A 122,707-nucleotide genomic window follows, 5' to 3' on the forward strand; every position below is an offset into this window, starting at 1 on the left:
TTTCTCAATTCCTCTGGGATTTTCCTAAGTGATCATAAAGCATTCATTCACTGTCACAACTTAAAAATATTTTTAAAAAACTGCTGTTATTATATTAACAATTATTAATTATAATAAAGAACGAAAATGTACCATAAAAAAAAAGGAATTAAGCTAAATAAATATACATACGAACTGATAAAAAGATTTAAAGTTGTTAAATTTAATAAATTATATTTAAAAGAAGTAGAAAACAATAGTATATATATCAAATAAAGATAGGAAGTCATATATTTTACTTCAATTCTGATGCATATGATGCATAACTTATCATTTATCATGGAGTCTAAATTTATAAATGACATCAACTTATAAACTGTGGACCATGAACTAACTCTGGAAAAGTCTATCAATATACGTCTTAACGTATAGACTTAAGTGTTAAGACTATTCTTAACAGCTATGCTTATTAAACTTGACAAAAAAATGACTTTAAAATAAAAATAAATACAGTATAATAATTCATATCACAAGACCTCAATTAGTAAGATTAGGTAACTAAAGTATTTCTAAATTAATCGAGTGACATTCTCCAAAAAACGACAGGCAGCAGGCGCCTTGGTCTGCTTTGAGCAGCATCTGAACACGAAGAAGAAAGAGAAATATGGGTTAAAATGTAAAACTAAATGAAAAATTCTTTAATAAAGTTTTACTAATCATACATAATTGAAGTTGGACATAGCAATAGATTAATTATTATTCTAGGCACTTATATATCAAGCTGCATATTATATGGCAGACAAAATTATTATTTAAAACAGTAAAATTATAATTCTATATAATGTTATATATACTATATCAAAAATTAAAATAAACCGGTCAAAGGCACTTCAGTTGTTTATTTTAATTTTTAATTTCGCTCCGGTGTTTATCCTTTATACTATATCAAACTTCGGCTTAAAGAACAATTATTACTCAAGAAAGGATATTGTTTTTCTTCTGTTCCTGTAGTTATGAATAATTTTTTAGAATAATAAAACAGTAAAATAGAATTAATTTTATGTATAGTTTGACTACTTTCTTCATCCATCATCAAAAGCTACATCACTTGATGCCAGCCCTATTGTGGGCGTAAAGTGATGAGAGTTGGAGCCCGATAAATCCAAGTCGATTCGTCTACGAAAATTTCCGAGAAAATCCAGACTCGAAGCAGGTTACAGAATAGCAAGCTTGTACCTTTACCATATCAGCCGTTCGGCCGTCTGATAACAGATGAAAAAACTGTTCTACATAACTGTTTTGTAATGTTTATTCTAAAATTCAATTGAAAGAACTGTTTAAATTTATTCAAATAGTTTAGTTATATTGTCAATTAAAACACAAAAATATCTATTCTGCTATTCTGTGAATAAAATAAAGAATAGAATGGACGAATATAAAAAAAAAATGATTTTGTTTACAAATGCAAATGGTTTATGGCCTTTTCATTTGCGTGTAATTTCTTATTCATTTGAGACAGATGATGATTCAGATCAAGGTAAACAAGGTGACAAATAATAATAAACAAAACAAATGACAAAAGCTACAAACATAAATTAATAATGGCACTATTTAAAGTTGTTTACACTTAATTTATAATACACTAGTACAACACAATAAAATTTTATAAAGCAGAATGTATGTTAAGAAATGATGTAATTTATCTTCCGACAAAATGACTATTTCATAGGCAAAATAACATTGGTATACAGCACTATGCTGATGAGCTGCCGAACTAACCTGTTATTTTGAAATTTTTTGTTATAGATATATAATTTTTATATGTAAAAATTAGAATGTCAAATAAGGAATATTCATAAAAAGTTACTTATGTATATTCTTGATTTTATGTTTATGTTAACAAACAGTAAAATTTTACCTATGTGCACCGTCACGGCGTCAGTCGCGACTGTTTGTGCTCCGGACAGACTCCGCTGGCGGGCCACAGATTATTTAACGTCACTAGTTATTGATATGTGTGTTCAAGAATACCCCAAATCAATAACTTGCGATGTTAAACAATCGGCAGCCTGCTGGAAGCTCCCCTCCGAGAGGAGTCCGTCGAGAGCACGGTCACAACCATCGCCACGATAGCGCACATAGGTAAAATTCTACCTAAACAAACTTAACGATGGCTTTCTGAAAAAAGAAAATGAGCTAATGTGCACATTATTAACAATTGATATTAATTTGAATTTGATTTATTTACTGAATGCTCAAAAACACTATTATATTTGTGCATTAAGTTAGTCATTTACAGAGACTGTGGGAAATGTATGCCAGCTGTAATTTGTTGAAAAGAAAAACACCAATATGCTTTTTTGTAACAGACGTCACTCAAAGTATGTTTTTTTTTGTATCTCCATTCATCTAGGGCTTATATGCTAGAACATGTAATGAAGTTTGAATGTTTCTGTTGATGAGACGAGAAACAAACCATTACCTCAGGATAATTTTTTATACCTTATTAACTGTAAAAGTTCATAATCTATTTTGAAGAATTCGATTAATTAGCATCGTGTATAGCTTTATACTATATAATATAGAAATAAAGTATTATAAACAGAAGCTTACTTTGTGTAGTCGTCTCTCTTCTGTATATGATATTTTCTCATAATTTTCACTTCGTGTAGATTGTTATCAACTTCCCACGATAAGAAGTCAACCTTCTTCAATAGTTTTTTCTCGTGATATTTTAATTTACGCATTATTTTCACACAAAAAAACAACGAAACAATACTGAAACTTAGGCCTAACTAAACACGTGTCTAATTGATGAACGGTAATGCCCTCTAGCGGTGGAGAATTCCGTAATGGAGGGTTGATTTTTTTTTCTTAATTATTATTAATATTATTATTTTTAAATTATAATAAATTAAATTAATTCATAATCAGAATTAAATAAAATATGTATAATAATAATAATTTGAAATATTTTTAAAAATTAATATTATATAGTTAAAAATGTATCAATAATCGAGTTTTAAAATTCAATTTTAGTCGAAATTTTGAACGTAATAAATGAGCCGAGCTCAGAAATGGTTTTAAAAGTCTTAAAATTGTTTAAAAATTTAACTAAAATGAGATTTTTTACAGTTAAACTCGCGGAAAAAAAATGAATCGGAAGCACGCGTATCGCGCCATATTAGGCATAAATATGTCGGGGGAAAAAACCCTTAACTGCAGACATTCTTGAAGATTTTCACTCTCTTAAAGCTATAAAATCTTATGTTTCTCTAGAATTACGCATTTCCTGTTTAAATCTTATTAAAGAAGTTTCTCCGTTTTAGCTTCAGACGAAGGCTTACGCCATGCGAAAAGTCACGTTGAATCTTCCAATAAAATGTTGAATTATAGATAATTCTAATAATTTTTTTATTATATAAGTATAACAGAAGTTTAATATGAATAATAAACTTGTATTTCTTGCTAAATTTTATTTATTTTAATTAAAAAATGCCCGATATTTGTGAATGCCTTAGCTTAGGTAAGAAGGTATGAGGGATGTTGCAGCCTGTAAAGTACGCTTAATTATTCAAATTTATAAAATATTTTCCATGTTTTAGAGGCTTCAAATCGTTGCAATTTGCAAGGAATTATAATTTTGATTTTTAATTTAATATATTCATAATCTGTGTTTAATTAACATATTACTATCATCGAGCGTATTTTGCTCTGTACCATGTAAAAATTTTATATTTTAATTGCGTATATTGAAAAGTATTTTGAAAAGCAGAAGGCCTGGATAGAAAAGAGTCAATAGGGCCTTTCGGCGCGGGCCCCAGATACAAATAAGACCCTAAATCGTGGTAGGAAAGTGGTATCAATGAATGCTGATTTTCTTTGATTTTGGAAGTTGTACGGGCCTCACATTTAATACGGCCCTTTGATTTTATAGGGCCTGACTCACATTAAAATATATGAATTAAGAGCCCCCAAATTTACATATATTTATAGGAGAATGCCTGACTCCATCTTACCTGTCAGTTAATTATTATTCTGTGCGTTAACTATTAATACACTTTACTTTGAAAATCTTAGATGATGATAATTATATTTAACTAAAATTTGCTATAATAAAAAATTCCTTTTTTATTATAAAAGTGGCCGCTCAATTCTGTAGCTTTCATCAACAAAAATTCCCTACGAATGGCGATGAGACGGAGTTATTTAGGATTTTATGAAAAATTTTCCCCATTTGTCCCTCACGAGAGGACTTTAGGGTAAATCCCCCTTCTTTCTATTCACATAATGGGCGCAGAAACATCAAAAGATTGATTGTAAAGATCCCGCTAGCCGTCTAGCAGCACTCGACAATCAAATGACTCCTCCCAAAAGTCTCCTCGAATTTCGTGATAACTGATATTAAAAAATGGTTTTCGGAGAGGTTATGACCTTCTACAAGTGGTTTAAATGGTCCAAACTGGTTACAAGTATCTTTCTATAAATTGTAACAAAAATTCTGATGTGAAAAACTTTATATTTTCGCCTAGCAAAGAGCTTTTTGTTAAAGATCTCTCTCTCTCTCTCTCTCTCTCTCTGTTGGAAATGCCGCTCTCTTATCTGAAGTCTCCCCCCTTTGCTTTTTATTAAAACACCCGATTTTTCTATCAGAGAGCGTGTTTAGTCCACCCCTAACATTAATATTTATCATATACTAATTCCTAGATAAGAATCTGTATAAGTAGCTTTGTCCAAACTACTTCATCAAGGGTTATCTCTTGTAAGCACTCTTCACCATGGGGTCGATCGATACTCGAAGTATAGGATCTTAGTTGGTGACGTAGAGATTAGTTTAGAAGGCTCCGGGGCCTTCTTTTTAGATTTCTTATTCGACTTTTTCCTCTTCTTATCTGTCTCGATTCATGCCTATAGGCATTAAAACACACTGGAATAACTAGGGGTCAAAGCCCTTTAATGTTTCTCTTAACAGTTAATGATGTGTAATGAGAGTTTTATTCATTAAATTGTCGTTTTGGTTAAAATATAAGCCCGTTTTTTTTATTGTTATGGTCATGTGTTAATGTGAGAAATGTCAACTGTTTCCACTAGTTGTTTTTTTTTTCTTTTTTTAATGGTGTACTGTAAATAAATAACAATTTAATAAAGGGCCTCGTGTCTGCGGCTCCACCCTACATAAAGTTAAAAATATTTTCCCTTTTCTTTCCTTAATTTAATATTGTGCTATTGTAGGTTGAATGTGTGTTAGAATACAATAGTAGAGGTTATTCGGTTTATATATATATTAACACAAGTCCTTAGGCTGTTATCTACTTGTTTAAAGTGTTTTTTAATGCTTTGATGTTTAATATTTTGCTTTATAATTGGGCAAATTAATTAATTTAAAGGGATGTGTAGAGTCAACTGTATTTTTGTTTAAATTTGTATACATTTACACCTGATCTAGTTTACCTGAGATTAAAACTAAGCACTGTAAATGCATTATTAAACATTGCGAAGGTACACCTCACATTAACACAAAGTGCTTACTTCGGATCAATAAGCATTGTAAATGTATACAAGAAACTAGTGCAAAGCACTGCAAATATGCACAATAGATTAAGCAATACAAAACGTGTACCTCAGATGTGCTTCATGCAATTAAGCACTTCAAAGATGCGCCTCAGATTAAGAACTACAAGGATGAGTCCTATTAAGAAAACACTGTAAACTCAGATGAATAAGTAGTATAAATGTATTCAACAGATTAAAACAAAACACTATGTGTATCCCAGATTAAGACTATTCATCAAATTTGTTAGAATTTAAGCACTAAAATCGTCTACTTACAACGATTTATGCTCGTTTAATCTGAGATAAAACAAACTTGTTTTAATGATAATACTAATCTATAGACTAGACTCAATAAAGTGCCTATAAAACGGTACCTTTGCTACACATTTGTAGAATTTATAGTTCCTACACTTAATAAAGATCTAAATTATAAAGTTTACAGAGTAAAAAATACTGTTTATATAACACTAAAGCACTAAATTAGCAAGAATTTAAGCTATAAAATATCAAGTTCTGAAGATTTCTTAGAAGAGGTTAAAGGTCATTAAAAATAAGCATAAAAGATTTATATTCGTAGATTTATAGAAAATATATTACCTTATATTTTTATAACTTTATAACTAAATTTATAAGGGTTTGAATAGCACTAAAACAATAGAATCGCGTTAAACTGTGCAATTCTATTGCTTTCGCGCTTCAGGTGTTAACTCATTGAAGGCAAAGGAAATAATAGAAAATGTACATTTGTATAAGAAAATATGGTGTACATAAAAGTGTAATTTGAGGTATTATTTACCATATTTTGAGGTCATTCTTTATCATAACTCGAGGTAAACGTTTATGGTAATTTAATAACTGTATGGTAATTTAAACATAATCTTAAGTATACATTAGTGGTAATTTAAGCTATAAATCAGCCATACTCTTAGGTATATATATTCAGCATGCTTTCAGGTTAGTAGCCTATACAAAACATAATTTGGGATATACACTTATGGTAATTTAGGCCATATGTATACCATAACTTAAGATAGACACCGGCAATACCCTCGATGCCGCACGGAAAACAGCTCGAAATCTTGGGATTAGAATGACTTTTGTACAATTTTACACCACAGGAGTCGTGGGAAACGATAAAAAGTGTACACTTCCCGCATTTCCCGTACATTTTACGTACATTTACCGAGAATTTCGGCGGTTATAAGAGTAGAAAAACAGTGGATCGCCATAACGTTTAAACGACTTATCTGAACTTTTTCCTTGTCCTCTTTATGTCAGATCAGCACATGTATATCTCGGGACATGTGGTATGCAAATGTGATACGAACCGTTATTTAACGAGGAAGAAAAAAGGAAAAAAAAAGGAAAGTTGAACTGATAGGAAACATACCAAAGGCTCGAGTTCCTATCTTACTTTTCCATGTAATTAATAATAAAAAACGGAATTAAAATTCGAGTAGGAAAATGATGGCTATTGACTCGCATTTTCTTTTCTTTTTGGCCATTCATTTTAATTGCATTTATATATCTGTGTGTGTTTTTTTTCTTATATTGCTTACATTAAGAAGGTTTGTAGGAAATTTTTAAAGAATTTTGTGAATTTTTAAAAGAATTTTTGGGGATTTTTTCAAAATTTTTAAAGAAATTTTGGGGATTTTTTGAAAATTTAAAAAAAAAATTGGGGATTTTTTGAAGATTTTTAAAGAATTTTTGGGGATTTTTTCAAAATTTTTAAAGAAATTTTGGGGATTTTTTGAAAATTTTCAAAGAAATTTTGGGGATTTTTTGAAAATTTTAAAAAAAATTTTAGAGATTTTTTTTAAAGATTTATAAAGAATTTTTGGGTAATTTTTATAAACTTTTTAGAGAAATTTTGGGGTTTTTTGAAAATTTTTAAAGAATTTTTTGGTATTTTTTACAGATATTTTAAAGAAATTTTGGGGATTTTTTAAAGATTTTTTTAGACAATTTTGAGATTTAAAGTATTCATTTTCGGAGATTTTCTGAAGATTTTTTAAAGGATTTTTTGAGATTTTTTTTAAAAGTTTAATTTGGAGATTTCTTATAAAATAATTTAAAAATTAAATTTTATTATTTAAAAATATTTATATACTTAAAATTTGATCTTTTAAAAGTTTGGTTGCTAAAATAATTTGACTTTTTAAGATTTATGTATATTTTTTAAAGTTTTTTTTGACATTTATCATTAAGAATGCCTTAATGGTAAAGCATTCAATTTATCATTTTTTATGCTAAAAAATATAAAATTCATAAATTTTTGCAAAACACTAAATCACTATAATGATATAACATCTGAAGCATTAAATTCGTGAATATTTAGAGCTTCAAAACATAAAAATTAAGCACTTTTTACACTAAATGTGCGCTTGCAAAGAACGTTAGTTTTGTGAGCATTTGAAGCATTGGAGCACAGATTCATAACTTTGCATAAAACACTGAAAGCATTAAAATAACACCAGAAAATTAAAACGAATTGCTACAAAATCCAAATTTTTTTCCCTTAAATATTTACACAACGAAGTAAATTTGTAATGTAGAGCTAAAAAAAAAACATTAAAAATTCACACTAAAGAATCAAATATAACACTAAAAGATGTCATGGCAGCACTACAAAATGAAGAAATAACACAAGAAACGTCACAGTGGAACTAAAGAATTAAAAAAGTACAACTAAACTATAACACTCGAACACTAATTCCTTCCGAATCGTGTCATAAAAATGCACTAAACCACAATAAAAATAGGAAACTTTCCTGTGTTTCGGCAGAAGTAAGAAAAAATACGATTGGCAAATGACTCACGAAGGAAGGAGGGAGAAGCGTAACGAACTAATCCTCCTTTAAATTATCTTATTAACAAAAAAATGTATATGAAAATTCTTCGCCATTCGTTCTTAGAAGAAGAAAAGTGACTCAATTAATGACTCGTGACTCTTCTCGCCGATACAGAAACATCTTCAATTTTTAAAAGCACGCGCGACTGAAGCGTTACGATTTAAATCCACGAGGGGCCTTTGACCTGGCCTTAAATAGGCTTTATAATTAGTCCCCGAACTTAACAATTAATTCTCGAGGGAATTGAGGCCTTAGAGCGAGCTTTCGAAGATCTTTGAGGCCTCAAGTGTTTTCAGTGTTTAACTCCGGAAGAGAACTAGTTCCAAGGCCTAAGCCTTGGAACTAGTTCTCAAGAGATTCGAGGCCTTAATACGGTGGTTCTTAAAGCCTTAATGTAAGCTCTCGAGTGGATTGAAGTTCTGCAGACAATTATCAAAGAACTTTGAGGCTTTATAGTAACTTCATATTGTTTTACTCAAAACAATACAATACAGAATTGTTCTTTTAAACACACAAGAAGCCTCAAAAAAAAAAAAAAAAATTTAGTGGAAGGGGTCTCGCGTCCTCCGAAAGGCCCTACTTAACACTACCGAAATTAATTTTTGTTTTGAGAACATGTGTTTAGAAGTCTTCAAAAGGGGGAGGGATTCTTCCTCGTGTTATCGACCGGCGGCCATTTTGGAAAAGGTCTCGTGTAAAAAGACAAATGTCGGTTAGTCACGTTGTTGGAATGCTGCCGAGAAATTGATATGTCGTTTTTTTGATTTGGTCCAATCGACGTCTGAAGAAGGATCACGTGATTCGTATCTGTCTGATGATTTTTTGCGGCGATGAAATTTGAATATTTGATAGCGACGCGATGAGTTTGAAGTGGTTTGAGAGAGAAATTTCTGGTGTTTTTTCGTAAATTGCGTGATTTTCTTCGATTTTTTTTTTTTTTTTTTTTTTTTTTTTTTGTTTACCGTTGAAATATTTCTTAATTTATTCATTTAATAAGCAGCTTTTCTCATTTTGTTTTTAATTAAAGGTGACGTTTTATATTTTTTTTTTCACTTAGAATAAGAATTTCTGTTTTTCGAATTTTTAGGGGGGTTTCGCTTAAAATTGAGTTTGTTTTAATTAAAGACAAGATTTTGATTATTCTTAGAAGCTTGAATTTTTCAATTTTTTTCAATTTCGAAAACAGATTTTTCTGATTTTCTTTAATTTAGGAGCCGAATTTCGCGATTTTCTTCCACATAAATCCCAAATTTCATGATTTTCTATTATTTATAAGCCAAAATTTACTTTTTGATTTCCCCTAAAAGCTCTAAATTTCGGTTTTATTTAACCTAAAAGCTCTCAATTTTGGTTTTATTTTCCCTAAAAGCTTCTAAATTTTGGTTTTATTTCCCCTAAAAGCTCTCAATTTTGGTTTTATTTCCCCTAAAAGCTCTCAATTTTGGTTTTATTTCCCCTAAAAGCTCTCAATTTTGGTTTTATTTCCCCTAAAAGCTCTCAATTTTGGTTTTATTTTCCCTAAAAGCTTCTAAATTTTGGTTTTATTTCCCCTAAAAGCTTCTAAATTTTGGTTTCATTTCCCCTAAAAGCCATAAATTTTAATTTTATTTCAATTACAAATAGAATTTGGTAACTTTCAACACTTGATAACCAGATTCGATGTCTGTTACTTATTAGTCACGTTACAGGAATGTCAATTTGGCGCAAGTTTTTATGCCCAAGAAATATAATATATCCAATCACGTGACGTAATTCAAATCCCTGCTGATACCGATTGCCATCACGCGCGGTTATAAACAACAAAAGAAAAATTTGCATTTGCTCCGAATATCAATTTACAAATTCAAGAATTTGAAGAAAAAAGAAAAAAATCACATGATCTAAAAAGTTTTTCTTGGATTTGGAAGCTTCTGAACGTCGTTTCATTTACTCGTTTTTCCCAAACTTCAAAGTCATAGTTTGCCAGTCACGCGACTGATAAGACCCCCGTCACGTGGGGGTTACGTAAAGCCGAATTCTTGGAAGAATTGTCAATCGTGGTGACCAGCAAACAACGTTATTTGCGTTGCAAAATCTAACAAGAACTTTTATCTCTGATAAACGACATTTTCGTAAAGGCCTTATCGGATCACGTGATTATCTGCGATAACCTTTCGAATTCCGATCGAAGACAATAGAATTTCGAGTGTCGTTCAATGCCAATTTAAGGACGAAAATTAAGAAGTTACGCACGTTTTGCATTCGATCACGTTACGCACCCTCGAAACTGCCGAAAATCACCTGATCTGTATGCTAGCTACGGACAAAACAGTGGAACGGTTGATTTAAAAACTTCAAAAAATCGATTCGAATCACGTGATTGGTCACCCGTACGCGATTTCCCATCGTTTCTCCTACGAAGTTTCGTGAAATTTCCAACACATTCGGTGGCAAGAATCGGAATTTCGATCACGTTACCGATAAAGAAGCGTATAAAACGGCCTTACAGACGAACTTACCTCTCAAATCACGTAACGTAGCTCCCAATCAGCTGACTTGTATATTGAATAAACTAACAGGTGATAAATTAAGCGTTAAAAAGATTTATCGGGCTAATAAATCACGTGATTTCCCGGTTACAAATGTAACTTTCAATCACCCGACCTATAAATCACACAAATTTCTCAGACACACACACACACACACACGCCGGAATTACGTGACTCCCGTCCGAAAAATCACGTGACTGGCACAATGGTAATTTCTGCGTATAAGGAGAGAAGTAAGGGGGGGTTGAAGTTGTGTTATTAATCGAATTAATTAATCTTTAATAGAGTTCACGTGAATAAAAAAGGGGGGAGTATTTTATCGTGAAAGGGTAATTACGTCATCATGCGACAGTGAACGCATGAACGATCGCCGGCTTTTTAAATTGTTATTAATGAAGGAGTAGCGTGTATCAAAGGCCACCCCCACTAGTCACTAACCTTTGACAAAAACCCTTTGTGTCGGTGCGGAAGTGACAATAATGATAAATTATTTTGTCCCCAAGCTAAATGGCCCTATAAATAAACAAACAAACAAACTAACGGGGCGATTTGTCGCTTAATTCCACCCCCTTTCCGCGCGCGCTCGTCCCTCTCCCCTTCTTTCCGGCATGGGAACGTCGTTAAGAAAAGTGCTCCCACCCTCTCTCTATTAGAATTAACTTATTAATAGTCGGTTTATTCTCCATTTTTTTAAGGGTCTGTCGGTCTGTCCGACCGTTATGGATGCCGTAAAACTGCGGGTGGTCCGAAGAGGCAATCTGTGCAAGGCTGGCTTTTTCAACAAAACTCTAGTTAACGTGATTACAGGAAGCACTCATCTCTGACGTATATGCTGCACGTGAAAAAAAGTGGTCCCGGTCCACTTTTTTGGCGTTCGTAAATGAGATTGGTACGCGGGGAGGGCCATAATAACCTATCTGAGGGGCCTCAGCCAGGTTTGAAATGTTTAAAGTCGCTTCTCCAGGCCCTAAAATCGCGTGAACTTGTACTTCTCGCTTAATAAAACTGGTTGAAGAGGCCTTGCAATACTCGTAAGGCCCTAATATATCCTCCTTAAAAAATGACTTGGGTGTCACTCTAAGGCCTCCAGGCCTCAAAACTGTATTATTTCCAAATACATACATTAAAAATACTTAAAATTAGTGCTCTTGCGTTGTTAAGTTCTCAAGACTCCGCAAGAACAAAGTTTTAAGGCTTCAAGATGCTTGAAATCGAGATGTATTCTAAAGCCTTACTTAAGTCAAGGCCTTTTGATAATCCTTAAGGTATTTCGAAAACTAATTTTAAGGCCAACTCCACAAAAACTCCTCAAATTCTTCGAGGAATAATCCTAATGCCTCAAGATCTTACAAGATCCTCGAGAGCCAATTTTAAGGTTTTAATCTTTTCGAGTCACATTCTAAGGCCCGAAATCCATCGAAAACTAATTCTAAGGCCTCAAAACACATGAAAGTCAACTCCTTAGGCCTTAAAGAGGGCTCAACCCGAAGCTTATTCATAAGACTTCCAATCCCACGAAAGATAGGGCCTCTTTAAAGTTACTTCAAAGGCCCCAAAACCCCTCGAGAGCCAGTTTTAAGCAGAAAATTGCTTAAAACCGGACATCAAATTCCCCTTAAGAGCTCGTTGTAAAACATAAAGATCTTCGGAAAGTAGACGACGCAGGTGCCATTAAAGGCCCCTCAGGCGCCATTAAACAGTTTAAAGAGAGGATGCGGTTTACAACCACCCAAATACCAAACAATTTCCTACACTAAGTGGCCCTATAAAACTCATTAGTAACCCAAATTTAGCATTTACAACAGGGCTCCAGAGAGGGTCTACCGTCTCGTTATTACCTACACGGCAAGAAATTAGACACTAGAAATCAGGGGATGACCTCCGACCCGCCGAATGCTTCCATAAAACACTTACTAACACCACAAATACTAAAACAATTGGAGTCGTAACACACCCGTTAACACAAGCTTCACGTGTTCTGTGTGAACGGATGGAATTTTCACTCCCAAATTACGTCATAAATTGTATTTTTAGGTAAAAAATACAATTAAATTTGCATTTTTTTAAACCCGTTTGTCTTTTCTTGTGTATTTTTTGAAACTTTTTTGCGGTGTAGAAAACGACATTTACGCCGAAATTTGCAGACAATTCTTAAAAAATGACAATGAAATGAGTAAAAAAAATACAATTTAACCTTTATAATATTGTTATTTTATAGATTTAATTGCATTTTTTTATTGATTTTTAACGTTAAAAGCGATTTAAATCGATAGAAAATCGTCAAAATTCGATAAAGAAAATCGCTGTAAAATGACGAAAAATTGCGATTTTAAGGGATTTTTTTCGATAAAAACTCACAAAAACTGTTAAATTTCGACAATTATTAACGTTTTAAGCCTTTTTATTTATCCTTTTTAATAAATTTTAACGTTAAAACGTGCATAAATCAACAGAAAATCGTCAAGATGATGACGATTTCTGAGCGACTTACCACGTTGTAAGTGCTTCAAAATGGCGAATTTTCAGTAAAAATTTAAGCTTTAAAGTATAAATATTCATTTTATATATTACAGGGACGATTTTTAAGTCATTTAAAGTAAAGATAATACTCTTTAACACGTAAAAAACGTCAGTTAAAGCTTGATAAGATGGTGTATAAGGAAGGAAATGATGTGTAAAATTTATCATTTCTTGGTAAACCATGCTTAAAATTTCATAACAAAGAAACAATAGATGATTCTATACACATTATCAAGAGTATGCCTTATTCATTATGCTTACTCATGTGGTGTAGAGTCATTTAAATTCCGTTAGAGATAAAATACGCCGTAAAATACCCCCGAAATTCGCATAAATTAATTAATTTACAACCAAAAAAAAATTAATTAATTGAGCCAATTTTATGCATGACAAAGGCCTTTCACTAAATGTCACGTGGTTTGTGTGTGGGGCCCTGAAATTCAGCACGCACTTTCGTTACGTTTACCGTAATTTTACCGTATATTTCGCGTTATAAATGGTAAAAAATGGTAAAAATTTTAACGAATTTCGATTCTGTATGCTTAATTCTATATTAAAAAAAAAAAAATGCAATAAATGGGATAAAAATTTTGAAGGAAATGACAGTTTAAAACGTTGCATGTAACAGGTTTCCTTCTTAAACTTTTTGTATTTTAACTACGTTTATCGTGTTTAAATCGCGAATAAATGGTAAAATTTATATAAATTTCGATTCTAGATACTTTATTTTATATAAAAAACATGGATGAAACGACGAAAAATCGAAAAAATGCGGCAAAACACCGGGGTTAAAACGTGGCGTGTAGCGAGTCACCTCCTTAAACTCTTCACTTTAGACCACTTTTTTGCATTTTAAACGGTGAAATTTATATAAATTTCAATTCTAGATACTTTATTTCACGTAAAAAACTCCAAAAATCGACTGAAAATCGGAAAAAATGGAGGAAAAGAAGAAAAAAAAACCGGCGTGTAACAGGTTTCCCCCTTAAAACTTATCAAACGAATCAAAGAAGAAATTAAACAATTTTACAACCTTTGGTCTAAAAGTCATTGTCAGGGTAATCTACGAGTCTAAGTGGCCCTATAAAACGCTCATTAGTGGCACAAAAAAAAAAAAAAGCCGTAAAGCGCGTAACATCTGTAGCGTGAAGTCTACGACACGTAACGTTACGTTCGGCATCACGTGACGCCTTCCCGAGGGTGAGACAGACGTGACATTTACCAAAGATAGAAACCCTACACCAATCACGTGACGGGGTGTTAGACAAAAGGCAAATTTGTCCGCGGGAGAGACGGAGAGACAGAGAGAATGAAAGGTCTGTGCTGATCACGTGTTCTTTTCGGGGGTCGTAAAACGCTAAAAGGGGGGCTATTTTTACCGATTTCGATGTGTTATTTGTATAATATAATGGAGCTCTTGTCCTCGGAGGGTTGTTTACACTTAAAACTCGAAAAAAATTAAAGAGGAAAGAAGAAAAAAAGTATTGAGATTCCTGCCAGCAATGTAAATAACTTAAGGCCGTTTCACACGTGTTAAATGAGATAGGAATCGCACACACAAACACACACACATTGCGACACCTGCTTCACCGCAATTACGTTAACCTATAGTTATTTCCGACCCCCCAGACCCCCCGCAAATCGCGTGATTTATAAATTGCATACGTCTTACTCTTAATGCTACGGTGCTTAGATGTTCACGTGATCCGCTATCGGTCATAGTTCGCATGCATCGACGAGAGATTCGACGTCCCTCCTCGTGTTTCTTCGCACCTAAAAAAAACACTGCCGATATATCTAATTATGCTTCTAATATGTGGTTAAAATGCCTTGTTTCTGTACTGGAAACAGGATTCGAGACGTTGTTTCCGATCTTAGAAACGTGCCATTAAGGCGTAGAGTGATTGGAAGATGTATAATTTCGACCTTATTTTTAAGGTTAAATATCTTGTTTCTGCTTTATTAAGGTGTTGTTTCTCCGTGGAAACATAGATAATCGCATAATTCTAATTATAAATCATAACTATCAACTAAAATAAGGTTAAATATACTTTGTTTCTGTCCTAAAAACTGCAGAAAAAACACTTACTGTGAAGAGGTGTTTCTACTTAAACGGCATTAGAAACTACTAAATCGGGAAATTTAAATGGAATTAATCGTTTCTTTCCCTAAATAAGATATTTAAAAAAAGCCTTGTTTCCCCTAAAATAGACTTTAAAATCCTTACAATGTAGCTTTAAAGAATTTGTTTTGTCGCCTGAAGTGACGTTAAAATATCTTGTTTCTCCCCAGACATAACATTAACAGATCATAATACCTTTAACAACATAAAAAAAATCCTGTTTCTTCCTGTGTTTAACATATAAAAGACTTGTTTCTTCCTAAGGAACAGCATTAATATTTCCTAAAAATATATATTTTTTCGTCTAAAACGTATTTAGAAACCATTTCCACCTTAATAAAACGTCAAAAATCTTGTTTCTTTTAGCCAAAAAGCACTAAAAAGGCCCTAAACTTTTAAAAAATACACACCTAATTATAAAAAATCTCAAAAAAATCCGTATTCTGTAGCATCAGATGATCTAAAAATCTCATTCCACCCCCGTTTTAGCATTAAGAAGCTAATTTCTCTCGTCCGAAACATCATAAAGCACCCCTCCGACTCTTCTTATCGCTAAAATACGCTCTCTAACTCCAAAAAAAGAATCTAATTCTTACCCCATCCTCTAATTTTCTACCATAAGGCACCCCTGTTTATCTTCTTATCACTCACTACAAATACACGCATCAAATTCTAAATAAAATTCCAAAAACATTCTCGTGGGGATCTAAACCTCTGATTTCCTCTCTAATTTAGTATTCTTCACCTAATTTTCCACCCCCGAAACACGGGGGGAGCGCTTGTTTCTCTTATCTTAATTCTATAAAGTCTCTGAAATATTCAAAAAATACCCCTCCCCCTCATCTGGGATCTAAAAAAACTCTAATTTCTCCCACCGGACCCCCGAAAATCTGCATCTACCATCGAGAAATACACACGAGTTCCTTCTATAAAGCAACATTAAACAACCCTCCCCCCAAGAAGAACCCCCTTTCGTATCTTATCTTCAATTGAAGAAGAGGAAGAAAGATGATGATGATGATCTTTATTTCCACGAAAAAATCCAAGAGAAATGACATCGAGTATAATAAAATTTCAAGAAAATAATACATAGAACCAACCCCAGAGATAATTGAGCTTTGTACAGGAAATGACCTTAAACCAGAAAAGGAAACAAACCCTTATGACAGTCCACTCCACTTAAGTTGTGTGTTCGAGTTTCTACTTAAATTAATAATGATTCTTTACTTCCCACACGTACATCCAGACATACAAACGTACACATCAAAACGTACATTAATAATAATACTAATAAAAGAATAAATAATAAACTATAACGCCGTTAAGCAAACAGAATCGAGGAAGAAGATGACCACCCTAGAACGTTCCCCCCCTCTTTTTAACATTTATTTATCTAAAAATCCTCGTTCCTATGATAAATAAACTAGTGTTAATCACGTGTACGCCAGCCAATGGAGTCCGAGATAAGAAAAATATAAGGGTGAGAGCGATAGGGGGGGGGAATATTAAAGAGGAGAAATAAAAAAACAAACCCCCGTTGTAACGTTAGATGGGCAACACGAAGCCGTGAGAGATTGAATTTTTTTGATGCGTTTTTATGAAGAAATCAGGTAGAGATACGTTATGACACGACTTTTATAACGTTATAGAGGGTGAAAAATCGTATTTTTAGAATTTACACCTCCATTTTGCGACGTTTTTTAAGAAGGGAAGTGGGCGGAATCCGTATATATATATTCCCCTGTTCGCTCCTCTTCCTCCGAAGAAAAAATGAGGAAATTAAGTGGTTTTTTTTGGGGGGGTTTTAATGCTGATAAACTTAAATGTGCTTTAAAAAAATACACTTTGTTTCTTTATCGGGGTGTTTTTTTTTATTCGATTATATGTGTTACGTCCTGGATTTTTTTTTGAAGGAAGTTATTAAAATATGAGAATCATCATCCCTCTCTTCCTCGTAAGTTTTAAGGATTTTTAGCATCAGTTTTACCCCGTTTTTCACGGATTTTCTTGAAAATTATTAAATTTTCTAGAAGATTAAGCTCCGTAGATGTGTTTTAGAGTCAATCTGGATCATTTTAAGCCGATTAAACGTTGGAGAGATGCCCCTGTGGTTGAGATGCCCCAATTCGGTTAACAGTGAAATTCGTCGCGGAAACGTGTTGAAATGTCTTTAAATACGTTCGAGAATTCTAGAAAATCTATTACAGATTTAGATTTTTGAGTTTAAAAGCTAAAAAAACCGTTTCGAAACCATCATCGATGCATCTGGATTTCTGCAAGATGCTTACAAACTGGTAACAAATTACCCAGAAATGAGAATTTTTAGATAAAATTTTAAGGATTTTTTTTGAATTTCCTATAAGAAATTCTTGTTTTCGAAGGTATGAACATTAAAATCTCTTCTAAATTTAACTTTTTTTAAGTTTAAATACTAAAAAAAAAAAAAAAAAATAGCTTGAGAACCGGAATTGGTGCATCTGAATTTCTGGAAGTTGTTTAAAAATTACACGAAAAGGCTCGTTTTTTACATAAATTTCGAATTTTTTTAAGAGAAAATGTCTAAAAAATCTTGTTTACGAACGGATAAAATAATTTAGGAACGTACAAAAGCTAATAATTGGCTACAAAGCGAATTTAAAGTGGACCATTGAGGAAGATAAATACGTCTACCATTGTAGAAATGGGCTATTGGTGGCTCCTTTTCACTTCAGAAACCCCCAAAAAACCTTATAGAATTTTTTAGAGTTTGAAAATATTGACAAACATAATTTAAGGCGGTGGTTGCCCTCCTGAGAGTGCACAGAAACTGAAGAAGTGAAGCGTGTTGAGATTCCCAGGTGAACACAAACTTTTCCTTATAAATCCCAGGATAATTATGCATTTTTTTCCTTTCTAAAAAATCGAAAGAGGGACAATGAGCATAACCATTTTTCCTTAATTCTTTTTTATAATTCGACCCGCATCTTCAAAGAAGTGTACATCTTTACGAGGTGAGGCCATGGCGTTAATCCGACGTTAAAACCATGCAAAAAAAAACACACCTATACATAAAAAAATGAGGTCTGGCTGATGATTTTTTAAGATAGGGAACATGCAATCTTTCGTTTCGTTAATACCCTTTATGAATATTTATAAGTTGGCCCAGGGGTCGAAATTTAAATGAATATTTAGTTTGCCAGGATCCAGGTTCACCCCTCCCTTTTATATCTGTTTCTGATGTTTATTTGTAGATATTACGGTTCTAGTTTATGAGACTTGTACGGACAGACAGACTCGACGATTACATAAACGATAATAATAAACAGGAAGGGTAACTTATGAGCGAATAATATTAAACAGATTTAGTCTGTTGTGTGTTATGTGAACGTTTGAAGTTGTTTGTTTAAGGATAAACAGATGTTCATTAATGGAAATGAGTTGAGGAAATTATCGATAAATAAATTTGAGGGCGTAAAAAAAAGGCGAATTTGGTGGTTTTTTTTGGAGGAAAAGTGAATTTTTTTAGTGATAAAAATAGTTTTAGATGTTAAAAGTCCTTGGTTGTATCGAATGGAAGCTGGCAGTAATCAGGCTTTTAAGCCTGAAAAAATACAAATTTTAAAGCATTTTAAGGGAATTTTTGGTAGAAAAATGTCAGAAAAACACAATTTTGGAACTTTTTAATAAATTTTTTGGTAGAAAAGTGATTTTATTTAGCTGTAAAAATGGTTTTAAATGCCAAAAATCTTTGGTTGTATCGAATGGAAGCTGGCAGTAATCAGGCTTTTAAGCCTGAAAAACTACAAATTTTAAAGCATTTTAAGGGAATTTTCGGTAGAAAAATGTCAGAAAAACACAATTTTGGAACTTTTTTAATAAATTTTTTGGTAGAAAAGTAATTTTATTTAGCTGTAAAAATGGTTTTAAATGCCAAAAATCTTTGGTTGTATCGAATGGAAGCTGGCAGTAATCAGGCTTTTAAGCCTGAAAAACTACAAATTTTAAAGCATTTTAAGGGAATTTTCGGTAGAAAAATGTCAGAAAAACACAATTTTGGAACTTTTTTAATAAATTTTTTGGTAGAAAAGTGATTTTATTTAGCTGTAAAAATGGTTTTAGATGCCAAAAATCTTTGGTTGTATCGAATGGAAGCTGGCAGTAATCAGGCTTTTAAGCCTGAAAAAATGCAAATTTTAAAGCTTTTTAAGGAAATTTTTGGTAGAAAAATGTCAGAAAAACACAATTTTGGAACTTTTTAAATAAATTTTTTGCAAGAAAAGTGAAAATTTTACTTATAAGTATCGTTTTTGGATGTGAAAAGTCCATGATTCTATCAACTAGAAACTGTCGATAAACGAAGTTGAGCATCCAAAAAGAACATAAATTTTGAAATTTTTAAGAGATTTTTTTGGAAAATAATGATTAAAAAACGCATATTTTGTGTTTTTTTTTGCATAATTTTTCGGAAGAAAAAGGATATTTTTTAGTTCTAAAAAGAGTTTCACTCAATAAATATGGTCTAAAAAAAAACTCATTTACGCAACTTTTAATCCCATTTATAACGTAATAGATCTAATTACAATCAATTTTTTTTAATTGTCAATTTGTTAAAACCTCATTAAATCACGATTTAAACGCATTTAAATGTTATAAAAATGCAAATTAGAAAGTAAAAATCAAGCAAAAGTGGAGCATTGAAATATTTTTAAAAAATCGTCTTTTAACGGCATAAAAATACTTAATTATTTATTAGATTTATAATTAAAAATATTTTAAGTTTTAAATTTTTAAAAAATTACAAAAAAAAAAATTTAAAAATTTCCTTCTCATAACACTCGGGAGAGTCGTGGAAACGTGTTTCAGGAGTTAATTTAGTGTTAATTAATGCAAAAAAAGTCGAGTAAAACGAGACTTTCTAGATGATATTAAGTGATAAAAACGATCGAATTTTGCATTTTTTAATTTAAAAATCAAGGAATTAAGGATTTAAATTCCTCCTCCGTCAATTGCTCCTCCCTGTTACTCAATGGTTACTTGCAGTTACGTAGGGTCGACTTTGTTACGATTTTTCGAAAATCCACGCTTTATTATGATGTAAAACATTCCATTCCTACACAATACCGTTTCTAACAATACGAAAACAGGGAGAAAACGAGATCCCGCACCGAGATTTCTCAAGGATTTTAAGTAAAGGGCATACAAATCTCGAGATTTAGACCTTCCGCGGGTGAAAAACAGTGGCCCTGAGTTATAATACATAATAGGCCCTTCCCCTCTACCGAATTATATATGTAAAAGTGTGAGGCCCCGAGGTATAGACTCGTAACGCGAGGCCCTCTTTAGCTTATCTGCAAAATATACCCAGATATACTTAAATATATCTTTAAAATTGACATTTTCTCACGGTTAAAGAGAAAATTTAGCTTCATTTTATACTGAATTTTGTGCCTGAATGTACAACACAGTAAGTACAGTACACTATACAATACGCTACAATATTACAAGAGAGGGAGGAAAAGTAATATTTTGTTTGAGTTTTATTTAAAACAGGAACCACTTCTCGATGTATTTTATGTAATTCTTTTATAGATAATTACACTAGAGAAATCACTGAATCATTAAGTCTCGAGATGTATACATTCTTACCATTGGAGAAGCTCAGATGTGGTGGCGTAAGAAAGGGGAAAGAGACAAGGTAAGTGTGCAGCTGCAACCCCTGGATTTCATAAAGAAAACCGTTATAACTTTAAAAAAAATCTCATAGTTTTATTTATATACGCGCATATCTGTATATTCTTTCATTCCTGTTTCTTATTAGTAACACCAGGGAAGCAGTTGAACTGGGGGAACCCCATAGAGAAATTGTATATAGGGATTATCAATGTGAAAGCAGTGTGCAAACAAGTAAAATCTTTACAGTGACTGCTGACAATAAGAAGAATTTCGAACTTTCTATCAACTAAAAATAATACCAAAATAAATATTAAAAAAAAATCCCCAGAGATTCCCTAAATTCAATTTACGACCCCCAAACTCTGGTACCATTAATTATAATTTTAATATAAAAATAATAAATTAAATTGTTTACGGGTTTTCGATAACAGAAAAGAGTGAATCCAGTCACCGTCATTTCTGGCACGTGCAGGTTCAGCATCACGTGGCACGCAGTAGGTCACGTGGCCTGGCCAGCGTGGGAAAGTGAACCAGACAATACAAAATCTCGCTGGACGCGCGTACGAGACGTGTGACGTGAAACAATCGAACCTTCGCTCGTTTGTTCCTATATTGTACCCTGCTATACTTATGAGGATTCGGTGCAATGGGGGCCAAACGTGTCAATTGTTCTCCTTTTTTTTTATATTTTTGGTGGCTGTACCGCCATAGGGAAGAATTCTAAACCAGACTGGTTTACTGGATAAGCTCATATAACTTATTAAGAAATCTTTCTTTCATAATTCACGGGGACAGATTTATACGTGTGTTGTGTTTGTGTGTAACCTATGAGAGCGCACCTCCGAAAAGGATCGTTCTTAAGAGATTTACAAAGCGGGGGGGGGGAGATCCGTGCGAAAACCAGCTTGTCTCTCTGACCCCATTTATATTCTACAAGCTCGCGTGTATCTTTTAGGAAGATCATAAAGTAGAATCGTGTAGAATAAAGTTTAGAAGAAACCACGGGGTCCTTATGTAAGGTTCAATGTATAAATTTACTTACGTATCATACGCCCAGAAGAGGGATCAAACTCGAAAAGTACTCGGGTCATGATGTTTGGGTAAGGGTCTAGATTAAACGACAAATAAAATCGTTGTCCCATGCTTATTGTTCTACGTTAAGTTCTAATTCTCAAACGGAGCGAGTGATAAATGTACAAATTCCAAGGTTAGTGGAATTTGTACTATCGAGAGATGCTTTATATACCGACAGACTTTGGATAAAACATATTTGGAAGCACTTTCTCGTGTCTAAAATGTATTTAAAACTATAAAAATAACGCGAAAAATCATCCTCTTCCACTCAAGATATAATATATTTAAAACGCCACGTTTATAATTAAATAATCCATTAAAAAACGTAGAAACGCAATGTGTCATATAATTTGAAATTTTCAAATTTCAAAATCGGCGAATCACGTTCGTTTAACGCGATGACGTTGTCGATTTCGGCCTATCGTATTTTTAAGTTATATTAATTAATGATGGCGACGAAAGATGAGGAAGGCGTAAAACTGTTTAAATGTCCATTTAGGGGATGGACGATTATGATAATTTCGTAACACGCTAATAAGATCAAACAGTGACGTGACCATTTATGCTAAAATCAATATATTAATGAAGAAAGGAGGCATCCATTTTGTTTCTCATACGACACTTAGAGTAATAAAAGCGACCTTTTTCTGTTTATAAGTTCTTCAAACTGTAAAAGAGAAGCCCTAAATGTTTGTTTAAAGTGAGTCCCGCGATTTGGAACAGTAAACAAGGTCCGGATAAGTAGAGGTTGCTAAGAAAAATGCAAGGACGAATCTCGCAGATCCTGCTAAATTATGACTTGATATCTTTCGAGGGGGTGAGCTACAAATTAATACTAAAAACAGCTGTAAATTAAACAGAATGCTATAAGATTTAAAATTCGTATGTTTAACTTCTCTAACAATGGTGGCATACGTGCAAAAATCTGGAGAGTCTGTCCGTCACGCGATGAGATAGATTGTAGTATATTTGCATTTGTGTGCGCAAATATTAGAATACATCAGAAATACTCGAAAATATCAAATATTTATCGATTTATCAGTAGGATTTTTAGTCAATGAAACCGTCCAAAGTATGGTCATTCTATCAGGTCGCAAACTTTATTCTTTCTTTACGTAGTGTTTATTCTAAAGATCTTATCGATTATTTTTGTATCCACAAACGAAAACCAGACACACTGGGTGGTAATTGAATCGAGAATTCGTTTACATCTTTAAATTCCATTAAATTCCTTAATGTTCTAATTCTCACCAGCAAAATATCAAGTTATTTTTTTTTCTTCTATGGTAAAATATTTATTGTTTGCCCTCATAAAAATGCACAATAAAGGCGTGTTATTAACGTAACCTAAAACAAGGCATTGCATCTTCTAAAAATCTTTAAAATGTGAGACATTGCCTTAGGAAATTATCCCTCATTAATAATTATATAGTATGTTTCTCATATGTATAATTAGAATCTTACTTTATCAAAATGATATTTTTAGAGCCAGCATTATGATCTAATACTTTGAATAACTACAATAAACAATTGTCTAAACTAATGGCAATACCATATAATGTGTCATATAACCCGATACGCAACGTTGATTGAGAGTGTGAATTTTCCACTCTACTTAAAGCATTTACGATAAAACCAGACATGGCCATGTGGCAAATTTATGAAGATAAAATTCATAAAAAAATACCCTACTAATAATTGCACTTAATGGCATTATCCGTAAGACACATAAAATACGGTTTACTTCTGTTATTCCAAGCGAAAACGCTGTGTCATATAATTTGAATTTTTCAAATTTTTAAACCGACGAATCACGTATCAATTGTTATCGATTTCGTCCAATCTCGTGTCGATTTAATCGTCGCCCGGAAAGCGGGTAGAAACGTATTTTTAAAGTGGTTTAGATGGCCATTTAGGGGAAGAACTATTATGCTAATACCGTAATATGCTATCTAGCAGGGTTTAAAGTAATGACGTAACTGTTAGCAAAGCCTCCTCTCGACTAATAGGTCGGGCAAGTGGTCTCCCTCCAGAATATGGTTCTGCTCAATTTTTTTTCCTGGCCTCAGGTTGTGTTTGTTCATCAGTACTGTGTGCTCGAGTAGAGCCAAGCTTACAGAGGGCAAATTATATTACTTGCATCATCTAATTTAGTTTAAATAACGCCAAAAGTTAGTTTATTAGGTATTAAAATGAAGTTATTTCGGATGATAAATATTTCAAAGCATGTAAATTTCATATACATTTTACTTCATTAGCATCAGGGAATGGAGAAAGTTTTGCAAAAATATGCCCAGGGCCCTACGCGACCATCGAATTAATATACCGTATGAAATTTTATGATAATTATCGGTGGAATATCATATTAGAACAAGGATCCTTACTAAAATCTGGACGGCCTTGTAGTGACAACACTCGAAATACATCACGAAATAGCCTGAGAACGCGCCATAATTATTCCATAAGGATACTCGACATGTTTCTGGTCATCCTTGGACCCGAAATATTTTCGAATATATTCGTCTTCAATCTGTGTGTCAATTTTTTTGTCGCATGTTTACGTGTTATTCTTTTTTATATCGAATTTTACGAATATCATTCGATAAATTAGGTGTTTTTCTATTGTACTTTCGTGAAAGTCGTGATGACGAAAAACAAACGACCAATATGGCACAATACTTATCTGTCCACCCTCTCGTCTGTGCGTGTTTACAAGACCACCTGCCTTTGACTACATTCCTCGAGTCAGCCGGACTAGAGAACACTAGGCGGAGTGTTACGCGCGCTCCAGTACAGTACTTTGATCTCACACAAGTGGATGTGTGCACCTCGCAGAAGATAGTGCGTAAACTTAATTGTCTTAAACACTCGAGATTATAATACAAAAGGGAAATATTTATTTCCTTTTAAGATATATCTTCTTATCTTTTCGTTGTGGTTTAGCGTAAATAGTCGACGACGCCAGGATAAAAGTTTGTGATAGACCAGACTGGCGGATGAACACCACCAGTAGCGTATTCGTCGTCAGATGAGAGACAACAGGTCGGAGTTTTGACGAGTTGGTTGTGTGGATTCTGTTTTTGTGTTACTGTGGATATTTGTGGTGTAACTTTTTGGTCATCCTTATGTGTCTCGTAGAAGGCAACAATTGAGGATTTTTCTCTGGTAGACGGGATGAGACACAGACTTTGGTTTCGTCTGTGCATCTTGGTCCAGTTGGCCGTCTATGGTTTTCAAGTAGTGCAAGGTATGTATGTCTTGGGTAGGAGGGTCCTCTCTAGTGGTCCCCGTAATGGCCGTTTGGTGATGTATCCGAAGTGTCTAGCAAAACGTAGCATTTAATTTGTGACAATTGACGCGTCCGCTCGTACGAATTAAGGTTATTTTTGTAAGGGTTATCGACTCTTATCGATATAAATTCGTATATACTAGAGGCTACGTCGATTTTTTTTTCTTATGTAGTTAATTTAACGGTATCGTCGCTTATGTATATTACATAGAGAATTTTAAGAGAATTACTTGTGCGTTTGTGATTTTCCCGCCTTAGTGACTGTCTTGCTTCTCCCAATTTTCTTCTTTTGTAACTCGATCTTCTCCTCCAGATGGACCCTACTATGGTGTCAAGTGACACCTTATATAAAGTTATTGATTGATTAAGTTGTACCCTAAAGTAATATACAATATATGGGTCGCTTGTATGCCCCATTGCTCATCGGTTTCGTTCCCACGTTATTGGTTACGCGAAGCACGCATCGTATTTAATTTAATTTAATTATTTTTTTCGTTTTAGAAGCGAAGTTGAGATAATTTGGCGCGTGCAAAAGTCGAAATTATTTCGATAATCTTTTCCATTTTTTTTTTTATTATTGTTAAGATTTGATAAAGTTGCGCCCCTTCCTTATAGATAATATACGAATCTCTTATCGGAGTTTTATCACTTCGAAGGGCTTAAAAACCGCATAAAGTAAACAAATTTCCACTTTTATTTGTTGAAAAAAATACAGTATTATTATTAAATTTCTACCAAATTTTCTAGAGCCGCCAAAGAGTCGAAATTCGCATCTTTTTCGATCACTAATTTGATAGTTAATCCGTGCATCAAATTCGTGCTCCTTGGCTCGGGATTAAGTGGTGTATTTTGTAGTGACGTCAGCTAGACGAAAATGCGTTCGGTTTAATGATGAGAAAGGCGCACTATCTTTAATTTAAAGTCCGAGTTAAATCGTTTCAATTGGAATGAGGACACATGAATGATGATGTTTCGAGATACAGATGACAATAGTTGAGCGCTCAATTAAACAGGAGAACAATCGGACCACTAAATTCCAAATCGGTTTGGGTCGGTGGGTGTATGTATTCTCTCGAATCTTGTAGCTTATTATACCCCCTCTTATTATTTTTTCCTATCGATAATAAAAATTTAACTGGTTAAATTATACATATATTTGTATTATGATCTTTCATCGTAATTTGATCGTGGCATTCGTGAACAATCTCGGAAATTCTACCTTAAAATTGACGTTTTCACGCTTACGTGCGTGTGTTTAATACGTTTTTGTGTTTTTAAACATTTAAAAATGTTTTATCTACGATGATTGGCTGATTTACATGAAATTTATTTATTTTTTTCAAGTTTAATTGTACGACAGTAATGACGTAACAACGGGAATTTATTTTTCATTATTACGTCATCGTTGTTTTTTTTTAAATTCGAATAATGAAGACGCAATAATTTAAAAATATTTCGATTATTATCCAATCATTTTTATTCGTGCACGGATGTGATTAGATTTAAAAATTTGAATATTTAAAACTGCTTATGATTGGCTTATCTAATTCTGATGTCGTGATGCGTTACAATGAGAATTTAAAAAAGATTTTCGAATGTTTAATGATTTGTGACTGGTCGATAATTGATTACGTTTCGAAGGGCATCCAATCACGAATTAAGTTCTATCATATTAAATATATTTTTAAAAAATGGCGCCAAATTATTTACCCATTTATCGGATAAATGACACGAGCAATCCTCGTCATTGGCTGAACGCGATCACGTGTCTATATTCAAAAATTCAAATTTCAGTTTAACGGTAATGACTTAGATTTCCATAACGCTTCTAAGCACCTGTTGAGCTATAGAAGCAGATGTATTATATTATAATGAGCATAAAAACACTGTTACAACACTTAGTTGTTTCCTAACAGATTAGTTGTAATAAATACAGTAGCCAAATTGTAAAAATTAATTTTGCAAGCTTAGTGTATATACTACACGAATCTGGGTTAAGCTTTTATTACTAAATAAAAGCAATAAAATCCTTTTAACATTTGGCGCCCTGTACGCTTTATTTTACTACATTCCGCCCGTTGATGTGGCCTATAAAATGTTACGTATCCAACACAGTAATTACCGATCGACTACGCCCCGATACTTTGCCTGTATCGCTCCGTGTTTCTCATAGGAAAATGCTCTTAGATTCGTACGACAGACATACAGACGTACGGTATCTCTTAGCTTTATCGATTGCCCTTTTTTGTTTGTTTTCGAACGGGGACTCTTATGATTTCTCATTATAGTAAAACAATAGATTTATTAAAACTAAACACTAGCCCCAGTTTACAACGGAAAATGTTGCTCGTATTGCTTTAACTAATTGCTGTGTTGTATCAGGAAGGGAGAAAGCATTACTTTCATTATAACTGAAGCACTAAATTACGTGGGATGATATGTTGCTCTATATATTTTAATTGTGTAATTTTATACGTAAATATATATATACAGGGTGTCTCAAGTCTATTGACTGTTTTGTGTATTCTAGGAACACTTACGAGTGTGAATCGGTGTGTTCTTTTACAGAATTGCTGATAAACTCTACGACAGTGGTTAACTTACTTTGGGCCACCATATATATATATATACATAATTGAATGGCAGTTTTCTTTTTATAATAAGTAACTCAGTTGTAAACATGTATATGTTACACGTATCAAGGCTTTCTTATCAGGGTTTCAAGCCCCCAAGGCTCATTTAATGCCCATTCAACTTTAGATTTGTTAAAATTGAAGCACTAAAACTGATTTTAATGCACCATTTTTATGTATTGCTCTATCAACCGGGTTTACTGCGTAGGGTCTTATCAGTTACTTATTTCAATAAGGTTTATGAGGCTTAGTTAAGTAGCCATTAATGCTACATTTATGTAAACTAAGCTCAGCCTTGTTGACATAAGAATGGCATTGCCTTATTGCCTTGTGGGTTCTTGTGGTAGCACTCGAACAGAACTCGTTATTAGTGTAGTGCACGCTCTGTAGGACTTAACAAAACGTTGAACAATTAAATTTAAAACAACTCTCTCCATTCAAGAGAGACACATCTTTTTCTTGTATTTCTTGTATCAACAGATCTTTCTGCCGATTGGCACAACTTCTTTAAGGTTAAAGAATGCATTTATTATTTTTATTGTTCTCTTAAGGTTAATCAAAAAACAAGAAGATTATTTATATTCAAGCAATATTTATAGTTTGCACTGATACTTACACAATTAGCCTTATATCACTTATTACGCTATGAGATATAGAAGTAAGTGGATGTTTGTCAGTAAGTCATTGTCCTGTTCACGTAATGTTTCTGTTATTCCCTCCTTGTGGCGTTACGCGGGTATCAACTCGTTGCTTATCACCTTTATCTTTTTCTTTTTTAATTAATTAAAGGCGGAAACTCTACCTCGATATTTAGATATATATATGCCCTGAAAGTATCTATAAATATAGATACATAAAATGGGTCAAAAACAAGAATCGGTTTTAGGTATTTATGAGAATTTTACCGATATTCAAAAAATGGCCGATATCGTTCTTTTCGTGCTAAACTATAAATAAAGTTATTACAATATCAGGAAGGAAAACCGAACGAGGAATTTCTGATATTTGTTCTACTCGAATCCATTTATGCACCAGTTTGCATCGATATTTATGTCGATATGAGAACGTGCCAAGTATTTTGAGGGCGTGGAATTTGTTTATGCAAATCGAGTTTTCGATTATCCGTGTTGTTTTTCTAAGCCAAGCGTTGTACTTAATGAAGGCTCGTGTGCCAATAAAAGAAACTTATCGATAAGGTACGTTCTAGGATTTTGAAGCTATCAGGAAGTTAACAGTTTGCATCTATAATACAGAAATTAGTTTTTTTCATAAATGATTAATGAAGATGTGCCATTTTAAATGTCGAAGTCGTTATTAGTTTATACATCCGCATACCCTAATAACGACTTTGACATTCTCAAAATCGAGTTTCCACCCTTTGAAGGCATTTTAAAAGTGGAGTTTCCACCTTTCTAAAGACATTCTAGGAATCCAGTTTCCATGTTTTCTATTCTGATAATCTAAGTTTTAACCTTTAGAATTGAATATAACCTTTGAAAACATTCTAAAAATCAAGTTTCCACCTCAAAATACATTTTAAATAATCGATTTTCCACGTTTCAGTTACAATCATTAGTTGTATTCATAACACAAAACATAACAGTATAGAAATTCGCTTATCCGTTCCGTATTTTTAGCCTATTTATTTCACCATTTTACACAACAACCAACCCCGAAATATTTTAAGAAAGTTTACAAAATATATCCCCAGACAAAACGTCTCCAAAACTATTTAACTACTTATGGATTTATCCTGCATGGCTTAACAAGGATAACAGCAGCTCATGCCATACGAAAAGGTGCAGAAGATACTCTTATTATTGGCTTCTCCCGGATAATCCCTCACCCCTGGTACGGTTTATGGGTTGTATTTTTATACAGAAATAAATCAGCACTCTTAAAAGTACTGAGAAAGAGGTTATAGTATCAGTTTCTACTATCGTTTCGTCTGTAGAATCGGGCTAATGATTGCAGTTTTCTCGTCTTTCCTAGCCATTACGTTACGCTAAGAGATTCCTCCCCCCGTCGGTTCGGTAACGGTGATGATTACGATAATAAATTTACCCCAATTTTGATTGCGGTATAAAACGTAACAATTAATTTAGAACTGATTTGGGTGTCGCTTCAGTCAGTTTCGTTCCGATTTCATCCGTAAGAGGCATGCCTTCTTGTATATATATATATCGTTTATCTACTGTGACAATTAATGCGTTACCTGATTGACTCACATGAGCAGCAGTGCGCACTGGGCTGAGGAAGTGTTTGGTGTTTGCGGAAGCTGAAGGACAACGAGCGTGGGAAAGAATAACCAGATGGCTTATAAGCCGCAACACATAACGGAAATCATCGGGCCTATAGGCTCTATAATATAATTAAAAGCTTTTCGCTACAAAAGTCAACTGCGCCCTTAACTTCGATTGTATGTAAATGTTTAATGCTCTTAACTCGTGTCTTTTTTTTGTTTCGGCTTACATTTTCGTGCTGAATTATCGAAATCCTCAAGCCATTGTCCACGTTGGGAGCTGAGGTCACGTCTTGTAGGTGGGGAGAGAATGTCACAATGGAGATTGCAGACCGCTTGTCTTGCCCGGGGTTAACTTTTTTCTTTTTACTTTTTTTCTGAGCAAACAAGTTACTGGATGCATTAATATTTTTATTGTTAACATTAGAAGATGAGATACATTTTTATAATTAGTACCGCATTTTTTTTTATTATTATTATCGTTGTTGCATTTTTAATGACTATGCAGCTCGTGTAAAACGTCCTTCGTATGTAATTTCGACCTTGGTATAGATTTTTAAGCGATAAAATTAAGTAAAAAAGTTCTAAAATGAGGAATGATAAAATAAATTATATAGAGTTAAGAGCATTTTAATGAGAGATAAACCGGAATTTTATAAAAATAATTTTCTTTTATCGGTAGATTCCTGAAATAATTTATGGCGCATTTTTTCTAAGGAAAGATTCCTGTTAAAATAATGTTTTCTTTATAAATATAATGAAAAAATGCAATATATATTTTTTTAAATCCTTAAAAAAATCTATTTTTTATGGTTTGTTTTTGTAGTAAAGTAGAAAGGAAGATAAATTTCAAGCCTTTTTTTGCTGCATTGTTCTTTGAGCTGTTCATTTTTTAATACAGAAAATTGCTTCTCGATTATTTGCAGATTAAATTTAAGGGGGAAAAAAAGATTAAAATTTTATGACCATTTCTATTAGTGGATAATTTCATTTAATGTATTTCCTACTTTTTAAAGAGTTATAAATGAATTATCTGGAATCGATTCCATTCTTTTTTATTGAGATTTTCTTATGTATAATCATTATCTGCATAGTGGTAATAACATCAAATGATTTTACTTTATCAGTTTTTATATTTAACTGTCTGCAATTGTCTGGTAACTTCTCCAACATATATTTATTTTCTAATGATTATGATCTGTAAAGAGTATTAACCTAATTTTTTAAAGTGGAAAAATGATTGGGTATATTTATAAATATTAATATTTTATCAATTGTTTCAAATTGTTAAATGTCTTAAAGGTGCTAATTTAACATCTGGACTACCACATGTTGAGATTTAATCTAAATTATTTTTTCTTTCTGTTTTTTTGCTTCTAAAGCTCTTAAAAGTATAACAAAGAAGACTATTTTTGATGGTATTTGTTCAGTTTCTGTTCACATCTCCCTCTTCTACGGTTGACAGTTGTTTGTTTTTATTTTCTCAAGTATGGGCACTGCCTGGTACATATCATATTTCTATTCTATCTGCCAATGTTTCATGATTGTGACAAATGGTGACATATGAAGAGAAGGGACTCAAGTGGAATTTGAACTTAAATAGACCATTTCTGATTGGTGACCATTAAAAATCTTCTTTCTTTCTTACTTTTTAACACATTCTTTTCTTCAAATATATAATTTAATTTTTTAATATACATATAAATCTTCAGTAATTTATCAATTAAACTATATCCTGTAACTAAGCTTTTGTGTGTATCCTGGAGGCAAATTTATGTTTCTTCTTTCAACTCCCTTGAATTCATTATATATAATTCTAGCTATTCATGAATATTCAATTTCTAAGACTCCATTTTTACATAATATATAGCTTATTATAATTACGTACAAGCATTACAACCTGTTCTTTATATATATATTTATACACCTTTTTTTCTATTCTTTTGAAACATCCAAACAATTGACCTTTCTAACCTGATTTAGGTGCAGGCAGAGGAGAATAAAAGTGCACTTTGTTGTGTAGAAAGGGACAGATGTTACCACCTATTCCTCTTTAATTGGGAGTATCCTCTTTAAACATTTCTTCGGTAATTATATTCTTCGGCTATCTCTTACAGGTGTATCAAAATATTTAACCTCAAATCAGTATAAATTTGCAATTTTTAATAAGAAATAATTGCCATAAAAAAACATAACAGATAAAAAAATCCTGTCATTCTTTAGCATAAAATGTGATTAATTCATTTAATTATATTTTAATTATTTTTGTACACTTTTAACTGAAAATATAAGTTTTAATTACTTAAAAGGCTAGATATGGTTTAAAAACTATTGCAAATAGGATTAAGTTATAGAATGAAAGATGACTTTGTGCTTTGTCATTGTTATTAGTCATAATCATTAATTTATGATCTAACCTAAGGTCTTTTCTATCATCAATCAATGCATTTATGATAGTTCAGGCACTAGTAGAATATATTTTATTGAGAAAACAATCCATGATAGTTTTTTTTTGTACAGTTAATTAAATATATAAATACATTTATTAATTTTATCAGAATTTATTTTACTCTATCTCTGCTACTGAAATATATATACACACACATTTATTTTTGTTTTGACTGGTTAAAACAGTTTCGTGTTTCTACAGTTAATGATTTTTTTTACTGTTGATTAACTCTTTAGGATATGAACTAAAAGAAGTATAACAAGAGAAAATACTTCCAAGAAACACTTAAAAGAGTATAATAATAGTAATAATAATGATCATTGTTACCAGTTTTTCTCTGTTGTTGCATGCAAACTGTCATTGGATGCTATATTACTACAATAAATTTTTAAGTTCTCAACAGGTTATTTGCTTGTTTTTATGATAAATGTCTGACTTTTAAACATTTTTTTTTCTTTCTTTTTATTTTTAATGTTCCTGTAAATAATTATGGCTTTTTTAAGTGTATAACTCTATAGCTATTGCTAAAAAATAAAGCACCTCTTTCACATTTTTACATTAATCATGTTTCTGATATGAATAATAGAAATTTTATCAGCAATTCTGCATGCATATACAGAAAGTGTGTGTGTCCCTCTTTCCCACATAAAACAATATATCAAATGGAGCAACATGACTGAAATATATTTTAGTCTATTGTCAACAGACCTTGACACGTGAATGAGAATATATTTTGTCACTTTCAATGCTGTCACATTTTTTATTCATAACATAAATATACTATAACTATGCAAGACACACTACACAATCTGATATAGTTTAAAAAAAGAAATATTTCTAAGTATTGAAAATATAAAAATCAAGCCTAAAATAACTTTAATGACATAGCATTTATTGCTTTAGATATGTTTTATTTGTTAAAATAATTATAGTGAAGTTTTAAAGTCATTATAAAACCAACTGGTAGACAGTAAAAAGAAATAAGAAAGGGTCTTTCCTTATACATAAAAGTAATAATTATATATTACTCCCTGCAGTACAGTTTACCAAATACCCCCTATGATATCCTATCCTTCTTAGGAAGTTGTCCAAACAAAGAAGAGAGATACCATTCCAGCTGGAATTGAAAAATAATAATGGTAAAATGCAACATAATTTAAGAAGAAAATCTCTTTTGTTGGAAGTTGCGGCTTGGTTTCTTATTAGTTTCCGCATTAACCCGAACCGCCGGATTGAAAAGAAAGGGCAACCAATAGTTTGTTGCTGTATGGACTTCTCCATTAATAATAGAATGGGTTTGTTCTTTACAAAAGAAAAAAAGGAGGATGAATTTAATCTGCAGAACTTATTCCTAATCATGTTAAGGTGAGGAATAGAGTTTTTGAACAATGTTAAGTGACTGGTTCTTTTCAAAGCTTCAAAATCTCAGCTGAATACCCTTGTTTACTGGTTTTACTTTTATGAAGTAAATCTTGAAAACCTTATAAAAATTCTTTTCAATTTTTGGATTAGTTTTTTGTTATTTCTAACCTCTAAACCTCTTTAGAATTGCTTAAGTAAGAACCTTTTTCAAAAAGCTATGAATATTATATAAACATTAAGAAATATTTTCAATTACAGTGTCATATGCAACACCAACAAATAAAATTGCACGATTTAAAAGTTTGAAATACGTCACGAGCGCGTGCGAGATGAAAGTTCAAATACGTTTTTTAATTATAAAATGTAAATTAGAATTTGTTATTATTTAATAATTTTTGTAAGTTAAAAATAATTATTTCTTATTTATTTCGAGGAAGCGTATGGCATTTAATATATTTGTGTATAGTAACTTTAGCGAATAAAAAAAAAAAAATGGAGAAAGAATTAGAATCTATTGTACTTATTAATGTTAAATTAAGTATCAAGACTATTTTAAACAGTAGCATTAATTTATTAATAAAACAATAATAAGTGCGAACTAGTTAAATTAACAAATAAAAATTAGTCGGCGCCATCTTTGAAATTGTCTGCTTTTTCATCAGCCGCTCGCAATAAAAATTTCCGCGTGCAATTATGAAATTCAAATTTACTTTTCCATTGAATTTAATATATGACAGATAAATAATTTATATAAATTAAAATAGATTTATATATATATATATATATATATATATATTAACGAAAGCTATTTACGTCACTCGTAAAAACAAAAAAAAAATACTTTTGTTTTTAATGTTATTCCGTAAATAAACTAGTAAAAATTAATTTTACTTGTTTTTAAACCAAATATTAAGAAAACATTTTAAATACAAACAACAAAAAGAAGCACTAATTTAATTATAACCAATAAAAAAACGGGATGGGGGAAAAAATAAGTGCGGACTAGTTAAAATTTAATTTAATAGACGGCGCCATTTTGAAATTATCGTCTGCTCGAAAGGAGGTTGATTTTTTCGGTAATTTAAGACGAGTTGAAGTGCAATTTATATAAATTTAAGATTATCATCATTTTTTTTAAATGTATAAATTAATTAAGATACATAAGACTTCTCGGAAATGCCGTATGATAAAATAGGTCATGGTTCTCTTGATAAAGCAAGTTGAATTGTCTGTTATGGTAACTTGATGGTCAGGTATTCGCTTACGAAAAATATTCAATGGATTCTTCTAAACGTACATCATAAACAGGTTGATAATCCAATTAAAAATAATAAAAGTTGATATTGTTATTTGTTAGGATACAATTGATATTTCAATGTCAAGAGTCAGTTGAACATAATTGAAATTCTTTCTTGCTTTATTAATTAAAAACACTACTTAACAGCTACAGGATTTTTTCTACTTTATCACAATTACCATCAACAGCATGTAAATTTATACAGTTATTCATATGGTGAATTGCTAAAATGAAGCAATTTTTAAGTGTATAAAATGTGCAGGAATTTTTTTTTTAACTATCTCCCTCCTGTGGGCACTAAGAGGGCCCTTTTAGCAAGCCCATTATGGGTTCGGCCAGGTTCACAATGGGGAGGCTAGGTGGGCCCACATATCCGGATCATACCCGAAAATTTTTCGGGTTTTTTGACCCGTCCGGATTCGATCCCGGGTCCTCCAAGATCTAATATAACACAACTTCTTTACAACTCATACACATAATTTTGTGTTGTTGGTGAAAAAAGTATAATTTACACTGTAAGAAAGTGAATTTGTTTTTTCTTTCAAAATACACGTTTAAGATTGTTATTCTGTCATCATATGAAGTGATTAATGAGAGTATTGTATCCTATAGTCTAAAATGATATCCCCGATATAGCGTTAAAACCGATTGCTGTTCACGTACAGTACATTTACACGAAATAGTTTATTCTGAACTTTTTTTAAATGAAAAGTATTGTTTGAAGGTTACATTAAATTATCTCGAAGCCGTTTATCTATGAAGCAAACGATAATATCTTGCTGAAAAGCAGAAGCCGATTATATATATATATATATATTTTAAAATCTAAATCACTATTTCCTGAAAAAAAATTTTTTTTCTCAAATATTAGAAACTATTGTCTTTCAGTTAATGTTACTTTTAAAATTATAGTTACATTTTAAAAAGAAAATAAGGCTGAATTTCCATTTTATACTGGTTTTTACAATGATAAGGCCTCCAAAAGTAACGGAAATAAGTTAAAAAATTGGTGGAAAATACAGTTTTATACGTCCGTGAATGTTTAAAGGTAGAGTAAAGAAGAAAAAATACAGTTTTATCGTAAGAATGTACTGTACAGGTTTACCGTTACTCACGATTCGTTATAATGAGGTTTCAGATTTTTGTTTAGATATGTCAACATATATCAACTCTAATGCAAACAAAATAGCATTTGTATTATTTATATATACATTGTTATTTTAGAATTTAATTGTAGAAAATTTATTTTTTAAGAAGTACATTGTAAATCACAATACTTAACAAGTTGAAAGTTTATTTCATTTATATATATATATATATATATATATATATATATATAAGTATATATGTGTAGGTGTATGTATGTATGTATATATATATATATATGTATATTATATAAAAATTGTACAGATGTTTAGCACAAAAGAAAATTAAAACCATTCCAGACACTAAAACGTCTGTGTTAAGTAACATGGTTTAATTTTACACGTAGTTCATGGCATTAATAAAAGCAACGTTCTTCGTATATAATTATTATTATTGTTTTGAAGGTAATTTCGTATAATAATACTGTAAGGAAAATTAATATGAATTTGTTTTTCTTTGCAGCCCTCATATCATGTTCTCCAAATCCGTGCAAGAATGGAGCTTCTTGTGTGTCAAATCCAAGGGGAGAGTCATATTGCAAGTGAGTAACCATAAATCATTCGTTTTTACACATTAAAGTTATTTATAATTAACGATTACACGTTAAAGTTTAGTCAAGATAATTAATATGGTTCTAGTTTGTTGCTAAGAGCTTTACTATTCTGTGTTGTGAGTCGCATCCGGTTCTCTAGCGGATGGATTGAAGTAGTCATCATTTAATAATGTCGACGCGTGTTTTACTCATCCTGGCTGCCCCAACAATGTTGGGTGAAAGAGCGTTGGACTCGTCAACGTTCAACGCTTCATTTCAACTACCAAGTTTTATTGTTCGTTATGCGATAAATAAGCCAGCTTTTGTCACACATACAATAATAATTTTTATACACGTATTTTAAAACACGTATTTTATGTAATTAATTGTTAAGGCCGAATTTATAAAAATGCACGACTATAAAAATATATCTTTGGAACAGGTTGAGATTATGCAATTTAGATTAATGTGCACCTCAGACGAGTAGTGTATATACACTGACATAAAGCTATCCATTTTTCAAATGTGGTGTTCTTTTAAAGTCGTTTCTCCCGTACCCAGCAAGCGTTCCTTTAATACTTTACTTGGCATAAAGAGAAGCGGTCATACAAGTCGTGGGAACACAGTCCGACAGGACAAAGAGGATAGAGTGCTGCTTCCATTCTTCATCCTCTTCTTTAATCTCCAGTTGTCGGAGGCGATTCTTTGGGGGAGCAGTGTCAAGGTCATCTTGAGGTGAAAGTGATTGACCAGGTGGACCATGTCATGACCGACTGCCTCTTCGTCGTGATATTCTCAACGTCACGACAACCCTGTCCACGCCTCCACCAGTACGTGATAAGATTGAGACCCCCGTGAAATATCGTGGATAGCATCTTATGACCAGACAGATAGGTTAACTTTTTTTTTGGAGTAGTCTTCAATTGAATTTAGCGCCGTTTTGCAAGCTGTTTTGTTTTATTTTGATTGAGATTATTTGGTGAAGTCATGACGAGTTTTATATAAAACTGGTTCACCTTGTTCCACTCTTGCATTATGCTTCCTCGCGCTAATGAAGGTCTCTTCCTTCATAAAATCTTACTAATTGTAGTTGCATTTAGTGTTTTTTCTTTAACCCACGTATTAATCAACGTTATACATCTTTTTTCAGTATGCGCAATTTATTAATTTTTAAGTTTTATTAAAAATTTCTTTTGAAAGCGACTTCAGAATGTAGAAAGCCATAATTTTTAGTATGACTCGTTGCACCTTGCTTCCCTTTCAAGTTGGTCCATTGTTGTGCAACTTCAATCTTTTGTTAACTTGGGAGTATCGAAGGACCTAGTATGACCCTTATGGGAAAGTTTATGTTTGAATGTGACGGAATTTAAAGAATTTTCTAGTCTACTCGATCACGCTTGTCAGGAAGACGAAGGGATATTTTATGCTCGGCTGAAAGGAGATGGGAACCTTAATGGTTCTGATTTATATACTCTCCACGTATTTTCGTAGCAAGCATTGTGCATCTTAATAAATAGATCAGCCATTCTATCCGCGTATTGTATTTCTTGTGTACTTTTTTACTTTGTTTTTGATCCTGGGATTTCGAAAACCTTGAAGATGAGATTAATGTAGGGCATCAGGTCTGAGCCAGAATGATAGAACTTTGCAATCATTGTCCTTGGAACGATGTGCACCCACAAAAATCGTGACGTTGGGTGGGTCGTGAGCGTGACCTGTTCTGTGGCACCGAAAGGGAAAAACTGCTGAAATTGGAGTCTCGACCCCATCGCTTTCTCCGCCGACCATAAAGGTTATAGGGTGATGCGGTCACCTTGCTCTAAACTCATCGTGGGTTGTCGACACGAGACCGGATTTACTGACGTAACCGGGAAGAGAGGACGTTATTGGATAATGGCTGATCACGTGCACACCAGAAGGCCCCATATCGTATGTTTAGGATACGTGAGAGAGCGATGTAATGTATGTAATTAGCGGTCTTGTCAAAGTTACGGGAAAGGTAATCAGATCTGAAATATCTCGGAAGGAAAAGTTGTTTTACCTTTTCCTCCGTCCACCGTTAATGGACGGGATATTTTTTTTAAAAATTCGTTCTGCAAGTGTTAAACCCCCTCAGGCGAATTTAAAAATCTTAAAATGCACCATTGTTAATAATCTCCTATATATCATACGGATTCCAGAAGAGAGCCCGTTAATTTTAATTTCAAATTATGTTTCCTAGAATTTCTTACCGAAGATCTTTTTTATTTTCTTTCTTGTCGAGTGCTTACATAAAGAACCCACTCATACGAAGGTTAATGAATATTAACAAGAGGATTTTTACTATAAAAGTTATGCTATGTAAATGTCTAGTTTTGTATAATGGTTCCATTGATGCTACGATCGTGATATTAGGATATTTTCATCAGTACTGTGTGGCAAAACAACTTGACCCGCATACCACTCAAACCAGTTTCCATGGATCCAGTTCTCAAGAAGTCTCTCTTGGGAACGCCCTAGTTTGCACGGAGCCTCATATAATCTCTTAAGATACTCGTCTGTATTCCTAGTTTTGGGTGGAGTATCAGGTGAACAACCGAGCTAAAAATGGATTCTTATTATTGTTGCTTTATATTCTTTTTAAGGATGCAATGCTAAATTAAAAATTAATTTCATTTTTTAAAACACGAATATAAATATACTCTAATAGTTTACAAACACGGAATTAATTACAGTTGGACGTGCAACAACTTTGAGTTTGGATAGATATTTTTAATTGAAAATAAAGAAGGAAATAATGATTTTTTTTTTATTCAAATCATTTTTACGTATATAAGAGAAGAACACGAGTCGCACAAACAAGATAAAAAAATATCCAGTTGTATATGGAGTTTTTTTTTCTTTTCTTGAACTTAAACTAATCGCTAAAATCTGGTCAGTTTTTATTTTGCTTCTGGTATAGATGATGATTCATTATACTAGATTTATTTTGGCACTTGATAATTGTGTCAAGCCAGTATATTGAATATAAATAGTTTTTGTTTTGCACAAGTAAATAAAACCAGATGGTAGTATATCGGTATTCAGTAAGTTCTGTGTGTCTCGAATTTTAATCAACCATTATAAATATGTTTTATAGTAGTTTGCCAATTATAACAACATGTGAAATCCTTTCAAGTTCCTCTTGGAGATTTATAAACAAGTTTTGAATTTATAATAAGGTTTTTGTCGTAAATTTATTTTTATAAGTGGCATGATGTAATCAATTCGACGAATTATTCTATTAACTATAATTTTTAAACATATTATGTTTATTATTATAATAAGCCCAGTTAATAATAATACGTCTGTACGTTGTTCCTCTAAAAATCAAATATTTTCGTCATTTAAATCGTAGATTCGTGCGAATAAATCACGAAAAATGTTAAATATTAAGTGAAAATCTTATACGGAAATTTTCGCCAAACAAATTACAATGAAATTTAATTTGTTCGTGTATAATTTTAATTATCAAACATAATTATAAATTAAAGAAAGGAAATTGCATAAATTTAACTATCAGATTAAGCAATTTCATAGTTTTCATTAGTATAAAAATTGCAATTTGCTACAGCAATGAATTTTTACGGTTTTGTCGGGTTTTTTTTCTTTTTTTAATTGAAAAACTTAATGTTAAAGTGTACTTAAATACGAGAAACAGTTTCCCACAAGGCTATTTTATTTCCGTTATTGTTATTTTCTTTAATTTTATTAACATTCGTTGATCTATTAGCTTTATAACGGTTTTAAGTATCAAACTTTTATAACCCTAGTATAATTTATCGTAAAACGTTCGGAAGAGATAATTCACCTTTAATTGAGTTAAAATTGATTACTAATTTAGTAGATTGATTATTTTATTACATGAAATCTGTATTGTGTTATTACATCAGATACCATAAGGCTGACATTGGGCGTCGGCTCAAGACTGAGGCTACGGATAAGGAGAATGTCCCTTATTCGGACCACACCCACTGCCATCACCATTAAAAACTTCCCCCTACGAGAAGGTTAGGTTGTTCCCATTAGATTTCCAGCAACCGCCCACAACTGTCATTTTTTTTTCTTTCTTTCGGTGTTGTTTTTTTTTCCCTTCCTTCCCCTGACATTGAAAAGCTCCAGACTTGCAGACCGTACACACGAGTTTCATCCGAAAATTGCGGAATGCAGTTTTTTCGGCGCGCGAATGTCCCCCGCTGCGTAGTTTAATGCGTTTTTGGACTGTTTGCAAATGCAAATTACTAGATGCAGATGGGATTGTTTCGTCTGGCGAGATGCAATAAACGCAACGGTCAAAATGAATGATGTTCGCAGCTCGGGACACTTATTGAATTCAGTCTGGTCGGGCCTCCCTTGTCGGCTTTCAAAGAAGAAGAATCTGGCGCCGACTTGATCCACGTCATCATCTTGCAACGTATTGCCTCTGGCTGTCTTCTTTGTCATCGCGGGTAACCGGTCCTGTAACAGCATTTGCGCATGCTCGTACCGAAATTGGCAAGAGGTGAAATCGTGGGTTACCTTGACACGAAAATATTATATAAGAAAGCATGGTCGGACTTCGTGATCCCCACTCCTCTTTTACAATGGTTCTCGATAGTAAAAACACTTAAATGCTTATTTTAAGGTTGTTTTTTGAGGTGATATTGAAAAAAAGAACTGTCCCACTTGTCGATATCTCGAGACAAAATAAAATTATCGTAAAAAATAGGTCGTAACGGGAGCGTCGTTTTTCCCCTCGGCCGTATTTACCCTAAGGGGATGACGCGATATCATCGTCGTCATCGTATCAACGGCAATCAATAAACCCCCCCTTAAGAACAGTAAAGAATAAACATCGCCCAATTTTATAGGGGTACTAGTTTGTTACATGAGCGTAGCTAAATGCTGTCCGGAAGCGGACAGAGTCCTTGATTAGTGATGGAATCTTTTTTTTTTCCTTTTCCTATCCCTCCGCACGCCAGCTGTTCCCGCCAATTCCTTCAAGGTCCCTACACAAACTGTCTTTGATAATGTGGTCGCCTCGACACTCCTATCTAATTTATCCTTGAATCTTATGTATTGTTTCACTTCAGATTTTATACGCTTCGATAAATATAATTTATGTATCAGATACAATTTACTGTTAAGTTCGGATCGTTTTTTTCTTCTTTTTTTTTTTCGTGTTTTCCATCCATTAGTACTGACCAGTCAGGTATTAGGGAAGTTTAAACGATTAAGCGACGTGTTGTTAAATGCATCACTTAATGACCCACTGGCGGTTAGTGGCTACATGTGTGGTGAGGGGGCCCATCTCCGGTTGGATGTTGCCCCCGGACAAACCCTATCTAATCCAGATAAACGGAAACAACACCAAAAACTGATATTCCTTGTAGTTACAAATTAAAAAAGGCTGTTTTATCACCAAATGCGGCCTTTCTTAAAAAGTTTTAACGTTTCGAAAACGTTTTAATTGGCTCAAAAATTTATTTTATTCACGACCCACTTAAACATCCAATTCCTTAATGGCAAATGAGGTCATAAAGAAGATAGTCAGGCTATTAGTATCCGCTTTCAAAGGGAAAAGTCCTTAACGAGTCTCGATTACTCGCCTTTAATTATAATTTATAATTGAATGTAACATGGAGTAACCCACTATGACTCTTTTATTTTCTGTAGTAATAGAAGAAACGTGATTCACTTGATAAATTGGGATTCTTACTACATTCTTGGGTCGAATTCCGTCTGCTGCTAACAATTACTAGATGGTGGAAAGTTATTAAACAAGTAGTTCACATTCTTTTCACAAATTTTTTTCCCCTTCCCTTAGTCCTTAGAAGACTTCTGATTTATTCATCCTATCAAACTATACAATAAGCATACAATTAAGTTTCGCCCCCAAGCACTAGGACAGCAATTATCATACAATCTTTTGCAGTTGTTATAGAATCAAAGTATTGTTGCCACTAGCGAAATCCTACCATGTTCATGACCCTGTTTCCGGTATGACAATCCATTATTGCCAAACATCTCTAGCTGTCATTTCTCCTTTTTTTGCCCTCCTTATTTTCTTTAGTTGCCCATCTGTTCTGATTCGATATTTATTTTAATAAGTTAAATTAAAAAGTTTCTGGCCCTAATCCTGCTCATAAATCTATCATAAAATAGCGATAAGTCTTAAAATTTAGCGAATAAATTACATGTATATTTGCGTATGTCTGTGTGTATAATGTAAGACCACTGTCGATAAAATCGAAAAAAAAAGAGGAATTTAAGTGGGAAGACTCATTTTAAAAATCTCGAAGTTGGAATTTTCTAGCAAAAAGTAATTAAACGACCATAAAATGTTTATTCAGGAGCCGTCTGAATATCAATTAAGCTCAAATCTATAATCAGTTGGACATTTTCTTGCCAAAATCATTCAACCGTGTGAAAATAGATGGGTTGCTGATTTATGCACTTAGACGACGTTCATAAATAATTAAACTGGTTGCAACACATGCTATTAAGAAAAAGCGGGGATCAATCCTCTTAAAAATTGTCTGGGGACTCTTTAAAATTTTTAAGTGATTAAATTTAAATAAAAATTTAATAACCCGTACGAAAAAAATTAATGTGGAATGGAATAGATTGATACATTTTGATATTCGAAACTCCAAATTAAAAAGTAATATAATAATAATCTTAATTAACTTTTTATTTTATTTAAAAAAAACTTATTTTTCATTTAAATTTATTTAAAATACTTCTGTAATTAGTTTCTCGAACGGATTTTAAGCTTATTATTATTATTATTTTTTTAATTTAAAATATTCTGCAGTTGTCCACCGATGTACGTGGGAGAATATTGCCAGCATCTAAATCCCTGTCACACGGGACCGGGACCTAGATGTCAAAATGGAGGAACGTGTAACGTTCAAATGAGTGTGACTAGTGGGCCAGCCTTTTCCTGTTCGTGTCCTGTAGGTTATTCAGCATCACTGTGTGAAATAGCCGTTCCTAACAGCTGCGATAGTGATCCTTGCCAAAACGGTGGTACCTGCGCTCTCATAACCTTGGACAATTACACCTGTACTTGCGCCGCAGGATATAGAGGTAAGTGATTGATCCTAATTTTTATGTACAGGATAAATTTACTTTTCGTCCAAACCTGATCTATAAAATTATATCGCGGGTTTAAAAAAATTCCATTTTTTCGGTTTTTTTTTGTTTTCTTGAAAAATATTCCTGTCAGTTGTAATTAAGAGATAAAGTAGTTTAACAGATTTAATCTGCTTTTTTTTAAATGTCGTGAGGTAAACTCCGACATCTATATTTTATCTTAGTTCTATATATATATTAGAAGTTCATTAACTTAGTTATATTCATTAGTAGTTTGGAAAAGAGTTTTTCTTAAAAGCTAACAGGTGTTAAAATCCTAATTTGTCAGGTCATCATTGCCAATTAGTGGATCATTGTGCTTCCCAGCCTTGTCGAAACGGTGCCACCTGCCATTCCGTTTTAGATACTTATCGATGCACATGCGCCAAAGGTTATACGGGATCTCAATGTACTAATGACATTGACGAATGTCAACATAATCCCTGCGTCCATGGTAAATGTGTCAATGCGGTTGGGTCATACAGGTGAGTTTTTTTTGGTTATTCATCACTTCGACTACATTTTTTCCCTTCGTATTTACAAGATTTATGTTATTTCAAACCGCAGGTGTATCTGTCAAGTTGGATATACGGGTCAAAACTGCGAATCGCTTTACATTCCTTGCGATCCTAGTCCTTGCGAAAATGGAGGAAGTTGTCAACCTATCGACTCCCTAAATTATCAGTGTTCCTGTACTCCTGGTTGGTCGATTTTCTTCATCATTATAATATATATATAATTACGAGTATTTTATAATAATGAGATATTATCTAATCTAGAAAGATAATACAGCTTTGTAGGTCACTCATTTTTAATGTACAAGTTGGTAATCTTTTTTGGTAATCTTTTATACGTAACGTATGCAAGTGTAGATGGGTGTGTATTAAATACTATACTCATTCTTCATTCTTTCCGGTAATACAATAACTATACAAACAATTCTTGAAAGATGATAGCGTTTTGATTTTAAAAAACAATATAGTAATTGTCAATATCAATCATATCGGAATTCTAGAAGTCATTTCAGGTGTCAAGTTTATAAGTAATGAGTAATCGAAATAAATTTTGTAGGGTGGGAATGATTGCGAAAATAAAGCGATTAAATCCATAACAATCACATTGTTCTTTCCTAATTAGGAAACAGATGTTAATTGTTTGGCTTTGAACAGATTTTCCTTTGTGATAATCTCTTCTAAAGACTAGAAATTATAAGAGAAAATTGCCGTAATGAACAATGCTTTCATTCAGAATGTGTTAATTGTATTTTTATCTTTTTCATTTAAAAGTAAACACGGAGCGGCATCCTGTTCCGAATAAGAAGCTAGTGTGTTGAAAGTGTGTAATATGACAGAGTTCAATATAAGTTCGTAAGTGCACTTTGTACCGTACAAAATCGATTTTATCTTCACAGTTATCTCAAATATAAAAAAATGAACAGATAGTGTACTGTATATATATAAATAAATACGGTATATTATTGCACCGTTCAAGTAAAAGATATAATTTTCCGAAATTGTCCGATTCCTCGAGATATGATGTTGCCCTCCTTGATATATATTGTTGTAGCGCTTGATCGGTTGTAGTCGGACGAGTTTCTAGACGATTATAAAAGCTGTTTTGGATTCCCCATTGTTTGTCAGACGAAGACAGGTCAAGAAACCTTTTGTTGCTCTCGCGATTTTTGCAACCGCCGTAAAACACTTCTTTGTTTCGAAATAGTTCGATCTTATCTGTCAACTGGTTATATATAAAAAAAGGGATGACTGATCAAGATTGGGAACTCGGAATAAAGGAAGGAAAAAAAAAAACGCGATTGATAGACCTTCTTCCTATATCTTTACCTAACTTGACAGGTTTCTAAAACGATTTTTTCAAGCGATTTTTTTTTCTTTCTTTGCATTTAATTTACGCAGAGTTATTTATTTGAGGGATGCTTTCCATAAAGGAAAAGTTAAAAATACCAGTATTTTTATTTTATGGCGAGGCCATCACATTTGAAATATGAATTAAAAAGACCGAGAAACGGTTAATATTTACGACGTCGCCCTTTCGTAGCTCGCAGCAATTTTCGTGTTTTTCGATTGCCCCAGGCAAACCTTGCTTTTGTCGACAGCTCTCGTACAACATTTAGTGTGGGCGAACATTCCCACGCCTCCTTTATTCTGGTAAGGGCCTCACGTTTGTTAACAGTCCTCTGTAACAAACGCTTTTCCGTTTCTCGTCAGATTCCAATAAACGAAATACGAAGTTTCCTCTTTCACGTCGTTTAATTTCCCATTCATTTAATTGAATAACATTCCTTGTTTCCTCAAAACTGTATCGAAGTTCCTTATAATTATCATTTAATTTCGTTTATATCTAGGCATAACATAGTATTATTGACCGTCTTATTGAAATATTTAACTTTATAATTGGATAGTTGAAAATTAAATTAATCGTAAAACCATTCAGGGTCGTGCACTCGATGTTTATGTATGAATTGATTAATTAATTAAAGAAAGCAGCAAGTTATAGCTTCATTAAATCGTACGAGGCAATTGCTAATTTTAATTGAAGAAGGTTGGCAAATTTATTATTATAGATATATTGGAACCCGACTGCTGTATAAAACTTAAGGTTAACGTTATTATTCTGGAACAATTCCGTGTGATAAACTTATAAAAAATTCATGCATATCGAAATTATCTTTAAAACTGGATAGAGTTAATTGTAGTAGTTGATACTATTGTAATTAAAAAAAACTGGCACCTCCTCTTCCTTTTGATAAATATGTCATTTGAAATTCTATTTATTTATTTATTAGTATCCTATTTCTTTCTGATTATCCTGATTAACATTAACAATTAAAGTTCTAAAGAACAAGTCAGGCTAGTTTGAACAGGTAATAAGAGGTTACATTTCTGGATTGAATTGATTTGAAGATAAAAAGCCCTGTTCTGATATCATTGGTGGCTTAGCCCTCTGAAGGAAAATACTGAGGGTTATATTAAAGAACAGGAAATATTATTCTAAACCTTAAAATTAAGTGAAATCTCTTTTTATTGAAATGACCGAAAAGTATGTGTTTGATATTCGTAATTTTGAATTTTTATGAATAATTAATTTCTTTAGCAGCTATTCTTATTTAATGGCTGCCATTGTTGAATAATAACTTAAATGTAAATGAACTCTTAGCAGCTAAACAATATAATTAATCTGTTTTATTTGGGGAATTTATATTTATGAAATTGTGTCATAAGTAATCAGTTGTTTTTCTGAATTTTTTTTTTCATTATTTAAGTATATAAATAAACAATTTTTAAATATTCATTTGTTAGTTTTTCCATAAAATAGTGGACAATGGAAAGTCTAATTTTACTTTTAAGAACAAACAATTGCTTTTTGAAAAAGTGGGTTATGTGTGGCTAGTCCAGTAGGGCCATTCTGTTGTCACCACAGTATAACCTATTATTTGTCACAGTTCACCGAGTTGAGATGGGACCAATAACTGCATGGTGCCATCTCTTGGTGATTTTCTGCACTAGTGAACACAGCACAAAATAACTACCTGACTATTGTATTTTTATCCTACATTGTTTAACAAGAAACTAAATTAGGACATAGCAGGTTTATATCATTAATAAAATTGCTTTTGTGCTATTAAAGAGAAGAACAATAAATTTTCTCTTAAATTGATTTAATCTAAATGAAAAAAGAAGTTAATTTGTAGTGAAAATGAAAGTATGTAGTTGGAAACATGTCAAATAATACAAAAAAAAGAGAAAGAAACCAGAAAAATTAATTATAGAAGTTTGTTTATTGCAAATATTTTTTAAAATTTATAATTTTGTTTGTTATTTTAGGATTTTCAGGTACAAACTGTGAAATCAATATCGACGACTGTCCGGGCAATCTTTGTCAAAATGGTGCCACGTGTAATGATGGTATAAATAGTTATACTTGTCATTGTCCGTCTACTTACACAGGTTTGTATGGAATGAAAGCTATATTACAAGTAAAATTTAATGCAAAATAGAGTAGATTTTTAAAATGTTTTCACTTTTTATTTTAGGGCAGTACTGTAGCAAAGATGTTGACGAATGTGCTATGCGTCCAAATGTGTGTAAGAATGGTGCAACCTGTACTAACACCATAGGAGGATTTTCTTGCATCTGTGTGAATGGATGGACGGGACCAGACTGTAGTGAAAATATTGATGATTGTGCCGTTGCTGCATGTTTCAATGGTGCAACCTGTCATGATCGTGTAGGTTCATTTTATTGTCAATGTGCACCAGGAAAAACAGGTAATGATAATGAAAACAATTTGCCTGAAATGATTTAGTAAAATAATTAAAAATTTCCAGATATTAAATAATTGTCTTTTAATCTTAGGATTATTATGCCATTTGGATGATGCCTGTGCTAGCAATCCGTGTCACGAAGGTGCCATCTGTGATACGAGCCCTATAGATGGTACTTACATATGTTCTTGCCCAGGTGGTTTCAAAGGTGTTGAGTGCACAGTAGATGTAGACGAATGTGCTGAAGGTAGTTATATTTTACGTATTAAATTATTTAATCTAAGAATGCTTTAAAAGTGAATTTTACATAACAGCAAGTTAAACATAACTGCATTTCTTACAAATGCAAAAAAATCTTTTCTTCTTGGTTGTTGGTTGCTTCATGCATACTTGCAATTATGGATTAATTGCTTTTAATAGCATGTTTTTAAATACATGTAATTCATTAATTTTACTGCATTAACACATCATTTCAATTTAATTATATACTTAAAACTTGACTTAATAATTAAAATTCTAATTAATATAAATTTTAATACATTTAATATTATATGAAAATTCATAATTAAATATTTAAATAATATATTAGTATATATATTAATTAGATTTGATTTTAAAAGTAGTACATTAATAGTTTTGATGCATGAATAAGTTTAATTGGTTTAAGATTTGATCTAATCTCATAATTTGTAATATATTTAAATATTGTAATTTTAATCATGCATAAAACATTAATTTATCTAAAAGATGTTTTATTATAATGAATAGATTAAATTGTATTAATTCTGACAGTGCTACATAATTATGAATTGATTGATAGAAACATGTCTTAAGTGAAAGCTAATAATTAAAAGTGAAAAAAAAATATTGTAAAATTTGTTATGCTGTATTACTTAATAATAAACATGCATTAATTTAATGTTTATAAATATTTTTTAATATGAGGTTGTTGTTAAATTATTGTTATTATTATTATTAATTATATAAAATTATATGATAAACATTAATTCTTTTAATAAAGGAATTCTATAGAAATTTTTTTTATAACATAGTTGTTTTGCTAGGATCACCTTGTGAACATGGTGGAAGTTGTGTAAATACTCCTGGATCATTTCAATGTAACTGCACAAAAGGATTTACAGGACCAAGATGCGAAATAAATATCAACGAATGCGATTCCAATCCATGCCAGAATGACGGAACTTGTCTTGATGAGAGAGGAGGATTTAGATGTGTCTGTATGCCAGGTGTGTATAGTTATATATTTAAATTTACAATTATTTTATGTGATAATTAATTTCATTATTATTCATTCTGTTTTATAGGTTATACTGGCACTCATTGTGAAATTGACATAGATGAATGTATGCCAAACCCATGTCTGAATGTAGGGATTTGCACAGATTTAATAAATGGTTTTAAGTGCCTCTGTAATATTGGATTTTCTGGAAAGAAATGTGAAATTAATGAAGATGACTGTTTGAGTCACCCTTGCCAAAATCGTGGTACGTGCACCGACGGAATTGCAAGTTACACATGTGATTGTCCTCCCGGTGAGAATTATTTGTTTAAGTATTTTGTAAAAAAATAAATAAGCATTCAATTATTAAGATGCTGTATTTAAAACAGGTTTTACAGGAAATAATTGCGAGAATAATATTAATGACTGTCAGTCATCTCCTTGTCATCATGGTGAATGTATTGATGGTACTAACTCATTCACATGCAACTGCCATCCAGGTTATACTGGCTTTCTTTGTCAGACACAAATCAACGAATGTATTAGTAATCCTTGTCAGCACGGTGGCTTTTGTGAAGATCTCATTAATGGTTATCAGTGCCGCTGTCTGTCTGGCACTTCTGGTCCAAATTGTGAATATAATGAAAATGAATGTTCTAGCAATCCGTGTCGTAATGGTGCCTTGTGCATTGATGGAATAAATTCTTATAATTGTAAATGCTTATCTGGATTCACAGGTAAGAATGTGTAATATTTTTTAAAATGTTTACCGAAATTAACAATAAAGCTAAATATTTAAATTTAAAGTATACATACATATTTTATTTTCTAAATGAATTTTAATGATTATTTATTCTTTTAAATATAAATAATAACAAATGTATTGTTAATCGAGAAAAATAAAAATTTAATTTTAAATACTACTATAAATAACATTATCCTCATTAAATAAATCTTATAATAATTATATAGAAACCTCAGAAATGAATAATAGTTGATTTGAGTTTTATATAAAATTAAATTATTTGTATTAAATTTTTCTTGAAATTATAGGCATTCACTGCGAAACAAACATTGATGATTGTGCAAGTAATCCATGCTTTAATGGGGGAATTTGTACCGATCTCATTGACGGATTCAGATGTGATTGTCCGAGGGGATACTACGATGCTCGATGTTTGTCTGATGTCAATGAATGTGCCAGCAATCCCTGTCAGAATGGTGGAACTTGTGAAGATGAAGTGAACCGTTTCATATGTCATTGTAAAGAAGGTAATCTCTCTAGTATTTTTATTTTAATTGAATGGGTTCATTGAACCATAAAAATTCCATTAAAAATTACTTAATAATTAACATCTATAAAAAGAATTTAATAAATATTTTGATGTTTTTTTCTTTATTTCAAACTTTGTTATGCAGTCAAAAAAAATCTTTTTACTTTAAGTCTTCTGGAAAAAATTAGTTTTTATTAATAAATTTAAATGTTTTATAAACAGGTTATGGAGGCCACCGATGTGAATTAGATATAGATGAATGCCAATCTAATCCTTGCCAGCATGGAGGCAGTTGTTTTGATGCTTTAGCAAGTTATAGTTGCAACTGTGTGCTTGGTTACACAGGAAAAAACTGTGAAACTAATGTAGATGATTGTTCAAGCAATCCTTGTCTTAATGATGGCTCTTGTATAGATTTAGTCAATGCTTACCAGTGTGTTTGTGAAGTGCCATTTACTGGAAGAAATTGTGAAGTAGAGCTTGATCCTTGTTCTCCAAATAAATGCAGAAATGGTGCAAAGTGCATTCCTTCATCTAACTATTTAGATTTTGCATGTACATGTGAGTTAGGTTATACAGGTAATTATGCATTTAATTTTAAATACAGTACTCTCTTTCAAATCTTTAATGCTTGTATAAAATTTATAAATTGAATTTATTGAATTAGGACGACTCTGCGACGAAGATATTGACGAATGTGCCATATCTTCTCCATGTCGTAATGGTGCAACTTGTGTTAATATTAATGGATCCTACTCCTGTCTCTGTTCCATAGGTTATGAAGGCAGAGACTGCCTTATAAACACTGACGATTGTGCATCCTGTAAGTATTCAGAAATATTTCTAAATTTCCAGTGAATATATTATTTTAATGATTTTAAAATGATACAGTTCCCTGCCAAAATGGAGGTACTTGCTTGGATGGCATAGGTGAATACAATTGTCTTTGCATTGATGGTTTTGGAGGTAAACACTGTGAAACCGATGTAAACGAATGTGCCAGTGATCCATGTCAGAATGGTGCTACATGTAATGATTATGTGAATAGTTACACGTGTACATGCCCATTAGGATTTAGTGGTACAAATTGTCAAACAAATGATGAAGATTGCACATCCAGGTAGTAATATAAATTTAAACTTTGAATTTTGATTATATAATTGAAATTTAAAAATTATCATCATATATTTATTTTTTAGTTCATGTATGAATGGAGGAACTTGTATAGATGGTATAAACAATTATACTTGCCAATGCACTCCTGGTTATACAGGTTCCAATTGCCAATATCATATTAATGAATGTGATTCTCAACCATGCCAAAATGGTGCAACGTGTGTGGATCATGTTGGGTATTTTATTTGTCATTGTCCATTTGGATACAAAGGATTAAGATGTGAGGTAAAATAAACTTGTGAGAACAAACCGCCATCTTAAATGGTAATATAATTTTGAACTCAAATGTTTTTGGTTTAGTTTATAGACCACTGTCAGCAGTTCTTTAATATTAAATTATATTGCTGTTTAAGATGATGGTTTAGTCTTCTAAACTAAATAACAGCATAAATAGCATGTAATAAATTTACTTATTTTCTTTATATTTTAATACAGTTTCTTAAGTATAAATGATGTTTTTTTCCTTAGACTTTTGTTGATTGGTGTAGTACAAATCCATGCATGAATGGTGCAACATGTAAACAGATTAATAATACTTATCGGTGCACCTGTAAGCCAGGATGGACTGGAATGCTTTGTGATGTTTCAATGGTATCTTGTGTGGATGCTGCTGCTCAAAAGAGTAAGTTATCTTTGTTGAAGATATTATTACATTATAATATAAATCCATTCAAATGTACATATCTTGTATGAATAATTTAATTTTTTATATCACAATTATGTAATTCATAACATTTAATAAAAGTGAAAAATAATTTGTTGGAAAGTTTTTTATAAGGAGAGTTTCTGATTAGTTAAAATGTAAAATTTCTAAGGCATTGAGTATTTTTAGTAGTATTTGATTTCCATATAATGATTTATTTTTTAACTTTCATTTTAAATTATTTCCAAAATTTATTTTAAAGCTAGATTTTTTTAAAACAGATTAATCTATTTCACATGTTGCATTTATAGACAAAGCCAGTTTATTATTATTGTATATAGTCAATATATGTTATAGTCAAGAAATGTGTGTACAGGAAATTTTCCTTTATAAAGTTACTAAAAAAAAATTATAATGTAATGATGCAGTTTGAGATTAATGAAAATTTTGAAAATGGTTATTGACATTATACAATTCTATTTGAAGAAATAAAATAATGATGATAATTTCAAAGTGCATTTGTGGACAGTTGTGCCTCTTTAAATGATAAATGCATGCTTTTAATAATTTTTTTACTTAAAATCAAGAAATATTTTTATAATTTTGTTAATATAATTATAATGTTATTTTTGTCTACAAGTACGTAAATTCTATTATCAGGACTTATTAGACTGGTTTTAACGATTCTGCAACACAGTTTCACAGATCAGAAATTTATTTTATTTGATTTGATATACAGGTATAGAAATTATGTACATTGAGGCATATTAATTATTAATATAATGTTTAAGTATTTACATATTTCATTTAAATCAAATTTTACAGGATTATTCACTTTATATATAAAGTATTTTATTTATAAATAATTACCCCATTCGTGAATGTTAATACAGCAGAGCATCGATTATCTGACTCCCGATCAACCGTCACATCGGTTAACCGACTGCGTTCTAGTCAGCAAATTCAAATGTCCGCTAGTGATGTGGCGCTACAATATTTGGATATGTCTTGGCTACTTTAATATTATTTTTGTTAAATTTTTGCGTGTTTTAGTTGGCAACACTGGCTCGACCATGAAAGGGACGCCAGTATTTAAACCAGGCTTAATTTTCTACTTTTTCTTTATTTTGTGCAAAATAAAGAAATAATTTTTAACTATAGAATAGCGACGATTATTATTTTAAAAAAAAATTTGTTAGGCTTAACATCGATGAAAATTCAACGCGAAGTAGGTTAATAGCGATATACTAATATACTATACTAATAATGTATTTTTTCATACTTTTTGGTTATCCGTTTTTTCAGTTGTCCGACCAACCCAAGTCCCCAATTGAGTCGGATAATCGATGCTCTACTGTACATCACTATATTTGAAAACCTGCAAATGATTCTTAACAATTTTGATTCCCATTATATAACTTTTTCTATTTCTAATTGTGATCTAATTTGATAGAAAATAAAATATAGGTTCTAATTCCTTTTGAAGTTTATTTAATTGGTAAAGGGTAAATTTCAAGTGTCTGTTAAACTTTTATTTGTTTTATTTAGAGTTTGATACTTCACCTTCATTTCTCATTAAGTCTAAGTTTAAATTATAATAAAATGATATACTAATTAATGATATAGAAAAGTAATTTGAAATTAATTTAGATATTCTACATCAAAATACAGGGAAAATTAACATTGTTTAATATAATTCAATGTTTTAAATGGATAAGTTTATTATGATATTAGTTATTGTGCATTATGAGATTGCAAAGAGAATTTAATGAATAATTCTTAAACTTGCCTTTGGTTGCCTTATTCAAAGTATAGATAATAATACAATTTAATATTTTATTATTATTATCATTAAGCACTTATTTCTTTTTAATTTAAAACAGGAATTGAATTGCATGAACTTTGTAAAAATGAAGGCACCTGTGAAAATATTGGTAACAGTCATCACTGTATTTGTGCTGATGGCTACGAAGGCAGTTACTGTCAAAACGAAATTAATGAATGTATTTCGCAACCTTGTCAAAATGGTGCTAGGTGTAATGATTTAATTGGACAGTACACATGTGATTGTCTTCCTGGATTTCAAGGTTAGTTATTATATCATTATATATTAAATTAAAATGAAAGATCAAGTTTTTTATATACATATTATCATTTAATTAGGTTTAAATTGTGAATTTAACATTAATGACTGTGATCCCAATCCGTGTCGAAATGGAGGAACGTGCCATGATCTTATCAACAAATTCGTATGCTCTTGTCCACATGGCACTTTAGGAATTTTATGTGAAATTGATGTTAATGACTGTTTTGAGGGTGCCTGCCATCATGGAGGAACATGTCTTGATAAAGTTGGAAATTATGAGTGCAAGTGTCCACCTGGATTTGTCGGACCTAGGTATGTTATATTTTTACTTTAGTTAGCACTTATAAATAGTTTTATTACTTAGAATTAACCTCTATTATCTTTATAGATGTGAAGGTGATGTAAACGAATGTTTATCCAATCCATGTAATCATTTTGGAACTCAAGATTGTGTCCAGTTAATCAATGATTATCGTTGCGATTGTAAAAATGGTTTCATGGGGAGACACTGTGAGATAGAAGTAAATTTCTGTGAATCAAACCCATGCTTAAATGGAGGTGTCTGCAGGAGTAAATCCAAAAGTCATTTTTGTATTTGTGCAGATGTAAGCAAATTTTTTATAAAGCTTTTTTTTTGTTATATTCAGATAAAAAAAATTAATTATTACTCCTAATTAATTAGGGATTCTGGGGTGATAACTGTGGACTTACAAATACAACTTGTGCTAGTAATCCTTGTCAAAATGGTGGCCAGTGTAGACCCAATAAATCTGGTTATGTGTGCACCTGTCCTGTAGGCATTGGTGGTAAACATTGTGAGAAAGATATTTTAAATGAATGTTTATCATCTCCATGCTTAAATGGAGGATCATGCTTTGATGCTATAGGTGAGGAAATACATATGACTAAAGTAATTTTTAAAAAAACACAAGAAACATGATTTAATTTTAATATATTTTCATAGGAAAATTTGAATGTGAATGCCCACCAACTTGGAATGGACTTAAATGTGAAGCATTTGATAGTAATTTCAAAGGAGGACTAGGCGTTTCCATTCCTAAAACACCTAAACTGCAATATCCCACAGAGGATGATAAAAAGAAATGCGAAATAGAACAATGCAGAAAAAAGGCAGGAAATCGAGAATGTAACGAAGAATGCAATAATTACGCATGCAGTTTTGATGCCGGAGACTGTTCGCTAGGTAAAATAAATTTAATGACATAAGTAGTTTATTTTTCAATTATTATTTTTTAAAATTAATTATATTTTGAATCACAATGATTGATTTCTTAGGAATTAACCCTTGGGCAAACTGTTCAGCTGCCATCAGCTGTTGGGATGTTTTTAAAAATGGAAAGTGTGACATGGATTGCAATAATATGGACTGTTTATATGATGGATTTGATTGCACGCAGCAGTTACTTCCTTGCAAGTATGTCAAATTCTAAAATTTAGATAATTTAGCAGAATCATTTTTATTTTTTACATAGAAAATAAACTAATTTGATACAGAATTACATGAATGAGTTTGAGAAATCACTCAGATTTTTTAAATTATTTAACTCATTCATGATATTTTCTGGCAAACAATATTGTCTAACTGTTGTCAAAATTTGACTAGAGGATATTTTACACATTTTGAAGAAAAATAATTGCATAATTTTTATCTTCAATTTCAATTATGAATTATTGTTATTAATAAGTATTTCATATAAGTGAATATGGTAACTTATCAATTGTAATTATTGAATATAATTTTGCATCTATAATATACAATATTCTCACTAATTAAATTTTATAAAATTTCATCTAAACATTTAAATATCTAGTAAAATAACCTACGTGGATTTTTTTAAATAGTGAACAGTACGATACTTACTGCCTAAAGAATTATGGCAATGGATATTGTGATTTTGGTTGTAACAACGAAAACTGTAATTGGGATGGTCTGGACTGCGAACCCGATCCACCTATGCTGGCTGATGGTTCTCTAAATATTATTCTGATGATAGATCCAGAGGTATTTATATTAATTAATTATAAGAATTTTTTTATTAAACAAACCTGAACCTACTATTTAAGCTTTTGTTTTTTCCCCCAGGTATTCAGAAATAATTCTGTTGCATTTCTTCGAGAAATTGGTTATCACTTGAGGACAAATGTTAGAGTGAAAAATGATGAAAATGGTTTTCCCATGATATATCTTTGGAAACCCACTAAAGATGATCATCATGGAGCATCAGTTGGGTAGGTTACTTAAAATGATTGCTTTTGTTTAAATTCAGCTTTTTTATTTGTGTTTAACACTCTCTTAATATCCTATCAGAACTCAAGTCATGCTTGTAATTGATAACAGAAAATGTCTTAAAAGTAAAAAAGGCGAATGTTTTCAGACTGCATCAAAAGTGAGTTTTGCCTAGATAAATGTTAGCTATAAATGTTTTAATAATTATTTACAAAAAACAAATAAATTTCTTTCACATATACAGGCTGCACAGTTTCTGGCTGCTGCCCACGCTCGCCACGATCTTCGCACCAACTTTGACATCGAAGAAATCAGCGGTGACAGTGATTATGGATCCAGTGAAGGAATTGATGCAGCATATCCCAATATGGTTTACATAGTTATAGGCATAATTGTGATAGTACTCCTTGGGCTTCTGATTGGTGTATTAATCACAACACAAAGAAAAAGAGCAAGAGGAATAACCTGGTTTCCGGAAGGATTTTTCCGAGCAAATAGCAGTCAAAGACGTAGGTCACGAAGAAGAGGACCAGATGGGCAAGAAATGAGGTAAGTTTTGCATTTTAAATGTTTTGCAATTAATGAATTAGTTCTACCTTAATTATTGCATGTAACACTAAATATAATACTAAAAATGAAGTTGCACTATATTAATAATGAATCATAAATTTAGTGCATTCATTTCAATGAGTTAAACAATGTTAAAACAATTTAACTTTTTTGTTTCAAAACTAAAATCTAATATTTTATAAATATATACATTATGTAATAGTTGCATTATTGTCTATTTTACTTCAAATTTGTTTTGAAAGCACAAATTGTTCTCTTTAGTATTATCTGGTGTGTTTTGTAATCATTACATAACAAAATCATAACAGTTTTCAATTTAATACAACATTTAGTCATTTTTACAGTAAAACTAGACTTTTTGCTGCATTTATTTTGTTCTTTGTTACAAATATTTATAGTTTTAATTCCAAGAATCTATCAACATTGTTAAGTGAGAACTTGTAAACTGCAACATTAATTAAAACAATGTATAATGAAACCAATTTTACATATGATAATTGGTATAAACATGACAGTTCCCACCTCATAGACTGTTCATACCAACTCCAATTACTGTTTATAATGAAAATCAATAACGATAATTGTAAATATACCTGTATCTTCCTCAGTGATGTTACAATGAAATGACATTAATTGAGGACTCGTGTATTGTTTTTTAATATTTCCATCATTTTTTTTCAAGTTTATGTTGAATATCACAGATATTAGTATTGTGAGTGCATAGTTACTACTAATATTTTAAAATTCATGTAATTTTGAATTCTACTTGAAATTCAACATGTTTTATTCTTGCTTCTGTAAAATAATCAACAGAATTTTGGAACTGCACAACAGCTTCTACAATTGATAATTATTTTAACTTTCCTGACCATATTGTATGAACTTAGTTTTTTTTTACAGTTTTCTTGCTGAAATATATCTGTTTAGTCATTAGAAAAATGCTATAGAACAAATACATATGCATCTATAATCTTTTTTCAAATGAGCCACTAGAATGTTCCTTATAAAATTTGTTTCCTTAAATTACGTAAGTACTGTTTCAATGGTTCATTCAGTAGACAATTTTGTCATTGTTATTTCTTTAACAGTTTAAATTTAATTCTGCTTTACAGTATTTTCCTCAAAAAATAAAATGGAATCTTTCAAGCATAAAAGAAACAGATAAATTGGTTAAAAAGATTAGTGATGTGCAATATTTAAATTAATATATGATTTAAATATTGCCTATATAAACTAAATAAATTGCCATTGAATTTGAGTATGCAATCATACCTAATACACAACTCGATTAATTATGTTATTCAAGTTAATTGATACAACTGTTGATGATGTACAAAATTTACCAGAAAATTTCTGTGTCAGTTAAACTCTTATGACTTATTCAAATTTCTGGGAAATTTTGGTGTTTACATACCACAAACCTTTTAATACTTTTTGTGGATCAGGATTGTTTGGCTGAATATCTAATTGATAGATATTCAGCAAATGGTGAAATAATCTGCAGTTAAGTTGACTTTTGTATTTAATTGATCAAATGTAATGTTAGACTATGTGTTTTGATATTTTTTATACTCTATACGAATTAAAAATCATAAGGTAATATACAGATTTTCAATAATTTATGGGAGTTTTACAAATTCTAAACTAATTATAACATACTGAAATAATATAAAATATTAAAACATTTTCAATTAAGTAGCAGTACTTGTTTCATTACATTACAGACTGAAGTTTTCAATATAAATACAAATAATAATAATAACTGATAAATCAAAATTTGGTATATTATTATTTTCTTCCATCTTATATCAGTTTTTATACTGTAAAAGAAGACTATGAACAAAGAAGCAAAATAAAATCTTATCATTGTTATGATATTTATCAGTTACAACTGAAAAGTATAGTAACTAAGGTAAAAGTATTCTGTATTTTATAAATAACATGGATTAAATCAACTAAATGATAAAATCATATGGTATAGAGTTTAATTCCACTCAATTTTTTGGAAATTCTGATTACAATACTAATACAATTCTCTATACTTCCAAAAAATTACTTGAAATAATTATACTCACTCATCCGGTAACGAATAATGAATATTATAATAGGGGATGCTGAGTTATAAAATAACTAAATCCAATGTCTTAGTGCTCATCTATTTTAAAAATTATATATAAATCACATGACAAGAATGCATATCCATATAGCCAAGCATCACTGGGACATCATAGAAGTGATGGAATTAAGTAGGAGGAGTCTTAAGTGGCAGTTTAGAACCTGCTTGGAAGGAGTGCAAATGTTGCAGGCCTGCAAGGATCCCAGGCTAACTTTTGTGTGGAAGACAATACACACACAGGAATACTTATAATTCTCCAAGCTTTGGACAACCTTTGTTAGGTCCCTAAAATAGTTTTTACACTTTTAGTGATTGTTTGGTTGAAGATTGTACTCTCATTATATATAACTGAATAGAAAAGATAGATAAATAAAATAAAAATACAGTCATGTTTATTTTTACACTGCCTTTATGAATTTTATTTGTGTTTGTTTATTTAAAATTAAGACAAAATATAACTTTCTTAAATTGTTTACTGGGTAAAAATCAAATGGCTATTTCATATAAATTTGCATTCTTATTCCTTTTCCATTAGTTTGCTAATGATGATAGTGTTATTTATGAAAAGTCCATCTTTTAATTTAGTGATGACCTTTAAAGACTGTTTTGTTTTGATAGTGAGAATATTTTCCTCCGTAAAATTGTTTTAATTTATTTTTCTTACAAACTTTTTATTTAAAGTAATTCCACAATTCCATGTTTATTATTTGATCACAGAGGGAAAAATTAGGTTATGTTATGTTTAAAGTTAATTCAGCCATTAAAAGATTAACATTTCCAAAAATATAATTGAATGCATATGTTAACATTGATTCCAACAATAAACAATAATCAATTCTAATTTATTACTGTCATCGTGTTTTATTATTGTAGTTGTATATTGCTAAGAACTAGTAACAAACACTTGAAAAACACTACTTAGATATTTCAGATCTTGTGAGGGCAGATTTTCATTACTGGCCAGTATTTACTGAATCTTGGAAACCAACAAATTTCAGAATAGGAAAAGCTAAGGATAAAGGATATATTTAATTGATAAGATTTAGATTTAGATTGATTAAAAGCGTGGTTTAGAAGAATAAATGCTTATATATTATATTTTACAGGAACTTGAATAAGCAACCATCAGCAAATCGAGTAGATGTTAATGATAACACTGCAGTTCCTCCGCCCGATAACGGATTGGCTTGGAATGATGACGATATTGACCACCCGCCTCTGAAGAAAATGAAAAGTGAAAAATCTTCAAAGATTGCTTACAACAATGATACCCATTCTACTTCGGTTTCAGCAGAATATGATAGTGACCCCCGACAGTGGACCCAACAACATCTCGATGCTGCGGATGTGAGAAATCCGGATATAGTTGCTCTCACTCCACCACAGGGAGAAGGTGATTTAGAAGCGGGAAATGCTAATGTTGACGTTCAAGGACCTGGTAAATGATTAATTCTCCATCTTTTACACAAGAGGAATATAAAAATTGAAATTAATTTAATTCTCCTTGCTTAGGTGGACTTACTCCATTGATGCTCGCATCATTTCGAGGAGGCGGTTTGGATAATGGAGAAGAGGTGGAGGACGAGGATGGTTCCGTCAGTATGATTCAAGATCTTTTAATGCAAGGAGCAAAGATTAATATGACAACTGAAAGAACAGGTAATATTTTATAAAATATTCAATTATGTGTGTCCAATGCAAATTTCAATTTTTTTAAAATTTTGATACTTGCTCGTTTTTAGGTGAAACATCACTTCACCTTGCAGCAAGATATGCAAGAGCAGATGCAGCTAAGCGATTATTGGATGCTGGTGCCGATGCTAATGCTCCTGATAATACAGGTAGAACTCCATTGCATGCAGCTGTAGCAGCTGATGCTCAAGGAGTGTTTCAAGTAAGAAATTTAAATTTTATTGTGTTCTATATCCAACACATTTAATTTCATTATTGTAATTGAAAACTTTATTCTATTAGATATTATTAAGGAATAGAGCTACTAATCTTAATGCTCGCATGCGAGATGGCACGACTCCTCTTATTTTGGCAGCCAGATTAGCTATTGAGGGAATGGTTGAAGATCTCATCAATGCGGAGGTTGACATCAATGCTGCAGATGATCATGGTAATATTTTACTTAAACTTCTGGATAGATTTTTAAAGAGTGCTAATCACTTATATTTGTTTTTTTATTATTATTTTAGGTAAAACTCCTCTTCATTGGGCTGCAGCTGTAAACAATGTTGATGCAGTGCGTGTATTATTGGCACATGGTGCAAATAGAGATCCACAGAATAACAAAGAAGAAACACCATTGTTTCTGGCAGCTAGAGAAGGAAGTTATCATGCAGCAAAAATTCTCCTGGAGCATTTTGCCAACAGGGAGATTACCGATCACATGGATCGACTGCCAAGAGACGTTGCTTTAGAACGAATGCATCATGACATTGTTCGACTCCTGGACGACTATGTTTTGCCAAGTCCACAAATCACCATGGTTCCCAACGGTCCAATGGGTGCGACTTCACCCACCGTATCCGTCTCTGGCTCGACTAAGTCCAAGACCAAAAAGCGAGCTAAAATAAATAATATGAATGTCTTGGCAAGAGATAATAACGAGCCAGTATCGCCAGTCAACGAAAATGCAATGAGGAGAAAGGCATCGGTAAAGAAGCGCAAGGAACCCATTTCCATGACTGGATTGGATGGCTCCATGAGTCTCTCACCTGTGAATTCATTAGAATCGCCACATGCCACTGTTTGCATAGATTCTGGTTCTCCTACAATTGACAACAGTTTATATAATGGTCACTCTCTCACTCATATCAATTTAGACAATTGCACAACTCACCTACTGTCAATCAAGCAGCCTCCGGCTTACGAGGACTGCGTGAAAAATGTGCCACAAGTCTACAGAGCATTGGGAGGAATGGAAATGACTGGACAGTTGTATATAAAAAGTGGAGGATTAATGGTTCCTCTTCAAACTACTCAATCCATCAAACCACAACCTAGACAAATACCCAATAGTATGGGATCAGCACACATTCCAAATTCATTGCCATACACGGTGTCGACTCCCATCAAGCAATGTCCCGCACTCCCCACATCGCCGACTCACATGGCAGCCATGAGAGCCGCACACCAGCAGAAAACAAACCAGTTGCAGCACAGTGCCAATATTCCCACCTCCTACGACTATCAAAATGCAAATGCCGACCTTCAGCACATCGTGGGGGTGGCGGGAATGAAAACCAGCGTGCCTTCAATGACCCCCAACAACCAGCAAGTCGTGTATTCTCATCCCTACCACTATCCCACTCCGCCTTCGCAACACAGTCAGAGCGGATCAGAATCCACGCCACAACACTATCTCCACCCTCCGGAAACCTATCTCACACCCTCGCCAGAGTCTCCGGGGCAGTGGTCGAGTTCCTCGCCCCACTCGGCGCAGTCCGACTGGTCCGAGGGCATCTCGAGTCCCATCGGTCCCTCAAACCTGCAGATGGCACCGCCGGCAGATCCCGGCCAGTCCCAGATGCACCAGCATCAGCAGTCGACGCCGTCTTCGCAATCGCAGCAGTCGTCTCAGAACAACCAAAGTCAAGCGGAAGCAGTATTTATTTGAAAGTGCATTCGGAGATATTTTCAGTGCCTTAAACATTGTAAAAGACTCAACTCTCGTTTCATTCGACAGACCGAAGCACCCCGAGAGTCTTCCAGTGTCACTAAAGCATTATTCGAAGAAACAATTTATTTATTTCATTCATCTAACGAACAACTAGTGGCAATCTCCAAAACATTTTCATCGTTTTTGTGTAAATTCATCTTCATTGTTTTTTAATTTTAGATTTCATAAGGACGAAGACCATTTGGATGCCAACGGTTTTCAAACACCGAAAACCGAGAATCGGTCAGTGCATTTTATTTTTTCTAATTACCATTTCGTGCCAGTTTTTAGATCTGTCGAAAACAGCCGTTTTGAAATTCGAGAGAGACTGGCGATGCCAAATTTTACGCATCTGCACAGAGTTCCGCAAACGACGACGCCTTTTGTAAGTTTAGTGTACAAAGCCATACCAGAAAAGTGTAAAAAGGATAGATCTGCTAAATGTAAATATTATATATATTTTATATCTACTTAGTTGTTAGGACCAACTGGTGTTAATTAAACGAGAAAACAAATAATTACTCCGCAAATCCCTCAACTGTTTCCAGTTTCGAAGACATTCCGAAAAGTGTCGGGACCATTCTACGTTTACAAATTTTTAATGTTAGTTGCTCAGTTTATATTGTTTATATTATTTTTTTTTTTTTGCCAAATTTATTTAAGGTTTTACTCAATTTTTAACAATGCGGCAGCTATGTTATTATACATACATTTTAGAAAACAAACTAAAAACTCGTCATGCGCAGTTAACAATATAGAGAATTTATATTGAAATTTTACGCAGAAATAAATATATTTTTGTAAAATTGTTATACCATAGAATTTGTGTATAAAGTAGACACTGTTAAATTGTATCACACCAGTTTTGAACATGAAAAAAACCATTTCATATTGTAATATTTTTCTACCTATATATAAGAAAATAAAGGTATTATTATTAACAATAAGTGTGTGTGTGTGACTCGAATTAATAAACAGTATCCTAAGAGGGCTTAAACCATTTATTACAGTATATATATATATATATTTAGAATAAAAATAATAGATTTTTTGTTATATTTTTATACAACTTTACAGTAAAAGTTCTTGAAAGTTACAATTAGATATGTTTAGTTGGAGTACAAGAAAATATGTGGCCTTTATATATGTTTTTATATTATATAAAAGAATAAAACATTGCAGCACGTTAACTTTTGATTCGTTTACATGTTTTTTGCAAAGACTCCAAGTCCACTTCCGGTGAGCAAAATTGAAACGGACAGACTTGGGATTTTGCATTTTGATATACTAAAAGTAAGTTTGAGGTATATTCGAGATTTTATATATATATATATATTTATATAGAGGGGTGGAAGATTTTTAGGTCTTTTCGTGTACTCTGGCCAACATGTTCTGCACCCTGGCCAGACCGCTGCCGAAAACGCTGTTGGCGCTGGAAGCGGAGGAAATAGAAGTTCTGACCGGTCTGCCTATTATTGTACCGTCCGATTCGGTACCGCTGCTGGTACCGGACGTGACCACAGATGACCTTCGTGGCATCCTCGAGCGAACGAAGGGAGACGGTTTGACGGTGTTTGTGTACGGGCACACTTCTACGATCGGATCGTTTGTCCATAACTTGAAAATACACGAGTTTTTTTTAAACGTTCCGCTTAAACTAATCCTACCTTTTAAGATTTTGAACAATACTCACGTTATCCGATTCCTTTGTCCATTTTAGTACGGCTTCGTCGTCGCCGTAACAACCAGCGCAACTGATTATAATTGGTTCGGCTTTGGATCTGAAAAGAAAAAAAGAAATGATGTCGTAGCTACTCGTAGGTATTCAAGATAAGACTATGGAGGATCCGAGTAATCAAAAATTCCAAAATTTTTCATGGGTGGCTCTGATCTACCATGGATATGTAAAAAGGCTCTCTTGTGCCAAGAGTTGGGAAAAAATACAAGCTTTATCGTAAAAAAAGGTACTGTTTATTGAGCGTTACAGTAATTCCACAAGGGTAGTTTCCGAATGAAAAAAGACCCAGTTAGAAGAAAGGCAAAGATTAATGCTGTACGCAGGCTTTACTTTTGTCTATGTTCATTAATTAGGAATGTTTTTATAAGTTTTTGATGGCTATTTTATTTTTAACAAACAACAACGTCTGTCACTGTCTCTGATAATGGCGTTTGGAGAACAGCAAAGCCATGGCATTTCTGGGCAATGCACTCTTTATTGAGCAGATAATATCTGTAGAGTTTTCTATCAGCTGGAGGTATGTGTTGGTTTGTTTTCCTATATATTTTTCTTGTTTCAAAAAATTTGGCTAAGCCTTATTGCTTGTTTGTATTCTTCCTTTTTTTTTTTTTAAAGTTGCTGGCTTATTTCTTGCTTGTAAACTCGTTCTTGATTCTATTTTTTTCTTCTTTACTAAAAGAAGAAAAAATAGAAATCTAAATAAAAAAGTAAGGATGTGTTGCATGCTTGCATCTACTAAGAAGTCCAGCCCTGCATGAGCAAAAAGCATTAATCATTTTCCATTGGTCATTAAACCGAAAAATAATATATGGTCGTTCACGTAAATACGCGTGTTTGTAACTACGTTTTTCAAATTTCCACCGCAAGAGGGCGCTTTATTGCAGTGCCATCTAATTTAGGCAGGAAGCGTATTACACAGAGAGAGAGAGGATTCTGTTGCGAAACTTCACTTATCTCTGAAAGAAAGTAAAGAGCCAATGTTTTGCCGAACTTCCTTTAGAGGGCGTTCAGAAATAGACGCTGGTCGTCTTTGCAACGCATTCTAAACCACGGTTCAGCCAGCCAACGTCTATAGGCCGTTCAGTTGTTAAACGTCGTTTAACATAAACTCTGTCTCTGCAATCGGCTGTGAGCGTTTGAGAGCTTTTTCAATAGGATCTGGGTCGCGGTTTTTAAGGCGTTCTAGTGCAATCTGAGACATAATTGCAAAACTCGGCATTGTAGCTCTATCTTAGTGCGTAACTTTCTTGTCAACGAGTCTAATAACTTGTATAATATACAGGGTGGGCCAGCGAAAACGAAACGGCAGAGTGTTCGTGTTCGTCCAAGCAAAGCGCTCGGACAGGTCGATTTTACTCTCGAGGGGACATCTTTTGCAATAAAGTTTTTGCGATTCTGAATATTAACTAAACAAACATTTTTTTTCGAAATAAATGTTTGTTTAGTTAATACAAAATAAATGAGTTTTTAAAATTTTTTGTTGTCTGTTTTATTCAGAATCGCAAAAACTTTATTGAAAAAGATGTCCCCTCGAGAGTAAAATCGACCTGTCCGAGCGCTTTGCTTGGACGAACACGAACACTCTGCCGTTTCGTTTTCGCTGGCCCACCCTGTATAAAAAATATAATAATTATTCTGAGATATAAATGATTATAATACAATGTAATAGAATACTGTATTTACATTTTGTGACGTTTTTGTGACGTTTTTAAATCTTAATTTACTTACCTGATTTCTAGAAGACATTTGATTGGCTTATCTGAAATTTTTATCTTTTCTTGCACCGTAAGTTCAAGAATATAAGGAACTTCTGTACTACTGAAGGAGACGTTACTTGCACTGTCGCTACTTTTCTGATGATGTGTATTCCATTCTCCCAATTGAAGAAGGTCGCGGCCGTGTTTGGGTTGATTAGCACAATCTTGATAATTGGAATGGTCGTCGTAACCTAACCAAGGAGCGGATGTTTCGTTATCTAAAGATGGCGCGCTATCTGTTTTGCTGTCCTCGGCTATTTCGATACCCACCGAGGATTCATTGTCACTACTCTGAGTTATAAGTCCATCTTTGTACCAAGATGGCAACTGTATGCGAATTCTGTTGCTGCGATTTCCTTGTTGAAAATGTAAGGACCAACTCTTCTTGCGGAGAGAATGAAGAGGAGATTCGGAAGATTCGCTAATTGCAGCCTTGGATGATCTCCTGCTGTGCCTGCACCATTCGTCTTCTGTATATGCGATGAAAAGATCGTCGAATTCGTAACTGTCACTATGTATAGAAGAACTAAGATTATCAACACTAGTCCATCGTCTCACGTCATCGGCGCTCCTAGTGGATGCAATCTTCTGAAATCCACATGGCAAAGTTTTGTGCAAATCGAGTAAAGATAAATATTTGTGCGAATGTTTGTAATACTTTCGCTTGTATTTTTGACAAGGTTCGACGTAAGTATTGGAAGATATATATTTCGATTTTTCTGGCAGGATTGTATTGCATTTATCATTTGGCGAATTTGTGGTTCCCGTGCTATGATGGCTTTCGGAACCTTGTCTTTTAACAGTCGAACAACTTGTTGCTTCACTCTTCTCACCTTCGGGTGATGGCGAGTCACATTCTTGCTCGTTTTCTGTTGTTTTAGGTAAACAGTCCACAGTAAAACAGCTCTCTCTTCTACTTTGTGTAAAAAACGGTGTTGGAATTGGAGTGGTATAACACCCGCTATCATTTCTATGTCTGTTATCCATCTCTTCTTTTTTCTGTTCTAATAACTCCTACACAGATTTATCAGTTAACATGTGAACGATAAATAACGAGAAAATGAAAATAATAACACTAAAACTTACTTGAATTTTTTCCTGAATTTTATCAGCATTACTATTGTTATTGTTGTTGTTATTATTAGATACTAGACATGAAGTATCGTCAACACTAGAATAGGATGATCTAGATAGAAGATCGTAGATGATAAGTGATCCCTCTCCTGTTCCTACTAAAACCGAACCATCAAACGGCAATAGAGCAGTAACGCGCGAATAATTAATCTGCGAATCTTCTTCCTTTGGCGATCTTGGGTAGCGATTATCTCGAACGTCGAATAAAAGGCGACAAGTAAGTGTTTGCACGTCCCATAATTGAACTATGGACGAACCTCTCAGAGCAATCCAAATACCATGTTCTCCTGGTACAAGCATGGAAATGTAATCTAGACTATTCGAAGATGTTTGAAATTGATCGGCAGTATCTAGTGTCCTGCAAAAAACAAATGTTAAGCGTATCATCTTCTGTAATTTTAATAAAAGGACCTACTAATAAAGCCTTACCGAGCACTCAAAATTATAACTCGATTCCCACACGCACACCATAATCTTCTTTCGACTAACTGCAAGCAAGTCACTGGACTACAACCAATCATAATATAAAATGCATCCGGTTTCATCTGCATACCCTGGATATTCTTTTCAAATTTCCATTTTGTTAACTATTTAATTACGATTTTGTAATTTAGAATATATTTATAACTATACTAACCTCAATAACTGCAATTGTTCCGTCAGCTAAACCCGCATAAATTTGCTGAATTCCATCTTCTTGATGAGAAGTAAGACTTAATACTGAATCGTTTAAACGTATTTCCCATAGCAATTTTCTAAAATTATGTTTAATTATTTAAATAAATAATTAAAATTCATATAAAATGGAAAGAATAAATATTCGTTTATTCAATTAACTACAGAAAATTCATTAAACATTCAACATTGATTTTTGTATGTTTAATTAATTAAAGAAACTTACCTTGACCTTGTACTAAAGGCACAAATAAAATGAGACAATGTTCCCAGAAGCATTACTTCATCACCCAAAGCATGAATACACATTACCCTTGATTCTAACTAAGAGGAATAAACAATATATGGTTAATGTTACCTATGGTTTCAAAATGGCGGCTCGTCTCCGATTCCAGCAAACAGAAGAAAGGAAACAGTGGGGACGCACGTTCTTTCTTCTATTTGCTGGAATCAGAGACGAGCCGCCATTTTGGGACCATAGGTGACATTAACCCAATATATAATTGTAATTTATTTTTATTATGAAAATACTCAATTTTAATATGAATTTCTTACTTCTATATTTAATCTGAACATAATATTTTCTTCTATATTGACTTTAGATATCTGTGCACCTGTTTGATGTCCATGACATATCCAAAGTTTGTCTATGAAAAATAAATGTGCATGTTATCAATATAGAATAAGAGAATTATATAATAGCAAAACTTACCTTTATCATAAACAGCAGCACATTCTATACTTAATTGATGAGGATTACATTCTCCTTCTGAAAACTAATAATAAAAAGATTTAATGATTAAAGGCTTAATTCCTTAAATTTAAACGTGTAATAATACCTAAAAAATTCCCTTAAATTATCTCGATAAAAGCCCTATCAAGAGGAGCCACACACTTCAAAAACACTTATTACAAATAATTCATTTCATTGTATTTCTTGTATATTAAAAAAACCTTTATTTTTTCAATATACTGGGGCCTTAAAAAGCCCTCCATTGCCCTCTGAGAGGCCCTACTTCATAATAATATAAAGATATAATAATACATGAAAAGTATCGTACAAGTTATGCTAATTTTAAAATCTACTAACAGGGGAAACATGTTTTCAATGTTCTGTATTTTTATTTATTTATTCTTATCCATAAAAAATGGGAACAGGAGAAATATAATATAACTTATTATTTGTTCTGGTTTCAAGCTTATGTACACAGTTTTGATAAATAACTCTGTGGGGCGGAGAGTAGCAAATAATAAAATGATTAATATCATGATTAATGGCAAATAGTGTCATGTTTCTCCCCATGATGACGTTTAACTTGATAGATGCCATGCCTCAGTTAAGGCATAACATCTATAAGGCGTGAATTCCTACTACTGAGACAACTCTATTGAATTAAAATGTTTTCACTGGTTCTATTACTACAATAAATATCCACATAAATTATTAAATACTCTATTATGAATAATAAATACAAGTATTTACAAAGCGATCCTCTTTCAAAATTTAAATATTTGAGTAATAATTAAAGCATTAATTAGATTCGTTGGTATAATTATTTAATTACATAAACATGGTTAATGATTCCGTAAGTTATTTATACGTTGATTCATGTAATTATAGATTAAATTTTACAGTTTGAGGCCCCTGTTGGGGGGCTCCGGGCAATTGCCCGTAGGACAGCGCGACACGCTGCCCCGTAGAACCTTTTTTTCGGGTCCATTGCCAGGCCCACAGCGGTGCAACCGGATGACAAGGAGCAGGCCCCACATATCGAGGAAAAAAGTGTCTATGTAAAATTCCTAGGTTCTTGGCCTACCCGGATATAGTTGTAGGGCCCCCCAGAGCAGCGGGCTGTCGCCTTTACCACCTCTGCCATCCATCTGTCAATATCTGAGGTGAAAATTCTGAAAAAGAAATCAATATAGCCTAATGTACTAACTAATGATTCCCTTTCTCTCAAGGTAGCTTTTTCTAATTCTTTCTTCTTTGATTGTTCTTTAAGTGTTTTTAAATAACACGTTTGCTTGATAGCGATATCTTTTCTTTGTGGAAAAGGTCGAAGCTCTTCAAAAGCGGTCTGTAATTTAAAAAGTTAAAAAAATAAATTCGATAATATATTATTAAACTTACAAATTATTTTAAAGTATTTTAAATATGATTTATCCGAAGTTTTTATTATTAAAATTATTATTAAAAAAAAAAAAAAACCAGAGGACGCTACAAAAGTCGTCAGCTAGAGCCCTATATGTCGTCTGCTTTTAATTCATGCCCTCTGGTGGTCTGTTTAAAAAATTAAATTTTAAAATAATTCTGAAGTTTTTTCCTTATTTTTTAAATAAATTTAAAACTGAAAAACATTAATCATTATTAAATAAATCACTGTTTAGTATTAATACATATTTAATCACCTTAAATAACAGTATAATTTTTAAAAAATTTTAAACACTTATAATGGTTACATTTAATATATATATATATATATATATATATATTAAATGTATATATAAATATATATATACCCTTAAATCCTCGTGGGTATTATATATTAGTTTAAAAATTTTCGGAACAGTTTATCTTTAAATTTAAAGCAAATTTTTAATCAATGACACAAGAAAGCAGACACGGGTTAAATCAGTCTGCTCATTATTTTTTGTCACCCATCGTATTATATCGGATCAAGATGTACAGGACATAGATTACATTATGTGAAAGATAATGGTGAAGTATGATAAATGGAAAGGTTGAAGATTAACTTCTCCAAACCGAGTATTTGGTTACCACAGGAAGTAGCAATAGAAAAGGATTGAACATTGAAGAGGAAGTGATAAGAAGGATAAAAAAAATTAAGCACTTAAGCTTCATTTTTAAGAAGAAAATAGGACTTTACAAGAGGAAATTAGGAATAAAAAAAAAAGGTTTTCATAAGTACTAAAACGGTAGCTTCTGGTAAAGAACATTAAGGAAACCATTTTATATGTTTTTAAAGATGTACTGTACTTCATTTTAATTAAAAATTTACTTAGAAAAAAAATTTAAAATTTGAAATGATTAAAGCCTTGAACATAAACTTTATGTAATATTCATTTTATATTATTTATTCGCAAAAAAAAAATTGTCAAAAAATTTATTATTATAATTAAAATTTAGTGGTGCCCTCTGTACTTGATTTTCTTAACTATTGTATATTATTTATTTTAATAATTATTAAATTTACAATATTAGGCATACCTTCATCAAAGTATCGACATCAAATAGCAATTTTGTGGAAGCTTTAAGCTGTCTCATAACAGAAACTGTATCGGATTTAGCTAAAAGAGATTCTTCTTGTAGTTTAAGAATGGCTAAGGCAAACCGAAATAAAACTTTCGGCCCTTCAAACAAAAAGCAATCCCAGATTCTCAGAAGAGTCTGCAATAAAATAAATAAAAAGATGCATAAAATATTTTAAAATTTTAGAACTTTTATTTTCTTTAGTGTTTGTTTGGCCAAATGGCCCGACATCAATCTTAACGAATGACATTGTTGCCGGGTTTTAAAACCCGAATAAAGCAGTGGGGGGAACTGTTTAGTGTCACGAGACCCGAGTGCGGGGGTGTTTTTCAAAGTCTTCTTTCGCTCAACAGATGTTGTACGTCATAAAAGTCGGCAGGTGCTACGTCACAATTGAAGAAATGCAATATGGAATACGTAGTGTTGTTTACTCTGCAACAGACTTTCCTCTTTTTTCATTTAATAAACGTGTCATTTAATAAACGAGGAAAAGATTCTCTTGATTTATATATATATATATATTATCAATTCGCAAAGTAAAAAAACCGTTGATTTCTTAATCTGGATGGAAGACGACTTCCTAAACCAGCTGGTCTCTCTCTCTCTCTCACTCACTCTCGCTCTTGTCTTCATTGTCCAGGTGGCACGTGCCGATTACGTTGCCTAGCAACCGTACTTAACAGATGAATAGTCGTGACGTAATTTAAAATTTTAAAATTCGTCACAACAATCGTTTCGATTTCGTCGTAACGAATTTCCGTGTTCGTTTTTTCTTTCGTTGTTACGTATTTTAAATATTTGAAAATACGCCCTCTACAAATATCGTACGTATATATATATTTTTTTAAAATATTATTTTATTTATTATATAAAAATATTAAAAATATAGGATATATTTATTAATACTTCTTTTATAATTAATTTTATTAATTTAAAATAAAGATTAGTAAACGTGTTTGAACGGTATTTTCACTTTTGACTTTGTACACATTACAAGAGAAAGAAATTTTTAAATAAACAACTAACACCTGCTCGGAGCAGGTGAAGAACAACTTTGCTTATCTACAATAAATATAGAGCGAACACCAGAGACGTTGACAGTAATAGAAGGCATTAATTTCTCTTAGCCCCAGGAGAGATGCCCGAGTCCTCTTGCTGTAAAGTAGGTCAACTGATTTAAGCACCCAGTAAATAAGATACTACATTGTGTAGAAGGGAATAGGGAAAAAAGCTATTTTGTGACCCAAACTTAGTTTCCTTTCTTACATTCAATACAAACTAAAACCAGACAAAAATTAATCACGTTGTTAAGCCAATGTCATTATAATGCCTATTTTTCCTACTCTGAAACAAATTAAAAAGGAAGATCATCGTGAGATAAGCACGAAATGCTACCAGCAATTAAATCAGTTAGCCCCGAAGGGTGACAAAAAAGTAGAAATCTTTCAACTAAACTAACGAGAAAACCAGGTGCTAGTAATTATTATTTTTTCTTTATAAATACTAATCAATGAAGAAGATTAAGTACGTTTGATTTCCTTCCGAACAATTTCCTACCTATGAATATATATATATATTCTATTTAAATTCTTAACTAACACGAAATTACATAGATTTTGACAGGTATGAGGGAATTTTTTAAGTGGGCCTCATTATTAAGATATGTAAACTAATAAACGAGGACCTAATAGGGATGCTCTCCTTATCAGCAATAAAGATAGAAAAGTGGTTCCAACCCCAATCCGAGCCTCTGTATATAAACACACACACAAAAAACGTTAGGAAAAAAAGAATTTAACACATTTATCCTCTTTTAAAACACATACACACACACACATATATATGTATTTAATGCTGTATTCTATGCTCTATTTTTAACAATCGAACTACCGCTTCTTAGGAGTGTTTACGTTCGTCCACGAATGTTTCTGAAACAATAGCTTACGTCACCTGCACAGTGGTCGCCACCTGCTCGGTTCTCCAACATACACACCAATGGGGTGAGTTGAAGTAAGACTACCTTTGATTGAACCGACTAATATCAAGCCAGCTGGTAAATCGTGCGTCATGAGAGGAGAAGGCAACTGCAAGCCCAAGATAGGAACCGTACAGCTGATAGCAGTTGAGTAACCGCCACATTGACAACCAGATGTCGAAATGGAAATAAAGAAACTCTTTTATTGATACTTTTAATCCTATAAATAATCCCTTTTTTATTATATTTTGCAGCTGATAATCGTTTTTTTTTTTTTTAAGGAAGGACTTTTATAAAAGAATTATTTGTGCTCTTCTGTAGTAATAATAATAATAAAATGGTTGAAGGATAGATGATCTGTTTTTTTGTTTTTTTCCTCTCTTCTTACAAAGGATGGTTTTCTAAAAATAAATTTTAATTAAAAATAAGTAGAAAAAAAAATGTCAAACTAAATTGATTCGAAAGGTAGTTATAGAAGAATGAGAGAGAAAAGTATCTATAATTGGGGTCATGAAAAATGAGGAAGTTTAAAGGAGTGACCAGCACAGCAGATGGTTTTTTTTTTTCCTGAATTTTGCCATTGGCAATATTAAACTCCTAACCAGATGGGTAGAACAGTGCAGGGTATTGTTTCTTCCAGACTGATTGGATTTTTTTTCCATTCCCCCCCCAAGATAACAAAGCGATTCACCTTTACTTGGCTTCCAAAATTTACATTTCGTTAACACAATCATTATCACAACCGAACACAGAAATGGATCGCTATAATTTATATGTACGGGAAGAGTTTTATTCTTTGAAATTTCATCTATTCCATCGAACAATGAGAGAATAACACGAAAAACTAGTTTGGAAAAATAAATGAATAGGATAACGACGAAAATATTTCTAGTCGAAGCGAGTCGACCTTATAACTGATCTTTGAGCCACCTTGTGTGTCTAAGGCTACATTTCATCGAAATACCGAAATATTATGCATACAGCTAATACATTGAAAGTTATTTATTGAAATATTTAAACATACAATTAATTTTTCCCATTAAAATATGCAGAAACGTTCGTAACATTCGAAGAATAATGCGAATTTCGTTCATACTTGAACGGGTTATGCCCGCGCGTGACGAAGAGCAGAACGTCACCGAAGTAAAATTTTTACATTTCTAGTGTTTAACAAGCGTAACGAAAACGTTACGCGTAAAATTTAGCAAATATTTCATAACTTCCATCGTAAAAATCTCACCCCAACAGGGTACGAGACGAATTATCATCTCTCTCCCTCCCCCTACATTGCAATACTAAAATGACCATATTTTGTCAGTTTTATAGCAATACCTGTTGTATATGATAGTCAGACTTTAAACAGTCGTCAAAGGAAGCTAAAAGTAACTCGAACTATTTGAAAAAAGAACAGTTGAGAGGCCACTTCTATGCCAGTTAATGCGGTGAGGCAGGGATCTGCACACCTGCTTGCTCTTCCCCCGTCTTCCCCGTGCAGTGTCGCGAGCAGTCCACGCGCCTGTTCCTATTGTCTGCAGTAGGACAATTTACCGTATGTCTAAGTTTTGCCGTCTGTCTGCAGACGAAATCCAACGACTTTTGTAGATCTTTTATATTGTCGTTTTTTTGAATCTGTATAGCTACTCAAAGCTTCCATAAAGCCTACTGGTAGAGCGCATGTGGTAGATCTGGAGATAGCATGACATGTACAGAATATCATTAACTACTATCTGCCGGAAAGCTAACACTCGTTACTTTTTTTTTTAAATGCTAAGTCATTATATCGTTAGCCGTACTTATGTTAGATGCGATCGTAAAAAGGTATATGGCACAGGGTTCATGAAGTCCTTTTTATGTACGAAATTACTCCGATGCCATCGAACGAGTTGAATTATTAAAGAAATGAGGAACGTATCGACGAAATTCTCTTCAAAAAACAGGAAAATTCGAAATTGATTCTCGATTCCTCCTGAAATTCCCAAAAGAATTTCAGGAGGAACCGAATGCCATCGATTGCTCCTGAGTGAATTCCTCGTTTTTAACCGCTCCGTTTTAATATTTTTTTCTTGGAGATTCATAAAATAATTTCACGTCTGAAGATCTTATTCGATCTTGAGATCGAGTTTAAGCTTACTTTTCGCCATTTTTATTCATTTCCAACCATTACAAACCGTTTAATTGTTTCAGAACAATAAAAAAACACGTAAACTTACTCAGAATTGAGACATTTAAACACAGATTTTCTCGAAATTCATAGTATTTTGAACGGAAATAAGTGAATTTATAATAAAGTTTAACGCAACACTGCCGAATGTAAATGTGAAATGAGAATAAAGTAGGAAGACAGAAATCATTAAGAGACGAAAATTAAATAGTCGGATTGGAAACCAACAACCATTAAATCATTGTAATTCAAAAACGATCAGAGAATTATATAAAAAAAAGGGCAGTTGTGACTAACAGGAAATAGGACTAACCACAATTGTTATGTGTAGCTAATTTTGATGGATTGCCGACAAGGAAACAGAGTAGGTGACATTGTAATCGGTTGTAGACTAGACCCAATCGTGATGGATCGGATGCTGTACGAAATAGTAGTTCAAACGGAGGAAAAAAAAAGGGAAAAAACTACAGCTGGTATACACTTTTGAATTTGAGGATGCGGTAAAGTTGTAGTAGCAGCTGAGCATTACACGCGGTTTGAACTATTAGAAAATTTCAAAAACCCTTAAAATACTAAACAAAAAACCTTCTTAAAGAGCTTGGAATTATTTACAATAATGCTAAAATGAAATTTTACAACGCTCAGAATTCGTGTAAATCACACAAATTCTAAAGTTATTTCATCAGATAACTCTTTCTACACCACTTTTCATTCGTTATTACGTATAAATATTCATAAATTAATATAACAAAAAGCTGAACTTTGGCTCGATTACTTTGGTACATAATATGAAAGCGTTATTTGTAAAGAGCAAACTGGTTCTTCAGAAAGGCACCCCTTTGTTAAATATTGATTCTAGGAGCGAATTTGCATGAAGACCTTGAAAAGAGATTAAGATGGTATTTTCTTTTTTTTAAATTATATGATATATAGACGTAGAAATGATTTTATGTTACGTAAGTACAGTGATTATACTGTATTAAAAAAAAACACAACTTGCTCCGAACTGAAGGAGTTGGGTGAACTAGAAGTGTATCACGCAAAATAATAATAAAAAAAATGGGCGCCTAGAAAGCTTCTTTATAGATTTATAGATTCATTTAAAGCTTTATAATCATCATCCGAGGGCATGTATAATGTATGAAAAGGTATAGAACAGGTGTGGATGTTTTTCATGTATAATTAACGAGATGCGTAGATTGCTGCTGCCTGACGTACTCTTACGGAGCATCATTCATTCATCCCATCTTTGCTGCTTCACACTAGAGGAACAGATTAAGTTTATTTATCGTCACGATTAATTAAACAAGATATGTGTAATGACGTGCAAAGAGCCTAATCGCTAATTGTCATTAGGAACTCCGTCTCGTACAATTCTCTCCTCGACGTTAAAGCGGCATTCGACGGAAAGAGTTCTAAAGGGGGTACGAAATGCTACCACAATCGTCACAGAGAAGTGTGTAAGGCCCGGAAGCGACCGGAATGACAGACAGATGTGTGACACAAGAGGAAGAACCAAGATAGCAAATATGGCGAGGATATGACGTCACCACATGGAAAAGGAAATGCGGACAGTCGGACTAAGTATGACAATAGGCAGTTAATAATTGATACTTAAAAACTGCTATCCAAGTTTGAAGTTTGATTTTAACGGTCACAAAAGATATCCCTTTCTTTAAATTCGTTTTTTCTTCTTTTTTTTTTTCCTTCTCTTAGTGACAGTTGGAAACGGAAAAGAGTTGTTTCCTGTCTTCAAAATTTTACGTTTGATTTAGAAAAAATACATACAACATCCGCACAATACGTTTAAGATTAATGTCGTCTGCATGATTTATATCATTGTCTCAAAGATTCCACGTGGTTTTTTGAGAAAATGGCAGGAAAACGATTTAGATTTGGGCAATTTTTGAATCGTTCGAAAGGTCTTTGAAACGGTTTATACGTAACGAATTTATCTAAATGGATTCGTTATATCGAAACTGCTTCGTTATAACGTTTGAAAGACGTTATAAAAGAAACTCTTTATAACAGAAAAATTCTTAAATGGGTTAGTTAATTTACATTTTCAATCGGTTTTAATTCACCGAAGTGACGAGAATTCTTAAGAATTTAATAAGAATTTTTATAAATTTTATTTAAAACTACTAAAAATTCGAAGAATTCGGACGAATTACTTCGAATTTACGGGAAATGTAACTGAACGGTTATACGGGAAATGTAACTGAAATTCTTAGGAATTTCAGTTACATTTCCCGTATAACTGGTAAACAGGAACAGCAATTTTATTAAGTTATAAAACGTGCAAACGTGGAAAAAAATTATACATAATTTTAGCACCTGTCTAGTACAAAATACACTTTAAACTTATCTAATCAGCGACAGATATAATAATAATAATAATAATAAACAAAGCTAGAATGAAACATTTTAAACACAACCTATTTAAAAAAACGTGTAAATAAACTCAATAAATAATTTGTAAATCTTATAGTGGTATAAATAGTGACGTCACACCACACAAAACGAATCAGCCACCAACAGCTGTTGAGGTGAATGTTAATACTGCAGCCAGAGAGGCCACTTGAGTAACCCTCCTCCCCTAGCTGGGTATATAGAGGTAGGTCTCACCGCAACAGCAACCAGTTCGCCAAAGAAATGGCTGCTCTACTGGCACTTATAACTGGGTGTTTGTTTAGTTGGTGTTTTGCTACACTGGATATCGACACACTCAGCAGGACGGTAGCGGAATTAAAACTGAAGGTATCCGATTTACAAACGGCGAAAAACGTAGACAGGCAAACGATACGTCATCTAGAATCTCAATTACAGAATCGCCGATCAATTCTGGACAGTTTAGAGAGGGATCGCACGTATCTCAACAAACTGGAGAATCAATTGAGAGAGTTGAAATCGGAATTAAGAAGATTTGTAGGAATTAAAGAAAGAGAAACCGAAGTGACTGGTGAAGTTAGTTCGTTATGGCTGCAAACGGATTCGTTGAGAGAAGAAATCGGTGCTCTAAGAAGGGATATACAATCGGTCAAGACTAGAAGAGAGGAAGATGAAGTGTATCTGAACCAAGCCAAAAGTAATCAAGTGTCTAGCAAATGGGTGCAACGTAATTTAGACGAATTAAGGAACCAAATTGCAGACGTTGCAAGAGCCGTTAATCTTTCGGCATCGTTAACTCAAAAGCAAAACGTGGACTCTAATCTTAAACTGGTGAGGAAGGATTTTCTAACTTTTCGTAAAGAATTAGAAGAAATGAAAGCTGCACAGAAGAGGAGTTGGGCCGGACAAAGTTTAACTCAACAGGATTTATCGGAATTAAGATGGAGGATACAGAAATTGTTAGTGGAACAGGCTCATCAGAATAAGGAGGTAATTTTCCATTTATTATCTCTTTTTCTCGTTTTTTTAAAACATAATTTAAGATCGAGGAAAGTATTCCCGTTGAGTGTCCTCGTACCCAGTAGCGATATACATTAACAAAAGTAACAGATAATGAGTGGAATGGGAGACACACAACATCCTAATTAAAGGTTTGGGGAACCTCGTACGTTCTTAACCCCGAGGATATATGCCCTATAGGCTCTGATGCATTTTATCTTTAGTACAGGTGTAAAAAAATGAACTTATTTTTGACAGTTTATCAAGCGTAACTTCCGTTTAAATTACGTTTTTACTACGTTTTCTATAGCAATAAAATAGTATGTTTTATAGTTAGCATACAGAATTGATTTTTTTAAATATATGGTTAAAGTTTTTTCTATCTCTGTAAAAAAAGATAAGGGAAAAAACTGTATAGGTGCTTCCGAGTTTGGTGTAAGAAACCTGACACTACCTACCGCGGCTGGATGTCTGAAATGTAGTATCCTACAGCGTAATTCAGTAGCATAGGTAGGCAGGTCTACATTCCATTCTCCCAGGGTGAATTTGTAGGGATCCTTTCGACGTCTGATTTTCTCACGTCTTTTCAAATTCCACCCCTCACAGTGTCGGCAGTTATTTACTCCGACTACTGTAATATTACAGTAACAGTATAATTAATAAATTCCCATCTAAATAAGTCAAATTAAGAGCAAATTTTTAAGCTGAAAATAATTTGAATGTGTGTTTATTAAACGTGAAGAAGTATATCGAATTAAGAGCGCCATTTTATTATTATTTATACGAATAAAAACAGAGCGTTAATGCAATGGATCGCCCGTTGTAAGACGTTTATACTTGTAAATATTTCAAACGCATCGTAAAATATTCAGGAGTAGATATAAAATATAAAAGAGGAACTACTACTAAAAGTAGGGTACGAACAAGAAGAGAGAATTATATTGAGCTGGTGGGAGAAAAATATAGGGGTTCTAGTGCTAGAGTGAAGCAGACAGAGTCCTTCAGTTTTTGAATGGAGCTATCAGGTTGGGAAATTCTCTCTCGCCAGACAAATAACACGGCAAAAGAATAGAGAGAGCACAATGGCCAACTCTCCCACTCTTCAACTTTAATCTCATAACCATTCTATTCGGTAGAGACGGGCTCTGTTCTTCTGTATCGCAGCGGGGTTTCTACTACGTCTGGTTCGTTGGCATTCAATCATTTTTTCAGATTTACTGAGCAATGAAATATTCAGTTTGACCTAGAAATATATATAGTTTTAAACCTTTTTTTCTAAAGTTATAATGTAGTTTCTTGTGGAAACTACTCTAAAACTTTTAAAAATATATTATAATCTTCAATACTAGAAAGTGAAACCATTGATTAGGGGTGCAGAAGTACTAAAAGATGAGCAATAAATGAGCACCATACCTATTGAATTATGTTAATTTGTAGCCTAAAAATTATTAAAATCTTAAAAAAAACACAGGATTCGTGAAGAAAAAGTTGAAATGTATATTGTTTTAGTTGTTACAACTAAAACAATATACATTTCTTCATAAATTCAACGAGGAAACTTCATTACTTTCTAGTATATTAACAATAAAAATCGTTGAATTCTTCACGGTAAAAATTTAAAAACAAGATGAAAATTAATTTTTATGATTCGTCATAAACTTTTGAATCTATTAAAATGATTATTTTTTCGTTGCAGGTGAATTATTTACGTGAAGAAATATTACGGCATCCATTAAACGATCCAAAAATGCTGGTGAGTTTAACGATAAATAATACATCTATTTGCAAAACAACTTAAAATATGTAAACTAATTATGTCTAAATTGTTTAGGAAAAGAGTACAGATGTACAGAACGAGAACGAACACAAGAAACGTCACCATTGGAAGGCAGAACTCTCTTCGCTGAAGCAAACCGTGGCTAAAATGGCAATAAATCAAGCCCACCTATTAAACGATCTACAAGAAACGAAACAGGGGTACACGGACTTGAACGCAACCGTTCACCACATCAATCAAGTGACCGACAGACTGTACAACCAAACAATGGGTTGGCAATCGGATCACGACATCTTGCTTCAAGAAGTCCACGAAATCCGCGAAAGATTCGAACTTCTAGAAGAAGAATCGTCCGAAAATCGGGAAAAGATCCACAGTATTAACCATTCTGTCGCTAGCATCGATAAATTACACGATTCGACCATGCAACTCTTCAAAACAATGGGATCCATGGAAGACAAGTACGATAAAAACATGCACGATTTACAGAAAGAAATGTCGAAATTGGAATATGTCGTTTCTCAAGTACAAACTTCTTATGAAATTCTTCACGAAAATCAAGCGGATTCCACAGAAACTTTGAGGAATTTGAAGAACAGATTTACTCAGTTGCAGTATCAGATCGACGAAGATCGTGTACGTCTGGTGAACGTACAGCATCAACTGGCGAACAAATCGTTAAATTCTTGTTGGGAACGAAACGATCTGACTGCTCTACAAGTGAAAATGAACGGATTAGAAGACTCCGTAAAAGATATCCTTAACACATTAAATACAGATAAAGTTAAAAAAGAAGTCGTTGAATACAGCGAAGATTACACTCCCGGTAAGTACGCCGTTTATTGTTATCGCATTATTATAACGTAATTTACATAAAATAAGCATTTATCATGGACGTAACGAACGTAATAAGGGAAAATATAAATCATAGACGTCATAATTTATATGCCACGTGTACGACAGAGGGATTTTTGGGTACTGTTTAGCATGAATATAGAATATATATACAGGATATAGGAATAAATTATCATCTATAAATGTAATAAAAGTTTGTATTTCGTATATAATACAAGAATTAAAATACGTAATTCGAGACGGTAAGCAATACAAGAATTAGAATAATAAGGATAATAGAATACATTACAATACATTCAGCTGTATACATCGAATTCACGAACAAAAGCTCTTACGTATACAGTATATTCATATTTCGTATATAAAACACTAGAATATAGATCTATGTTTTTCTTTCTCGTGAGTTTTACGTGTATATTTTCATCTCTTACTCGAAAACAAACACGCGAAAAAGGCATTAACATATGTCATACATAAATTACCTAGTACCTGTTTATATAATAACTGTATTATATTGAATACGTGTAGGTTCGTGTCTGCACTCCGTGCAAGCGAATAAAAGCATATTATACACCTATTGCATGCCACAAATATTACGTTTCTTTGTAAACAATAAATTTCATTTTACTTCGTGGAATAAATCTTAAAAAACTGAAAATTAATTCATATTTTACGGTATAAAAAGAAAAAAAAATGGCCGAAAATATAATTATAACAGTACCGCCATCTATTGGCGACTTCTATAATTTTTTAAAATGTATATTTAAGTAATAATTATTAACGAATTAATATGTACGTATTTTAATTTCAGACTGTTCAGAAATAAGCACTTCTGGGATTCACTTAATAAAATCAACACAAGATTCAATTGGGAATCAAGTATACTGCGACGGTAATGGATGGACGACGATACAAAAGAGACAGAGCGGAGGGATTAACTTCAATAGAGGTTGGATCAGCTACAAACAAGGTTTTGGACATCCTTCGAGTGACTTCTGGTGCGGAAACGAATTGCTGTACAATTTAACCAACACGGGCAATTACACGCTTCGCATCGACATGTGGGACGTTAATGGCGTTCACACACACGCCATTTACGACCGTTTCAGAATTTCTTCGGAGAGCAATAACTATCAGTTACACATTACGGGATACAGCGGCACGGCGGGTGATGCCCTCAAGTATCATCAGGGCATGTTCTTCAGCACGTGGGACCAAGACAACGACGCTACGGATGTTAACTGTGCCCTAATCCATTCTGCGGGTTGGTGGTACAATAATTGCCAGAATGCGAATCTCAATGCGGACTACAGAAATGGACTAGTCTGGTACGATCCAGACAAATTAGAGAGTGTTCATCTCAGCCGTGTCGAGATGAAAATCAGAAAATGAACTCGATGCATTGTAGATAGAATTAATTTATTTAAAATAATAATAATAATAATAATAATTCGTACACCGTCCTTATCGATGCCAAATTGGTATCGGTGCAGATCGTTTCTTTTAAAAATACGAGTGCCAAAGAGCTTACGTTTTTTATTGTGCAAAAAATATGTAATAGATTTGCTCAGAATTTCTGTACTTTACGGCTTTATTGAGATCTCAGGAATGCAATATTGCAGACATTCAATATTGTATTGTTCATAATGTAGTGTTCATTTCTTCTTCTCGTGTTTCATCTTGTGAAAGTTAATGTTAGAAATCCATCAAAATATCATTTTCGTTCCTATTATATTATATATATTTTTTCAAAAGAAGTTATAAAATCACACATGTATACTGTATTTCGTGCAGTGATTTACGTTCAGTATACGAGTTTCGTGGCTAATATTATGTACAGATATAAAATATAATTTCTTGTAAATACGTTTTTTTTTATTGATTTGTAATAAATAACCATTTTTAAAATTAGATTTTTGTATTTTCTGATGTAAGAAACCGAAGTAGTATTTAAAAAATGAACGTACAATACATACCTCGAAAGGTACACAATCGAAGAATATAGCCAGAAACCAATTCAATGTAACCGTACACAGTTCAATATCTAAAGACGTTAGGTGACGATAGAGATTTGGTAATTTATCTTGAAGTAAATCTTTTAACACTTCTTGATCCGCTTGTGCCCCAATAAGATTCTGATCAAAGTAATTGGCTGTGAAGTATCTCTCTATAATGGTTACTAGACACCTGTAAGATAAGTTTAGGTCAAGGTTAATCCGTCTGGAGAATCGACGTTACTCGGCATTGCTTACATACCAAAATGCATCTTCGGGCTCTAAAAATAGTAATGACATTCCCGCTAAGAAGTTCATCCCCTGGCAATATCCTAGAGTAGGATTGTGTAAACAGAATGCTTGAAGAACTTCTTGCATTTTTCGTACCTAAATTTTAATATTTTTTTTTTAATATGAAAATTAGGTTAATGTGACCCTTGGTGCCATGATGGCGGCTCGTCTCTGATTCCAGCAAGGAAACAGTGGGATGCACGTTCTAACTTAACCTATTCTAATAATTTGATTGCTGATAATTATGGTAATTTATTAGAATAGGTTAGGTTAGGTTAGAACGTGCGTTCCACTGTTTCCTTGCTGGAATCAGAGACGAGCCGCCATGTTGGCACCAAGGGTTACATTAACCGAAAAGGATTGTAAAATTTGTAATTAAAAGTAATCTTTCACACTCACCCCATCAGCATTTTGATCGCAAAATCTGATATTATCTGGCATGGTTCGGAGTAGATCTAATGCGATTTGGCGACGATGGTGTGCAACCATCTGTAAATAACAAAGAATTTTATGAAGATTATCCATCATTTTATAAAATATCTCACGTATCCAACACTTTCGAGTGTAACTACCAAGTATTCTTGCAAATTAAGTGTGAAATTTACAATTGATCAAACGAATATGCCACTCTATTTTTAAACATTTCGACATAGAATTACCTCAGATTCTGGTGCCAAACTGCATAAATTATTATAATAATGAGGCCCTTTCTCTTCCATAACATCACGAATTCGAAATTTACAAAAAGCACACCAAACTCTACTACGAAGATGAGACGGAATTCCAGAACGCACTAGCACTTTTAATTCTTTCTGTAACGTTAAAAAAATATTTAAATTTCTATTGTTTTTTTTTCTATTCTTATACAGTACTTAATTACCGTTCGGACGAAATCTTCGTTATTTTGTCTTAGATATTTCTTCCAAGAAGCCAAGTTATGAGAATAGGTGGGCAGTTGAGTGTTGTAATGAATGTGCAACTGTCGACAGATGTAGTGTAGTACGTAACCGTCATCTTGGTAACTGTGACGGAATCCCAAATTATCGATGTAACATTGAGGCTTACACAAACTAAAAATTCGATTTTTAAGATGAAAAATATCAATTTTTCGATACTTGAAGATACTACATCAACTCGCATTTTTACCTTTCGTAAGTTGGCAGTGAAGGATTTATCCTCCTCACTTCTTCTAAAAGCTGCAATACCCTTCTCTTATGCTATATTAATTAAATTATAGTCATTTTAAAATATATAAAATGAATAAATTTAGACATTAGAAACAAAGGGAGAAAAAAAAATCACCGTTGCTCCACCGTACAGGTACACTTCCCATGTTTCTGGTCCGTCGTTGCACGTTATTTTTAATGAAGATTGGAAGAGGAAAACGTAATCTCTCTTACATTTGTCGATAATTTCTTCTAATTCTTGTAATCGGCTGAAATTTTTTAATGTTAATTAAAATATATTAATTGAGTAAACAATGGAGAATATCTTACTTCTGATACGTGTGGTTTCGGCGTTGTTCCTGATGATGCATTTTGGATAATTTCAGGACTTCTTCGTTGAGGAAGCGATTATGATTCTGTAAAATTCGGCATTTCTCGCGTAACTTCTGGCAATTTCTCTGAGGCGAACTTATTCTGGAAAGTAGTGGAAAAAGAAGGGATTTTTATATTGAAATCTGCCCAAAACGGAACCTGAAATTCAAAACCCGAAGTTTGACTGCAATCGGTACAGTGCGATTCCGGCTTACACGGGTTTTACGGTGTGTGTGTATGTGTGTGAAGAATATCCATTATATTATAGATTATTCAGATGATTTTAGAAGTAAAGAAGATTATCATTTATAAATAACAGAAAGAAAAATCAATAAACTAAATTTTAATCTCATAAAAACACGGAAGAAGCCTTTCAACTTGATTGAACAAATCCTTATCCACGAGCAGGATTTTATTTATTTTCTGTTGGAATAAATGGATAAATATAAAAGGATAATATGTAAAAAGGATAAGATAAAGACACCGTAAGATAAAGTGAATAGGTGAAGAGGAATGAATAGGAAAGGAAGGAATGAATAGGAAAGAAGGAATGCATCCTCAATGAATTCCTCGCGACGATGTTTCGCTTCAAAATAATTTTAAAATCTTTTTTTAAAGGTAAATTACCCCCATTCCTCGTCGATTTGATCTTCTAAAGATTTTAGACGACTTTCCAAATCCATTACAGCGACATTTCTCTCTTCGATGGTATTTTTATATGACGATTCTCTATTCAGAGCCTTGGCTAATTCACACTTCGTGCTTCTAAATAAGTAAATAAATAAATAAATATATATACATATAATTATTTATTTGTTTATAACTAAATATGGAAAATTTATTAAATATAAATAAAATTTTAAATTACTTTACTTACATAAGTTCCAATTCCAATTCGTTCACTCTGCAAGATTGAGCAGAATCGCTATGACCGACGGCAGAATCGCTCGAGTTACAAGAAATGGAGCTGAAAAGTATTTAAGATAAGCGAATTTAGCGATGGGGCTTAAATAATCGCGTATCGCAGCGACCATTCGACATCAACACGTGGTACTGATTGACGCAAAGCGACGCGGCGCGACAGAACTTTTCAGTCCATTATCCCGGTCGTATTTAATTCGTTAATTAGAAAATTTAATTTATAATTTAAATTTTATTCATTCCGTATTTAATAACATTATAAACAGTTATAAAATCAGAAAAACGAAATAACTTTAAAGTTTTCAATAAATTTCGCTAGATGGCAGCACGGTGTGTTGTAACTAACCTTTACATTTTCTTTACAATTTTAAATTTTAAAAACTTTTTGGATAAAATAAAAAAAACATTAAATAATAATAATAATAATAATAATATAAATACATATTTTAATTTTTGAAACAATTTGGTGAACATTAAAGTATGTTAACGTCGTCATAAGTAAGAATTTTACATGCATTATCTCACACAATAAACAACACTAATTAGAGTTACGACTACCAAAAAAGCAGCCATGGCAGGCAAGAAATTAATTCAAATTTATTATTAGTCATGTTTTCTGTTTCATGACTTTTTACCAGAGTTTTTAAAATTACGAAGTTCGACAATAAACATTAAACTGTATGTTAGAGTACTTTTCGAAACTCCAAACGGCGGCGCTACAGTCGCCTTGTGGATACAGCGGGCGCGTTGTCCGGCAAAGCGGCTTTAATACAGCTGAATAAGCAAACCAATGGCAATGGCAATGCCATTGGTTTGCTTATCCAGCTGTATTAAAGCCGCTTTATCCGGCAATGTGCGCAGTGGCATTCGCTAGCTGGATGGTCAATTCAATTACACCAAAAATTGACGTCTACTGTTCTGGGGATCCGGGATCGGAATCCGGACATGAGAAGAACTCTAGAAATTTTTCATCAGTAGTTGGTTCCGGATATGTCCCTCACCACCCGGCTGCCCCATTCTGGGTTTTGCCGAACCCGCGATGGGCCTAGAAAAGATCCTTTTAGTGCCCACAGGGAGGGAAATCTAAAATAAAATACATACATATTACAATGACTGTAGTATAAGAATAAGAATGGAGCCGATGTACTGAATCTTCAATATGTAACACTCCGCTATCGTAGCTAAGAAACAAAAATTCTTCGAAATGTTACGTCGTGTAGAGTTTTCAGTGCAGAGTTGAATTTTCTTATAATTATAAGCTCACTTTTACTCCAAGTTAGTAGTAAAAGTCTCGAAGATAGAAAGAAAACAGAAATTAAATCTCTACATTGTTTCCTTATTGTAAAAAGTAAAAAACTACCCACTCTTCGAAACCCTTTATCAGTAAAACAACTAAATATATCACAGAAATCAGAGATATTGAAAATGCACCTATAACCACAGAAGATTGACTCAATTAACACATATAAAAAAATCCATTTACATTTCCATTATCTAGTCATCTAACACAGAAATTGCAACACTACAGCAAAGCACAGACATAAATTTAAAAATCGAAAATTTAAAAATATCAATGCTTACTCTACAAATAAAAGTAATTTTCTTTCTTTTTTTTTGAGAATATAAAACATTTAATAAAACACTTTGAGAGAAATCTAGAATGGAAAGCGTACGTAAGACGTACGTAGTATGTCCTTTACTGTACAGATGGCGCTACAGTCAAGTAAAGCGTCTGTAGCGCCACTATACGTGAAAGCTACAGCGCCATCTGAAGAAAATATCATGTTTAATGCATTGAAAATAAATTGTTTTCGATTGCAAATGTGAAAGTTTCAACTCGGTAACAAAGTTCTAAGAAAATCGCTAAAGTATCTTCATTTTAATTAAACTTTAAAATACGAATCTTTTATTCTTGACATAAATAAGAGCAACGTGACTAAACACAACAACGTTAAAATCCGTTTAGACCGTTTAAAACTGTTTTAATTACCTTTCCCAACAATAATTTTTACCAAATTCATATAGTTATTACACGGATGGACAGAAATTTGAAACTTGCCAGCGCTTTTTATATTCTTTTGGAAAAAAAATAAAGTACTAAGTAACACATTTAACTGCAACACGTCGACTGTGAATAAGCAACGTGTCGACAACTACAACATCGCTTCTTGCAGTGGATATACAAAGCAAACAAGCGTAAAAAGTTGCAAAAAAACTATTTGAAAGAAAATCCTTTTCCTAAAATTTTTAGAATAAAATATATTTTATTCCGTTATAAATACACCTTACTTATGAAAGTATAACCTGCAGATTGATTGTTAAACGGTGTGAAATTCTCCAAACATAAGCCGCAATCTCACGCATGTATATGCTACAAAATAGAATAACCCTTCTCCTCTTAAAAACATTGAATAAGTTTTTAATGAGGTGGTGTGGACAGGAAAGAAGGTAAAACCGTTGGTGTAACACCGTTTCTTATTATTATTAACATAAAATATTTTAAATCATAGTGTTTTTAACTATACGAGAAACCTTTCAAACATTTTTACTAATCATATCCTTTTTTTTTATATATATAATATAAAAAGTATTAGTTAAATATGAAAGAATTTATTTTCAATTGTTTGTTTCTTTTTGACACAATTCGTATGTCTTTTGCTGTGTTTATAATTTTCTATGATGCTGAAATCAATTGGAGTTATAAAGTATTACAGACTGAAATTTTTCCTATATAAAATGATGGATGGCAGTGATATATCTTCAGAAAATCGGAGAGAAGACATTCATGACGTTCATCCCCTACAAATGAGAACTATGCAGTGGATAAAAAGTAATTTTCGTATCTACCTATCGATGTATGCTAGCGAGTGTTATTGTAGAAGCATGTTGAGTATGTCCAAGGATGTTAATAATATACCACCTTTTTGATTTTACGCAGTTCTCACGCATCCAACGGAAAATCGATTGGATACTTCTGGACAACATCGTTAAACTCCATTACAACATTCGCTCCCACATCCCGCATCGTCGTGAATTACACACAAGACATGCGATCAACAGCAATTTATTTTTCTCTTCACAATATTGTCCTTCAATCATCAATCCTTCGAATTTCTGAAGGTAAATCTTTCCCGAGAGTCGTAAACACGTAAGAGCAACACGTCTGCAGTGAGAACGAATGGCTACTGATAAAAAAATCCGATTTTTTTTTTTTGGTGCAATAAATGTCTCTGCCAAGTTGCAATTATATTGTAGAACGAATAAAGTTGTTCTAGAATATAAAAGTATATAAACTATGATTTATCAATGCGAGTAAACGTTTTCGCAACATATAATCGAAAGGTAAACTTATTAATTAAATATATTTTACATAAAACTAGCAACTTTGACATTATCACAACACAATATCAATAGAAGATAATTTGTTATTTCCCGAACGAATCAATAATTATAAATAATTTATTATTGTAAAAATTGTCTTTAAAAAGTTTATTGCAATGTAGAAACCTGAGGGAATGTCGCACATTTTGAAGTCCCAACTGAATACCAATTTATATTCTGATGATAATTTACTACGGCAATAACTCGATATATTGTGATAATATAATATCTTAGAATAGGTTGAGTGATAGAATGTTTATGCAACATACTGTACATTAGATTAAAATCTCGGATACTTTCTTGAAGAGACTTTACGAACAATCTTATTTGGAATAGTGTTTTAACTATAAACCTTTAATTTAAAACGTTTAACTGACTTTTGTGCCATACTTTATGCCTCTATAAAATAAAATGTGCATTACTTATGAAGATAATACAGCACGCAAAGCCAAGTTAAGGCATTAAACATATTAGTGTAATGATTAAAACTTCATTAATCTTTCAACGTTAAATATATTTTAGATTAATCTAAAGCAAAAAATAAAGAAGAAGAAAAAATTGTTAATAGATCTTAATTAAGGGAAGTAAATTCGATATAAACCTCGTACGGTCCTTTAACTCGTTCTCGGGCTTTCCTTGATCAGAATTTAATCTTCTTAACAGTCTTAATTTTTCGTTAGAAGTTTCGTTTATTTGTTGAACGTCGTCTTCAGATTCGGATGTATCTAATTCCTGTTTTTTATCTCGATTGTTGTTATCATCTGTGGCTGCTGTTTCGTCCTTAACATCGTCAGAATCCGACTCCTCCGATTCTAAATTTTGGCTCGTGTCTTCTGTAAAAAGAATAAATAAACTAAATTTTCTTAAGACTACTTGGCTCAATACAAAAATCGGTTAAAGTGTACTGTACCTAGCTGACTCCTATGGCGACACTTCCAGAATCATAGAATAGAATAGGTTAGGGAATAGAATAGGTTAGGGAATAGAATAGGTTAGGTTAGGGAATAGAATAGGTTAGGGAATAGAATAGGTTAGGTTAGGGAATAGAATAGGTTAGGTTAGGTTAGAACGTGTTCCCTGATTCCAGCAAACAGAAGAAAATAATAATTTGGTAATTTATTAGAATAGGTTAGGTTAGAACGTGCGTCCACAGGCCCACGAAAAATAAAAATTTGCATTTCTAATCGCAAATGCTATCGAGATTCCGGAAGTGTCGCCATTGGGATTACCTAGGTACACTTTAACCCAAAAATCTTTCAGTTTTGTATTATTAATAGGAATAACATCTTAACTCTGCACCAGAAATATCATAAAGAATGATACTGAACCACATTCAGATGTATACAAATATAATAGCGTAGTAGAAAAGAAAAAGAATTGCCTTAAAGGAAAAGAATTGGACTTCCATGTTTAATGTTTACTTAGTTACAAATCAAGAAGCTTCAAACAGAATGTAAAATAAGAGAAATGCATCGGCATAACAAACAAGCTTGTGAAATTGTGTAAATGTATTTATTTACACAATGCATTACCGGTAATTGAGGCAGTTCATCTGGACAATAACCAACTACACTTTGAATCGATTTAACCAAAGTTAACAGAGTAATCACTAGATGTGTGTAGAAATCACAAACCTATATAAGAATTTAATTTGTCGATGTTTAATACAAGATACAAATGTAGTATTTTCTATTAAAGAATAATATACTTCTATCTTCTCTAGAATGTACTGTACAAGAATAATATAAAGTAGAAACAACTATAGGAAGACCATTATTAATCTTAACTCGGTATAATAAATAAAGTTGTGTAATAGTGTTAGCGTGATTATGTCACGAATAGCAAATGATTAATTAAAGTTATAACTTTTACTTACCGAGAAGATCGTCATTGACACATTGTGACCCAAATAAAGATCTCATACGAGTTAATGTCGGGTGGCTCCTTCCAGTAAGTTTCTGCGTTATATCCAATTGTAGCGATTGAGTCCTGAAAACTTTCTTTTTCTCAGGATTTTTCTTGATACGTGATTTTGATGTCATATCCTGCTCGCTCTGAATTGTAAGAAAGATCAATACTTTAAAAATATATGATATTTGTAGACAGGGCCAGATTTAAACTAAGAAATCGAAGATTGTAGCCTCAAGTTATAGCTATTTAAGTGTTACAAACGTGAAAAATCTCGGAAAATTTCACGTGGAAAACCCTAACTAACGATCAACCACCAATGTTCAGTGGTTTAACACTCAAATCATAGCTAAATCCGGCTCTACTTACGAAGCGAATTAAACCAAATTAACAAAACATACCGAACACGATTCCATTCTGTTTAATGGATTTTTATCAGCAGTGGCATCGCTATCAGATAGCACTTCATCCCTCTCATTCCATAGATCTCTCTTTGCCTAGTTTTAGGTATTAGAAAAGTGTTGTAACTCTTTGCTACTTCAATATACAGATACAATTATATATAAGATACAGATATACCTGTAGAGCGAGAACCCATATCATCATAGATTTATGGTTTTCTGCTGTTAATAAATACTCTTTTCCATCAGAACTGAAAAATTCCATTTTGTTTTGTTTTTTTTTTTAATTTGAAAGAATAATTTTTTTGAATTTATTGTTATAAACTCACTGGATGATAAACTGGTTACTATGATCCAGTACTAAAGATATGGCGGCATCTTGGACGTTGATGGTTCCCAATGGCGACTGGGTTTTAGCATCGAATTCATTCTTGTAATAAGCCAACAAACCTCGACTTTCGTCCAAGACGTACCAATTCTTTTTACGAGTTTTCAAACGGCTCAAAGCTACAAAGTAATAAAAAAATAATAATAAATTAGAAGTTTTGATATCGGAAATTTAAATAAGGTTCGACGAAGAATCGTTATGGAAGTTCGTAACGAAATGAAAAAATTAAATGAATTTTGCTTGATAAATTCTAATAAATTTCTCTCTAATATAACCTAAATTCTACACATTTAAATATAATTTAAATTAAAAAAAATTTTAATTATATTTAAATAAACACTACGCTTCACTTACGCACCGACCGGTGGCGCTATTATGCCCCATTTCACAATACATTCTCGTTTAAATATAAAATTTGCCATTAAAAATCAAACTAAAAAACAATGTTTTTTTTGTATTTTCAAACAATTTCGAACATTTTATTACAACAATTGTTTTTCCTAATTCCTAAGGGCTTTTTTTTTTTTTTGTTGGAACGGGACCATTTTGAGGTTCACGCTGCGCTACCCGCTGATCGATATGTCGTGAATATGATTTTACCAACGTAGTGTTATCTAATTGGGGACGAGTATCTGCCAGTCCCAGATGACAGGAAAAAAGATTTAGGCTAACAACACGCGGTAGCAGCTGATATAACGAAACGAAATTGAGAATATGGTCACCGTGCCATAATTAATTCCGTAGCATCGTTTCGGGCATGGATTTTCTTTAAATTTATAAAAAAAAAAAATACTTGTGCCACAGATAATAGTAATATTGCTGAAGTCGAAGCAAATAACAAAACACGGATTCGTAAAGAATATTGTTTTGTGTTTTGTTCCTTGTAGAATGTGTTTCGCGTGTGGAGCGAAGTATATTTATGAGGTTAGTAATGCAAATAATATGTTTTTAGCACATTAATAAGGCTATTAAAGTATCGACACGTGTTATAATCTGCTAGATTAATAGGACTTATTTTTATTATTCGAAGAATTTTCATATTATTTTATTTACTCAACTTTTAAATTTTCTTTTTCTTTAAATTTTCAAAATAAATTTTCATTCAATCACAGATAATTAACTTAAAATTTAATCAAATAACATAATTCGTTAATGATCCATTTCAATTTATTTTAACGTTTAAATTACATTTAAACGGACCAATAAAAATCCTTAAATATTCAAAATTAAAAAAAAAAAACAATACGGCATAATGTGATGTCATAATATGGCGTCATACACGTATAAAACGACGTATTAATTAGGCCATAACGTTAATAGAATAATAGCGTATAATAATATTTGAAATTTGGTAAATTTGGAAAATGGTATTTTACATGAATAAAAAACTAAAAAATATCTATATTTAGCTGTAGAAATTTCATAATCAGATGAAAAATTTCAGGAAATATTTCAAGATGCGTGTAAAAGTATTATGTCTTATCTTTACTTGTCAGTTGTTGCGTCAGACTACGTTTGATATCAGTTAAACATATATGAACAAAAAAATCTCTTATCGAATTATATATATATATATATATATGCCATATTAAACAAACCCCAAAAATTTAAAAATTACCATACTCCATTTTGAAATTTCTCGCAAATAGAGTCTACAGGTAAACGAATCTACAGGTTCGCATACTTAACCTGTAGATTCTAATACGGAAAAACACAGTTAACACTTCGTTCCTCTGTTTAGTATGTCATCATGCATACAACTATATCTTTCACTAAGATATTATCATTTACCAATTAAATAATTAATAAAAACAGGACTATATCTAGTATCAAATACATGATTTAACTCAAGGTAAATGTAAAATATAAATATGTTGTGTGTGAATTATATTTATTCTGTGATAATTACCGCTTTTACAGCATTCGAGGATTATATAGAAAATAACTTTCGCTTTCTTCACAGGCATAAAATTAATCTGGGGAGTTTCTACGATAACCTGACCCCCTATTTAGGTGCCAGTTTCTCGTAGAAACTCCACGTGTTCGGCCCGTTCAATGTTTTTATCCATTCGGCAACTGTACGACTGGAAAGACTTTTTTCTTCTTATGAACAACAGCATCATATATTTCATCTATACATAAATTGTAGCGTAGAGAAATATAATTAAATCAGAGTGGGATGCAAATTAAATACTTGTATCGATCTCTCGTAATTCGTATAATGGTACGGGTCGTAAATATGGTTTATCTATGGTCGAGGGAGGTTAAGGCATCCGGAATTTTCGGGGGGGGTCCGTCCGGGTAGCCCGGACTCACAATGGGGCATTGTATCACAGCCGAAACCATATTGGGCTTATTAAAAAATCAGATCCTCATAGAGCTGAAAGAGTTTTTTTAAAAAAAATAAATTACATATACCAGGAAATTCTTCAGAAATACAGCAGGTGTATACCGAAGATGAAAAGCTCCCTCCCGCTCCTTTACAGGATATACATTCATAAATTTCCTTACATTATAAATCTATCTGATCGAATGCACTTTATAAATAAGGAAGAAGAAAAACCAAAATGAATTATCAAATTTTCTAGATCTAAACAGAAAATGCTTACCTCCGACAGGTCTCAGTACCAGATATCCCGCCTGACAACCCCAAGTAGCCATCTCACTCATCACATCTTATAAGCACAGACATAGGACGAGCTCCTCACTCAGCTGGCAAAGTTTACAATACCTGCAGAGTATAAAAGCTGTCAATAACGTTTTATCTCATTCATCACTCGACATTATGTAATAGAAAGTTAGAAGTAGAAGAACATCCTTACAGATGAAAAAGCACTGAAAATAATGGGGAGGGGGGAAAAATTGTACAATACAAGCAAAAATTTTCAATTATTTCTTAATAATTCGGCTGTCAGAATGATTAAATGTGTTGTTTTTTTTTATTTTCTAGGAAAATTTTCAGATTTTTTTTGTTTTGTTCCTCCCTCTCTCCTTTTAAAACCAATTTTACAAATGGTTACGATCGTTTCGCTGCTGCAATCTTTTATTATCCAGGAGATCGTAAGTTGTTTTATGCAAGTAAACCTTCTAAACTCGAAGAATTCGTAAGAAAATCGTATAAAGGTATGAAAAGAAGGTAGTAAAATATCATAATGTTATTGCCATTGTCGACTTCTATACGGAAACGGATCTATATTATATATAAATATAGGCCTATATACACACGCACGTACTCCCAGAAACTAAAAGAAAAGTCAATTATGTAAGAATATCAATGGATTATGTGTCTAATTTTTGAATAAAAGTATTGCCGAAGAGCTTAAAAATACCAGAAAACGAGTTATTTAGTTTAAAAAAAGCGAGGATTTAGATTTTAGTAGAGGCGTAATAAAGTATGACTTTTCTAATGTAAAATATTAGTGAATATAAATTATTCTAAGTAATTTTACTGTTCATATATTCCGAAATTCGATCAAATAAATAAAATAAGCTTTTATTTACTGGGAGATAAATGAAGCATCCATTAAATACAGATATTTATGTGTCTAGTTACTATAAATCCTGCTTATAAATTTGAATTATTTTGCCAAATTATTTTTATACATAATAAGAATTTTTATTGATTTAAAAATATAAAATATCCATTTTTTTAAATCGGGGGGAAATTAAAATATTATACGATTTTCTATTGATTTTTGTGTAATTTATTCGAATATTTGCCCTAGAAAAACCATTGATAAATGTTCTTTGAACTCAAGTGCTCTGTACAATAAGTTTAAAAAGTTAATTATTAAGCAATAGAAACCAACAGATGATCGTGTAATTTGATATATAATGCAGAAAAACAGATGGATAACGAGATACAGTATTCGGCAACAAAGAATTACCCAGTTTGAAAGCAAATTAAACGTTCAATTCATCGAAAATGTCTGTTTATTTTACACAATCTGGATTAAATTTTGAAATTTCCTCTCTTATCCTAACACATGCCACGCATGCATCAGGATTACTCAATACGAAAGAATAAAATTAGTAAAATTTAATAAAAATCACAATTAATATAATTACACTCTTTAAAGTCCGTTAATACGAATTAGTAACATTCTAACGTAACAAGGAAGAGAACAAGCAATGTGACTTTACGTACAGACAGATAAGAAGGCGCAACGACACTTTATCAACAATCTAGGAAGATCGTACAGCGAGCTGTCTGTTTATATTAGTTGGAATTTCTATAAAATTCAATTAATTCGGGAGTGTATTTTCTTTATTAATTCATTCCAAAAATCAATTTTGACAGGAAATCATTGAAATTTCAGTAGAGAAATTCAGTGGTAAAGGTCATAGGTCAACGTAACCTCGGGTCTTTCGATGAAAGAGGAAAAAAAGGAAGAAAGAGAAATTCGTTTTATGGAAATTACATATTGAAAAGCAGATTGGAAGGTCTTGCAATGCTTTAAAAAATGTTTTCTACGATGTATTGTAAAAAGGAATGGAAAAACTGGAATGGAGAGGGACGTATGCAGGGGGGACGTATATACATAGAGATATAAAAGTATGGATAGGGACGTGTGTGTGGATGATGATGTATAGATAAGGATGAATCGCTGGAGATATCGATATAAACACATGGATAAGGAAGTGTATATGACGATACGCATGTATGGAGGATATATATACATAGAGATGATTAGGACGATTATGTACAGACAGGGGTGTATAAAAAAAGAATGCATCACTGGAGATGTATAGATACTAACACAAGGCTGTACTGTACGTTATACATACATAAGGAAAGTTATCAATAAGAATGTATCTAGTTAATGGCGGAAAAAACCATTAGAAATGGTTTACTTCCTTTGACTAAATACATCCCATCCATAATTAATAATAGACAATGTAAAGATTGCGTCGTGTTTAATCCACTTACCAAGTCAGCTGTTAAAAGATTGCATATTAAGAACCAGTCGAATGATTTTAAATAGTTAAATAGTGTAAAACGCATTTATAATATATGAATTCATTTATTAATTACTCGATCTTGATCGATAATATATAAAAATTAAATCGAGAATTATGGTTACATTAATTAGTAATTTATCTTATACAAGTTATGAAGGTGCTTTCATTATTTATTTATTTTTTAAAAATTTTTTTACTTTAGGGTTGGGTTGGGTTGGGTATATATAGCAGTGTTTATCAACCTTTCTTTACAGGTCGCGCCTAATTAGTCAATGCTCCGGCCCTCTAACAAAATTTACGAGAATAATATACCTCATATTTACTATTATTTATTCACTACACGTAAAATTAGGTATTTATTTACTTATTTGTTACATATATATGTCCACTATCTTTCATCTGACAATGTTTCTCACATACCCAGCTAATGTTATTCTTAATATTTTTCGCCCCTAAAACTTTTTTCGCCCTCCTGGGGCGATATTTCCTCTGTAATAATGAAAAAAATACGTAAAAAATAACTTATAATGTTAACAATTCTGTAAAAAAAATAGAGAAATGTGTGTTTCAATATCGCAAAGATAGAGATAATGGATAAATGTTACATTGTTATAGAGGCAGTGTGCTGTATTGTATTGTACAATACTTTGTATTTACCAAAATATATCAGTACTCTATATGTATCTACAGAGTCGTCGAGGGGAGGCGGTGGGGATTTTTCCCCACCACCTCCCCTCGACGTCCCTGAGAGGTAAACAAGGGCCCTCGAAAACTGAGGGCTCTTGTTTACTAATAAAGAAAATTCCAGACATTTCTTCTTTTGAAAAAAGGCAAAAGGGGTCTGCTAAGGGGCAAAGGGGGCTAATCTGTACCAGGCCCCATATCTAGCTTTTCTATATACTATTCTAAAACAGCTTCTATAGAGTAAAGACAGTAGTAAAGTATATTATTATTATTATTATAGTACTGCATAACAATAAGAAATACATATACTATTGTAAAAGTTGTTAAAATATACATTTTCAACTATAAACAATGCTTAAATAACACTTAAATTAATAATAATGGAGAAATATTTCATATTTTATTACAGAAAATTTTATGATGGCAATTAGAGATTTACGTGTACTTTTATAAAATAAACAACAGAAAAATTAAATTTTTCGATAATTAAGCCGGTAAAATAAGAAAAAAATGGCACCAAAACAATTGAAATTCCCATCCGAATGGGCTAGAACAATGGAGGAAGTGCCCACGTGTCTATAACAATGGAAGAAGTGCCCACGTGTCTATGACAATAAAGAACGTAGATCGAATTATAGAAAGGTGAAATTAATTTAAGTAAGGAAAGTGATAAATAATAGAAATTAAAATTAAGAAACGGAATCTTAAACAAAATTAAAGAAATTAAGCAATAAAGTGAATTAGCAATAAACTAAATTAAGCGAGTAGAACAATAGCAGCAATCGAAACTATCGAACAGAACAGAAATGATAAATTTATTAAGCAATAATGGTAAATTCAATCGAGTAATTGATGAAAGAAATAATAAATTAAGTAAATTAAATTAAATTATCATCATTTTTCCCATTATAATTCGTAATATATAGAAGTAAATATTGGTTCTACTTAAAAATATATGTCCACGTTTTGAATGATACGTTCCGGTGATGGCTTCGACACGACTTAATTAATATTTGTACGTCTGTATGTCCGTTTGTTCGTGTATATAATACCATCTGTTACGTCTTTAATAACTTTAAGTCGTTCCTACAATGCTTAATATAAAAAATTCGCGCGAAAATACCGTAAAAAACAGGTGAAGATAGCCATCCTTTCTTTGCACACAGCGGCTCAAAAGTGAACCGAGATATATCGTAAGATTGAAGCTACGAATCGCGGATAACACTTTTAAACTGTTCTTATAAATTGTAAATGCTAATAACGAGCAAAATCTTCACTATGTCCGACCTCACTCAAGATATGACACACGACTCCCTATATCTCCTCATCCCCTCAACCTTTAACCCCCAAAATTTAATAGCATGGATCTCCCTAATACACAAACCTCCCTGCAAAATTTCAAAAATTTCGTACGCTATTACGCTTTAAATAGAGCGAACAAAATAGTGTCCCCCACACGCGCTAACATACAGAGAAAGCCTCCAAATATTTTTGCATTTCTCAAGGTCCATCGAGTCTAAAAATTTTAAATTCTTGTCGCTATACTTTCCCTCTGTTATATATAAACAGGAGGGAAAGTAAAATCCAAAAAGAAATCCTATTGTTCTTACCAAGAAAGTCCTGTATGGAGAGGAACGTTATCATTTACCTGCACTACGATTACGGTCGAACGAGAATGCACATTGAAGATATTGCAATGTCTGCACAACCGTAACTGATAACAATTTTAGTTACGATAGTTTACAGATGCACCTGAAAATCTAATGAAGCGCTAAGGAACCATCCCAGATGAACTGTTAACGTTATCTTCTTATTAATTGAAGAAGCATTGAAGCAACCGGTTTAAGGAGTGTACGTTACGTCTGTAAGTCTGTAAGTTTCTCGAAAACTTTACTTGTTTTTTCTATATGGAGACACAAGCTATGAATGTTCATGTAACTAACAAGTAGGTTGGAGTATTTTAAAGGTTTACAGTCAAACATCTATGTAATAAATTCTTATATAAAGCAGCCTTTGACACGCCGTAATTATCTCGAACTGTATACAATCCTTTTTTCTATATTATAAACTAAATAAATTATCAATAAATTCAAATTTTATAACAGTTTTTTTAAAGTTTAAATTTAGAAAGTGGTCAATATGACAGGCACACAACGTGTAAATTATTATTATATTAATGCAAGTACAATATTAGGTGACATTACTAAAAGCTTAATTATTAAGTTAAATGCATTTAATTTACTAAAAGTCATCGTTAGAAGTTTATAATATAATTACGTTTAAAGAGTTAATTACCTTTAACGTTATAAGATCAAGGGTACCACGTAATTAGCACGAATACTAAGCGAAACAGGTTAAGAAATTCGGATTACTCGAACTCGTTAGCTGTGTTGAGGCCCTAATTTACGAGGCTCTTCCCCTCTCCTCCGATAATAAAAAAATCTAAAAGAGTCAGGCCCTCATCTGTAGCTTCGTAGCGGAGGCCCCGAGCCGTAATTTCGTAGCGTAATGTAATTCGAGGCCCTCGGTTATACATAAGTCCGGCAACACAACAAAACTTCTTAATCGGCCATTTTGTTAGAATGCAAAATACCATGGAATTTGGTCAAGGAAATTTTTTTTCTAGATAAAATATTACCTTTGAAGGAAAGTCGACTGCAGGTGGTATACATATTTAATGGCTTCCAACTGTTAACAAACTGACGGCTATCTATTCTATCCCATAATATTCCTGATATTACCATCTGCTTCAACGCTTCACGGTCAAGGTCTTTTTTGAATTTTATCTTAAATATTATTTAATCTAAGCGCTGAAAAGTAATAATACTTCATTTATCCAAAATTTTGATGAATGGTCAACTTCAGTTCAAATTTTATGGAAGAACAATAGTGCGTATGGTTCCTCTACAATAGAAAAAACATTGTTTATAGTAGCAAATTACGTATAAAAATGGTTAATGTTATCTATGGTTCCAAAATGGCGGCTCGTCTCTGATTCCAGCAAATAGAAGAAAGGAAACAGTAGGGACTCACGTTCTGACCTAACCTAATAAATTACCATAATTATTACCAACAGAATTATTAGAATAGGTCAGGTTAGGTTAGGTTAGAACGTGAGTCCCCACTGTTTCCTTTCTTCTATTTGCTGGAATCAGAGACGAGCCGCCATTTTGGAACCACACTAACCATAAAAATTGTTATTAATGGTAAATTCCGATTCTTCGATGGTAAATTATCGCATAAGGAACCGTTATTAATGATAAATTGCATAAATGGTAAACCACTAAAGCCGATAAATTATGCTTTACAGATAAAAATGCTAAGTAGAGGATCACCAATAACGTCATTTACAGCCCACAAGTAATAAATAAACGAGTCAAATTATGGTAAATTGCAAAATAATAATAAGTCGCTGCTAACAATAAATTACGATCTATAAAGCTTAATAGTAAAATAGAGCAATAACAACGGGCGATTAAGATCATTCTACGGATTATAACTTACCATTAAAGCATCGCAGCCCATAATTTACCATTATTTTTGTTGATAGAACGTATAAGTTATAATTTACCAGTTTCCATTAACAGAATATAACGTAAATTTCCTCCGAAATCAACAGTTTTCTTATGGGAGCACGAAGATAAACAAGGTTCATCAATTTAAGGAATTAAAAATGTGATATAATTTCGAGCGGTTATGGTGTAAAGTATAGAATTAATAACTCCATTAAAAGACCGGATAACTAAATTTGTACGGGGGAAAATCTGTATAAAACTTATTTCAAAAGCTAGACTTTGGTTGACGTATGTTTACATAGATACAGCTGATTCAATCTTAATGTCGTATCCGACGCCCACATTAAAGTTTCGTCGCAATCGATACGTCCACACGTAAATTTATACGTGTGTGAGGTTTATACCGTATACGACAGACGAGTTTTAATAACTGTAAAGAATTAACCATGGAATTATGGGCTTACGACTCATTAACCATAATAAATTATGTTACTTCGTTCAGTCATAATAGAGAATTTCGTTCAGACATAATAGAGAAGTCGTAAAACAGGGGTCGTAAAGCGGGGGTAAATATATAGTATTTTTTTCCATAGGTACATTTCAAGGAAATAAATTAAATACACATGTTAAAAACCATACACTAGATAGAAACACAACTCTTAATTCATAATATATTAATATATAGATGTTATTAATATAAACAATTGCAGGAATGACCGTAAGAACAATTGATATTAAGGAAGGAAGAATTCCTACATTGAATAAATTAAATACACACGCTCTAATGTTAGCAAAATTTACACCAGAAAGATTAATTAATACTGCATTAATACGTAATTAATATTTAATACTTAAATATGGCCAACAATTGTAATAAACAAAGAAAAAAGTGTACGCATTAAGAAAGAAACAATTGGTATGTGTTGCACGTCAATTCCTTCCCCGGTTACATCTCTGTTTATCTACGTTCGTATAAGATAGAGTGGAAAGAATTTACTTTATTCCTTATTTTATTTTCACCCGATATAAAATTCAGCACAACCAAAACCAGTATAATTTATTATAAAGGAGCAAATACAACGGTTGTAATCGGTAAAATAAATAAATAATTAATAAATGGGATCGATATTAATAATCTCCGAGTTGTAGAGAATGTTAAGAAGGTTAAATCGCCTTATATCTAGTATAAAAAGAAGGGTGACGTATCGGTTCAATACGCTATATATAAAACTGTACCAATTTCGGTACAGTCGATTATAGAATAACGCATATTTAGCCTGTACTTTTCGGTGGTCACCCTGTATGCAAGGATACGCAAGAATCGTGTTTTAAGTAGTGTGTAAGTTATTAAATTCCCATTTTATTAAAAAATGGTACTTTAATAATAAATATTTTAGACGTTAGCAACTCGTGTTGTACGCCTAATACAGCGATAAGTGAGCGGCAAATGAATTCAACTCCCCATTGACTAAGCGATATGATTAGATTATTCACTTGCTAAGATGTGACTTTCTCCATCTGTCAGTCTGGGTTTTGTTCTATTTATTTTACTAGTTTCGACTGGATTCGTGTGAATCAATGAATAATATGCTACTTTAGTAATAATTCCTTTGTATTTAATAATTTTGCGCTACACTACTGTACAGTTTACATCAAAGAATTTGCTGTAATTTCATAAATTATGCTAATATAATACTTGTTAAAATAGCAGTAACAACTGTAGATTGTGTTATACAACATTTTGGTCAGCTTTAATACGTTAATAACAAAGTACAGGTTATACAGATGTACAGGTTATACTCTCGAGTTAAGAAATTATGCTACAATAGTAAACAATGGTAATTTCTGAACTAAACAAACGAATTTCGTTGTAGAAACAACACAGATAAACCAACTTAGTTATGCTACTACAACAATAATATTTATGCATCACTTAACAGTACTACTACAATAACAATCCCGTGTAAATTAAGGCACGTAGAACAGCGTTACGTTAACAAAACACGCGCAATATTGTACAGATTTGCGCGTACATTTACGGTACGAAATTGCAGACACTTACTTAAAACTATCGCACTAACAAAGTTAAAAATTTCTGCATAGTTTACAGAGTTTCTGCTCTGTACAATCGTACGTTACACAGGAAACAACGAAAAAAAACAACAATACACACAATACTTGTTGCACACAGTTACAAATTCGAGCTACGTTTAACGAATTAAATTAATTAATAAATGCGAAGGGGGTAGAAGAGAAAGATTTGTTTAACTTAAAATATGGAGCAATATATACGCACACATATATATATCTCATTAAATAAAAAATTAATTTATTGCGTTTATACCGTTATATATACATTAATAACTGTATATAATAATTACCTGTACGTCGTAGGGTTTTGTAATGCGTGTAGATGCTGTACCAGCTGTGGAATATTTACACACTACCAACTGCGACCTCCTAACGTATCTAGTCTCTACGCAGTGTATGACGGGATGCTTATATCATCCCACTGTTGTTATTACGTCAGAGTTGTCGACTAGTTATACACTGTATTTCAAATATTCAAATAATATCTTGTGTTTTAAACCTTTCTTTGCATCATTTTTTATACACATCCCCGTACCATTACGGTTAAAATCGATTTTTTTAATAAAACATTCAGCGCCATCTGACGATATAATATTTAAACAACTTTTTACTTGTATTGTTTTTAATTGTTTAAAAATATCTTAAGATAAAAAATTATATTAAACTTTATTTATACTTTAGAATGCTTTGGCATGCATTTTTAAAAGAGAATTTATGGGTATTTTTTTATGTCGGAGCGAGGAAATAAAGAGTACGTTCGGTTGCCTGTACGACGTGAGAAAATGTCGAGGAGTATTCTAAGATGTCTTTTATCAAAAATGCACATTGTTATGTATATTGTGCGACTTTTTAAAAATATATATTAAATACAAAATGGTGTGTGTGTGTGTGTTTTTTCTAGCATTTTCGGAAGTTTATCAATCATTTTTGATAGATATAAAAAATATATAACATATTTTCTGACGTTTCTGCACGCAAAAAATTGTTTTCTGACATTTTTTCTGCTGGCAGAAAACAGGAAATATAGCATTTTAAACGTTTAATGGTGCATAAAAATACATATAAATTAAGAGGTTTGCCATGTTTTGTATCAAAATATCTTACCAAAGTAATAATAATTAAAAAATATTAGTTTTTTTTCCATTAAGTCGTGTATGTCATTAATTCTATTAACTAATGTAATGTATAACTTATGTTACAACTAATATAATTAGTTGAGTTATAGTATTATTGTAGTTATTGTATTATTAAGATCAGTCGTAGATGGAAGATTAATTGTTAAAGTTAACAATTACGTGTAATCACCACAGCCAGGCCCTATTGTAGAGGGATAGCGGGTGCCATTTGGCCTCAAATTGTTACTTGTGTGTTAAAAACCTTTAATTTTTTCAAATAATTGTTTTGTTTTTTTAGTATACTGGGGTTTGAAGAAAGGGAATTGCTATGCTCTTCGATATACTGACCTTTTAGAATTCGAGACTATAATGACTTCCCTTCGAAGATTCGTTGAGCATGGCATAACATAAAACAGCATTAACACGAGTACAGTATTAAATATATACAAAACAGTACTTTATTAGCATTAACCATAATCTGAACAATCATTTTAATGCAACTTTACTATTGTTTGTTTATAATTCATAACATATAAAGTTTTTCATTATCATTAATGCAGTAACGGTTTAACTCCATAACATTAATTAAAGAAACGGTATTAAGAAAAATTTATAATTGATTCTAGTATTATACAATTGCTCTTATCGAGATTAATGTTAATATTAACGATTTTCGTCAATATCAATATCATTAATTCATTCTCTCACTATCACTACTCGACAATGCAGCATATACTAATATGAATTAACAATAAAGCATGTAATAATATAGCTGAGTGAAGTGTTAAGTTATCTATATCATTATCAATAAATAATGAACACCAATACTGACTTTTAACACCATTATCAAAGCGTCAAAATATCATTCCAAAACCAAGATGAGGTGTCAAATTATTATTTTTAACGCAATAATGGATGACAGTAGATGATTAATTCAACAAAATAGGGTCAACCGTACTAATAAAATCCAACAATGTTTTAAGTTTCTAAGTAACAATGAGGCAACACAATAACACATCAATAACGAGCATTAAAATTCATATTTTGCTCCAAAATCTGGCTTAAAACACCGTTAATCATTACGAAAAAACAAGTGAAATCAGTTTAAGTATATATTTAAAATCAATCACTTGTAAAAATTAAACGAGTGTTTTAAATGTCACACGACAAAACAATAAAGAAAACAATACAAAATTCGTATTTAATCATTTGTAAATATAAATCGCTAAGAGAGTAATTTAAGCTGATGGAATTAGTCTCATTATTCATGTACTCACAACTTGTGAACAAGATATTATTATTGATTACGAGTTATCAGTCACAACTTATTACGTGTAATTATTGTAATTTTACACTTATCTTTATTCATAATCTTCACAGAACTTATTTTTACTCATTTGCATAAAAATTTTATAAATTAAACATCTCTTAAATGTAACGTGATTATACAGAAATAAATATTAATTAATTTTTAATAAAGTAGAAATACTAGTTAGTACGTCCTGTATGTCTGTTGATTACTTCTACGCCGAAAATTTAAGAATTAAGGTGTTTTTTTTTTATGTTTTTAACCGTTGTTATGGACATTTATTCATTAAATCATTCGTGGTTAACTTATTGGATTATAAATGCTTTTACGTGAAAATTAAGAATTTATATTCAGTCATAACTTAATGGGCAAATCTTATATAAAATCACGCTTGTTTTCGATGTAATTTAATAAAATATACATCTAAATTATTTATAACCCTAAAGCCTAAAAGGTATATATAAGTTTTGTTTATAAAATTTATTTTTAATTTTAATTCGTTAAAAAATAAATGTTAGAATCTTTTTCGGTGTCATTTATTTATATTTACTCAGTAACAAACCATTAAAAGTCCAATAATCAAGAATTAATAATTGGGTTTCTGATGGCTTAATGAGTTAATTAACCTGTTAATGGACCTTTTAATTTTATTTAAATTAATGTAAAATTTTCTGGATAATATTCTGGATAAATTTTCTAAAAAATACAATCCAATTTCCAATGATATAATTATTAATTTCACTCAGAAATACAATTAAAAAAAAGGCATCCATAAATACAATATTATTTCGATTTCACGCTTAAAATATTACAAATTTTATAAAATTTACTTAAAAGTTTCAATGTATATGTTTAATTCGTTCAAATTAACTTATTAATTAAAGCTAATTTTGAACAGAGTTTAAATTAAATTACATTTAATTTTTAAACACCATCAATGAACACGTCAACGAAATTACTGTTATAAATACATTTCAAGATTATACTTAATACGCGATACGTATTATACGCGTATATACATACGCAATACTATATTATACTGTAACTAAGTTATTTATACTGTTATAATTTACAGTTACTTGCCTTTTACGTAACAGAAGGTGGGTGATTAACATAATAAAGCCCTCTTTTAATACACAGCAGCACCAATTCTAGGTACGTTAAACAACAATGGGAATATATCGAACGTCGAAGAAAGGTCATCACTCGAGAACGTATTAAAAGGTGGAACACACAAAGTCGATCGAAAATATCACACTCGATCTTCCACAACAATAACACCGAAATTGTATTTATAAAAAAAATATATATAAAGCTTTAGTAAACCTTCAATATAACATTAGCTACAAGAAAATTCTCCTAAAGAATCGCAATTCGCGATAAAATGACATTTTCCAATTCATGCCCACGCACGTTAAAAACTGTCACCAAAATGTCAAAGTTTACAGCTCTTAACCCTCTTTTTTTTACCCTCTAAATTTTTTTGAAGGGGAGGTTAAGTATGTTGAACTTTATTATTATTTTTCCGGATGATTAATAGGTAAGAGGGGTTAAAAGATGATGATTTTGTTGAAGAGTTTATACTAAAGATGACGACGGTTAATAGTTGTATTGTGTTGGTCTTTAAGGATGTTAAGAGATGCTTGGCAGAAGGATTAGTATAACTATAAATAGTATCATTAAAGGTTAGTTTTTAAGGTATTTTCAATAGGGATGGGTACTTATAGAATGCTTTCGAAGAAGGTTTGAATAGTTTCAAGTATATTTTCGATAGGGTTTTACAGAAATTCTTGAGAAGATTTTTAGACTTTCGACTCACTAGCTGTTATAGAATAAATTTTAAAGACGTTAAAGATTTGTTTATATATATGTATTTAAAAAGAAGTTAACGACTATAATAAGTCCTGTTAATTGATAAAGTACTAGTAGACGAGATAAGTTTAAATTAAGGACACAAAGGTATATTAATTAAGTTAACGACTAATTTGCATCGGAAGTTCCAATATAGTTAAACGGGTCTTTCTTTCGGCTTTCATCTATCCAACTCCATTCTCGAGATTACGGACAGACGGACGACAGTGCGAATTTATAAGTCTGCAATTTTTTCAAATTGCAGCCCAATAAAGCATTTAACGTGTTTTTTAAAATTAAATATAATGTTCCAGACGGTTTGAACTTATATGTTTTTGCAAGAGAAATTACTTGAAGAACAATAATATGCAACAATATGAAGAGCAACTATGGAATATTTTAATAGGTACAGTACATAAAAAACCTACATAAATGTATTATTATTTATAAAAATAAATTCCTCGTTTAAACAATTCGTTAAAGGATTTCATGCAGAAAGAAATAAAAGGGAGAAAGTGAAATTAGTACCCTTTTTTACTGCATGTTGAAACGGATTGTTACTATAAATAGTTGTAAGAAATTATTTTACAGCACCGATGGGAATAGAAATAATTCGTTTTTATTTCTTCCTGAAACTCGTATAATTTCCTAAACTAAATCCCCCCCCAAATAATTATTATTTATTGTAATGTTTGCTACAATTGTAATTTCCTTTAAGAGTAAACATTGTTATTCTTTTATTAATTGTTTGTCTTGTCTTAAATATTATTAATGAATGGATTTCTACAATTATTAATTCAAGACTAGTGGGAAAATAGTTTATGACGCTTTTACTATTCTTTATTGTGTCAAAATTTCTGAAGTAAACAAAGATTCATCCTTGTTTAAATCTAATTAAATCACGTGCTTTACTAATCGTGTTTAAGGATAAATTATTATTATATTACTGCCTTAATTTCCATTACCATTTAATAAATTTTATGTCCTTACAATGACTTTTATCCTAGATTTAAATTCGTGTGTTTCTCCTTATGCTCCGTGTTAAACGTTAACACAGCATCGAGAGAGCACACGAGGGTGTTAACACAGCAATGCTCCGATTCTCTGTGTTGAATAATGTAGATAAGTAGATTTATACAGTTTTTAATTCACTGTTGATAAAAAACAACGCTCCTGTTGTTAATTAATGTGTGAAAAAGCATCTCTGACACAAACAGGATTCACCTTTGTTTAAATCTAATTCGAACACACGTGTTTTATTAGTTCGAATTAAGGATGTATTAACATTATTTCGTCTTTAATTTTTTCTACAGTTTAATATATTTTATATAACACCATAACGATTTTTATTATGTATTTAATGTGGTGTACTCCCCCTGATGCTCTGTGTGATAATGACATAAAAAAGTTTGATGAGGTTTTCGTGTTTTATACGTTATACAATGATGTCATAGTTGGAAAATACATGTTAAACGCACTTAAAAGAAGGAGGTTTTAGCAAGATATAACCCAATTTTATCATCGTTGATTGTTAACGAAAGAATAAAATTTCAGCATGATGCTGCTTATTACGTTGCTCCTATGATAACTTTTTAAAAAAAATTAAATTTATTTTAGTGGCATTGACGTAGATAAAAAGCTTTAAAAAATTATATTATTATATTATAATGTAAATTCTTTTATTTTTTCTTTTAATATTTTGTATTTTCTAAGGGTTCAGACAAGCTGAAGCATCCTTAGATGATGATGGATGCTGACGAGATATATATACTGTATATATATATATATATTAAATACTGTAAAGATCAGATGTTATTTAGTTAAAAATTCTAATAAAAATTATAGATTTAACCTTTAAAAATGATTTTATTTATAATTTTTAATAAAATAACAGTATCTAAATAGTAATTTGGATAAATGATAGAGCATCATTTTCTCCTTTGTTTAAGTAGAATTACAAATTTTAAAGCCATTATTATTTTTTAAATTCTTGATAAAATAAATAAATAAATAAAATCACGTTCAAATTCTTGAATTTTTAAATTAAATTTATATTTAAATATTCAATAATTAAATTTCTGTAGAATGCTGTCAGAATATAAACATACTGTGATTATACGTACATAGCTTCCTATATTGAATAACAATGATTATATTTTTCTGTAGACGATTGTTATGTAAATTTTCAGATGATTGTGTAATAATATCATTAAGTATTATTAAACTATTGCATCATTATCATACAATAATGCATGCACGTGTCATTATCAACAACTGAAAACACGTACCACGAAACAGATCGAACGTGCGAATTTTTTAAAATATAAAAAATTAAATTTTGTATTCGAAAATATGTTTTTATATATTTTAGAATGTAAAAATTCTTTCACGCGAAAGTTTAAGCAATGTTAAACACGTGACTAAAGGATAAAGTTGATGTAATTTTACTACGTTTATTACGTATAAAATGGGGAGTTTATTATATAATATTAAAAATATATATGTAAATACTTAATTATCTTCACTTTTTAATCATAAATACAAGTAATATATACCCCAGAGAGAAGTTTCTAAACGTGAAAAAATAATGCAAAAGTAGTAACAAGATGTAAACACATTTATTGCTTTTTGCTTGTTTACGAAAAAGGGGAATTTAATAATCTAAAAATAAGCTTCTACTTCGATTTTGCAACATTATAAATTCTATAAAAACAGAAATATTATTGCACAATTTCCAAACTTTCCATATTACAACAGCTTCAGTATATCGAAGCCATCGATAAACCAGTGTTTGAAGATATTATTAAAGAAAAATATACAATTAAATAAGCAGAAAATTAAAATTATAGAAGCGATATTAATTGTTAAAATGAATATTAATAAATAAACAATATCGTTAAGTAAAATAGTATTAAATTATTTACTTTTTGTAGTCTTTAGAGAGTTTATTTTTATGGATAATCCTCAATTATCTATAAAGAAAAATTCTTAATTATCTAAATTCTAGAGTCGTGTTTTATCGATATAAAAATCGTGTTCGTTATCGTATAAAAATAGGATTAAGTGTAGGGTAAATCATTATATATGGCAATCTTAAATAAACGTGGAAAAAAAATATATATCAACTTGCATCTCCAGCATCCCTCCGCATCATTTGTTAAAGGTTAGTTGTAGGCTGATTCTGTTAATAATGAGTGAAGCAACTAAGAGGAAAAAATCCTTATAATTAACCTTATTTTCTCAACGTTAGGAAAAAAATCGAAGGAAAAAAAAATTAAACAAAGACAAGACAAATAAATTCTAATTCGTAAATATGTTACGAAATAAGCTTATATATTTAAGAGTCATTTAATCTTTAATTAAATCTGAATTACTGGAAGTTAATTAACACGGCTTAATTATTATTAAAGTAGATTGATTTTTTGTAGATTGTTTCATAAAGATTTTCCGAATTTTATACAATTTTATATAACATTTATTTATATCTTAAATCATTTTATAAATAATTAAAGGTTATTTTAATTATTTATCCATAAATTAAATTTCCTTATAGGAACCTCATTAATAAGGAATAACATAAATTAATTTTCAAGTAACATTATTTAAGGTAAATGAGTGTTAAGAAGTGTAAAACTATCTACAAAATGAATAAGATAAATATGATTATTTACATACAACTGCCAACCTCCGTTGGAAATTAGTTAATGAAGTTTAATTAAATTTTTCCTATCGATTTTAAATAAATTTAACACTTAAAATTGTAAAATTTGATTTTAAAAAGTTACAACTCGTAGTTTCCTCTAGATAATTTAATAATTTACTGTAGTAATTTTTCCTATCAAACAAGTAGTTTTAATGTATATAATTTGCATGCTTAAAATGATAATTATCTTTATATATAAAAGAAAAATTAATTAAACAAAATCTAATTAAATTTAACGAAATTAAGTTATATAAACTTTTAAAATATTCCCTTATTTATCAAAAAAAAAAAAATATTTGGATAAAATCTTCTCTCTTGAAACTCTTCTAAATTGCATATTTAAGTCTCGGTGTATACGCTTGAGATTTTAAAATCGAGTTCAAGAAAGTCATTGAACTTATAGGAAAAAAAAAAATCTATAGATAAATGTCATGTCAATGCTTGTATATAGTTATATAAGAGCAAACTTTATCAACTTTATTTTTGCTTATTTTTGCAATTAATAGCTGAGAGCTGCTCTCTTTCAAACATTCATTAAACAGCTAATGGACTCGAAGAATAATGGAATTTAAATTACAAAGATTCTTCAGCAGTCGAGCGAATTAACTAAAGGATAAATATTTTCTTCCTAAACTTTTATTTTGACAGATTTTTGTCAAATTTTCCTATTAAAAAAGTGATGATAATTAAAAATATTTCTGAAGGATATTAAATGGTTAATAAGATTAAAATTTATCTTTATAAAATAAAAAACAATTTAAATATATATATATACACACATATTTAAAAATAATCTTATAAAATTAAAAGTAGATAAAAAGTTTAACACGATTATAAAGTGACTGCGGAGACGAACGTGTTAAACGAATGCAGCGAGTTGGACAGATTTCACTCGCTATAATTTTAAAAAATAACAAGAAAATAGCTTCAAGCACTCGTAAATTTTAATATATAATAAGGTAAATTATTCTCTAAAGCTGAAAAATTGGCTAGAAACGCATTAAAAATAAAAAAAAAATCGAAGTTTGTTTTACTAATTATGACTCGCCCCTTTACATCCAGCTTCACTGCAGAGGAAAGGTGTTCGAAGGTAAAGCAAACATCACGCATTTAATAAAATAAAATTAATTTTATAAACTTAGTTAAACTCGATAAGTTAGATTAACTTGTAATTAACGTAGATTTTTTTAAAAATATTTTAGTCAAAAATGATCAAACGAACGTCATTTTATAAGGTTATTTCTCTGATTTTTATAACGTTGTAACCTCATCACCTATTCATGAATTTTGAGAATGCAAAGCATGATAGAGTGATAAGAATATGCAGAAAAAAGATAACAAATTTACAATAAAATTTAAAAAATTTCTAAGTGGAGACATTACATATTCAAAATAGACATCAATTTCTTCAATTCCTTTTATCCACGAAACGAAATTTATAACTTGAAAGACCTGGAAGAGAACGTTGAAAAAAAATAACATGAAGGAAAATTCACCAAGATTTATAAAGTAAAATTTGATAAATAAAAGAAAAGAAAACAGGAATATCCACCAATAAAAGAATAAGAAAAATAAATAAATAAATAAATAATATTCCTCTGAAGCGAAAATTAAATGAGGAAATCTTCATCCATAACTGTACGTCTACTAAAATAATTATTTAAAAAAAGTTTAGACGAAGAATTATTTTTAGGAAAAAATAAATAAATATATTTTGCTGAGTTCGACTTTTTTCGGAAATAATAAATCCCAAGAGAAAATTTTTAGAACAGGATAATAGAGTACAAGAAAAGATAAATTTCTTGAGATTGGAAGATTAAACAAACCCTTTGAGATATAACAATACTTTCCCCTCTTTTCCCTCCTCCTCCTTTTACTACTTTTTTCTTTAGGTATTTAAGTACTACTACTTTAAATTGAAGTTTATGTCTAGAATATATATTTATATCTACTTTAACTAAAAGAATTATATTCATTTGAAGGCAATTTAATGGAATTGGAATTCTCATTGCTTCCTGGATAATTCAGAATACTACTTTCAGCTTTCTGAATTATCCAGAAAGAAAAATTCTGCATTTATCTAGAATTCTGAAAATTTTTTCGAAAATTCTAAATAATCTAAATTCTAGATAGAAATTTATAATTTTTTTCAGAAATTTTCCGGAATTCTAGAATTTTAATGTAACAATATAAATTCTAGAATTGGGTGTACTATAGATTACCACCTATGGAATTTCAGGTCTTTGATTATATATTTGAACTCGGGGGACCGAGACGAGTTCAACGGTACCCTATTTTTGGACCAGAGACAAAAATTAAAAAAAATTATCATGCTTTTTAAGTTACCATACTTTTTTAATGCTCTCACGAAGACGGCACCATAGTCGCTAGTACTGCCATCTTGCGGTAAAGTCTGCAAACCATGACGTCGGACTACGGTCATCTCCAGTAGGGTTAAACACGCGATACGAGAGCGGAGAGAGCGACGCGACTTCCGATCATCGCGCGATCGCCATTTCGGTTAATGTTACTTATGGCAGCGAACGTGGCGGCCGTTCCCACTGTTCGTGCTCCCGACTGACCTCCCGGAGGGGAGCCGCCGGCAGGCCGCCATGTGCTAAACGTCACTAGTTATTGATTCACGGTAGTTCTTGAACAAAGTAAAAAAAGGGGGAAACGTCTACTAAAGGCAATTTTAACGGCAAGCGACGCGACTCCCTATCATCGCGCGATCGCTGGAAAAAAGTATGATAACTTTATTATTTTTCGTCTCCGGTGAAAAGTAGGGTATCGTTGAACTCTTCTCGGTCTCCTGAGTTCAGATATATACTCAAAGACCCGAAATTCCATAGGTGGTAATCTATAATATCCCCCTAGAATTTTCTGCAATATATACTGTTATATTGAAATTCTAGAATTTTAAATCTGTTAGAAATCTGAAAAATCTGTTATATAAATTCTAGAATTCGAATTCTGTAATTTAGAATTCTAATATATCTTAGTATTTATTATTATTATAATTTAGATTCTAGAAAAATTTAGAATTAGCGAAGTTATGGTTAAGTTAAAATTCTCTTTATTTTTTAAAATAGATTATAAGTCTTTCTTAAACTTCTAAAATAATCTAGAAGAGAAAATCTAATCTAGAAAACTACGAGAATTTTGGGTTAATGTTACCTATGGTAGCAAACATGGCGGCTCGTCTCTGAAACAGTGGGGACGCACGTTCTAACCTAACCTAACCTAATTAATTACCCCTATTCTAATAATTTGGTTGGCAATAATTATGGTAATTTATTAGAATAGGTTAGGTTATGTTAGAACGTGCGTCCCCACTGTTTCAGAGACGAGCCGCCATGTTCGCTACCATAGGTAACATTAACCCTTAGTTTTATAAAAATCGTATTGAAAACTTACGTAGGGTACACACAGCATAGGACGACAAACCTTCACACACGTCGAACAACCTATTAATTTGCATATTACCACGAGAAACAATCATATACTACGTCATGTTTATTAATTTGCATTTTAACATAGAACCAAACTTCACGCCGCTATCATGAAAAAATGCATGTTTTGTAACTCGTGTTGTTAGAGATCTTCATTTGTCAACATTTTCACCAATAGTTACCAAATAAATTCGTCTTCCAACATTTTTTAGGACAACAGTTAAAAAAAATAATCGCCATTGGGCACATTAACCTGCACGTGAAGTGTAAAAGAATTTGAAAATTGAACAAACTTCAATAAAAGACAAACACCATGCATCATCTGTCTACACCACAGCCAAACTTGTTAATAGCATACTTCTCCATTTTTCCAGATCGCAAAATTTTAAAGAAAATTAGCATAAAATCGCATTATTACGATAACCGCCATCTTACGTCACATTTCTAAAAACTCATGCCATCGAGATTACCGGAAGGGCCGCCATTTTGTATACCATAGGTAAATCTAACCAAAAAAGGTTAAACAGATTTTAGAATAATTATATATTCTATATTCTAGAATTCTCTATATATATTCTAGAATACATTCTATATTCTAAAATAGTTGTAGAATATAGAATACATGATTAATTATAATAGTTCTACAATATATTCCATATAGTTCTAGAATATATTCTATATTCTAGAACTATTTAGAAGAATTGTTTGCTAGATTTCGAACTTAGTTTCCTAAATAATTCAGAGACTAAACTGTGTAGTTGTTATTTACAGTCTATTTAATTATTGATTTATCGAAGAGTCTGCTTCTTAAAATCATAGTTTTCAGATGTATACAACATTTCTCTTTCAAGAAATTCTTTGAAAATTATCTAATAAAATATTTCTTTTACTAAAGATATTATCAATATATTCACCATGTTATATAATCGTGTTTTTTGGCTAGAAAATATTCCATTTTAGTAAGAAAAACGTTTGTATGCATCATTATATAATCTTAAGTGCAAATATATAAGATATAAAGTATTTTTTCCTTAAAAATGTGTTTTTAGTCCGTTCTAAGTCTAATTTAAGTGAAACTTTTTAAGTTTATACTTAAAATTTAATCTTTAACGAACGATAAATAACAGATTTATAACGAAAATTTAAATCATTAAAAAGAAAAAGAAGGCAGCTTCACGTACAGGGTAACCCAAAAATCAGTTAATTAACCGATGTATCGAAATTGGTGCAATTTTCCACCCATTCGGTTACGAAATTCTTCTAAATCCAGCTTACCATTCATTTCCATAAATTTACACGTAATACACGAGACTTTTGGATCGTCCAGCATATTAACCAGCAAATGTATTGATAATAAAATAGATTCCTCTTGTGATTTTCATTCTTTAGGGGCCCATAAATGAGTTATCTGCTTTAAAATCCAACAAATCAACTTACTATTCATTTTGAAGGGTAAAACTACAATACAAGAAGGGTTATTCTGCATACGAATCCCCGTTTAAATTATTCTCTTATAATTTCATTTATTAGAATTTTCTATCGATAGGGCGGTCCAAACGTCGAAAATACGACTAACTGAATACCTAAAATGGTACTGTAGTAGAAGGGACCCGCGATCCACTAGTTGAAAAACAATCCTTTATACAGTCAACTATTATTTGCTGCCATCTAGCGTTGAAAACTCGAACTTAATCTACTGAAAAAATTTCATTAAGCAATTATATTAATTTAAGAAAAATATAATTTTAAACTTAATAAAAAAAAAATAAAAATAAATCTTTAGAATTAACACATAAGTGAATTAACATATAAATGAAGCGCATTTAATTAAATTCCAATTTAAATCGAGTTTTTATCTTAATTAATTCCGGATAAATTAAATTGTAGAAAACCTAAAGATATAATGGGATTTATTCTCCATTTAATTTATGTAATTTCGAGTTTTCCTTTTCATTTAAAATGATCAAATGGTTAATTCCATGCCAGAAACAATAGGAAAATCTGTAACAATAAGCTGTTTTGTATAAGAAAACTTATAGATCTATAAGACTGTAATATTTTCACTCCTTGGAGATTATTAAGAACTGAAATCTTTATTTAATCATTTCTCTAAGGTACCATTAAACCCCATTTTGATATATTTACAGAGAAGTACATTAAGTTTATACCCTAAAATATTTAAAATTTCGGTAGAAAAATAATAATATAACACATTTCATGGAAAAAATTAAAGAAAATAACCCTAAGAAACATATTTTTATTTATTTTGTACAAAAATTTGAATATATTATTCATAAATTAGCATTTTTGGCGGGGTTTCTATGTTAACCACGTGTCTAAGCTGCGATGCTAAAGTATCACTATTTTAATAATTTTTAATTAAAATAATGTAATTTTAAATGAATTAAACTAATTATAATAGCTTTTTATTGTTTATTAAAATCGTAGTGTGTAGTAATTTTAGTTATTCGCGACGCGTCGCTCCTTCAAGCGACGTCGCGACGTCTCTTAGAAGCGCGCATTACCAGTATAATAAATTGTAGATTTTCCGCCTCGTTAAACTTTTCATTATTTTCGTTAAATTACTTAGACTTATTCTAAGAATTTTAATTTTTAAGTTAAAAAAAAATGAAAGTGATTCCAAGAATAATAAATTTAATTAAATTAAGTAAGATGGAAATTTGTAAAAATAAATTCTAAATTTCTTGAATAAAAAGATAATTTTAAGAGAAAACATTGACTTTACAGAAATAAATAAAACTCCAGAATTAAGTAGCAAGGGAAATTTTTCAAAAACTTTTTAAATAACGGAAATTTTTAAGGAAAAAGGGAATTTTAGGGATAAAATTGTAAATTTCTTGTAAAAAGGGAATTTTCGAGATAAAAATGTTAATATCTTGAAAAAGGGGAATTTTAGGGATAAAATTGTGAATTTCTTGAAAAAAAGGAATTTTAGGGATAAAATTGTGAATTTCTTGAATAAAGGAAATTTTTAGGGAAAAGTAAAATTTAGGGAAGTTTAAAATTATAAATTTCTTAGGAATAAAATAAATGAAAATAATTTTTAGAGAAAAGTATCAATTTTACAGAAATAAAAGCAAATCTAGCTTTAAAAAAAATCAAGAAAAATTCTCAAGTTTTAAATAAAATTAAGCAAATGTTAAAAAATAAATAAATAAAATTTTTTTATTAAAAATATAAAAATATTATATAAAAAAGAAAATTCTAAAGTGCATCAAAAAATCTAAATAAATTACATTAAAACAGAAACAAAATTGTAAACTGCATCAAAAAATTCAAAAAGATTTTTAAAAAGAAATGAAATTACAAGCTTGTGAAATAAATTTAAAAAAAAATCAATAATAAATTTACTTACAAAATTTACAAAATAAAGAATATTCCAAGTAGAATAAACTCTAGCGAAAATTCATTAAAAAAATATAATATATATTCATTCAAATATATTAAAAACATGATTTAATATTCAAAATTTAATTAATATTCTATCGGTTGCATTTATAAGGCTTTTGACTTTTATCTTTTTGTTCTTTTGTTATCGCGTGGGATGATTTGTAAAGGAATACCGGCTTTGACTATTTTTCCCTCCTCTTTTATTATTTGAGGCCATTAACGTCCAGGTTTTCTGCCTCATTGATCCTATGAATATCCTTGGAGATTAATCTTCCTACGTCCAGGGAAAGCAAAATTGATATCTGTGATGAGATACCGCACACAGGTCTAACCTATGACCAGAATGAATCGCTTGTGTTTACTGTTTAGCTTTCTGGTTACGACCCTGACAAAGGCGAAGCAATTCTACGACAGAAAACAAAATAAAAAAATATATATATATATATAAATAAATACAGGAAGAAGCTCGAGCTGAATTTCGGATAGAGAGAAGACGAATCGATGAGGAATTCTGTACAGAATATTAAAGAAAAGTAAAATTCTTTATCGTGTGGTTGTAGAAGTTAACGAGACGATAGATTTAATAATATATATATATATATTATATATATATTATATATTATAACGAGACACTAGTTTATCCCTTCGTTGAATCGCTTTAACTAGCTCAAGACTTTGTTATCATCATAAAGGCCGAAAAAACCATCAAATATATGTTTAAAATATAATTAAAAACCTTATAAATGTGTGGCCCTAAAACCAGTTAACCATTTTAAAGACTATACTGGTGTCTTTATCGTGTTTCCACAAGTTTTTTTAAAAGCAAAACGCGATATACCTTCAACACGCGAAAGACACTGGCTTTGGCACTCCCCTCGCATGGATTTGTATCGATTTTTATAATTGGTTAATCTTACGTAATATTAAAATTTAATTTTTAAAAATATACAAGGAAACTTAAAATATTAAATTTAAAAAAAATGTAGTATGTTATCATTAATCATCGAGAAGCGAATACACTTCCAAGTTTTTAAAAGTTAAATTAAAAATAAATAAATATTGAAAAAATTTATTTGTAGTAAAATTAATTAAAATTTTTTAAAAAAATAAATTTATATATAATACACACAGAAATATTATTACTATTTGTAGCAAGAATTCAGAGTATTTTATGAAATAATTAATTTCTTAACGCAGATTTTTATCGAGTATTTTAATCGTTGTTTCTAATAAATAATAGGGTTTTTATGGTAATTTATATTATAATAACGCATCACGTGATTTGTTTATAAATACACGTGACAATGACGATTATGTATACGTCACTTACCAGTGGCGATAACTTACCGATGAAAATGATTAAGCCGTTATATCAAATTTTCGTAAAGTTTGAACAAATAAAATTAATAAACATTAAATTAATAATAGTAATTTAAAAAGCTACTTTATAAAACATTTTAATCTATTAAAAAAACACGCAATTTTTGCCTGTAAAAATTATATTCTTACCTGGCGCCATCTGTTATCGATTATAGCAATTGTAATAAATAAAAATTAAGTTATACTCTATTTATATAATTTAAAACATAATTAATTAATTAATTACTTAATTAAAAAATAAAGATTAATAATAATAATAATAATAATAAATCACAAAAATACAAGAGAAAATTGTCTTACGACGTTTATAATTTAAATAAAAGGTAATAAAAATTAAAATTTAATGGAAGAATTATTAATTATTTATTATTACTTTTACATTCGAAGTTCTGTCGTATGTCGACGGTGATTGATAGTAGAACGGAAACAGTTTTAGGTCAACGGCCTCTTATTGATGACGTCACTTCCGCACGATTCAGACACTCTGACGTCAGATGGTCCAAAATGATATATATTAAATTAAGTAGATACACATTCTCGTATACGAAAGGATGAATATAGTTTGATAAGTAAGAAAATCGAATCGATAATTCGCAAGCCGCAACTTTCATGGTTAGATTTTAGAGAGATAAACGATAGTTAGAAGCCAAAAAAAAGGTACAAAATGAATTTGTATCGCTTCTAATATGTTTTGTATAACCGCTTCATTGATTATATACAGTTTGGTTTCCTCTAATGAGTTTGAATCATGTACAGTACTGTGCTCTTCAGTATCGCGTTATTACTTTCGTCTATGGAAGATAATGATGTAAATATCTTCATTATCAAAATAATGAAGTTATATTTAGAATATAGAAAGTAGAAATTATACTTAACATTTTTAGCTTAAAAAAATTAAAGTAAAATATCGTAAAACGAGGTGCGATATCGCTAGTGATGTAGTGTTAAGTAATGGTATAGTGACTATACCGTTACTTAAAGTCACTTCAGCTTATAGTAATCGATACAGTAAGATGTATATACGTTATAAATTACATTTTCGATATCATGTATCCCTTTGGATAGTAGTTAAATAGACACAGTATCTGATACAAAGCAGATTCACTCCCTTGATAACAATACTATCTCACACAACAAATTAATATTCATTATCATATACCCTTTCACTACGAAACAATAGTATTTCGTGTATTATACACGCATTTATCAATGAAGAATAATGTAAACATATATATATATATATATTTATTTATACGTTCAAATTTACATTTATCCCTGAATTTTCTATGTTAAGTAATTGTTACTCAATGCTGCAATATTGAGTATCGTAAAGTTATATTACACTCCGTTATTGTTGCCATTTTATGTCCTTTGTTGGGTGTCAACAGATTTAAAGATCGTGTTTTGAATAATTTCTTAGTAAAATAACAGTAAATATTACGTAATTACAGTTCAGTTTGTACAGTAACTCATTTATCAATTATATTCCTTCTGCAATAAGGGTCTAATTGTCCTATTGCAGAAGGGCCTCAGAGTCGTGTGTTAATAAAGTAAGATGGGACCCGAACTAGTTACTCCCTCCGAAAGCCATAAAAGTATACGAATAAAATTAATAAATGTATCCTTTACATAAAAGATTAAACTTTGATTATGGGCAGGAGCCTGGCTAAATTGTCTAGTTACACCAGCAACACCATTTGGTCCGGTGTGTAGACTTAGAGACTAGGTACTGTATTTATAACTGTAAACTATGTCCAGGCTCAGGTAGAGAGCCTGAACACAATTCGCAGATATAGTTACATAGTATAAGATGTGTTATATACGCACAAAACATAATTTATAATAGTAGTTACGATTCTTAATTATACTTTATAGACTCCATTACTGTAATCACGATTGATTTCTTGATAAAATATAGCAGATATAACTTAAAGAAACAGTATTATTGAGTAGTTAATTATATATTTTCCTTCTTACAACTATTGCAAATGAAGTTGTAAGAAGGTTTCC

At 31.6% G+C, this 122,707-nt stretch overlaps 4 protein-coding genes across 8 annotated transcripts in view; 2 read left to right on the forward strand and 2 right to left on the reverse strand.

The window, feature by feature from the left end:
• LOC136987131 (U3 small nucleolar ribonucleoprotein protein IMP3) overlaps window positions 1-2,916 on the reverse strand; it is a 13,622-nt gene extending 10,706 nt beyond the window's left edge. The window contains exon 1 of the mRNA XM_067284804.1: window positions 2,593-2,916. Coding sequence (XP_067140905.1) covers window positions 2,593-2,726 — 134 coding nt within the window. The 5' untranslated portion in view covers window positions 2,727-2,916. The remainder of the gene's footprint in view (window positions 1-2,592) is intronic.
• A 22,321-nt stretch (window positions 2,917-25,237) lies between these two features.
• On the forward strand, window positions 25,238-64,616 carry LOC136987127 (neurogenic locus Notch protein-like). Of its 3 annotated transcripts, none has more exons than XM_067284797.1 (32): window positions 25,239-25,530; window positions 37,164-37,242; window positions 44,048-44,322; window positions 44,657-44,852; window positions 44,935-45,068; window positions 48,210-48,332; window positions 48,419-48,652; window positions 48,741-48,896; window positions 49,702-49,896; window positions 49,975-50,202; window positions 50,279-50,626; window positions 50,943-51,161; window positions 51,386-51,742; window positions 51,831-51,986; window positions 52,055-52,283; window positions 52,363-52,564; window positions 52,808-52,961; window positions 54,866-55,069; window positions 55,146-55,380; window positions 55,457-55,673; window positions 55,751-55,955; window positions 56,033-56,272; window positions 56,365-56,503; window positions 56,932-57,091; window positions 57,173-57,318; window positions 57,398-57,476; window positions 57,561-57,865; window positions 61,109-61,440; window positions 61,515-61,661; window positions 61,745-61,896; window positions 61,977-62,124; window positions 62,204-64,616. In XM_067284797.1, the coding sequence occupies exons 1-32, from the start codon at window positions 25,458-25,460 to the stop codon at window positions 63,625-63,627; spliced, it is 7,491 nt and encodes a 2,496-aa protein (XP_067140898.1). In that variant the 5' UTR covers window positions 25,239-25,457; the 3' UTR covers window positions 63,628-64,616. The 3 variants fall into 3 exon arrangements, with proteins under 3 accessions (XP_067140900.1, XP_067140898.1, XP_067140899.1); XM_067284798.1 differs by having other exon boundaries at window positions 49,714-49,896; XM_067284799.1 differs by lacking the exon at window positions 55,457-55,673 and having other exon boundaries at window positions 25,238-25,530; window positions 55,146-55,384; window positions 55,889-55,955.
• A 36-nt stretch (window positions 64,617-64,652) lies between these two features.
• LOC136987128 (uncharacterized) lies at window positions 64,653-104,873 on the reverse strand. Of its 3 annotated transcripts, none has more exons than XM_067284801.1 (28): window positions 104,767-104,873; window positions 95,834-95,955; window positions 93,166-93,343; window positions 93,015-93,087; window positions 92,837-92,932; window positions 92,404-92,581; window positions 91,129-91,357; window positions 87,103-87,192; window positions 86,853-86,990; window positions 86,184-86,327; window positions 85,990-86,122; window positions 85,834-85,904; window positions 85,568-85,757; window positions 85,347-85,499; window positions 85,087-85,176; window positions 84,659-84,783; window positions 84,379-84,589; window positions 72,203-72,382; window positions 70,914-71,051; window positions 69,686-69,749; window positions 69,529-69,620; window positions 69,200-69,297; window positions 68,936-69,053; window positions 68,728-68,861; window positions 68,251-68,656; window positions 67,136-68,178; window positions 65,363-65,450; window positions 64,653-65,286 (listed from the first exon to the last, which is right to left on the reverse strand). In XM_067284801.1, the coding sequence occupies exons 2-28, from the start codon at window positions 95,892-95,894 to the stop codon at window positions 65,029-65,031; spliced, it is 4,779 nt and encodes a 1,592-aa protein (XP_067140902.1). In that variant the 5' UTR covers window positions 95,895-95,955; window positions 104,767-104,873; the 3' UTR covers window positions 64,653-65,028. The 3 variants fall into 3 exon arrangements, with proteins under 3 accessions (XP_067140902.1, XP_067140901.1, XP_067140903.1); XM_067284800.1 differs by having other exon boundaries at window positions 91,129-91,360; XM_067284802.1 differs by lacking the exon at window positions 95,834-95,955 and having other exon boundaries at window positions 91,129-91,360; window positions 104,767-104,854.
• Window positions 78,877-83,962, forward strand: LOC136987144 (protein scabrous-like). The gene is made up of 4 exons (XM_067284820.1): window positions 78,877-79,761; window positions 81,467-81,523; window positions 81,602-82,373; window positions 83,214-83,962. The coding sequence occupies exons 1-4, from the start codon at window positions 79,036-79,038 to the stop codon at window positions 83,792-83,794; spliced, it is 2,136 nt and encodes a 711-aa protein (XP_067140921.1). The 5' UTR covers window positions 78,877-79,035; the 3' UTR covers window positions 83,795-83,962.
• Window positions 104,874-122,707: the final 17,834 nt, after the last annotated feature.

Source organism: Centruroides vittatus, unplaced genomic scaffold, assembly GCF_030686945.1.
Source record: "Centruroides vittatus isolate TY-2023 unplaced genomic scaffold, ASM3068694v2 scaffold_1478, whole genome shotgun sequence".
Taxonomy (NCBI): domain Eukaryota; kingdom Metazoa; phylum Arthropoda; class Arachnida; order Scorpiones; family Buthidae; genus Centruroides; species Centruroides vittatus.

Bases quoted from the DNA above. Each gene is read 5' to 3' on its own strand.
- LOC136987127 (XM_067284797.1), top strand. From the start codon at position 25,458: ATGAGACACAGACTTTGGTTTCGTCTGTGCATCTTGGTCCAGTTGGCC. The intron at 45,069-48,209 runs GTTGGTCGATTT...TTGTTATTTTAG, and splicing joins TCAGTGTTCCTGTACTCCTG to GATTTTCAGGTACAAACTGT. The intron at 62,125-62,203 runs GTAATATTTTAC...TTATTATTTTAG, and splicing joins CAATGCTGCAGATGATCATG to GTAAAACTCCTCTTCATTGG.
- LOC136987144 (XM_067284820.1), top strand. From the start codon at position 79,036: ATGGCTGCTCTACTGGCACTTATAACTGGGTGTTTGTTTAGTTGGTGT. The intron at 79,762-81,466 runs GTAATTTTCCAT...TTTTCGTTGCAG, and splicing joins AGGCTCATCAGAATAAGGAG to GTGAATTATTTACGTGAAGA. The intron at 81,524-81,601 runs GTGAGTTTAACG...TAAATTGTTTAG, and splicing joins TAAACGATCCAAAAATGCTG to GAAAAGAGTACAGATGTACA.
- LOC136987128 (XM_067284800.1), bottom strand. From the start codon at position 95,894: ATGAGTGAGATGGCTACTTGGGGTTGTCAGGCGGGATATCTGGTACTG. The intron at 92,933-93,014 runs GTATATCTGTAT...ACCTAAAACTAG, and splicing joins TATGGGTTCTCGCTCTACAG to GCAAAGAGAGATCTATGGAA. The intron at 85,177-85,346 runs GTAATTCTATGT...TGTTATTTACAG, and splicing joins GTTTGGCACCAGAATCTGAG to ATGGTTGCACACCATCGTCG.